Consider the following 144,179-nt stretch of genomic DNA (forward strand, 5'->3'; position numbering starts at 1 on the left):
CTGCAGAACCAGACAGGGAATTGTAGGTACAATAAGTGGGCCATATATAGCAGTAGTCTGTCAACACATGCGGTTACAAGTACAAGAAGAAACCCCCCTAAATACACATCTGCATTCAACAAAGATTGTAAGGGGAATATTTACTAAGATTTGTGTTTGGTCCGAGTTTAAATTCTCACAGCATCGCTGAAACTCGGGTGACTTTTGCCAGCTGAAATTTACAAAGAATCGTGATTAGCTGAATGGAGTTTTTCGATGGTGTTTGTGATCGAGATGGTCCCCGAGTTCTGACCGCAGCCAAACTCACCTGAAAATGCAGGGGATAAAAAATAAAGGGTTAATGGTTTGTATTTTTATGACGTAGGGTTACCCCCCCCTCAAAAGCATAACCTGCCTCAGGCTCCCAGAGTCAGTCATGGTTTTAAAAATAGGGTACAAAAATATTGTGGGGTTCTCCCCCTTTTTTTTTTTTTTTAAAAAACAGCACCGGACTCAAACCTAGCCAGGGTGTAATGCCACAGCCGAGGGACCCTTTCACCGGGTCTCCCCGGCCAAATCATTAACACCCCAAGCTAGTCAGCCCAAGCCGGGGATATCAGGGAGGTGGGGATCCCCCAATAAAGGGGTCCCTCCTCTCCCAAGCACCCCAGTCTTACGCTGAAGCTCAGGGCTCTTCCTTGCACCCCTGGCTAGTTGGTGCAGGGATAATAGTGTAAAAAATAGATTAATACTATCGTTTTTAACAGTGGAATTACAAGTGCCAGCATGTCTGCCCTGTGGCACTTGTGGAATTACAAGTGCCAGCAGGCGGCCGGCACCCGTACCCTCACTGTAAAAAAATAGTAAAATAATGACATGACACACCGTTGAAAGTAAAAGCTTAATACATACAAAACACACTCACACATACTTATCTTCTGCCAGATGTTCCGTCCACTTCCACTTCCTCCAGTAGAATTACCATAGTTTACCTGGGGGAAAAAAAAATCCAGTATTCATTTACCTCCTGGTGTAATGCCACAGCCAGGGGACTCTTTCACCGGGTCTCCCTGGCCAAAGTATTAATACCCCAAGCCAGTTAGCCCAAGCCGGGGATACCCAATAAAGGGGTCACCTTGGCTAGGTGTGAGTCCGGTGCTAGTTTTTTAAAATAGGGGGGGGGGGGGGCCCTGCCATTTTTTCCCCTATTTTCTAAACCAGGACTGGCTCTGGGAGCCCAGTGCTGGTTCATAAAATAAGATGGAACCCTACATGTTATTTTTAAAACCAGTACTGGCTAAGGAGTCCAGGGCTGGTTATGCTTTTTTTGGGGGGTGGGGGGGTTGAACCCTACGTCATTTTTTTTTTTTTTTTTAATGAACACTTTAGAGCATAATTAGAGACAGAAACATACACAGATCACACTGATCTGTGTATGGTTCTGCCAAACTCGCAGCTCAGGAGATAGTGTCACGGCTCTAGAGAAGTTGGCCTCGTGTGATGGAACAGGCTTTGCTGGCAGTGGTACTGGCGGCACAAACTGAGGAGGTCAGAGATATGTTTTCCTCATAGGTCGGCACAGAGGTAGGAGAACTGGTTATAGGAACAATAGACGAAGGCAGACTGTAAAGAAGCTGGAACTTGAAACGAGATGATCAGAATGAAGTATAGAACTTTAATGATGACAAAATGATTGCAGATACTAGAGGTAGTGGTAATGGCAGGGTACTAGTCCCGTTGTAGAGCCAAACTCAGGGGAGAATAGCAGGAATACATAGTAGTTTATGAGAATATTCTACTGGATAGATGCTGGAAACCTTGATCCGTGAGTGATACCAGAGATTGAAGGCTGTATGCTGGAACACTGGATCGAACCCAGGGAAAGGGCAGAGTCCTTACTGAGACAGACTCAGGGCCTGATTCAGAGGCGCTCGCAAAAAGCGAGCGCTCGCTCTGAATCAGGGCGTGCGCAGGTTTTTTAGTCGCGGCCTCTTGGCCGCTTGCATAGCTGTGGGTTACCACCCACAGCTATTGCGAGCGGCCATGATGATGGTCCTGATGGTCAAGACCATCACAACCATCACAACCATCGGGCTTGCGATGAGACCCTTGTGGTAGGGTCTCGTGGCCGCAAGCCCCAGAGAGCTTCTGGCTCTAATAGAGCCGGATGCTCTCTCACTGACATCACTGGTGATGTCAGTGGGGCCGCCCACAAACGGCAGGCGTTCGCTTGGGAACGCCTCCGTTTGTGAAGCCACCCTCCCGTCAAGCGTACAAAATGGGGCAAGCTGTCGATCAACATCGACAGCCACCCCTTTTGTAGTGAGTCCCGGAGCGAGCACTTTTTGCGCTCGCTCCAGGGCTCGCGTACACGCCGCGCGTGCGCACCTGGCCACCATTGACCCATTTGCGAGCCCTCAGTCAGTAAATAGCTAAGTTCTTGGAGCAAGGTGCTGAGTAATGCTCAGTAATACGATGGCTTGGAAGCTGGTTTTAGGCGTACTGAACTGGTTTCAGTAAATAGACGACAAAGGAGTACTAGGTCAGAAACAAATGTGGATCCGGCAGGAGCCAAAAGGAAACCTTTAAGAGCATTGCACAGACACTGACTGAGTGTCCAGGTAGGACTTCTATACCCTATGCCTGTTGCTTGTTGGACAATTACACTAAGCTGACCCAAAAGCTGAGCATTATCAGGTGACCGGACCAAGATGGCTGCACCCATCGATCAGAGAAGCTAGCATGGATACAGTGAAGCAGTGCTATGCTGTGAACACAAGCTCATGTATGTGAAGCAGAGGCCAGCGGCTGGTAGCGGAACAGAGCGCTAATCTTCCCAGCAGTGCTAGACAGTGACGGACACCGTTTACAGCTGCGGGGAGAGCGGACACAGCGCACCAGGACCTGGTCAGGTAAAGCGCAGCTGTCCGGACCCTCTGCTGTGAGACAGCAGCCCGAGTACTGACAGGTAGTTTATTTAAAACTTCTATTTTGGACTGAGTTTGTTAAAATTACACCCGTGATTATAATCACGATTCTTGGTAAATTCCAGAGTTGTATTCCTGGCTATGAAAAGTACTTTCGAGTTTGGCCCGATGGTGTATTTATTTCTATTTGTGTTTTCACCCGAGTTTTGCAGAGAATTTCATGATATTGCCTTTAGTGAGTTTGCAAGTTGTAAAGAGTGGCAAAAACACAGCCGAGATTGCAATCTCGACCAAACACGATTCTTAGTAAATTTACCTCTAAAGCTGGCCACACATATGGCGATCTGCACACGATCAGCCGATGTGTACGATTTGTGTACAATTTCCCTTGAAACTCTCCCTGGCAGCTCTGCACACGATCTGCACATAATTTGGTGTCCAGACTTCAAACGATCTCTCCTGCATCCAGACTTTCACAGTGCATCGTGTCCTAGATTGTCAGATCTGCTCTGCTGCACGGCAGATCTGAAGATGCGATGTGCGACCAGCGGGGACGCGCATCGCAATCGTGAGTGGGGACTCACGATTTACTCAGCATTTGGCCATATTTTACACGATCTGTCATTCCAATGTGTCGGAATCGGCCAGATCGGATAAAATTTCGCTATGTGTGTGGCCAGCATAAGAGTGAAAATCTGGTTAAAGTAAGACTAGGGGGTAAATTTACTAAAGTGAGAGTTTTTAGAAGAGAGTTTTAAAAGTGATGTTGTCCATAGCAACCAATCAGATTATATATATTATCTTCTAGAAGGTGCTAGTTAAATGTAAAGTAGAATCTGATTGGTTGCTATGGGCAACATCACTTTTAAAACTCACTTCTAAAAACTCTCACTTTAGTAAATTTACCCGTAGGAGAGAAATGCAATAGTCAATGTGGGAGATTGTATTAAAGTAATGCAATGTTTTGTGTGAGATACCTGCTCATTCTGTAAATGTTTCTTGGAGGGAAGTAACAGGATTTGGTAACAGATGTAGGGAGCAAAGTACAGATCTGAGTCAAGGAGGACACCTAGGCAGCGAAACTGAGGGGGTTCCCAAACTTTATTGATTCACAGCGGCTTAGAATATCAGCATTTTCTGAAGGGCATTGCTAGGCCAAAAGTAGCTTGTTGATAAATTCAGAAAATAATATTAAATGAAGTAAACTGTGCTATGTGGTGATGGACAGGGCTGCACTTCTGTTTGTACACAGATTTTATGACTGCCAGTCACCAGCACTGGTTTTGCCTATCACATTGACTATAAATAATTTGATTTGGTCCTTGAACACCAACCCATGGGACCCCTTCAAGTGCCCCGAGGCACCACAGAGTGCCACAGCATCCAGTCTTGGAACCAATGGGTAGGGCAAGGGTGTTCAACATGCAGCCCTCCAGCTGTTGTGGAGCTACACATCTCAGCATGCCTTGCCACAGTTTCATCATTCCCTAATAGCAAAACTGTGGCAGGGCATGCCAACAATATGGTGACCACATGCCCATCATCCTCACAATAAGGTACATCTGTGTCTTTCTGCTAATGCTACGTCTGATTTTTAAACAACTGAGACACCCACTCGCAGCGTATTATTTCCGTCACTCTGCGTATTGACAACTGCACCAGACCTATGATAGGAGAACCTCTGGCACAGGGCACCAAAAAGTCTAGTTACGGCTCTGGCACTGCGTACCATGCGTATGGGTAGAACCGGCCCTGCACCAATCTCTCTCGCTACTCATGAATTACACAGGTTCTGTGGCTGGCTGACTGCGAGTCTGCATTTCACCTGGTTTTAATCATCCACAGAACCTGTGTAATTCACATGTATCCCAGTGTAAAAGGTACAAGTATGGGAAGGATAGATACTCGCAGAACTGTTTAGTTTTACCGTATTAATCGTCCACAACCATTCTGCGCCCTGACTCCAGCCCCCAGCCTTATACAGTACCAGTAGACGAGCTGCGTCAACCACCGAACCGCGTGGCAAGCATTGGCACCGTAATGTACAGTCGGAGTCACCTCACCTAGGGATGGGAATCATTTGATGTTTCATCGGAAACATCGGTCAGATGGTTTTGATGTTCGATGTTTAACCCTGCAATGTTTAGCAGCCAATGTTTCATTACCATCGCTAGATTTCTCCCCCGATGTTTTTCCCTACTTTTCCAATGTTTTTTTTTTTGTTTGTTTTTTTGTGACAATGTGTGGTGCAAGACTGCTTTGGGCTGCCAGCTGACTCTCTCGTTTTTTAGTCAATTGCAAAGTAAGATAAGAGTGTTCAAAACACACTGACTGGGTTACTACTGGTGGGTGTTGTGGCTGAGTGAAAGACACTCTAATTAACCAATTAGCAGCAGCACATAGGACAGTCCCACCCCTGGCTCACTGTCACTGGTGCTGCTCTCAGTGAATACTGATTGTGTGCTGGGGTGTCTGGCTGCTGCAGCTATTGGCAATATGGTAAGCAGCAGTGAGATGATTAAAGTTTCATTAGTTAATGCATCACATTTTATTTCTTTAAAAATATTGATTCACCACAAAACATGTTTTACTCCTACTTTTTGCACCATTTGTGTGTGTATGTGTGCACCATTTATGTTCTCTGTTTGCCTCCATGAAGGTAGACATAGTAAACCAATTATTTAAAATGTTTATTAACCTATTTTATGCTAAGTACAGACTTTGCATAAAAAAACAGAAACATCGGTAAACATCGGTTCCAGAGAACCAATGTTTATATCTAAATAATGTTTTGGATTCAATGTAAAAAACATCAGTACTTCCAATGTTTTGTTTCGATGTCCCATCCCTAACCTCACCCAGCAACAACTTGTGGTCACGCCCACTTTATGCAAACGACAGCGAGTCTGAATTGTAGCTGGCCAATCGTATCCCGCAGTGTCCTACTGCCGTCCAATCCCAGGCACCAGCGCGCGCCCAAACTGTATACACACACACAGCAGCACAGTCACTGTAGAAACCGCTTCACTTCCAAACTGTTACGTCCTGATAACTTAGCAAGCAATAAAGTTTTTCTGAAGACTGGAAACAAAAAAAAAAAAACTGTGACAAGGCGATTGGTTGGTCGTGAGTCGTTTTGAATCTCGGGCGGCGGTTGCTGCAGTGCTCAGTGTGTGTACACAGCATTGAGTGCGATACTAGTGTCAGTGCGATGATGGAAGCGCCCAGGGTCCTCACAGCACAAGGTGAGCGCGTCTGCTGTCTCCTGTATGTATGTCCTGGCACCGCTGCAGCCTCATATATTGCCCTTCTCCTAGTATATGATATAATGCAGCTGCCTGACACCACGGTGCACCCACTGCAGGTCCTTCTATGTGATTGACTTGTACACGGTCCATTGCACCTTCTGTGCTTTTATATAATTAATGATGTGTTTATTTGGGTTGCATTGTTTATCAGTGTTACACAATAGAGCCCAGCAGGGTCAAATCCCCTGGTAGCCAATGCAATCTAGCATAATGCACACCTGCCTGACTGCCACAGGAAAGTAGCACTGCGCATTTCATAAAGGAGGGTGCATCAAAGTGTACTTTAAAGTTAAGTGATTTGCATGTAATGAGAGCCAGCTACTTTTAAATAGAATATGAAAAATAGACTGAGATAATGGGAGTCCTGTAATGTAGCAATCTAGGCACTGCTTGTCTGTGTGTGGTGTCAGCGATGGTCCCTCCAAATGTGCCCGATACCTTAAAGCAGGGATGGGGAACCGGGGGCGTATAAGGCCCCTGGGATCATTTGGTGTGGCCCTCGTAGCTTTTTTTTCTGCTAGCCTCATCTGGCTATCAGGGTGCCTAGAATAGCACCCTGCAGCCAGAATCTATGCAGCAGTGCTGCCTGGGGTGACCTTAGAATGCTTCAGATGGTCACACCGCTGCTCTTACAGCTCCCTGGAGCATCCTGAGGATGCTCTGGGCATTGCTGTAATCATTGGCAATTGTGCCCCCGCCCCGTGTGACATCACACGGAGGGGGGCATGGCCTGCACCAGGCCCTCAAATAGTGTTATATATATCAAAATGGCCCTCTGCAGAAAAAAGGTTCCCCACCCCTGCCTTAAAGGGTCAATTCAACTAGGATCAAGTGGGTCAAAGTAGTGTGGGAGCACAGTCAACTGCTCCTCATCCTTGCCCCATCTCACCCTGGGCTCATGGATATTTGCTCTTATGGGACTGAGAACAATAATCAGCGATTCTGGTGTTACCGTAGGTGACACGTATACACCAACTTGCCCCTAATTGAATTGACCCCTTGATCTGTGAAGTGAACCATTAATAAAGCTGTCTGTGTTGGGGTAACACTAGTTTAGCTGTGCAGTGGAGCATAGCATGCCCTCTGTCTCACAGCATAGGATCCGTCTGGCTGAGTGCTGCAAGATGACTGGGGCTCCGTGTCTGGGTAGGGAATCCTGCCTGGTGTACCCCCTATGCTTGTTTGAATGGAAAATAATTTTCTTCTAACTTGGCTGCTTGCCCTTCTGGCAGCAAAACGGCCCAACAGTTATCATCCAAACATAACTCAGTCTCCCCCCTTCTGCTTTCAGTTTTCCCATCTCTGTGGGTCAAATTTAGACTATACACCTCCTATCTGCCTTCATTTTCCTGTAATTTATAGAGGCAATCCTTATGTACAATCACATTGAGTTTTGAAAAGATCCTTTACAGTATGGAAATTTGCATATCCAAACAGGATCATTGTATTAAGTGAGAGCACTGTATATCATTTTGTACTGTATTAGCCTTACATAAGCACACTTCGTACAAATAAACTTGCAAAAATGTGCTGCATCCATAACATTTGTTGAAGATCTTTATTTTCATTTTCTCTACAGATGAGCTTCGGCTAAAGCTACTAGAATATCTTGCAGCGAAGGGAAAGCTGAAAGCTCAAAATAACTCAAAGTAAGTTTAATTCTGAGATCCTCCCCTTCAGTGCCAGACTGGAGTGTGAAGGCACCACCAGCTGTTAGCACTCCCTCTGATATTAGAATGTATATCTTGAATGTAGCGAATACGCTTGATTTATAATACAGGTTTCTTTATGTTGGTTGTGTAAGTGGGCCCACTGGTGAATCTCCTGGTAATTTATAGGCCCACAGTGCCTCATTAAATAATTCTTAGGGGCTTATTTGATTATGGCTGCTGCGCCGTTTGTAACGCTTATAAAAGCGGCATATCGCCATTACAGCATCTCTTGTTTTACCTCGCACCCCCCTAGGAGTGATCAGTAAAATTGGTGATGCCGCTCTTGTGTAATGACTTGTGATGTGCGCAGCCACGAATCGCAGATAATTAAGTTGCCTTCTTAGAGCCGTATTCAATTAGGAGCAATAAGCCGTTTTGGGCGAAAAGTCCTCGCCAGTGACGTAATTTCGCCAGGCTAAAACTTATCCCCGTATTCAATTCCAAAGACTTTTCGCCAGTGCGGAAAGTCAGTGTATTGGAATAGGCGAAAAAGATTCGCCTATGAACAGGGGTTGAAAAAAAGTGCAGAATTGTGGTTTTGGGGTGCACACCTCTGAAAAAACTCCAGCACCCTTGGGACAGTCCCCCAAAGGTAAACTGCGTAAAAAAATATGTAATACTTTAACACACCAAAAAAGTACTTTCGTTTTGGGGGTGAAAAAAACTCAAAGTTGGGGGACAAAGTTAAAAACTAGTGAAATAGACTCCAGGGGGATCCCCAAGTATGCCCCAGGTGTTTTTTTTTTATGGCAGGTGGATTTTTTTAAGTTTTATTAAACTTCACTTTAACAACTTTCAAATATGCTAGCACCCATTTTCATGTACCCCAAATTTGCTGGGACTAGTTATTTTGTTGAAAAAATATTGCTTAATGCCATTCTTCACCACTTATGCAAAGACGCAAAATAGCAGCTATTGAGATCATTTAAGTACCCCACATACCTTCAGCAGGCCTATTCGGGGGTATCTATAGTTATCCCCAATGTCAGTGCATCTTTTGGGCGGTGTCAGACTGATTTCCCCAAAACTGGCAGCACATTTCGCCGGGTCCCGTTTTCGCGTCCTTTGGAATTGAATTGGGCGAAAAGCGGTCGCGCGCTTGAAGACTTTTCGCCAAAAACACGCAATGTAGGTGGAAAGTCCGGGAGGCGAAACTTAGCCGTCTTTTCGCGGCTAATTGAATACGGCCCTTAGTGTTCCTGTGGATATAATTGATGTCAGGTTTACACATTGAGTTACCTAAGACAAGAAACCTTTAAAATTCAGTTAAAAGCACCTAAAGCGTTCATGAATATACAGAACAACTTTATTAGAAATCTGTGTTTGTGGTAAGATATCGGAGACACAGCTGAGAATTGCTGGCTATAAAGATACATTTAGGAGAAGGAAGAGAAAGAAGACTTTGTTGGAGGCACTCTTAAAATAGTATGAATAAATTAAAACTTTTTTTATTTTATAAGATTTTAGAATATAAGGGGGAAGAGTTTATTTTTCAACCTCCAATAATATTTAAATACAGCCAATAATTACAAACATAGAAATCAATATAATTCACTGCCAATTTTTGTTAATACAGGCAATAGGCGATTATTGTAAGTGGTTAGATTAAACACATTATATTTATCTATAATTGATCATACAAAAAAAAAATCCCTTGTTATTGAAAAAAATATACCAAAGAAACGTTCCTTCTAATTTTGAAAAAATATCAGATGAACATATCTACATAGATTCTAGTATACTTGAAGGAATATTTTGTCCTGCATATATACTGTTATAGGAGATATTGTATCCATTTTGTACCTATATGTTGCAGTGCACTTGCTAGCAGAGAGACAATTGGTATCAATATGTTGCAATGCAGCAGCTCAAGAGCTGGCAGAGAGACCATTGTTATTCATGTAGCAAAAATCAGAAAAATAAATCCCTACAGTTTTTTTTCACTCTGGCTAGAACACAGTCCTGCTGAAATAAATGTATTGCATGAAATTAATCAGCAGTAGAGATATATTTTATTCTCAAACTGGTAATGCAGAGTGCATTGTAGTGACCACATTTATTAGGTACTATATGTACTAATTGCTGACGGTGGAGCTTCACCCTGCTTAGTGAACAGGAGGGTCAATATTTTTTATCATTAATAAATGTGCTGTAGAGAATACACATCAAGCACAATTGATAGATTTTGGTTAATAGAGATTTGACTCACTGCAATGAACTCACCATTTAAACCTTTAGCAGATTGACAGAATCCAGGCAGGTGAATCCCCTTTCACTTCTGCTGTCTACATATAGTAGAGGATGATAGATGAGAGTGTGAAGAGGCCCTGTCTGGGGTGAAAGATAGTTGGAAATGCACTTCTGCTGTCGTGACAGTGACCACCCGTCTGTGCTGGTGTCAGACGACAGTGTAGCACTAGACGGGGGAGGTCCCGATGAGAGAGCGCGAGCAACGGGGTGTCTAGGAGTATGTGCAGTGGTCTGTATGCAGGTATTGCAGTACTATTTCAATAACAAAGGATAGGTAAAGACGCTGGTAGCGTCACCATCTCCCTGCATGAGTACTTGCTTCAATGGCCGTATTCCAATGGAGATGGCTTCGTCCTTGTTTGCTGGAGATGACGATCGTTTCACCTAGAGGGCTTGTTCACATCCATGACAGGTGAAGTATTGCCCAGCAGAGCTCCTCCCTTATAGGGGGGTCATTTTCAGTAGTTAATTCAATTAATTAGATGTCATGTGATATCGTTAGCCATGTTTATGGCTAGTCTTGAGAAAGTTTTTCAAACACACTTTATCTGGGACATGAAAACAAACATTTAAAGAGCTGACATATTGTATATTCTAGTCACTAAGCGCTATCCAAACATTTAATATCTCATATGTATGTATCAGAGAGGTAGTTCCAATTTTTTAGATCAGTGTCTGACAGTTTTAACCCTAGTGTGGGTCCCAACCCTTCTGTTTTTATATAGATACATTGTAAGAAGTTGGATATACAAGTTTGCCTGTTCTGATTCTATTCTGTGTTTCTATACAGACCATACTTAAAGGATTGCACCAACCTACAAAATAAAAGATCACAACAGATTTCTAAAAAGGTAACTAGATGGTGATGAAATGACAAGGATTTGCATTTAGAAAAAAAAATGTTTTTGCCCTGTTTGTTTACCCGAGGATAGGAAACACTTATAGTCATTGCTACGTACATTATACAGAATCGAATGTTTCTGGTTTTTAATTGAGACTAAAACCAGTGGGGATTTTTAGACTTCTTAAGTGAAAGCTGGAATACCTGATTAGAGTGTCTGACGCAATAGTGGTTCTTATTACATCATCTCAGGACTCAATTCACAGAATTGCCCACCACAGCAGTACTATAGGGGAAGTGCTCTTTTATATTATAATGCATTTTGTATTTTTTTTAATTGGTAGATCTGTGAGAAGAAAGATGTTCTCCATAAAGGCACAACATTTGGTTTTCAAGCAAATAAGAACAGAACTACAAACACTGCATCCCTTATGGCAAAAGCAGGAAAAATACCTGCCCAGCAATCCATCTCGGACAGCAGATTTGGGAATAAGACTTTATCCAGAATCCCTCTACCACCTAAACGTGGTCTTCCTAGAGTGAGACCTGACCAGCTGGACCATGCTGTGAAGACCAAATCTGGGGCCATCGTAGACCATATAGCAGGGAAAACATCAGCTTCAGAGTCCTGTGAGAATGAGGCTGAAAGAATTGATGAGAGAGATGACAAATCGACAGTTATATTGGCCCAAAGTCAGCACGAGAGGAAACCTGAAATCTGTGTGACAGACAAGACATCACTTTCTAATAGACCAGCTGCATCGGGGGATGTTACCAGTATTCAGACCAAGTGCACAGTTAAAAAAGAGCAGAGGATATCTCAGTATAGCAAAATGTCTGTAACTAGAAACCTATCCAGCAGAGCTCCCAACACGCAACCAGTCCGTGGATCCAAGACCCAGCCATCCACTGGTAAACCTGTTCCCCTTGCCAGCACTGGACATAATCACAGAGAGACTACTGTCAAACAGCCTGCATCTAAATACAAGAGTGCAACTGACAGGAGTTGCCTAATGAAATCAACTAGAACCGGTAGCTCACATCTAAACCAACCACCAAGTGTGCACATAGTTCAAGTGAAAGATGGCACCCAAAAACAAAGTTGCACTACCAAACCCAATTCCACTATGCGGTCTGCTTCCTCAGCTTGCCCAGAACACACAAAGCTGACCTATGATCCTGTGACTATGCCAAAAATTAGACAGCGCAGTTTCAGTTATACCTCCATGAAAACATCTGATAGTTTGAGCCAACACCTAGAGAATAAACAAACAACCGTACTTAAAAGCACGGGATTGTCTGCCTGTAATAAAACACCAGTTAGACACCAGGTTGGTGACCTTAAACAGACCAATGGAAGAGAGGGAAAGCAATTGGTGACTAATCGTATAGAGGAAGCCACCGCTGACACCAACATCACACCTCACACTCCCAGGATGACTGCAGATGATCGCAAGTATGTGAAAACTCTGGACCTCATTCAGAGGTGGTCGTTAGATGCAAATGGTCACTCTGAATGAGGGCGGCCGCTTGCATCTTGTAGTGCCGCCTCTTGGTCGATCGCTAAGCTGTGGGTTACCACCCACAGCTTTAACGACCAACCAGGGTGATGGTTGCTCCCTCGGCACTCGCAAGCCCGAGGGAGCTTCTTGCTCTGATCGAGCAGGAAGCTCCCCACTGACATCACTGCTGATGTCAGTGGGGCCACCCCCAACCGGCAGGCGTTCCTCCGGGAGCACCTCCGTTTGGCCGGCCACGCCCCCTGCCCGCCTCCCAAACGGGGTGAGCTGTCACTCGCCATCGACAGCTCGCCCCCTTTGGTGCGACACCCCTAGCAATGGAGCGCCTGTCGCTAGCTGGGTCTCGCGCATGTGCACGTCTGAGCCGGCTCCGACGTGCGCATGCCCAGTAGGGGAACATCAACCTGGTTGCGAGCTATCAACGCTTGCGACCAGATCTGAATGACCCCCCCCCTGTCCTAATGCTCATCTTTCCTGATTGTTGGAGGCCGGTAATCACGCATGTGGTTTGTCGGGCAGATTTTCCATCCTGCCCAGTAGGATTGAATTTGGTAATGCGGAATGATGCCACTATATATGCTGCAATATCCACCTAATTTGGCTGAAAACATACAAAGTTGTTGGCAGCCTTTAGCTGGTGGTTTAGTTTGCCAATTCAGCCCATGGTCATGTTGGCCATGGTCGCTGTGTGTGATTACACGCCTGACTCCCTGATGTCTAGACCTATCCCCAGTTTAGGTTCAGTGATCATTTGGTAATCCGGCTGAATGGCTGAAGCTTGTCAATAGCCTGATGATGATGTAAATGTCTATCAAACACAAAGCTTCACCTAAGTAACAGTTGTCACAATTCTTTCATAACCTTAAACATCATACCTGTTGGTAATCTCATTCTACAGCACTGGCCTAATATGTTGCTGCATTACATTTAGAGAATGACAATGATTTGTTTAGCTGATTTATTCCAGTGTACAATGCAGGGAATACCAGGAGGAATGACCCAGAAACGAGTGCCCTACTTTCCTTTTGTAATTGTAGAACCAAATACCGCAGTAGCCGAGGAGAAAATGTAAAAAAAAAAAATATATACATATGATTTGTTTGGGCTTTTTATCCATGGAAATGATATTTATGGAATGAGAAGCCTGGAAAGATGAAATATTTGGTAATGTAAGTCCAAGTCCCAGCGAGCCTTCACCTGCAGTGCCCGCTGGCTGCTGCCAATCTGACTTCTACTTTGCTTTATTAAAAAGCAAAGGATCAGGCTAGATCCAGGTGATATGTGCGGGCAGGACAGTAGCTGGCAGAGCTAGCCCGTGAAGTTAAGTAAAAGGGGGGGATTTGTGAGGGGCATTTAGGGGAATATTACAGTACATGTGAGGATTGATTGCATGTGGGGGCATTTTGTAGAAAGTGACTGAGGGCAGATGGGGCTATTTTGTAGCAAGTAAGGGTACGTTTTGGGATGAGTGATGTAACTATGCTGAGGTTGTTTTGGCGCTTTTATTTATTCCTGAAATTAAGGGTAATGTGCGGCCCTTGAAGTGTAGAGGGCCACATATGCAGCCCTTGAAGTATACAGTTTGCCCGTCACATTGACCACAGTGTGCGACAACAGGCTCTACAACAGCTAGGAAAATGTCTGCATCATAACCATTTTCTCTTCCCCAATTGTAAGGAAGAAGCTCCAAGAGTGGTTAATCTCAAAGGGTAAAACCTACAAGCGCCCACCCATGACATTGCCACCTAAACGGCCGCCTACGGCACAGAAACGGGAGAACTTGAACCGCTCTTTGTGGGATGGAATAGAGGAAGAGGAGGAGCTGCTGTGTCTGTCCAAGAAAATCAATCAGATCCTGTCAGAGTGCCTACAGCTCATCCAGAAGGTGAGGGGTGTGATGTCCATAGATGTGAGCCAGCAATTGTGTCTGCACATTAGCTCTGATCTCTGGCAGTGTTTTCCCTGCTGGTCTTAGAATATCGTCTGTAATACACTTGGGGGTCTAGTTACTAACATTCCACTTAACGTGGAGTTATAGCTGCACCTGCTAACACTGCGAAGCAGGAGCTGGTTACCACAGACATTACCAATAATAGACCCACCGACGAGGGTGAATGATAAGTCACCCCCTCGGCGGTGTAAGCAGCACAGTAATCAGACAGTGTACTCACCATCACCAGGTCTCCGGAGTCCCGAGTAGCAGGAAGCGGAGAGGAGGAGTTTTTTTTTTTTTTTTCAATAAACTTTAATAAAAAAATGGCCAAAGTAAGACTGCTTAAGTCCTGCTTCTCCAGTGAGGAGAAGCAGATACCGGCAGCTCCAGGAGGCGATATCAGTGCTGGAGAAGTCAGCAGACGGTAAGTGCCCTCTCCCCTTAGTAATACCTGGGACACTTAGCGCTGCCATAAACACCCCAAGTGCAGCGCGATATTGTAGCGCTGGCAGGCTGCAGGCAGAGAAAATCCCTTTAGTACATACTGAGAAGCGGCATGTACAGGGATTTAGACCCCTTGGTGAGCTTGTAGCTTACTGAGCAGGCTGTGTGTGCTAGGAATGTCTGTATCAATAGATGGTAACCAGCCATTCTTTTATGTACATTAATGGATAATTTCTCCTTTGTAATGGTATCCCCCCACCCCTCCTGTCTGCCCTTACCAGACCTGTGATGCTCCGTAGCAGAGTGATGATGGGGCAGAGCTGACATATACAGCGGACAATGGGGCCCTCGTTTGCAGGGGAGCCTGATGTCATCATTGTCCTAGTTGAGGGACCCCACAATTCAACTGAGAAATTTTGCATCCAAATGTAGAATTATCCTTTTTTAATTTGAAATCTACCAGTTTTCCCTATTGGTGTAATATAACATTACACTGTATACCAGAAATGTTTCCTTACACAGGCTTGGCCTTGTTGAAAATGAACCTCCTCCTGTATTAAAGGCTCATTGATGTTTTTAAAGGGTGTCTCGGGTGAGGCCATTCATACTGCACTGGAAAAGGTCCCTGAAGCAAGGAAGTTTGCGAAGTACTGGGTGTGTAAGGCCCGGCTCCTGGAGAGAGAGGGCGTCTCTGATGTTGTTGAATTGTACAAGCAGGGAGTCCAGTGTGGGGCTAAGGTGAGTCTCATCAGCTTACGCAGCATTTGGTTATATCAGGGCAGGATGGTAATTCTTACATGTAAATACTGTGACATCCTCCACATGAGAAACCTAAATGCAGTGACTTTTTGTAATGGTGCTCATCAGGCCACCTCCTAAGCCGCAGCAATCCCCGGTGACATCACAGCGCTATTAGCGTTTCCTTTAACAACTGTATTAGCCACCTGGAGGAAATGCTGATATAAGCCGTACATAGATATTTACTGTTACACATCACTTTAAATGTAACCAGTATTGCGTCTCTGTGATTTTAGTATAACTGCCCTATGTTGGTAATATAGTTTTCGATCATTATTTATATACTTTATATGAGGTGTCTGTATCATGTATCAGTGAGACACTTCACAATAAGAAATAATACTGCCTGAAGAATACAGAGAAGTGTAGGTATCTCTTCTTAAGAAAGCACAACGCTCTTTTATGTCCTTCATAAATATTTGTTCAGAGTTCTCGGCTTCTATAAAGTTGTGTTTGAGCGTAAGAGCATCGCCGTTTTCATCATATATTCATATCCGTTTCTAAGCTGTGCTGCGATGTTGTATAGAGGCAGGGGTGTAGTGTGTAGCCATGGTGCCAGGAACATGTGTGTAGCCAGGGTGGTAGGTAGGACCCACCTCAGAGGTGCAAAAGAGGAGAAGCTGGGGGTGATGATGGGAGGGGACCGCCTCCTCCTTTCTGGTTGTTATTAGCCGTGGCTCCACCCTTCCTCTCCTGTTCAGTCTCCGAGCCGGATTAAGACCCCACAGGGCCCTACGCAAAAAACTACCTTGGGGCTACATATTAATGTGTGTGTGTGTGTGTGTATATATACGTATATATATATATATATATATATATATATATATATATAATAAATACATACAGTATATACATTTCTCACATAGCTGTCCCCTACTCACATATATCCCCCTCCCCCACCGACTGTTGAAGGACGCTGGATATCATCCTTCTGAGGCGGGGAGGAGGCGAATCACCTGCTGCTGAGCCTGAAGCACATAGAGATCAGTGTGCGTCCATACTGTGGGCGGAGCCACAAGCACCGCTCCGCCCACACCATGCACCCTGTCTGGAGGCACTGATCTCTTTATGTGCTTCATGTTCAGCTCAGCAGGTGTTCTGCCCTATGTCAGATGGCTCCTCCGTCGGAGCAGGCTTCTGGAGCGTGGGCTCCACTGGAACCACCTTCGCTACGCCCCTGTATAGAAGACATCTGCATGTAGGATGCACATATATGCTTTGTATTAACCAGTTCTCTGTCTCTCAGCCCATTGATGAGCTGAGAGATGCTGTCTTTGACATCATGAAGAATACAAGCAAGAAAGCAAAAGGTGATTATATTCTCCTTTTGTTGTGTCTGTTTTCTCCAAGGAGGGATTGAAAATCTTTAACTGTTGTCTTCTCTATATATGTAGTCGTCACATTTGGGCCTTTGCCAAATGACGATGTTTTGGTGGAGAATGAACCATCTGAGGACAAAGCTGTACAAGGCTGTGGTAGTCCGTCATATCCAACCTTAGGGAACGTGAGGACACCCTGCACAGGAACAAGCACGTGTGACCATGGGTCCGCAGTCAAGTTGCAGGTTGCAAGTCTGTCCAGGTAATGCTTTTCCCTCCTTATGGTCACTCGTATTGTTGCTTTATTTGGTTCTTATTCAGTCTCTGACCAAATCGGGTCAGCTGATGCCAGCATTAAACGTCAGTTCATGTATGTCTATAGGCTAGGCAAACCTGGAAACATAATAGATGTGTGGTCAGTATACATTGCAATCAAGTTGTTTAAGCCAACTTGTTTACAACTGACTGTACAACAGCATCAAGTGAACATTATAAAGACACTCTCACCTCAAACTCTTCATTGGCCCAATTGTGGCAAATCATGTATATGTGAAAGCTAGTTTTATGTTCTCCCCCAATGTTATCTGTGTGCAAGTATGTCACCGCTATTCCTTTCTGTCATAGTCTGTTTGGACTTGAACATCCTGTGATGTCATTAGGTCGCACCCCCACCCCCACCCCCCTGATGTAATTGGGTCACTATACTAGGACTAAGGTTAGTTCACACCCTCCCGTTACCAAGTATGTCTTTAGGTACCACAGCCATACTCCTACAGTTACCCTGTAAGCATGGTGCTCTTACAGTGTGTCTCTGGCTGTAGTAATAGCACAGATTTGTCATAACTCTGTGAGAAGTGGGTCACTGGCAGGCTACATGGAGGGGGGGCACTGTCTAGTATTATGTGGGATGATGTCTGCTATGTGGTATTATAATTATATTGTGGCTGCCATTAGGTACCGTTACCTGTTTACATGTATCACTATACACATAATACAGAAAAAAAAGGGTGTGTTTCACAATTTTCCTAGTCTGATTTTCCCATGTAACCATACAGCAAGAAGGAGAAGAGGAATGATGGAAGTGGTCAGGGATGGAAGAGGTTAACTCCAGTTCGGAGGTCACTGCGGATTCACCACTTAGTGTCTCAGTATCCGGATGTGGTGCAGGAACATGATCCTGTGGTGTCCTCTCTGGATGAGCTCCTGGAAATGGCCGACACAGATACCTATTTGTTTGTGAGAAATGAGGCCCTGCCAGAGGGGATAGAGCATATACTCGGAGTGATAAGGCAGGAAACCTCGGAGAGCCTAAATGAGGAGCCCGTGTGATGTGTATAGCAATTACATTAGCTTGTTGAGCAAATCCAGTAGCACCTTTGTATATGGGATCTGTAGGCCCTGTACTTTCAGAACAGGTGAACTGGTCTTTCCGGCCACCTAAATGCGGACAGCAGCACAAATGACATCCTGGCATATGCAGGAGCTCTACCCCCATCTGTTGGTGTGGGTCATGTGCAAAGCGGTATCATCGAAGGTGTTTCCATTTCACAACCAGAACTATACGTACAGTGCTAAATAAATCCTTATAAATATATTCTACACCTATAAAGTTTTCTGCATGAAGTACATTAGACCTTTTTGTGGTGTCCTTGTGGCACATGAGTGAGATATTGACGTACTTTGCACTTCTAAAGACTTTTTATTCTTACATTGGGGGTAAGGTGGCTCTATTATTGGATTACATTGTAATTGTTTACATTCAGTATTATAAATTGGACATTTACAAACGTGTATATGTGTGTGTATATGTATATATATATATATATCACACTGTTACTGACCTCTCCAAGTAAGTAAAAGTCATAAACTTATTTTTCTGTTATTAAATAAGAGTGAAATGTTTTAACAAATGTATTTATTAGCAAAATAAAACAGTATGAACAATACATTCAAATAAAGATAAATATAGAAATACAAATAATTGCTTCTGTATAGGCAGTTCCAAAAATCACAGCAGATGGACTGTAAGCTCAAATGGTGCAGTGACTGACGTAAAGGATTCCATTGTCTCTACACTGTGCTATGCAATATGGTCACGCTATTAACTAGCTGCCTGTATAGCCATTAAAATAGAAGTACAGGTTGAGTCTCCCATATCCAAAATGCTTGGGAGCAGGGGCATTTTGGATATCGGAATAGTCCGTATTTTGGAATATTTGCATGCCATAATGAAATATCTTGGGCATGGGACCCAAATCTACACACAGAATGCATTTATGTTCTATATACACCTTATACACACAGCCTGCAGGTCATTTTATACAATATTTTCAATAATTTTGTGGCTCAAACAAAGATTGTGTACATACATGAAATTAATTTGTTTCATAAACACCTTATACACAAAGCCTGAAGGTCATTTTATACATTGTTTAAGGCTCAAAATTATTAAAGATAAAGTTTGTGCACATTGAACCATCAAAAAGCAAAGGTTTCACTATATTAGTCATGCTAAATAAATTCCGTATTTCAGAATATTTGGATATGGGAGACTCGACTTGTATCAGAGGTTAAGTCCCCCATCCCCTATTAATATTAATATTAAAACAAAGCCCATTAAGAAAATATTACTGATGAGGTGTAGCAGCCAGTATATTGTGTAACCTACTATAAAAGGGCTGCTCTTATTTAAGGCACAGATAGATTTCCATGTGTGCAGCACCATCTACAGGCCACGTGGAGATGGTACAACACATGAACGATTGATTTCTGCGCTGTCCCTGCTGTTACCCGCTACAGCACACCTTTTTTTAAAGTAACAAGACAGCAATGTTTTATTTTGTTACTGTATATTTATGGTATTTTTATTTATGTATAAACTGCTCAAAAAAAAACCACTCGCAAATGTATTCCTAATATTGGTCAATAATAAAAAAATAACATTGGTTAGAAAGTAAACTTACAAAAAGCACACACAATACTACAAATTACCTTTTTTTAAATATCAAGGTAAACACTGGTCTTCATAAACTGGCCAAGAGCAAATGTGCAGCTTCTGTAACTTGTTTATGCAGTCTTTATTTTTACATCTTTTCGGCTATAGTTTATACCTGAAGTATGCTATAATGTTTCCATAATAAAGTCATAGTATTTCTAAATAAATGCTTTTGCTGCTCCTGGTTTTCCCTGTAGGTTAGACATGGTTGCTGGGTGCTGAATTGCAGCATACATTAGGCTCTGTATTTAATTACAGCCAGTTTTTGGTATAAATGGTTTGTAGGATTGTCTACAGAATGTAAGTTTCTGAGCAGGGCCCTCTTATGGTGCCCATAGCAACCAATCAGATTTTAGCTATTATCTTCTAGAAGGTGCTAGTTAAATGTTAAGTAGAATCTGATTGGTTGCTATAGGCAACATCACTTCTAAAATTTCTCACTTTAGTAAATTTACCCCTAACACTCTTTTTGGTGCTATCTGGACTTACTAGCATCTTGCATTGCCTATGGGGCTCCCACCACACTGAGAATTCCCAGTGGTGTCCCAGCATTTCCTTGTCGCTAGATGTGCTTTTCCCTTTTGGCTTTAGTACACTGGGCTCTCATTGTTCTGGAAATAGGAGGGGCAGGAACTGAATCACTGGGGCCCTCCTCTGTCACAGGACAGTACACGGCTGTCGCTAATAGACTAACAGCCTAATAATGGTGTGAATTATGTTCTTTTGGTTGGGAAACATGCTGATCTATAGAGACCTGCTGTGACCCTACCCTAACATTGTAAATAAACGTTGTGTGTGGCTATTAGCAATTTGACTGTACTATAGTGATATACAGCACTATATTTATTAACCACAAACAGTATAAGAATAAGTTCACTGCAAGGATCCAACCAACCTCTCCCGGCAGCTGATGCAAATCCACGCCAGGAGCCAGAAATGCTGGTGTGATGTCACAAAAGAGCATTTGCGGCTCATGAATGACCCTTGCTGTGTAAAATAAACTTTTTATTTTCCAGAAAATACACCCACACACAGGATTGGACTGGCCCACAGGGATACAGGGGAAATCCCCAGTGGGCCCCACCACGTGCTCGTCGTCCAAACTGCACTTCAATTAAACATTGTTACATGGGGCAGAATTTACAAAGCAGCGGCTTCAGTAAGCCGCTGCGTCCCGGCGGCTTGCAGGTTGCAGGTACATATTTAAAATGGCACCCGGAGTCAGTGCAAAACCTGGGGTGCATTACACTGACTCCGAGTGCCGTTTAAAATATTCACCTCTGCTATTCACTGGGGTTGAAATCCAGGGCGCAGGACACCCCCAAACCAGCCCAGCTGAGCCACCCCAGGGCATCACTCCCAATAAGGAAAGGTGAAGTGTAAAAAGGTTTAGGATAGATAAGAGCAGCTGCTGCTGCATGTAGGGAGGTGAAAAATAAAGATGTTAAAATAATACATATATATTAAACAAACAATGAAAGTGCTAAAAGTGATTTCAACCCCAGTATGTTAGGGACCTACCCTCAGAGGTTACCTGGGCGCGGTGGGTAGGCCATGATTATATCAAAACCTCTTTCATTATTTGCAAAATTCTATTGAAAAATGTATTATTAATATATAATGAATAATGTTGGAGTTGTGCATCTGTAATTCTTTTTTTTGTTTGTTTGCAACAATAGTCTCCACAGGTAGCACCTCCCATTATATATATTTTCAGGGTGTGTGGTCTAGGGCCCCATTTCCACATATTAAAATATGTGTTTATGACATTGGCCTGTTTACAGCACACCTGAGGCAACAGCCATTTTGTGAGGTAAGTTCCTGGTGAATCCTGCTGCATTTTCTTACGTATTGATTGAGCACACAACATGGCTGCTTCCATTGTGAGAAAGACAAAGGCACATTTTAACATTTCCAAAACTCTACACCAACCTAGCTAACCCTCAACAACAATAAAAAACTGGCTCCTTTTTAGAGTTAACAAAAATATACTTCCATGATCTTTCTGCGTCACAATTCGCAAAGTATGGGACATGTTTATAAAATACTGTTACAAGAGGAAGTATTCTGGCATTGTGTCATTTTCTTTCTGAACACTAGAGAGCAGCATTTCAAACTAATGCCCTCCGGGAATGGACACTAGTTGGAAAATGGTCATTTGGATTTCTACAACATTGATTAGCTGATCTGACCTCAGAGCACAGTCATGTACATTGGGCTGTGGAGAAGTGATAGAACTGAGCTCAGTATTGGTGGATTATGCTGCCTCTGTATACATGTAATGTTGATAAGTAGAAAAGTAAATACATTTTCATGTAATAGAGTAAAAGGAAGCTGTGTCCTGATGACTGAGATTTGTTTGTGTTACAAAAATTGTCGCTGTAGTAATTGTTACCACGGTGGTGTTTTGCAGATCTCTATATATGATCTGGTCTTCATCACTTCTCAGTATTGCTGGATTAGCAGAGCGCACCTCTCTGTAGTTCAGTTGTCGGCTGCTCATTATCACTAATACAGCATTATGCTCGGGTTCTGTTTGTCCGTTTCATTCTTTAATGCAGGCGAATCCTCCAGGCTTAACCTAGCCGTGTTCACCAGCTTCAACCAATCTTCCTGAGTCTATAATCAGAGAACAGAGAAAGTTACCTTGCTATTTTCATCTGACTGGTTTTAAGCAACAGCTGTGTAAGCCTCTGTGGCATAGGACAGCTTACTTCATTAAAGTGTGACTCCTCTTTCAAATAACTATAGATTTATACATTGCAAACATACATTATATGAGCTGGTGCACTTCATTCATTGGTTACAGCCGCTATCAACGTTTCTGAAAGATCTGTAGTTGCAAAATGATTTCTCCCTGCGCACCAGTGGGTACAGGCTATACCATTGAGGGACACTATATAAACAGCCGCTATGATTCCAGAGAGCTCAGCCCTGGCTCCCAACAAGACATAGGGGAAATGTAATGGAGTGTGATTTGGCCAAGTCACTGTTTTTCAGCAATTGCTCAGGGCGAGTTGCAAGTCATTGTATGTAATAGAGGATAGATTACAGGAAAATAGCCGGAAAACCACCATTGTCATCAGCATGATTCTTTTCCAGTTTTGTATAAAAATCCCTGGATGGAATGAGCGCTGGATTCACAAGTCACCGCCAAATAAGAGACAAACATTTACTGAACAACTGAGGGAGCTCTGCTCGGTACGATAGCTGCTCTCTGGCCTACTAGGGCTACCAGAAAATGGCAACTCCACTCCTCCAACAGGCCGATGCCATGCAGCAGGAAAGGACTGTGCAGTCCCCTACCTGTAGCTAACCGGCCCACTGCTGAATAGAACTGGGTCCTTTCTGGTACCCCCGGGTAGTGGGTATAAGTGTAATAACAAAAGATTGTCCCCCTCCCTGTTTACAAATAGTAATTGATTCTGGGGCTTTCATAACAATGATAGCAATAAATGATTGTCCCCCCCCCTTTTTTTTTTCTAAATGTTCTGCCTCCTTTTAATAGAAATACAATATTTTCCCCTTATCAATAAATAGTGTTGCATCTTATTCTTATAACAATATAGTGTCCCAATTTGGAGTAAAAAAAATTTTTTTTTTATTTCCTCTACCCTAATACATATCTGTTTACTTGTTATTCGCTTGACACAATGTCGACCAAAGAGATAAATAAAATAAAAAAAACTTCAAAAATGCTACTTGCCCCTGCCACGCAGTGAGTTAATGTTAGGCAGTATGGCTAGATAATAGTTGGACAGCCAAACAGGGGCTTTGTCTTATTTCTGGGATAGGCACAGCCAATCAAGGGTTAGGAAGGCCCTGATTGGATTACGATCAACCTTTCTACCTTACAAACCTACCTTAATCCGCCTGTGCTGAAGTAGTGAAATAAATAAATGACCCCCTAATATACACTTTGACGCTTGTACTGTTGTTCAGTCTCCAGATACATAATAGTTTGGACACATTTTTTTTTTGTTCATTAACCTTCTTAGACTAAGCTCTTTGGGCTAGGGCCCTCTTCCAGGGATTTTTTTAATGACCTATTATTGTACTTTTATTTAAAATATAAGGATACATAAAGCCATTTAAGAGTTCCATGTCCATATGAGGCTGTAGATCAGGTGCTTCATTTCACAGTTGTGGGCCACCTGTATTGCCCAATGTGAACACATACACACATGGGGCTTTGACAAGATATGTGGCCCTTGCAGCTGAAGGTCCTGTAGAGTTCCACCCACAGTTACAATCCAGGGGTGTTTTACCATCACAGAGCACTTCCATAATGAGTCATGTGACACAGGTGACCTCACTATTCAACTATAAGCAATTACATCACTGCTCACCAAATAGAAGGATATATTTTACAGAATATTTCACATATATTGATGTCACTTGTGTATTATATATAAATGTATAGATAATTTGTTGGAAGCAGCCAATCAGAAGAAGCAAATGAAGTGAAGCAGTGTAGATACAGCTCACCAGGAAGGGCTGCAAGGCCAGTTATTTTATACCTCTCAGTAATCCTCCATATAACAGTTATACAGCAGGCATGGCCAAGCTCGCTCACTATGGGCCTGACTCAGAGAGGCATGCTATGCCAATATTCACACAAACCACCAATGTGTTGTCTTATGTGCAAGTGTCCCGATTTTGTTCGTACAGCACCACAGATGAAATATAGAGGAACGGTATCAGAAATGTAAGGGGCGTTCCTGGCTGGTGACTGGGAGGTAACGAGGGTGGCTAAAAGGACGCACAGAGATGTTGCATATAATAGGCATGTCGCTGAAAATGGTTATAAAGAAACTGAATCGCTTACATAAGACCATACCCAGACAGAGGACCTGCTGCAAGTTTCAGTGGTACATCTACAGGCGCTGGCAGGTGGCGTCTCAGTCCTTGTACATGCAGCGGCACGGCTGTACACCAGGGGAGGGCTTTGTGGCAGCATTAGCATAAAGATGCAGACGCGACTGGAGCACAAGACTCAGAATCAGTCCCTATACAGTATGTGTCCCGTACTCACGTGTTCCCTTTTGTAGTGCTTCAGATGTTCCCCGAACACCTTCCTTGCATCTGCCCCATCCACACTTAAGTGGTCGACCGTGGATTCATGTGGCATCTACAGAGAAGAAATATGTGAAGCGCTAGTGTCTGTGCCAGCTGTGATACCTATCTACTACTATTACAGTCAGGCCTGTGACATCCAACTCTACACTGATACCTTACATATCATATTCCAGTCACCATTGTATATCATAGAGCCATCATATAAATACAATGCAATACTGAACTGAGGGCTTGAAAAAAAATTATTGATGTGAATGTAAATGAAGTGAAGCGGTATCACACAATGGGAATGAAAGCTGTAACCAAACGACAATGACCTGACTGAAGAAAGGAGGAAATGTGCAGGATAATACTGGGACAGGATGTTAGGAGTGACAGTATAGCAGGGCCAGGCTTAATGCAGTGAGGTAAACCTGGCACTGACTGAAGAAGCATTCCTTACACATACATACCAGCACAGGGAGAGACCGGAACAGGCAGCTGAAGGGATAGTACAGGAGGTTCAGGAAGGAGGCCGCATACAGATCAGCATAACGGATAAGCTGGCTGGAGAACAGTGTCTGGCGTGACCCACTGCGGAACAAGCTGCCCATCTTCCCATAGCACATGTCCATCTCATGAGTAACTTTCTGTGCACAGAGGGTGAGAAGCTGAGTTAGGGGGAAGCCGTACTCATGGGAAGCAGGGAACAGGCCAAAATCAGGGAGAATATGATTTCCGTTTTTATCAGCACGTGTAATCTGCAGCACCCCCAAGCCAATAGCCCACAGGTTACCTTTATAGGAGTAGACTAATAATACTACTTTCTCCTGGTATGTTTATCGAGCAGATTCCTATGCTGGATGTACAGGTTTACATATACTTACTTTACCTGATCATTGGTGGTCAGTGGAAGCCCATAGATGTGATCTCCACATCTGTGACCAACTAACACTTTAATCACTATTATATATTATTAGTACTAGTAATATGGATCCGGCCTATACTGGGTCACCTCAGCCTGCTCCCGCTTTGCCCATATCCCCTCCCTGCTCAGTCCTGCCACCCTGTAATGCTTACCTGTGCCAGCAATGGTTCTCCTATGCTAGAATGTCCCCTATCCATTGCAATAGTGAGAGCCGGGAAGGGGGACATATTCAGATTGCACATGTCCATCTCAGGACATGCCATTCTGTGTTATTATATAGATTACATTATATTACATTACACTACTCAAATTGTTTCAAAACAACTTTCTTTATAACTGGGTACACTATACGATATATCACCTGTGACAGATGGGAATGATCATCGTATAGCGTGTACCCTGAAAACCACCATTCATTGTACTATGAATTGGGTGGTTGCACCAGAATCAGTATGTAACACCGCTGGCCGCAGGGGTGAAGATCACGACAGCTAAAAAGGTAAGTATAACTAACAATCTCCCCCGAACCCTCCTTTAGGGGTACCTAACCTCCCCCCCTAATGCCTAACCCTTACCTCCTTCCCCTAGCCTAAACCTAACTCTCCCGGGGGGTGCCTAACCCTAAGTCCCCCCGGGTGCCCTAAAACCTAACCCCCGCGGCTGTCCGCGTCCGCCTTACCTTTGTTCAGCATGCCGGGCGTCGGGCTGCCGGCGTAGGTCTAATGACAGGCGTCGGGATTTCGAAGGCCTGTCATTAGTACCTTGCCGGGATTTGACAGTCTGGAAGCCGGTGGTCGGCACTTCGACCGTCGGCTTCCTGACTGCATCCCGTTGCACCTTCCCATAGAATGTGCTGCATTTCAGATGGGACAATGCCATGGACCCGCACCATCGTACAGCGGATCATGCAGTGTGTATAGCGATGCAATATATCGTTACATCAAATCGCTGGGTCACCTGGTTGTCCATGTGTGTACCCAGCTTTAACCTCTAAATCTCCAAACCCACCTCCTCAAGCAAGCATATCAAATTCCAGAACGACCCACACAATCTCCATAAGCTATTCTGCGAATAACCTTCCCTTTACACAGTGCACACCTAACTTTACATATGTTCTCTTTCTACACTCACACATCCAGCTGACCCCAGACCAACATTGCTGTGTGACTGGATCATACAGCCCACCGAGAACCTCTGCAATCTGACTGGACCGATATGCAATATGTAGCACTTATCCTTGTGTATCAACACCTATTACCCTATAGCTGGTAAGCTTGCGAGCAGGGCCCTTATACCTCTCTGTCTGCTATTACCTAGTCTTGTTCTGTTTTGTTCCCAACTGTAAAGCGCAACAGAATGTGTTGGTGGCATATAAATAATGTTAATATATATTTTGTTAATATTATGAAGTTTTTGTTAATATGGAGCTCACATATTACATAGTGTTTTACAGAGAATATGTCAGCCATTCACATCAGTCCCTGTCCCAGTGGAGCTTACAATCTATATTTCCTACCACATGGACACACATGCAGACTAAGGGGCAGATTCAATTAGCCGTGGGGTTGTCCCCGCAACTAATTGGCGTGCGGGGAAAAGCTATTCAATTAAATAGCCTTTTCCCTGTGCCGTAAAATCGGGACTCGCACGTAAACACATTGAGTCCGTGTAAACTGCGGAATTAATGTGTTTTTTCCCATCGCGCAAAGCCGAATAACGTTGATTTTATCTCGCACCACCAAGTGCTGTGATATAAAGTCCAACTGCGAGGAATCGCGCGCGCGGGGTCTCGGGGACTCCCGTGCGAGGAATCCCCGGCAATTGAATTAGACCGGCGCGGCAATTAGCCTAACTAATTGAATCCGACCCTAAGGCTATCTTTTTTTGTTTTTAGAAACCAAATAACCTTCAAGTATATTATTGGAGTTTGGAAGGAAAGCAGAGCACCCAGAGGAAATGCAACGCAAACACTGTGAGAGCATACAAACTCCACACAGATAGTGCCTTTGTCAGGAATTGAACTCACAGTATACTATGTATGATACAATACTATGCCAATGGTGCTGACCCACCTAGGGTATAAAAGTACCATTTTTCCCATGACAAGTTGCCCCTGGTGATATAGTGATAATATACAGGTATTGTTAGGGTTATTAAGAGATGAGCTGGATGGCTACTTCCAGAATGAAGCTTAGTGACTCTTTACAAAAATGCCTCAGACTACATGAAGGAGAATGGCATATGAGCAGCCCTTATTTCCTGTGCCTTTACCTAGTGTGTTTCCTAAGGAGAAATGACCATAAACTCTTCAAGATTATAGTATATTTTACAATTCATTCAACGCAAAAGAGGCTTTTAATGAGCAAAGGCATTTAGAAATGCTGAAAATATGCCCTTTCTGTCATACAATAACTGATATTCATTTTTAACTCATATTTTGTTTCTCATATTAAACACAGTATATACCTTTTATCTGCATTTATAAAGCTCAAGGGTTAAATTGCAGTTGAATATATCTATATATATATTTCAGTTGAAATGAATGATACACACCCTCCCATAGCACTACATGGCTATGTAACATTATCTATGTAGAGTCACATTAGTAAGCAAATTGTTTCAGTAAAAGCTGAAGGAAATGCAGCTCAGTATTGCCTGCAGCATTTGGGAAGGTACTACATACCTTTAATGAAATAACTTATCATGAATAGCTCTTGGGTGAACCGTCCCTTACTTGCTTTTGCACGAGGTATAATGCAGACTTGTGAGGAAATTAGGAATATAAACAGATCTATAACTGTGTGATAGGCAGAGGGGGTGACAGGCATAAAGCAGAACAATTTTATTGTATTTGGGTGGTCTGTCCTATGTACCCAATAGTCACGGTAAAGTTGGAGAAGTTGTTGTGGCATACACAACGCACAGTTTCTAATTTGAGAACAAAACCGCAAAAAAGATACACCTTAATCTACTACTGCCCCATTTAATAAAAACCATGCCAGCTGGCTCCATTAATTTATACTGAAGATGCTCCAGTCATGGGCCTGTGAGATGCCTGCTGTCTGTTTTCTGTCCCAATTCTGGATCTATCCACTTCTCTGACCTCTGGCTACTCTCTGGATCTCTGCCTGCCCTGACCATTGCTTTGGACTCTGGTTACACTTTGGATCTCCACCTGTCCTGACCTCATGTTTGGACCCATACTACTTCTTAGTCCACTACCTTCCCAGTCCGCTCAGAGTTGAAGTCTGACCTCATATTGGAGGTCACCTGACTACAGTGCAGACATAGGATATGGCCCGTGGGAGTACCTGCATTTTCTGTTCTCAGTGTTGTATCACTTTATTACTGTCTCCTATTTATCTAGTGCCAGGGTTGGTTCCACAAGAAGCCCCTATTACTACATGCCTATGACATGAAGGCAACCAAATACTGATGAGCACCGATCACTTTAAAAGGAAAGGGGCTTCAAAGGGCAAAGAGCACAACTAGCCTGGTTCTAGGGATTCATTCCTGAACTTGACATCTGGCATAACATACAGCGCCCCTCACCAGTCACACAACTTTATCCTCAGTACTCAGCGTGGGAACATTATGACTCTGGAGAGATAATCTCATCTTACTTCAAGACATTGTGATAGCATTTCTAAATACCTCCTTCGGTAACAAGCGACAGTGATTTAAAGACAGAGATGCTGGATCACTGTACCTGAATCTGCTTCTGAATAGAGCTGATGTCGGGATAATCAATGCTGCCGCTGTCCATGTGTCTGGTGGGAAACAGAACTTCAAATGGTCAACATCCAGCTAATATAACAGAGAGGTCGTTATCGTGCAATCGCTTGCAAATCGCGCATGCATCGGGCGTGTTTTGGTCAGAAGCGACCAGCGATGCGCGTGCCTGCTGGTCGCTTCCGACATCCAACATCGCCCATACATGCTGGTCAACCTGACGATCTCGTCAGGTTCAGCATGTGCGGGGATGAGGGATGTGCCTGGACTGAATGAGTGAACGTTCAGTCTAGGCACTATACTAGATATACGAACGAGAGCACGACAGCAATGTCGTAATCATGCTCTCGTTTGTATATCTATAAGTGGATACCCGCCTCTACATGTACATGGTAATCTGTACAATGGCTCGCCCGCATCTCTATGATTAAATGAAAAATGCACCAACTATTGTAATCCTTTTAATATGATCTCAATAAATCTTTATTGTCCTGGGTAATAGACTATTACAGTACAGGTTGAGTCTCCCATATCCAAATATTCCGAAATACGGAATATTCCGAAATACAGAATTTTACTTAGCATGACTGAGATAGTGAAACCATTGTTTCTTGATGGTTCAGTGTACACAAACTTTGTTTAAGGCACAAAATTATTGAAAATATTGTATAAAATTACCTGCAGGCTGTGTGCATAAGGTGTATATATAAAACATAAATGCTTTCTGTGTTTAGATTTGGGTCCCATTCCCAAGATATTCCATTATGGTATGCAAATATTCCAAAATACGGAATATTCCGATATCCAAAATACCCCTGGTCCCAAGCATTTTGGATATGGGAGACTCAACCTGTATAAACATATTATTTGAAATAGTGTCGTGCTTCCTTTGAGCCTGCAGATGTCACTGTTACCTGGTGTTCTTTGTTTTATTTTAATATGTATAGAAACATTGGGCAATATTTGTGTGTCAGGAAACTTACTGGTACAACTGAGACAGAAACATGTCCAGAGTCTTCAGTTCATTGAAAAGCTCTGAAAAAAAATATATAATCAAGAGTGTATAGTTTTCACCATAAACATGTCGGCAGAACTGTTTATGACAATTAAGCATAATAACAAATAGATGAATACAAATAAGTGATAATAATGAGCACAAACAGGTGTATTGGTATAATAAACAGGTGTATGTGGTGCGGGCAATTCAGTGCATATGACATAATGATTAGCATAGAACTCGCACAAGAAAACTCAGCGTATGACATAATAGGGACACAAGCCGTAGGTATGGTGACATGAGACATGGAATAGGCGGGGGGTAATGAAAGTCAGTAGAAGCACTAGGGACACCAGTGAACATGGTGGATAATGGAAATAGGAGTAGTGCAGGTGAGGGGCAGGATATTGGGAAGCATGAAAAGGTTAGTTTTGTGAGAATGTGTTTAGGTTAGGGGAGAGTCTGGTAGGATGAGGTTAGGGATTTCAAAGGTGGGGATCATCACAGGAGAGGTTTTGGAGACAGAAGTAACAGATGGTTATAAGAGGAGAGGAGAAGGTCTGTGTGGAACCACATCAGATGTATTTATGAGCATATCCAATTTCCCAAGCAATATATTTCTTATTTATGGAGATTCCATACAAATGTAATCCCCTCCCCAAAAACGCCTTCCTATATCCAGATACACAGGTACTCACCACTTTTCTCAGTCCAGATGTTGAGCTCTTTGGCCAGTTCAGGAACAACCAGAAAGGTTCTCCACCCCTGCCTCTTCTTAGACTTCAGAATGTCCCCAAAGATATGATCCCCCACATAAAGGATGTCCTTTCCCTTCATCCCAAGCAGGTCACATACAATGTCCGAGGATCCTGAAACGGAGCCAGTCCGTGAGTCTCAGGCTGGATAAGAACACTTTCCCAGCATGTAGTAGTGTATAGGTGTATTTATAGGCATACTGTACGTATCGCTATTTGTATGCACCACTTAGGTCTCTGAAGTAATTGTATTCATGATGTAGTTGAGAAATTAATGATTACTCTAATTAATACCTACCTCCCGAGTACACCGCACAGTGCTGGTGGGGACCTGTGTATGTTCCAATTCTCAATTTACCATTATCCTATAAAGAAAATAACTTAATCTGAATCAAAGTTACTCCTGTAAATGGAATTACCAACCTTTTATTTACAGTAATTTGTTCGGAATAGTGGTATTTTCCTTAAGAGTGTCAGGAGTACAGTAAATCTCTATAATAAGTCTAATTATTCTGTTAAGGGACCACCACACCTAAATTACAAGTTCCCTGATAAGTCTAATGACATAAACCTGCATTTGAAAGTTCCCATTCATTAACAGAATATTTAATTTACAGTTGCTTTGCAGCTGAGCGTAAGCTATTGTTCCCTGTTATCAATCAATTCTGCAAAAAGTTTTAGGTTAAAGTAGATGAATGGATAGATCTCATACCGTGTTGACTTGACGAAGAACGGTTCCCTCAGCAAAGAAGAGCGGCTTCCTGGTGTCCACGACGATCAGATCAAAGTATGACCTCCATGTTTTTTTCTTGGGGTCTTTCAACTGCAGAAGACAACAGAGAGAGGAAAAATCATATCGGTTTATACATAGCACCAACCAAAACTTAGCCAAATGCCGCAAAGACGAGTATGATATAAAGCATTTATGGAATGGGACTGCAGGTTGAGTCTCCCATATCCAAATATTCCGAAATACAGAATATTCCGAAATACGGAATATCTTTAGCATGACTGAGAAAGTGAAACATTTGCTTTCTGATGGTTCAATGTACACAAACTTTGTTTAAAGCACAAATTATTAAAAATATAGTATAAAATAACCTTCAGGCTGTGTGTATAAGGCATATATGAAACATATATGAATTTCATGTATGTACACAAACTTTTTTTGATGCACAAAATTGTTAAAAATATACTATAAAATGACCTTCAGGCTATGTGTATAAGGTGTATATAAAACATAAATGCATTCTGTGTTTAGATTTGGGTCCCATTCCCAAGATATTTAATTATTTTATACAAATGTTCCAAAATACGTAATATTCCGATATCCAAAATACCCCTGGTCCCAAGCATTTTGGATATGGGAGACTCAGCCTGTACATAGTACTGTATTTAGTGTTTATAGCTGTGCTGTATCAACATACTGCTACTTTTTTTATGCAAAGCACCAAATATGACCACTAGTTGTTATATGAAATTCAGGGTGGACATATTAGCGCCCATATACAGTTGTATGTTAGTCCAGTGTGGAGGGCAAAACTCTGCTTTCTTTTACTCCACATACACAGCAGAACCAAGGCCGGATTAAGGTCTGTGGGGGCCCCTGGGCAACAAACATGTGGGGGCCCCTATTAAATGTGACAAACTGGGGGTATGCGCAATGGGGACCTTATGCAGAGCCCCCTGTAGTGTCAGTGCCCACAGTGGTAGTGCGCCGTATGCAGTGCACCCAGTATTAGAGCCCCTTATGCAGTGCCCCCTATGCAATACTCCCATTAGTAGTGCCCCCTGTAATAATGCCCTCTGTATAAATGCCCCCAGTAGTAATATCCCTGTAGTTGTGCCCCAAATAGTAATGCCCCCAGTAGTAATGCCCCCTGCATGTGCCCAATAGTAATGCCTCCTGTATAAATCCCCCTGTAGTAATACCCCTGTAGTTGTGCCCCCAATAGTAATGTCCCCAGTAGTTATGCCCCCTGTAGTAGAGCCCCCAGTAGTAATGCACCTCTATTAGTACCCCCAATAATAATGCTCCCTCTGTAGTAGAGCCCCCAATAGTAATGCCCCCTGATTAATGCCCCCAGTAGTAATGCCTCCCCCTCCGAGTAATGCCCCTCCCCAGCAATAATGCCCCCCCAGTAATGCACCCAGTAGTAATGCCTCCCCCCCTCAAAGAGTAATGCCCCCCTCCGAGTAGTGCTCCTGTGGTAATGCCTCCTCCCCACGAATAATGCCCCTGTAGTGATGCCCCCAGTAAGCCGCTTGCACTAAAAAAAAAAAATATAAAGCTCATACTTATCTTAACCTAAGCCCCGCGTAAACTGCAATCCGCTCGAGTGAGCTCCGTCCTCCGACTCCGGCTACCACAACGGGGATGGAGCCGAGCGCCCGCTGGTTACAAGTAACCAGCGGGCGTCTGGCAAATGAAGCCTCCCTGCGGTGCCGGGGTTAGATTTGCCGGAGGAGGCGGAACTGGTTCCGTCTCCTCCGGTCCACTTTAACCCCAATAGATGTGGGGGCCCTTAACGTTTGGGGGCCCAGGGTCGATCGCCCCTGTCGCCCCCCCGTTAATCTGCCCCTGAGTAGAACCCAGTAGAATTTTGAGATCCATGTATCTCCTATGTCTGGAGAGCCAGCTCAGGGACATGAATGGTCTGAGGTGTAGGTGCAGAAGCACCCACAGTCTATTGGCGGTCACCCATCTGCAATTTTCTGCAAATGCCAATGGAAAGTCCTTCCCTTCTGTGCGCAGAATGTGCAAAGACTGAGACGCCCACTGCCAGCATCCATACACGCAGTCATTCCGATTGCTGCATCCTTAGACGCCACCAACGGTCGCCCCATCGCAACTTGCGCCAGCCCTATGGCAGGTGCAGTTTCTCCATCCAAGTACGGCCTCCTATGTGAGCGGCTGAATGCCTGTGTATGCGGCCACTTTCACCGGCACGTACACGATGCTCCCGTAACGCATCCATATGACGGACCATCTCCGTGCGTGCGGTAAGTCACTTCCCAGTAAACGCCCAGGAACGCCAACTACATTTCCAGTACACTTCTCCCTGCGTGAAATTACAATGGACACAGGCCCTGATTCACTACCATACGCTACTGCGATTGTAATAGCGATTAGGCACGCAGTTCAACTGCGATAGTATGCTAATCCATTGTGATCGCTATGCCCTCGCAGCACTACACAAGGACGCCTACTTTACCTTACACACATCCGTAATGTATAGCAAGACTGCGAAACCACGGTACCATCGCAGCATCACCCACACTCGCACAAGGTCTACTCAGGCTGCGTACGGCATTGCAGTGGATAATTTATGCACGCCCCTGCAACCGCGTTGAAAGCACTGGCATATTTGCGTTCTCCCGACCATGCCCCGGTCACCACCCACAAACGGCACTTCCTGCCAATCACTCTGCGATGGGTCTGCTTAGTCACTGCAATCGCAGTCCCGATAGCAATAGCTAATTCACGCACTGCAATGCATACGCATGAGCATAACGCAACAATCGGCCGATTGCATGGGTATTAGCAACTGCGTTCCTTGCTGAGTAAGGCCCATAATCGGGACGCATGCCCGGTGTGACTTAGACACTTAGACGCATGTGCAGTAGCATAAAATCTCTCCACTACATCCGGCAGAGCGTTCACCTCTAAATCAGGCCTGAAATCTGTCTTCTAGCTAAGTAATCCAATAGGGAAAGAAGAAAAAAACAGATACAACAACGATACCTTGATTATAGCAGAGCTGTGAACGCAAATTAATTAGCTTAATGTACCTTCTTGGGTCAATACAATAACAGCCAATCAAATGAAAGCCACTCTAATTAGTTGTTTGATTATTGACACATTCGCACCACGTCTCCATTTGGATCTAATACTCGTTTAATCAGGATTTGTTTTTATTGTTAGTGCTGGTGGTTGCTGCTTTTGCAGTGGAACCCTATGAACTTTGTCCCCCTGATCCTGGGCTAACTAGCACAAAGCAGAGGGGAGAGGGGACAGAGGAGTGACTAGAGACAAGAGGATGTAGGACGGGGAGAGATTCTTTCTATAATCTCTTATTCCAAGTGACAGGAAGATTTCTCCTTGGCCAATAATGTGCCTGGCATTACTTATGTAAAACATCTCAGCGTTTCCACGTTTGGGACCTTGGTTGTAAACCATATATTTATGCTCTCTAGAAGATGACATCAGAATTAAAGGAGATTTAAACTAATTCAATGACATCAGCTGGTTCCCTATTTAACAAAATAAATGAGTCATCCAATACGACCAGACATTTGCCAAGAGACACTAATGAGACTTAAAGAGCCTAACAAACAAATTACCTGGAAGTTTAGTTGATGTGACCTTCAGCATTGTGTTTGAGATTAAAGTCAGCAGCAAGGGAACTATAAAACACTGTACTAACGTGTCTGGAGCTTTAAATGGAATTATAAGGGTATCAGCGTTCCCTCTCACAGCTGCTCTGAATAACACAGAACACAATAGGGGAGGCCTGGGGTACTGGCAGGCAGCTGTTGTTAATGTAATATCCTGAACTGTATATATCACAGACCCCCAATGTCCCAGCACAGGTAATTAAATCATGTCTGACAGCTACAAAATACATCAGACCAAGAAAAAATCTTATTTAACCATTGGAACTGCTTAAAGTGGATGTAGACTGTAAGGGGCCCATTTATCAACGATCGATAGTAACACTAATGATCGCATTGCAATATGCGATAATAGCACCTGAATATAGCATAAGCAGGGACAGGGGCTCCGAAAGGAGCAGGTCCCTGCCAGTGGCAAACGCAGAATTTCTAGAGGGGGGTTTCCAAATGCTTGATTTTAGAGTGAGTGTGGACAGTCCATGAAGAGGGCAGAATTAGCACTTATCCAGCTATAATATGCGTCATACAAAGTGTAGTGTGTGTCATAATTCCAGCATATACAGGACCAGCAATCACAGTAACCCATTATATGCAGCAGTAGGGCCATCCTGCCTGAGCTGTATGTTTATATGTCAGATGTGGGCACAATTCCTGAGCATTGGAGCAAGTTTGGGAGTCTGGGGGAGCGGCAGAAGAACCTAACACTGCTCTGGATATACATGTACATATCAGTCTCCTTATCTACTGGATAGTGTATTATTATACAGTATTAATAATTACCCCTATTGATGGTTATAGCAGTGCACCCCTAACAGTGCATGTTTTCCACATCTCCTAGTTGGTGCACAGGTTATTTGTTACTGGCTGACACATTTTAAAAGAGCCACAGGTGGTGCTAATTATTTCATTTGTGATACTGAGAACAACATGCAGCACTAGTAACATTCTATTATATTACTATTTCTATTGTGGTCATGGTGTTGGCTGGGGAGGGGGGTTTCCAGGCAGACGGACCCCTCCCCCTGCGTTTGCCTATGCCTGCGATGTGCTTGGAGGGAAGTGACTGCTTCAGCTGTCTCTTCAATCCTCTCTCAGGATTACTGTGCATGTGCGGTCTCCTGACCATGCATTTGCAGTGCCCATTGCCAGGGAGAGTTCCGGAACTCGCTCCCGGTCATTTTTGCGAAGTGTAGTCTATAGACTACAGCAGCACAATGCCATCTTCAGATGGCGTAGGCTGCGGGGGCCAAACATTCCGGAGCTTGGTAAATCTGGCAGCATCGTATCCCCCAAGGAACCTATGGGGGTTGCAGGTGCTGTTGGAAATGGAGGGATCACAGCAGATATCTCTGACCCCTCCATAATACATTCCAGGGATACTTAATATTTGCGGCCATACCCTAAAAACCGGTGTTTCTGAGGAATATCTTTCAAATATCTAATGATAAATAGGCCCCTAAGAAACTGGATGATAACACTGACTATATATTGGGGCAGAATGCATCATCTCTGGGTCTCCTAGCCATATATAGGAGTGGGCCTGGTAATGCTCAGCAGCGTAGGAGTGCCATGAGCAGATGGACTTGCATACAGGTGTGTCCTCATACACCCATCCTCAAATCCGGCCAAATAGCTCCATTTGGTGCGACATAGGCTTTATTGCGACTAAGCTGCGACCATGCGTCTCTCTGTCACAAAATATGTGTCTTAGTCGCATCGCTAATACGACAAAATAACAATGCGCAGGTATTTGGACATTGGCTCTGGCATTGCACGCAGCTTTTTGGTGCAACTCAAACACTAATTTGTGGGAAAAAAAATATATATATATATCAATCAATATCCAAAATTAATGAGGCGCGCCATGCTGCCCGCCACACATTGTTGTACTTAATCTGCAACAATGTACCAATTCCTTTGCAACAAAAGCGGACCACCAGATGTTGTAAAACTACACATCCCAGCATGCCATGCCACAGTTTTGCTATTTGGACAAAATGCTGCTATGCATGCCGGGATTTGTAGTTCAACAACAGCTGAAGGACTGCTTATTGCACGCCCCTGTCCTAGTTACAAGCACACAGTAAGGGACTTTGTAAAACAACGTAAATCTGGGAATCGCTAACCGCGGTGGAGTGTATAAGTAGCACCATGCATGATATGACGCTAAATGGATAGATGTATGAGGACACATCTGTACAACTGAGGGCACATTAGTGTATATTTGGCATTTCCTCACCCAGCAATGAGTGACAACAAATCCCAGTGTTGTGATGACTCCGGGCAGAGCAATACCAGGCATGGGTTTATGGTGGAATTCCTGCACTCCTCTGCCGTGCCTACGGAGCCTAGGTCACTTCTAAAAATAATCAGGTGACCCAAACACACCCACCTGTTGTTTTGCTACAGAATGCTGCAAAATTGACAGCTCAACCTTACTTTACAAGCGCTATAATGGTGCCGGTGAGGTAAGAACAGCATCCTCCAGTCATCTAAATAAGCCGTAGCGCGTTTAACCCCACTCTGATTGCCCTGCTTGGTTTGAGGTCAAAGATTTTCAGATTTTTTTTTCCTTTTTGTAGAATTGACCACCCAGCAGCAGTTCCCAAAAAGGCTCAAAAGAACATTTAAAATCAGGTTTTATATGTAATTATTTATGCATAGACCTGGTTCAGGTTCACAGAATCACTGTACAATTGCACAACACACATGCTAGGCCATGCCATCCGGTCCTCAGGTGATGTAATTACCATCTGGCAATCGGGATGCCAGCCGTCGAAATATCGGTGCTGGAATCCCGACAGCAGACGGAATCCCGACTGCTGGCATCCCGATGGTAAGTATTAGGATTAGAGGAAGGGTTAGGTTTTGGGTTAGGCTGCCGCGGTGAGGATTAGGGTTAGGTTGCAGGGGGGAGGGGGGGTTAGGGTTAGGCTGCGAGGGGGAGGGTTAGGGTTAAGCTGCGGGAAAGGTGATTTAGGGGGATGGTTAGGGGCTAAGGTTAGTTACCTTTAGTCATCAGGATTCTGACTGTTGGGATGCCGCTGTCTGTATTCTGACCACCGGCACCCCGACCGCCGGGAGCCCTCAGACCACATCCAGCTAATACTGGGGCTTGTTGGAGCAAACAGAAGATGACCACAAGCATCCTCCATCTACATTTCCCAATAATAATCTGATCAATTTCAATAATTGTTGAAACCAAGCAGCAATATCAGGCTAGTTGCTGATATCTCAATGTCTCAGTAAAGGCCCGTGTGCCCTGTCATCTTCAGACACATCTACCTGGCCATAGTTATGCCATAAGTGATTCAGCAACTCTCTCTGGGTACCAGTTCTCCACATTGGTCAACCATCAGCGTGGGCAGATTGGACAATGATTGCATATGAGGAAAAATTCTTGTGAAAGATGATACATGTGGACCACACTAACCTTATTGTCACTTCCATCATCAAACAGGTAGGACATAATGACCTGGAGAGAAGATAAATGATTGAGGCACTGTGGATGATGCAGAGGGAAGGATATTGGGGACTAGGGGTAGGAGGTTTGTATGTACTTACATTAGTATACTTGTAATCACTGTTTGTGGCTAGAAAAATCTTTCCCACTTCCCTCATCCGAGTCAGGAGCAAAGGTATTCTCTCCTTGGATGGAAAAAGTAAACTATAAAAAGGATATATGGTCCTTCCTGTGGGTAAATAACACACATTCCTACCAGGGGTAGGGGGTAAATAACACACATTCCTACCAGGGGAAGGGGGTAAATAACACACATTTCTACCAGGGGTAGGGGGTAAATAACACACATTCCTACCAGTGGAAAGGGGTAAATAACACACATTCCTACCAGGGGAAGGGGGTAAATAACACACATTCCTACCAGGGGAAGGGGGTAAATAACACACATTCCTACCAGGGGAAGGGGGTAAATAACACACATTCCTACCAGGGGAAGGGGGTAAATAACACACATTCCTACCAGGGGAATGGGGTAAATAACACACATTCCTACCAGGGGAAGGGGGTAAATAACATACATTCCTACCAGGGGAAGGGGGTAAATAACACACATTCCTACCAATGAAAGAGTGATGCTACCACACATTCCTACCAATGAAAGGGGGTAACTACCACAAATTCCTAGTACTAATGGTAGAGGGTAACTACCACACATTCCTGCTAATGGAAGCGGGTAACTATCACACATTCCTACCAATGAACGAGTGGAGCTACCACACATAGGGCCTGATTCATCATGGATCGCAAGTGCAACGGCATACGCAGATCGGTCGATGGTGCCTACTGCACATGCGTATGCATCGCAGTGCGCGTGCGTGAGTTAGCATTGAGATCGCGCTGCGATCGCTCGCACACAAAGAAAGCCATCGCAGAGTGAGTGACGGGAGGTCCACATTTGGGGATGGCGACGTGGAGGTGATCAGAGAAACGCAGGTTGCCTATCTGTTTGAACTGGGCGTGCATACACAGCTTGAGTGCTCATTGCATACAACGAGGTTAGTAATTTATGAGTAAGGTCATGCCTGCTGTAATATGCATGAGGGGCCGATGTTACTCAATGTTCCCGATGTATACGCAGGACTGCAAGGTATTACGGATGTGAGATACGGTAGTGGGAGTCTCCACGCTGGCTGTGCGACGGCTTTGCGATTGCATTCATTAGCATATTTTTGCAGCAGACCTCCGTGTGTAATCGCAGCTGCGATCGCAATAGCGATCCGTAGTGAATCAGGCCCATAATACACATTCCTATGGCATGGAGCTCGTTAGGGAGACGTTCGCTTCATGGCTGATTATAAAGGATATACTCAGTCTTATTACTATTGTGTGACAGTGGCAAATACCTCTATCTCGATTTTCTTTGATGATAGATAATTTAAGGTGATGCTCTGACTTATATTATAAGTAAAAGATTTATGGACTGGCGCTGAGCGACCCAAGAGTACATATTGCACTGAGGACTAGTAAGCTTCAGAGTCATTATACAGAGGAGCTAAAAAGATTCTCTTAAAAAAAATGTAACTGAAAATGTGGGTGCGCGATCCCGTCAGCGTAGATCCCTACACAAACATCCATCCGGTTCATAATAAAATGCTCCAATTAGTATGAGGATAAAACTTACATCTTTGATTACATATTTATTCAGCTCCTTCAGAGTTCTCTCCTTCAGGCAGCCCTATGGAAATTTACAGTAGAAAATTGGATTATAATGTAAATTTCCCATTTATAATGTTAAGAAGTAAAGAATGCGTATCATGTCCCCAGATACTGTATATAACTTATACGGTATGTTTAGTCAGGTATCCTATGCTATGATCAGTCCCAAGAAGAGGGTTTGATTTCTATCTATAACTAATAGTAAAGATGCACCGTGTAGGGCGACTGCCGATCCGTCGGCAGACGGACCGTGCTGTCACTGCCTGCAATCGTGCGGTCCCCACAGACTGCACGATATGTCCGCTCCCCCCTCCTTCATCTGAATGGGATCGTAACATCGCATCCCAGATCAGATGAACATGCAGGAAGACCTGGTGATGCGAATTACGATCCCGCGGGAGCGCGCAGCACGATATCAGATATGATATCGTGACCATACACGGCACGATATAGCACCTATATCGTGCCATGTATGGGGCCTTAACAACAACAATTCTGTTTGCAGACATGTATTAGACCCCTCCCTATATCCTATAAATCTCACACTGTCAGTACTAGCTAAAACCATACATAATGACTCTCCTGAGATATCAGGGAGGCTCCAAGGGGTCTATTTACTAAGCCTTGGATGGAGATAAAGTGAAAGGAGATAAAGTACCAGCTAATCAGCTCCTAACTGTCATGTCACAGGCTGTGTTTGAAAATTGCAGTTAGGAGCAGGTTGGTTGAACTTGGTACCTTATCTCCGTTGACTTTATCTCCATCCAAGGCTTAGTAAATAGACCCCCAAGACTCTGAGAAGAGCCTGTGGTTCTCAGGGACTGCTGGACAATTGGGTGTTGATGAGGGTACATTGACGCAATTTGTGTCATCACACATGGGTAGAGGGCAGATGAGTTGGCAAGCATGACTAACTGTCCAGTGTACCGTTACTTAGACACCACACACAGCAGAGGCAGCCATTTTGTGTCCTGAAGTCATCATTGAGGCATGAGGCACAGTCAGTCATCTGCTTTATATATTACAACCAGCACAGCACTATTAGTTCAGTATGTTTTACCAGAATGTCCTGTGATGTTCTAGAGTTTGTCCCTGAATGAAGTTGAGGATTTATTTAATGTTCTTGAAGGACACGCCTGAGAATCTCTGCCAAACAAAACTAGATGTTCTGTTCAAAAATAAAATTAGCGCTGTCCGTGACTTTCTCCTTTCTCTCTGCCTGTCTATGATGTCACCCAGCAGGGGAGGTCAGAGAATGGGCTCTATATCTGTGGGATTTTTGGGGTTGGTCTGAAGTCAAACAGTGTGAAGATGTGATGACTGGCGTATTATCAGAGGCCCGGCCAGGGACCTGCTCCAGGATATATATTATGGATCAGCACAGAAAGGCGTGGGGAGGGGGAGCAGATGCTCTTATCTCCAACATATTGTGCTTCTGCTGACGTTTTGCCAGCTGCTCTGTGAATGAGATAATGTGTGTGACCTCTCTTACCGAATCATGCACGTAGTCCATTGCGTCACGCACATCCTGGAACATGCTCTTAAAGGACATAAACAGGTTGCCGTGGCGGTACCCAGTGTCATAGCTGCGGAGGAATTCAGGAAATGTGGTCACTGGTACTGAAGTTTTATACTGGATGAGTAAATCAAGTGACATCATAATAATAATAATATATGCATCGCAGTGCGCGTGTGCGAGCCACAGTGACCACGCAGATCCGTTGCAGAGTGATTGACAGGAGGTGCCGTTTGTGGGTGGTGGCGTTGGCGAAACGAAGGCATGCCAGTGCGTTTCAATGCTGTTGCACTGTGATGCCATACGCAGCCTGAGTACTCATAGCGTGCGCTGAAGTTAGCAATGTCTGAGTAAGGTCAGAGCTTGTGCAAGTGTGTGTGAGGCTGCGATGGTACTCAATTGTACCGATGATTTTGCAGCCTTGCTAAACATTACAGATGTGTATAAGGTAAAGTGGGCGCCCTTATGTTATGCTGCTACGGCATAGCGCTCGCAATGGATTAGCATACTATCACAGTTGAACTGCGTGCTTAACACTGCACAACAATGAAAATGTTTCCACTGTGAAAATAGTTACTTCTAATTCATTTCAGCATGCAAAGAATGAATATGACATTTAAAACTCTCAGTTAGCTCTGAGTTCCGAGATATAGCCCATTTATGACGATGTAGGGGTATTCCTAGTGAAGTGGGCAGAATGGAGAGAATCTTACCAGCAATCTGCGTTCTGCACAGAGGGGGCGGGGCCTAATGACCCAATTAAATGAATCAGTTATTTGTCCCCTTCCCTATTCAAATATATGCGATTCACGGGATTACCCACACAAGATAACTGTGGTGCACTGAGTGACAAGCATAGGGAGCGATTCCACCAAGACATTTCAGCAATGGAACAAAGATATCAGGGTAGGTGATCACTACTGTTGGACAGTGACCAGAGATGCCCCAGAAGAGGAGTACAGGTGACAAGCAAAGAGAAAGCACCCCCATGGATAGGTCACTATATTACATAGTACTTTCATATGCTGTATGTTTCGTATGCTGTATATTTGTTTCGTTTTGTGTTCTTATTTGTGATTAATTGAATTAAAACAACTGTTATTTATTTTCTATTAAGAAAATATCAGATTATTTTAAAATAGCTGTTCACTATGACTATATTACTAATGTACATACAGTATGGTGCAAGTAGTGCAGCTCAAAAGATAGTAATGTATGACTATTTTTAGAAAGGAAACAAATTAAAAAGTATTAATTTGTTGTACAGTGTAATCGCTATTGCAATCGCAGTTGCGATCGGTAGTGAATCAGGCCCATTACCCATAGATCAATGGACTTTCCACCAGATGTCTTTCATTTATAGGTTTCTATGTGTTCTCCAGCAATGTTTTCTAAATACATTGTTCTATTTTCCGTGACCTTCAGCTATTATACAGTATGACAATCACAGTTTTATGACCTTGGGCACAGCAAAGCACAGCTCTGCCCTCTGCACTGCATACAATTTATAGTTACAGCAGCTTTGTATTGCATCTCAGGCATAGGAAATAAACAACTCTCCCTGGTAGAATAAAGATATAGCTGACACGCAGAGACGAGCTAGGATGACAATGTCATGTATTTACTAAAGTCACTGGAGGATACGAATAATAAACCAATACAATAAAGTCACTGAGGACAGACAACTCCTAAACAGAAGACTTCTGTCAGTGCTATATAAAGAAAGATAATAAGGTGAAATAGTTTCCCACATTAAACACATTGCCCTCTATCCTCCATGTGCCAAATAACATCAAATTTTCCATCTGTCTATTACCATTAATCCTGCTAATATGGGGCATCCTGAGTGTGATATCTAGAAAGAAAACAGTACTGTACTGCTCATCGGAATAGAATAATATAATGATTAATATAATGATTTCCAGCGGTGATCGGGAGGATACTCACTTAACATATCGGGAGCAGTCAGTGAAGAAATCCACCAGACAAGCATAGAGGTAAGTCTCTGTAATGAGGAAAAGCACAACTGACCAATATGGCTCTCTTCTACAGATATTCGAATTATGCTAATTACAGAAAATCTGTCATCTGTTAGTGCTACTCACCCGCCAGGTTGAAGAGTGTGTTGAGGACATGGTACCTTTTTGTGTCATCTCTTTGGATGAATTTATTTGGGTATTTACTCCAGATTTCAACCCTGAATGGAAAAAGGATTAGATGGTGAGAGAGGGAATCAGTAGGGATTGGGGAAAGCTGAAAGGCAGCACCGTCTGTATTAGTTATATTTACAGTATATGAAGCAGCTTATTTACCCACACAGAAACAGCATATAAATGTGTTACTGACAGCATCAGGAAACCTTATTCATTAGAAATACTAATTATACCAAAAGTAGTATACACAATCGAGAGGTCCATACATGCACCAATGGTCAGTTGGGTAATTCTTATGCCAGAAAACAACAGTTGCTCTCAGTCAACATCAGATCAGGATCTGTATCTGGGAGATCATCTCCCCTCTAATATCGGAGTCTCCCAGACATTGGGCCTCTTACAGAGATGCACGCAGTGTCGGTTGCAGTGGAGCAATTTGTTGTCACTGCGCATACGCAAAGTCATAAATGCGCAAATGCATCGATGGACCAGCGACAGTGGTTACAGAGAGGTTTTATTTGCAAAGAGAGTGACAGGCAGTCAGCGTTTGGGGGAGGTAACGTGGTGTGGGCGCGTCGGGACCATTTTCTGGGCGCTCATTCTGAGACAGCATAGGCTTGCTCAGAGGTTCTATGTGCAACCGATGTTTCCACATTTGTACGTAAGCGGCAGACGTGAGACACTGGAGGTGGGCTTCTCAGTACCCAAGACGGCAGCTGAGCCATTAGCCTATTTTCGCAAGTCTGCTGCGTACAGGATTGCAGAATACATGCATATACTCGTATTAGACTTCCGATCGCAGCCGGCTTATGGAATTGTGTCAGAATGAGGCCCAGAATTTATTACGGCTTGTGACCCTGTGCATTTATTTGGTCATGAAACTCCTATACAGTGGGTTACCAAACTTTTTTGAATCACGGCAACCTAGTGTATCAGCATTGTTTTCATGGCACCCTAAGCCGAAAGTTTGTTATTCAGAAAAAAAATGTAGTGAAGTAGTAAAGTGAAGTAAATTGTGCGTATCTGTTGTCAGGTTTGGATTATTTTTTGAACCCGGGGTGGATGCAGGAGAGAAAACTGGAACGGGTTTGCAGTATTGATGCAGCAGGTTTAATAGGAGTATCATGATTCATGAAACGGTGATAAATATATAAACTGGCAGAAAACAAATCCAACTGATGTGTGGCTGATTTACAAATGACTGGCAGGGAAACAGAGGGCCTGATTCAGACACGGTCGCAAGCGCTGAGCGCTCACAACCGGGTCGATGGTGGCCCAGAGCGCATGCGCGAGATCGAGATATCGAAGGGCAATCCGTCGCTCCAGGTCTCGCACCAAAGGGGGCATGCTGTCGATGTTGAGTGACAGCACGCTCCCTTTGGTGGGCGGGCCGGGGGGGTGGCTGCCCAGACAGAGGCGTTCCCATGAGAACGCCTACCGTTTGGGGCCGGCCCCACTGACATCACAAGTGATGTCAGTGGAGAGATTCCGGCTCTGTTAGAGACCATACCACAAGGGTCTCGTCGCAAGCCTGATGGTCGCGATGGTCAAGACCATCGCGACCATCATCATGGCCACTCGCTATAGCTGTGGGTGGTCACCCACAGCTATGTGAGCGGCCAGGAGGCCGTTCTTAAAAAAAAAAAGACCGGCCCTGATTCAGAACGAGCGCTCTGTCAGAGCGACCGTCTCTGAATCAGGCCCAGGATCCAATTAATGAAGCTGGAAACAAGTGTTTAGGTAGAGAAAACAAAGGGCCTGATTCAGAGCCGCTCGTAAGCGGACGCTCGTTCGTTCCGAGTGATGTTTGCCCAACTGCACATATGTACGGATCTTAATACGCATGCGCGAACCAGTCAGTGCGGCCGAAAATCGTTTGTTCGCTAAATAGCGAATGCCTGCTATTTTGAGTGACAGGAGTAGGCGTATGTGGGTGGTAACAGGGGAAGGTGCTTGAAAACGGGGAGTGTAGATCCGAACGCAGGCGTGCTTAAAGGTCAAAACGGGCGTTTTATGGGTGTGCATAATTAAAACAGCAGCGTCATTGACCACGTCACTGGGTTATTTTATAGTCAGAACTGCTCGGAAGTTTGCGGTAGGAAAAACCAACCACAAGAATAGCGAGCAGTTCATACGCTGGTCGATTTACTCGATTAATCTAATAAATAGCGGACATGACGTAAGATGCGAGCGGCCAGGGGGCGTAGTTTTCCAAAAAACGACCGCAAGCTTTGTTCGCTCGTTCAGACCTAGAGGCATGAACAGACCACAAAGAGCGAACGGTTCATTTGAATAGCCACCCCTTTTTACTGAACGAGCGAGCGCAAATAGCGTCCGGCTCTGAATGAGGTCCAAAGTCCAATGGAGATGTGACTGAGGAACAGAGGTCTGAAGTGCTGGAGTGGGCTCTGAGTGCGGAGAGCTGAAGGGACCACAAACCGTGGGGTGAGTAATGGGATATAGCAGGGTTGATGCGGGTATCTGGGGTCAGCCTGAGGTGGAGACAGAGCAAGAAACAGAACTTCTGAGATTGCAATAATCACACTGAACTAAGGCGCACAGGGAACTCTCACACAGCTTGCGCTGTGTACACGTTGCATTGGCAGCTAGAGGGTGTGCTGAACACCCTTAAGTATCATGGGAAAGTGCATGATAGGCTGCTGAGAGTCACATGCCAGAAGCTCCAACCTGATTGGCCTATTCATGTCACATGCCCAAAACCAAGATGGCGGCACCCAGCAGTCCCCAGCGCGGTAGCGCTGCCAGTCTCCCCTGTCACCAGATGGCATGTACCCTTGGAACAACCACGCGCACCTTGCGCCAACCTCCAGACACCAGCATCTCCTCCACCAGTAGGACCACGCCAAAACACCCGCACAGGCAGAGACCACGAACCGCCAAGTACAACACCTCTGGTCATGACACCTGTCATCCCTAGGCTCAGTTATGTGGTGGTGGACAGTTTTACGCTTCTGTTTGTCCACATATTTACATTACATTGACCATAAAGAATTTGATTTGGTGCTGGACTACTAACCTGAGGCATACTTGCCTACTTTTGAAAAAGCTTTTCAGGGAGATTGTGAAAGCAACACCTATGAGCGCGGCGGTTAAGTAGACGTTTATCTGAGAGGCGTGTTATAAAATTGACTTACAGCCACATGTAAATGAGCCCCAAAGCAGTTAGTAAGATGTATTTGGTGATGAAAACACACTGACACTTATCAGAAAATACCTGTAGCCATAGGGGATCATTGTGCCTTATAAACAGTGCAGGGAAATTATACTAATGATCCCATTTGAAGGTACATATCTCTGTTTATGTATATATATAATTATATATATATATATATATATATATATATATATATATAATCAGGGGTGTATCTAGGGGTCCGAGCACCCCTGGCAAAGTAATGGACTGGTGCCCCCCTCCCCCCCATATTTTCTGGATAATTACTCTGTACTTATAATGTCTCTACAGCCAGCCCTCCTTCTGTATCCCTAGCCAGTCTCCATGTTTTATCAGCCAGCACCTCCTTCTGTTTCTTCAGGCAGCCCCCTTTTTGACTCTCCCCAGTCCCACCATTCCACTTCTGTCTCCCCAGCCATCACCCTCCTGTCTCCCCAGCCATTAGCCTGCCTGTAATACTGGGCTCCAGTCCCTGGCCCCCCGGATCCAGGCCCCAGCTCCAGTCCCTGACCCCCCGCATCCAGTTCCCGGCTCCAGTCCCTGGCCCCCACCATCCAGCCACCAGTCCCCCGCAGCCCACAAATTCTTACCGACTACAGCAGCAGAGATGAGGCGCACATGACGTCACGCGCGCCTTGTTAAAAAAAAAAAAAAAAGCTTTATTTATTCTATGTACCTACCAGGCAGCCGCCGGCAAGCGATGGCGGCTGCCTGGACTTTGACATCTAGGAAGTTCCTAGATGTCAAGGTCTGTGCAGCTGCCATCGCTTGTCGGCGGCTGCCTGGTAGGTACATAGAATAAATAAAGCTTTTTTTTTTTTCTTTGAACAAGGCGCGCATGACGTCATCGCGTCATGTGCGCCTCATCTCTGCTGCTGCTATTTCTGCTGCACTGAGGAGCCGCCGAGCCACAGACGGACCAGTCTTGATTCTACCCACTGGCCACGGATGGCACCCCAAGATGGCGCCCCCCATTGGCCAGCACTCCTGGCGAGTGCCATCCTGGCCAATGGGTAGATACGCCCCTGTATATATATATATATATATATATATATTAGCTTCATAATTGGGGGTAAGGTGCAATGAGGGAGATTGATAGACTGTTCAGGGAGACAGGGAGATTGCTACTATTTCAGGGAGTCTCCCTGACAATCAGGGAGAGTGGGCAAGTGTGACCTGAGGCACCCCTGCAAGTGTCCCGAGGCACCCCAGGATGCCACGGCGCACAGTTTGGGAACCACTGTGTTAATATAATATCCTTCTAACTTATAGAAAGGGGTATATTATCCTATATAGAATTCTTAAGCACTTTTGTCCTATTTATTTTTTTCTACTAATAAATTGCAAATGACTGATTACGTCTGCGCAATATTGCCTTGTAGACTACGCTGATAAGTATTTAACAGATATGTCATATGGAAAGCTTAGGACAGCCCGAAAAATACATCTGGCTCCTTCTTCACTTTCCGTTTCCTCAAAAGGAACTCCAAGAAACACGTTTCCTGCGTAACTGCAGCCCTGGTTAGAAGAACAAGGTGAAAGAAAAATGCCTCTGTAATATGCATGTTCTGCAATAGGGTTTATCCCAGCAGAGGTGACACATGTTAAACTGTCAGGGCGAGCGTCCATGACACAGGTCAGCACATGAGACATTCAGAGGACAAAGAGGAGACGGAGAGGAATTCTGCCCACTGGACAATGGATTTATTTATAGAAATATTAAACCTACAGGGATCTGCAGGCAAGAATTTAGCATCATGACAGCAGCCCCCAGATATCCCACTCTGAATCCAGACCTTATATCCATCTTGCAGCTGAACTCGCAGTGGGACTGGTCAGGCTAGACATTAAGAAAACAGAGGGCCAATTTGGGTCGAAGGATGACAAACGCCGAGGGTGGAGCAGTACATCCTCTTTGTAAGAATAAGGGTGGATATTGGGTGTGGTTTGTTGCTTGCCACTGGGTAGAGAGAGCTGAGAGGAGGGAGGGAAGGGGTAAATAGCTATAGGGATGCAGTGGACGGGATTAGGGCCAGTGGAACAACAACAGAACAGGGGACTTGGGGACTGGGCTTGGAGGTAAAGGTGCTTAACAGCAAGTCATGGAGGGCTGGGAGCAGTATGCTGTGGAATCTACAAATTCTCTATCAACCTCACACAAAGTGCATTGTCATTTATCCCATTATCCTAAGATGTCTTCTGATTCCAGGCAGACACTCAAGAGAGATTTACGCCATTATGCTCACATGCCGCTAATTTTCAGGAGGGATTCCCCAGTGGAGCACTTTATGCTAGTGTGATAATTTGGCGTTTGGAATGGGGATACCTTGTTAAAGGCAGCGGGGCTGATCCATGTTGAACACAGTTCGGTTTTGTGGACGTATCTTGCATATTGTTCCAGTGCGCACGCTGAGCACACGCAATAACTTGCGATGCTATGGCATACACAACTCAGTCATATATCCTTTTCTGGCAGAAAGGATTCCACTGGGTAATGGAGCGCTCGCATGTAGGCTAAGTCCACGTGATAACGGAAATGTGGGCTGTGTTGAGTTGTGCATACGTTTAATTAATTATACCAGTTTTCAGATGTATATTTTGCAACAAATGCACATGGACAATGATGACAGCTATGAAACCAAGAGTACGGATAGAGCAATCCTGCTGCAGAGATGCGTACAAATCGGCATGCTGGTGAATATACTTATTTATTTACTGTGCGCGGCAAGATCAAATACAGCCGACTTGCGTTCATCTCTGCACTAGCCCTGAGTGTTCATGTATTGTAGCTAATATGCTTATTAGTCATAGACAGGTCACAGGAGAGCAGGAAAGCACTGCAGCTAGCGGCCTTTGGGTGGGGCAAGAAACGGTCATGGGGACACCCCTTTAAGTTGTGGTTGAAATGCACAACACCACCCTTGTGGTGGGATCCCCAGGGCCTAGGGCGTCCCTAATGGCTATAGTGTGGCTGGAGCAGTTCTGTGCCATCAGGTTCCAGGAGCTGTGTCTTCTTTTCCCCACATATATCTCATTTTCTATATTTGGTTTCATGGGTTGGTATAAAATTCTGGGGTCTATTTACTAAGCAGTGTTAGGAGCAGGGCCGTTTCTAGGGGCGGGTGACCAGTGCAATCGCACGGGGCGCTCCACCCTATCAATGATCACAAAATACGCGCCACGCTGTCAGCGTCCAATCGCCACCTCCCTACTGTACTCATGGGTGTCACATGACAGGATGCCGCTCCACCCGCTCGGCGCTCACATCAGCCGCACTGACACTCCGGGCGCCGGCTGAGAGTGAGACCTCCGTCCTTCACTCCCCCCGGTTGTCATGTGGCAGGACTCCTGAAGGAGGGCCCGCTTCTCTGCCCTCTATGCCTCCATATGCCGTTTGAGACTCCAGTCTCAGCCTAGTGGACCCTGGCTGTCCGCTCCCATCTGCCGCACTCCGGACTGGGACAAGCATGTGCTGCAGCTTCACCAGGTAACTGCACCTCCGCGAAGGGGGGAGGGGGTGCAGGCTGCAGCATGTGTGCGCAATATCACTTGGGGGGGGTGCAGGCTGCAGCATGTGTGTGTAATATCACTTGGGGGGGTGCAGGCTGCAGCATGTGTGTGTAATATCTGTATAGTCTGTGGGCACTGCATAAGAGGCATAAATACAGGGGGCACTGCATAAGGGGCACAAATACAGGGGACACTTCATATGGGGACAACTACAGGGGGCACTGCATAATTGGCACTTTTGCCTGAGAGCCAGTGGGAGGGAAGCCTAAGACCTGTCGGGATGGAATGGCAAGGGAGGGGGCTGGAATGAAGAGTGTATTATGTGAATCTTGTTTTTTCAATGTGTTTTATGTGGTTCTGGATTTAATAATGTATTTGAGGTGGATGTGGTTTTAAAACGTAGTTTATGTGCCTCTGGCTTTTCCAATATATTTTATGTGGAAGTGGTTTGTTGCAGTGTAATCCTGCAGTGGCTTTTTCAGTGTATTTTATGTGGACCTGGCTTATTTCAGTGTATTTTATGTGGCTATGGCTTGTATCTTCAATGGGCTGGGTTCGACCCCCAACCTGACTAAAAATGGGTGTGATACAAGGTCATACTTCTGCAAATGTCACACCAAAGGCATGCACACACAAGTGCGGCGTGGGCTTGTGACAGCTAGGCCACAACCCAATTTTTGAGCGCGCGCCGAGGGTGCGCGCATGCTGTCTGTCTATAATTTAACTACATATATTTTTCAGCGCTTTGCCTCTGACAGGTTAGCCACCCCTGGGCTCAGTAGTCACAGCGGCTGACATTCTGTGGTCTTTCGAGACCACGCTCCCTTACTGTGGTACCACACCCCCTTACAATGAGGCCACGCCCCGCTCAACAATATTACTGCTTCTTGAAGGAGGGGGGGGGCGCATTTTGACTGCTCGCACTGGGAGTCTCAGACCCTAGAAACTGCCCTGGTTAGGAGACAGAGGGCCTGATTCAGAGCCGCTCGTAAGCGGCCGCTCTTTCGCTCCGAGCGATGTTCGCACAACTGCGCATGCGTATGGGTTGTAATACGCATGCGCGAACCAGTCATTGCGGTCGGAAATTGTGTGCTCGCAAAATAGCGAATGCCTGCTAATTTGAGTGACAGAATGAGGCGTTTGTGGGTGGTAACAGGGGAAGGTGCTTGAAAACGGGGAGTGGAGATCCGAACGCAGGCGTGCCAAACGGTCAAAACGGGCGTTTTAAGGGTGTGCATAATTAACAAAGCAGCGTCATCGGCCACGTCACCTGGTTGTCTTTTAGCCTGAACTGCTCGCATGATTGCGGTAGGAAAATCCTACCACAAGCACTGCGAGCAGTTCATACGCCTTTCGATGTACTCGACTAATCTAATAAATAGCGGAGATGACGTAGGATGCGAGAGGCCAGGGGGCGTTTTTTTAAAAATAGCGAGCGCATGTTTCGTTCTCTCGTTCAGACATAGAGGCGTCAACAGACCGCAAAGAGCGAGCGCTCTATTGAAATATCCGGCCCCTTTTTCTGAACGAGCGAGCGCAAATAGCGTCCGGCTCTGAATCAGGCCCAGAGTGAAAAAGTGATAAGATGCCAGCCAATCAGCTCCCAACTGTCATCTCACAGGCTGTTTGAAAAATGATAGTTGGGAGCTGATTGGCTGGCACCTTATCACTTTTTCTCTCTGTCTCCTAACACTGCTTAGTAAATAGACCCCTCTGTCTGAAAAGCGTGAGGTACATTTGCATACTGTAGGCCCCCATTACTCACCCTTTTAAGAAGCGGAAACCATGAGTGCATACAAGCACATTACCATTAGAGTCAACTTTCAGCAAGTTTCCATATAGGCTGTCAAACACCAGACCCCTGCCAGAGACACAGAACACAGTTACTCTATAATCAGCACTTAATTATGTAAGCTGTACAAAACAGAGGAAACAGCTATTACGATCATTATATAGGGTGGGATGAATAATGCTGTGTCATCTCATAATCAGTACAGCAGTGTAAGTAATACTGCGTCATGTGTCTGGTAGGATAACGTTATCAGCTGTAAACAGAACACAATACCCTGGAGGAAAATGGACTGTGATGTCATAAGAGAAACAAGTAAGGAATCTCCCTTGTATTCAGTGTTGTGGAGCCACACTTCTGGTAATATAATGCAATGCTATTGTTTCTATAGTGCAGCAGTACTACAAAAAAGATTGTTCATAGATGACAAAATACCCTGCACCATCTGCAGGTGTGATATGGTACTACACCCACAATTGACCAGATATCTTATGAAAACAGCAATCCTGCAAAGAGAGATTTTTTTCTTTTTCTTTTAATAGCTGGTTAAATACCTTTAAATCATGCAACTGATCAATTTTCTTAGCTATCCGCCTGCAAATCATTATCTAATTTTCAAAATCTCTCTGGTTGGCAAAACAAAATGGCTGGCAGACAGACACATTGAGTCTGCTGCACAGACACATGCTGTCAGCTCTCAGCATGTCATGTGATGCCAGAGGGGTGAGGGAAAGAGGATATCACAGTGCAAACAGCTCAGATGGGTGTTCCAAAGCCTCTCTGCTCACTACACCATGTGCCATATGACTGTTGTTGCCATGGTAGTCCAGAATCGTAAATCAATAATACCAACTGGCAAAAAAACAAGGGAAAATGATAAATACCAACATTCTTATTGTCTGTCACATTCATTTATATTAGAAAACACACCTGTGTTTTTCTTATTTGGGGCTGTTGCTTTAATGCTGCACTATCTATTTTATTTACTTTTTTATTTATTTGTTTAATTACATAGATCGGTGATGAGTAACCCAATACACTTCTCCAAAAGACCAGCAAATTACCCCTACTTTCAAGATTCAGAAAATAAGCCTAAATGTAACCTTGGAACCCCCACATTACTCATCCCAAATTGCAACCAGAAGCCCATCACTGGCTCTAAAATTCCACCACATTCAACTCACATTTGTTACTTACTCCACAACAGCCCTACATGCCCTCATACTCCCACTTGACACATAATGCCCCCTCCATGCCATCACACCCTCACAAGCTCTTAGACCTCACCCTATACCGCTCACATAGCACTCAGAACTCCTCAGTTGCCACTCAGATCTCCCCACATCCCCACCATGCCACACAGATCTCCCCACATCCCCACCATGCCACTCAGACCTCCCCCACATCCCCACCATGACACTCACACCTCCCCACATCCCCCTGATATTCAGTCCTTCCCACGATGCCACTCAGACCTTCCCACATCCCCACCATGCAACTCAGAACTCCCACATCCCCACCATGCCACTCACACCGCCCCACATCCCCCTAATTCTACTCAGTCCTCCCCACAATTCCACTCAGACCTCCCCACATCCCCCTAATGATATTCAGTACTTCCCACCATGCCACCCAGACCTTCCCACATCCCCACCATGCCACTCAGAACTCCCCAAATCCCCACCATACCACTCACACCTCCCCACATCCCCCTAATGCTACTCAGTCCTCCCCACCATTCCACTCAGACCTCCCCACCATGCCACTCAGAACTCCCCACATCCCCACCATGCCACACAGACCTCCCCACATGCCCACCATGCCACTCAGACATCCCACCATGCAACTGAGATCTTCCCTCATCCCCACCATGCCACTCACACCTCCCCACATCCCCACTATGCACTCAAGCCTCCCCACATCCCCCTAATGCTCCTCAGACCTACCCACCAAGCCACTCGGACCTCCCCACATCCCCACTATGCACTCAAGCCTCCCCACATCCCCCTAATGCTTCTCAGACCTACCCACCATGCCACTCGGACCTTCCCACATTCCCACCATGCCATTCACACATCCCCACATCCTCACCCTGCCACTCAGACCTTCCCACACACCCCCAATGCCACTAAGACCTCCCCTCATCCCCACCATGCCACTCAGACCTCCACACATCACCACCATGCCACTCAGATCTCTCCACACCCCCACCATGCCACTCACACCTCCCCACATCCCCACCATGTCACTCAGATCTCCCCATATACCAATTTTGCCACACAGACCTCCCCACATCCTCACAATGCCACTCACACCTCCCCAACATTGCCACCATGCCACTCAGACCTCCCAAGGTGCCCTCAATGCTACTCAAACCTACCCACTATGCCACTCACACCTCCCCACATTTCCACCATGCCAGTCAGACCTACCCACATCCCCTACTGTACATGCCACTCAGACCTACCCACATCTCCACCATGCCACTCAGACCTCCCCACTTCCCCCCAATGCTACTCAGACCTACCCACCATACCACTCACACCTCCCCACATCCCCACCATGCCACTTAGACCTCTCCACATCACACCATGTCACTCAGACCTCCCCACATCCCTACCATACCACTCAGACCTTTCTTCATTATTATATTCAATAGAGTCATACTAAGGGGATAGAACAAACAAGAAGTTACTTGAATTTAGAAAAATTAATCATTACAGTTTATAATTACATAATTATGTAGAAAAGAGAAAGGGAAGAGAAGCCTGCCCCCTACCTAGCCATCAGACCTCCCCACATACACTTCACACCTCAACATTCTGATAGCAAATCACTTGATTATGCTCCTCCCATCGCCATGTGATTTGTGTGATCATTCTTTGCCCACTGTAGCATTGCAACTTGATTCACATCACCATACAGTGGGCATGGTGAGAAGACATCCTGCCTGCCCTGGTTTCACAGATTTCCCCTTTGCACCTCCCCTGGTAGAGCTCTGAAAAGTCATTACGTATTTAACCAGGCAATTAAAAACACATAGTGTAAATGAGCTGTACAATATTCAGTAAATAAGCCTATTATACTTTGCAGAATGAACAAACCTTGTGGGGAAGGATGGATCATACTTATACTCAAGGATTTCATGGGGGTATCCAATGGAGGCCAGTCTATCCAGCAGCAGATCAAAGCCTAGCTGTTCGTAGTCAGGGGAACGGTACACTGCAGAGAGTACAGTAAATATATATATATAAATATATGCGTATAATACAATTTATGTCTTTTTACAGCAGTGGTCAGGGAACAGGGGTAAATTACCCTTACGTCATTTCCCCCCATATTTTCTCAATCAGGACCGCCTTAACAGAGGCTGGTGCTGGTTCTTAAAATACTGGGGAACCCTACGCATTTTTTCCCTTGTATTTTAAGAACCAGGACAAGCTCAACAGAGTCCAGGGCTGCTTAAGCTTTTAGGGGGGTAATCCACATTTTTTTTTTTTTTTACATTTTGCTATTTTTTTACACACAGAAGCCTTCACAGATCTTACTGATCTGTGAAGGCTTCTGTATAACTCAGACCTTGTAATGCAAGTTGGACCCTATTACATTTACCCCCATATGTTACATTAACAGTACAGATACATCATATCTTACACCAATGGTATGGATACATAATATATGACACCAGTGGTATGGATATATCATATATTACTCCAATGGTATGGATACGTCATATATTAAACCAATGGTACAGATGCTTCATATATTACACCAATGGTACGGATACATCATATATTGCACCAATGGTACGGATACATCATATATTACACCAATGGTACTGATACTTCATATCATAAACTGATGGTAGGGATACTTCATATATTACTTCATATATTACACCAATGGTATGCATACTTCATATGTTACACCAATGGTATGCATACTTCATATATTACACCAATCATATGCATACTTCATATATTACACCAATGGTACTGATACTTCATATCTTACACCAATGGTACGGACACTTCACATATTACACCAATGGTAAGGATGTTCATGTCTTACACCAATGGCATGAATACTTCATATCTTACACCAATGGTACGGACACTTCACATATTACACCAATGGTACGGATACTTCATGTCTTACACCAATGGCAAGGATACTTCATATATTACACCAATATTACACCAATGGTACAAATACTTCATATACAGTATTACACCACTGGTAAACCCTCTGTCATCAATATATGCAGTTTGCAGTCCAGGTTAATGTTTTCCAAATTATACATTTAGAAATGAGAAACATTTTTGACTTACTGGCCAATGTATAATCCATGTCAAAGCCAAAGCATTTTATCCTTTCCAATCCCAGGCTCCGATTAACAAAAATCCTGTGGAAAAATGTGGAGTTAATATGGAAAAACATTTCCACACTAAAGTGCAGTTGCTGTATGCAATTCCTTTTTTTGTGCAGCTGTATGTGTTTGTAGACTGTGCAATTTATTAAAAGCAAAACTATACAAATTGGGCAAGTGTTCAGAAAACTCACACTTCTGGACTGAACTCAACGAGATGTAGTCAAAAGGTTGAAAATGTCAACAGTTAAAATGTTGACAGGCACCAAATGTCGACATGTAAAATGTCGACATTGTCAGAATCATACCCAACCCAAATCAACATGGTCCTGGTAGTGAGGATAGCATAGCGTGAAGCTTCAGACACAATCTGGTCTATAAGAACAGAAAAAATGAGGTCAATATTTATTAGGGATACAGCATGGATATTATTAATTATAGGGGTAATAATGTATTTATTAAGCAGCCAAAATTAATTTATTATTTTAGTTAGGAGCCGATATAAATTAAATAACTTTATTACCAGGGCAATACTATTTTTTTATTTTAACGCAAATTTATTTTCTCTATCACTCTTTTATGTTTATAACGGGGAATTATGAATTTATTTATGATGGAGACAAAGTTATTATTTGAATATATGGGCATCATTTTCAGTGCTTACTTTCTGCAACTGCCAAAGAGCTGGTGCAAGTTTCGATGGTGCAACCGATAATGGCGTCTATAGATGAATTAGGTGGTATTACAGCGTGTTAAGGACACTGAAAGTGGGCATCCCAGTCATTGGACATTCACACGTACAGATGTACACTAGGGAACGACTTTCTACCGCAGGTGGCCACCCACCAAAATACGCAGCTGCGGCCTTGTCTGCGTTCACCTCTGAAACAGGCCTAAAAAGTATAATGTTAATAATGTTCAGCTGAAAAGAAAAAAGCTAATGGCGAAATGCGCCAGAATGTTATATCCACTATCCGATTTTTGGAGTATCCACATAGACAAAGCAGAGACCAGGTCACCCTCAATTCCTAGTGAAGTGGGTTGGACAGGATACGATGGCACGATTCTCAGCATTGTGATATGAGGGACAACTGTGTTAAGTTTGCCTCGTCCCCATAATGACCGTGATGACGCGATTTGTTATGGCTACCAGCACCTCCCCTCTGGCAACTCTATCGAGGGGTATAAAAAACAAATAGGCAAATATCCTCTAAATTTATCTTCCTTGTTCATCACAGAATCATTTAATATCCCTTACAATTACACAGCATGGTAGTTACTCAAATTAATTATTGGTCTATCACAGGTGCATGTTGGGGGTGGGTATGCTGATCCTTGTAGTGCCATATTGGAGGATCTTCGGTGCTTCCAGGTGAGTTGGCTCTTAATTTAGAAATACTTCAATGTATTACCCAATATAGCAACATAGGTGCTATTATCATGTAGTGTAGGACCACCACTACCGATCGCAACTGCAATTACTCACACAATCGGCCGACTGTTGCGTTCTGCACATGCATGCGCGAACCGGCCACTGCAATCGGGATAGCGAGTGATTAACAGGTAGTGCCGTTTGTGGGTGGTGATGGGGGGGGGGCGGCGAAATACAGGCATGCCAGTGCGTTTGAACGCCGTTGCAGGGGCGTGCATAAATTATCCACTACGGTGCCATTCGCAGCCTGAGTACTCATAGCGTGCGATGAAGTTAGCAATTTCTGAGTAAGGTCAGAGCTTGTGCAAGTGTGCGTGAGGCTATGATGGTAATCAATGTTACCGATGGTTTTGCAGTCTTGATAAGGATTACGGATGTGTTTAAGGTAAAGTGGGCGTCCTTATGTTGTGCTGCGACGGCATAGCGATGCAATGGATTAGCATACTATCGCAGTAAGACTGCGTGCGTAATCGTTATTGCAATCGCAGTTGCGATCAGTAGTGAATCAGGTCTTGAGATCTCTGCATTACTATTAGCATGTAGGATGTATGTCTTTTGCGGTTAAATACGATGTGCTGGAGGAATTTGTTTGCTTTTTCAATCCTACAAAATTTGAAATTTGTAAAAAAAAAAAAAAACAATACAAAATATCATAATTCTCTACAAAATAGAGCTTGAAGGGTGAAACCTTACATATTCTCTTGAGTGAAAGTTAGACAACGAAAGTGAGCATCTGAATGGTTGCCCTGGTTTAGTGCATATTACTTAGTACAACTTTGTTGCTAACAAAGGGCCTGATTCACTACAGATCGCTTTTGCGATCACAGGTGCGATTATGCACGCAGTTCTGCTGCAAAAATATGCTAATGTTTGCAACTGCTCACCCGGCATAGACTCCCACTACTGCCCTCTAACATCCATAAGACCTCACAAACCTGCGTATAAATCGGTAACATCAGGTAACATCGGCCCCTCACGCAGAATGACAGCAAAATTAGAGCAGGTGACCTGTCTCAGAAACTGCAAGTCTCGATGCACGCAGTGAGTACACAAGCTGCAAATGCCATCACAGTGGCTAATTTATGCACGCCCAGGAAACGGCGTTCAAACGGACAGACACACCTGTGTTTCTGCAACCACTACCCCGTCACCACCCCCAAACACTGATGTCCCATCCCTCACTCTGCGATGGCTTTGTATCTGCATACGTGATCGCAGTGCGCTCGCAATACTGGCCTGCGCACGCGCACTGTGATGCATAAGCATGCGCAGTACACACAATTGGGCGTAAATGCGTCATTTTTAAAGCTGTTACTGCACTTGGAAATTTGCCAACAATATCCATCCTGTGGTTATTTGTTCGGATATTTTGTGAGTTCTCATATACGTCCTTTATGTCTGGTCAGGATATAAGCTATGTAATATAGGGGCCTATTCATCATCACTTAATTTACACAAAAGCAGGTGAAAATTATGAATTATGAGTTTGTATATTCTCCCTGTGCTCGCGTGGGTTTCCTCCGGGTACTCTGGTTTCCTCCCACACTCCAAAAATATACTGGTAGGTTAATTGGCTCCCAACACAAAAAATTAACCCTAGTGTGTATGTATGTGTGCATGTGATAGGGAATAAAGAGTGTAAGCACTGGGACTGATGTGAATGGCCAAATATTCTCTGTAAAGTGCTGTGGAATATGTGTGCGCAATATAAATAACTGGTAATAATAAAAAGATATCTCCTGGTTACAATTGTGCATGTGGAAATTATGAAATTAATCAAGTTCCAAAAAAGCATTTTTTTCGGAACTTGACAGTGATGCTATTCGCCACTCTGAGATGGCGCACAGCATCTGATACAGCAGAGGGATCTGAACAGATCCCTCCCTGCTGTGTTCTCTTATCTGCAGCAGCTCTCTCCCGGCTCCCAGGACAGTCATCTTGTGAGCCGGGGGAAAGAGGGCACAGCAGCAGCAGTCTTCGGGGTTCAAATTGCGTGACGGGGGCCGGCAAAAAGTGTCCCGTTGGCAGCGGTGGCTACAGCAGCGGCAGCGGGGGTCCTACAATGGGTGAGTGTGACCGGGTTGGGGAAGGAGCGTTGTCAGCCAGCAAGTCTGCCCGGGGTGGGGGCTCTCTGGCGGTAGCAGCATCAGCTTTGCCGTGTTGGTCCCCCGCACAGCAGCGGTGCCGGGTGACCTATTCGATGCAGTAGGTCGGGGGGGGGGCACAGTCTCAGGCGTTGCATTGTCTTTACGAGGATGTGGGGTGCGGTGACAGACTCCGGCAGGGTTAATTGGAGGGAGGGCAGATAGGTGGGGGCTCTTTTCACAGCCTTCTTCAAGCTGCGCATGCGCAACTTGAAGACAGTCAGTGAAAACTGAGCGAAGTCTATCACTTTTGAAAAACTGGCTTCGTAGAAATAGCAGTTTTTCGGAAGTGATAGTTTAGGTGAGGAGGCATGATGAGTTCAAAGTCAACCATAATTATCACATGTGATAATTATGTTTTAATGAATAGGCCCCTTAGACACATATCTGGATGAAGATAAAATTAATATACTGTGGTAAACTGCATGTTTATGATTCAGAATGCTGCAGTTTGAGGGGTGGGTGTAATTGTTATCAAAGTGGTCAAAGTTATTCCTGACAAAAGGTGTGAACAAATCCTGAATGGCTGGGAGTCACCTAATGGGGCATATTTCATTTATTAATCAATAATTACGGCCATTGAAAACAGCAATTTTCAGGGGGAGGGGTTGTTAGCCTATTGTTTACTACTGGCTACTATATCGCTAATTTACTGGAGAACGTTCTCTATCTGTCACCACCCGATGGCGCTTGTGTCGGCCGATGGCTGTGCATTGGTTTGCAGAGTCCCGAGCCAGGAAGCAGAGTGGTAGCATATGCTTTACTATGATTCCATCTCTTCGTGCAGACGGACTATTAGTTGGAGTCCGTCTCCCAGCAAGAGGACATTGACAATATTCACATGAAATATTCATTTTCACGTTGCAAATTTAGGGAAAAAAATGTATCACATCCGCATTAAAAATGCGGATTGTGATTTTAGAGCCCAATGTATGAGAAGCAGCATGGTCTGGAACTGTGAGGTCAGTTAATCGTTTGTTTGTGTACAAGTATAAATATATTAAGGGGTCTATTTATTAAAGTGTGATCAGCAAACTGTTATTTTCTGTCCGGAGAATGGCTATCTCTCTGCTCTTGATCCAATTTAATAAAGTTAACACCTGAGAAATCATACACTAGTGTAGGTACTGCCGTTCTAATAGGCCTGAATGGGGATGGCGTCCATCCATCGGTGATGCAAAGTAACGGCAATTCAGGACTTTTATCGTGGGATACAACATCGCCAGAGAGGCTTTGCTGCATCCCTCCCTTTGAGTGCGCCATTTGCTGTACAAACCTCTTTTCTTTTTTGTGTAGATGTAAACCTAATAATTAGCGGCAGCACCTCCTCTTCTGATTACCAACAGACTTGTGGGCCTATTCATCATCGGAGGCCGTATGGCCCCCGATGATTAAGGAATGGTCTCGCTACGAGGGATACTTAAGTATCCAACTCGCAGCAGGGAGAACTTGACACCGGAGCAATTCAGTATTGCTCCGATGCGGGGACAGCTGCCCTGACAAGCAGCTGTCCCCTCGGTTAGTGTCACAGCTACAGAAGTAGCTGCATTTCTTACCTCCTCCTCGTCGGCCCGAGGTCATGCATGCGTAAAGCTGCCGAGAGGTCAGTGAGATGGCGGCGTAGGGATCCCTCTTCGCATCCCCGGAACTCCTTCCCATAGGAAGGAGCGGGGCTATGAGAGCAAGCTCTGTCTGAAGATGGCGCTTGTTCTCAGAAGCAAACTCCGAAAACTGAAAGGTTGCTGCATATCAGTTGGACCTAACGGACCCCTGATGATGAATAGCCCGGCAACCTAAATAACTAGCATTTCCGCGTGGTTACCGGGCCATTTATCGTTTAATGAATAGGCCCCTTGATCTTATAAAATAAAAAGTTAATAAGTATCCTGACATCAGATGGTTAGAGATTTTCAGACTGATACTATCCTTCGAACTAGTGCAGTGACCCTTCCATATTCTACATCGTCCTAACTGACAGACCAAGCTGTAAACAGAGCCCCCCGGGTCAACCCGGGATGTAATTACCGGGATTTCGACCAGTCGGAGACCAGGGAATTTCCATCCGGGTTCACCCTTTCAGACAGAAAATATACCCGGGTTAATCAGCAAATTACCGGGTAGAAATGTTTGATCCGGTAATTTGGTTTTCTGTCTGAAAGGGGGTTCAGAGCGGTGACCGGCAAAACAACCTGGCACTTAAATGCTGGTCAAAAGCCGGGTATTAGGGAAAATTCTGTGTGAAAGTGGTATGAGAATATTTCGCTAGAACATGTTATGCACGCCTCTAAAACGGCGTTGAAACACTCTGGCACGTCTGCGTTCGCATCTCCAACCCCCTGTTATTAGTGTCCTGCCCCTGTTACCACCCACAAACGGCCTGTCCTGTCACTCATTACACTGGGCTGTCTTTGCAGGGTGAGCGAGCAGTATGCGATCGCAGTGAGTAGTTCGCGCACGCGCAGAATGAAGCATGCGCGTACGCAGAACATCGGGCCGCTTGCGAGCGCACGCATATAGCGAACGGGTCTGAATCAGGCCCAGTGTTTCCCAAACTCATTCCTCAGGGAGCACTAACAGTGCACGGTCTCCATTGTTCCTAGTGGGTGCTGGTGCACAGGTGTATTCATTACTGCCTGACACATTTTAAAACATCCACAGGTGGAGCTAATTATTTCACTTGTGATTCTGTGAGGAGACCTGGAAAACATGCACTGTTATACCCCTTTTCCACCTAAATTCCGGGTCTGACCCGGAGTTGAAACAAAGTTCCTATCCGGATCAGACCCGGAATTTTGCTGGCGCCGACTCTGGATATTCCCGAGTCAGTGCCGCTCACACCGCAGTCGGGTCTGCATAGACCCGGCTTTTGCGGAGTGAAAGTGGTCGCTTGGAGATGACGTCATCTCCAAGCGCCACTGAAGCCGGACCAATCGGCCGGCTAGCAGCGCACTCCAGGTCATCGTGACCCGGAGTGCGCTGTTCTCATAGCAGGGTTTCACGGGCTACGCCCATGTTAAACCATGCTAGTTACCTGGGTTGGATTGCCGGGTCACTCGACCCGGCGATCCAACTCTCTCCCCTTTTACACCAGGGCGCTGCCCGGGTTAACCCTTCAAAAACCCGGGTTTTAGCTCCGGTGTAAAAGGGATATAAGTTCTCCCTAGTACAATAGTATGAAATTGACCCTGCCAGAATGCTGTGTATATACTAAATAACAGCGCCACTGTCTTCCCTCATTATCAATAGGATGCTATAACCATTAGGTAAAGCATCCCTCAGATATGCACTGCAAACTCAGAGCTATAAAACAGATGTAAAGGTTATTTAGATTGTTTGCATATCTTATTTGGCATTCCCTGTGCAAAAAGCCATGGCTATACTATACCAAATGATAACACAAAGCAAAGTGCATGCAAATGAAGGTGATTACATAATTCATGATCAATGATTACATTTGCATAACAATATACAGGTGCTGTGTAAATGGCCTTGGTATTCGTCTTAAATAAACATTCCATAAGTACAATGCCCCCATGTGACCAGTTTCTAGTTGTGGGATATCAGTGGTTTTGCAGGTAGATGGTACTGAGAAAACAAATGGTAAAAGTGACAATGGTATTTTGCTACACGGCAGGGTGACCACAACTTAGTTATGGAGATTGGGAGATTTAAAGGGATAATTTTTTTGTTATTCCAAAACGAATGTATGCACTTTGCCACTGTAAACTCCAGCAAATGGTTCGGTCACTGATTCTCCCTATTGAAAGAAAGCTTTAACGCTGGAGAAATCAGAGATTACTCTGGCACTTTACTGCTGGCTCCATACATTTTATAGAGATGATGGCTAAACTCTATTTATCAAGCAGCGAAAAACCCTGAGATGTTAACTGACTCTACCTGTCTATAACCAGCAATGAGGGTCAGCAAAGCCTTTCCAGCTATGCTAGATCCCTGCTGGGATAAATAACAATGTGCGTCAGTCAGACAGGGAGCCTTCGCAGACATCTGACGCACATCTGCATTCTCACACTAATAAGAAGAGTGCTGAGGAGGAGGAAGACACCACCAAGGATCCTAAGAGGGGTATTCAATATGAAACGTTAACTTCACTGTCGAAGTTAACGTTTCATATTGGAGTTTTTACCTGCGTTAAAGTATCGGGCGCGCTCCTGCTTATCCCCGTATTCAATATAAAATTAATGAAAACGGGAAACTCCGAAGTTGGATTTGCGTAAAGTTCCGAATTTTTCCTTAAAAAAATTGTAGGACCCCCCCTAAAGTTCTAAAAACATGGGGGATCACTATGGGTACCCCCGTTTTAGCCTTTAATTGAAAGTCGGGGATTTAAATAGCCGCAGCAGGTTTTTTTCTCGACATTGAAGAAGTGATGCAGAAGAGCACTTAGGTTATTTTTTTCGTTTTTTTAAGTGGTCCCATCAAATTTAGGGTACATGAAAATGGGTACTAGCATATTTTTAAGTCCCTAAAATAAGTTTTTAAAAATTCTGCATTTGTGCACCTGCCGCTATAATTCTATTCTAGAAAACACCTGCCGCATACTTGCAGAATAGCCCTGAACCTATTTCCCTATTTTTAAACAATTTTTTCCCATTTCTTTTTTTAACCCCAATTTTTAAAATAATTTTTTGGGGTGTCCCTATTTTTTTTTTAAACTTTTTTTGACACAGTTCTTTTTTAAATGTCATTCCCAGGGGTGCAGGCTATTTTTTTTAAGCCTGCACCCCTAAACCGCAATTCTGCACTTTTTTTCGACACCTATTCAATGGTGAAAAGTTATCCACGTTTTTTTATCAAAGACTTTTCAAAACTGCGATAAGTCTTTGAAATTGAATACGGTGTAAAAGTAAAACCTGCGATAGTGACGTCATACCTCCGATATTAACGCAAAAACGATGTTATCGCTCCCATATTGAATACCCCTGTAAGGAGGTTACAGCACATACTGATGAATACCGGCGGTATCCTCCTTTGGAATCGGAATCGGATTTTATTGGCCAAGTACAGAAATACAAGGAATTCATTTTGGCAGCTGCTCCTCCCATAACATATAAAAAACAGCAGCCATAACACACCCATAAAAATAAATAAAAACAATCACATACCAATATACAATACATCACAGATGCCAGCACCTAATATTCCCTAGGCTAATCCCTGATTATTCAGCACAATAACTGCCTGAGGAAACAAGTTATTTAAGTGCCTAGTAGTTTTAACCCTGCACGATCTGTAACGGGAGGCGCTGAAACAAGTCGTAGCCGGGTACGTTCCGTCCCTCACAATATTTTTTGCTCGCCCTTCAATCCTAATCAGATACAATTCTTTAATAGGAGGAAGATTGACACCAATAATTCTTTCCTCCGCCCTGATTACTCTGTCCAGTCTGTTCCTCTCTTGTTTAGTTATCGATCCATACCATACAGTGATCGATGTACACAGAACAGACTGGATTATTGCCGTATAAAAAAGAATTAACAATTCCTTTGGCAAGTTATACTTCCTGAGCTGCCTCAAGAAATACAACCGTTGCTGTGACTTCTTAACAATGGCGTCCGTATTGGACATCCACTTCAAGTCCGTGGATATCACAGAACCCAGAAATCTAAAGTTTTCCACCACAGGCACCACACTATCTGTAATAGTGAGTGGAGGCACCACGAAAGAGTGCCTCCTAAAGTCCACTATCATTTCCACCGTCTTTAGCGGGTTTAGCTCCAGATTATTTCGACTACACCAGTATACCAACCACTCAGTCTCTCATCTATAAGCGAACTCCTCACCATCCCGGATGAGGCCAATAACCGTGGTATCGTCCGCAAATTTCAAGAGCTGCAAGAAGCGATGGAAAACGAAAGATACTGCCAGTAGTAGATCTAATAAACATAGCCCATATTGGGTTTATGGTCTAGAAGAAGGGTTACTAAAATTGATTTATAGTTATACTGACTTTTGAGACAACATACTTTTGGTTTAAGTAATGACTGTATCAGTGTGTAGGGATGTGCAGGTCACTCTGCTACTCACCTGTGGTCATAGTCCCTGTTCAGTGTTCGGAAATCCACAGTGCTATGGTCTATGGAGCTGGGATGCTGGTCAGACACCTGGAGACCATCAGTGCCCACACTGTGCTCCTTGCTGATGCTGCCCATGGCCACAAACCTTTTCATCCAGCTCAGCGCTGCTCTCCGTCTACTCTGAGTGTCATATCCCTAAAGCTACAGGTCCAAGGGTCTATCTTATGCTGCAGATTATGTTATCAGAACAGGACAGCCGCTGCCTCATCCCTCCCTCCTACTCCTGTTCTAGCAGCCCCCCCCCTCCTCCCTCCAATCCTTCCTGTTCCCAATTCTCTGTCTGACACTCATTCTGTATCTTTCACTCATCCACAGAGTCTGTTACTACTTATACGTCTATCATTCCTATAGGGTTTATTCCTGCTCCCTCAATGCTTTATAATAACAGCTGCCAAGGATGATATTATTCTGGTTTCATGTCGCCTTAATTGCATTCTTCTCTTAAATAGCAATCCTGCAACACAACCAGAGCGACACACAAATCACATCTCACTAAGGTCTTTTATACTAACGTGGGGCCTATTTATCAATTCTGGGATCAAGCGGAATTGGCTGTTTTTGCAGGATTAAGGTATCTAAATGTTACTGCTATTTAGAAACAGCTTAACACATGAGATACAGAGATATCTCCTGTGTTATGCAATCTAGCGCAGAATACAGCAGTGCCCATAATCCTCCTAACAGGATGTAGTCAATTTACTTCCAATCGGGATGCCGGCGGTCGGTCCTTTGACAGCCAGCAACCCGACTGCCTGTCTCCCATACCCAACCCCTGGAATGTAGTCAATTTACCTCCGATCGGGATGCCTGCGGTCAAAATCCTGGCACCGGAATCCTGACCCATGGCCAAAACACCAGCACCGGAATCCTGACATCGGTTGAGATGCTGGCACCGGAATCCTGACAGCTGGCATGCCGGGATGGGTTTAGCTGTTAACGCGGGAAGGGAAGATTAGGTTTAGGCACCACGGGGGCGTCAGAGTTAGGCTGCTGGAGGGGGGAGGTTAGGGTTAGGCACCACTTGGGGGGGCGGCTAGGGTTAGGCACTAAGGGGGAGAGGGTTAGGTTTAGGCACTAACCGGGAGGGTTAGGGTGCGGGGTAGGGTTAGGATGCCGGAACAGAGGGATAGGGGGTGAAGGGGGTAGGGTTAGGATACTTACCTAGGTCCTGCCGTGATTCTGAGCATCGGGAAGCCGCTGTCTGTCTTTTGACATCTGTCTTTTGATCGGATCCCTCCGAGCATGCCCCGCGGCCGCTGCGTCACTCTCCTCATACGCAAATGGGCTCCCAGATCATAAACCCGAAAGTTCACGGGGGCGGCGCAGATCGCAAAGGACAGCTCTTATTGGAAGAGCTGACCTTTGCTGTACTGATCGCATATGTTAGTGCAGTTGGAACTTTTAGATTACTCCCAAATCCTAAATATGCTTATGCTCTGAAATTTGGCATGCAGCACCAAGCGACAGTTCTATCTGTCCTTGCCAAATTTGAGCTTGGTACCTCCAATAGCTTTTGAGGTGTAGCCCCTTAAACACCATGCCCCCCCTCCAGTATTCTCTATGGGAGAATTGCAGTTTTTTAGATGCATCCTTAATATAAGGGCACAACTGTGCCCTTATAATGAACATACACACACAGTCACACACATACATATACTGTGTGTGTGTGCATATATATATATATATATATATATATATACATACATACTACGGGCGTATCTATAATGGGTGTAGGGAACACGGGCCCCTGGGTCCATGGGGGCCCCGCACCGCACACCCTGCACCCATAATATTACTTACCTCTCCGGAGTCCCACGTCAGCGCGGGCGTCCGGCGCTGTAAAACTACTGGAAAATGGCTGCGACGGCCAATCTCCCGTCGTTTGCGTAAGCGCAGTACAGGGAAAATGCCCGCCACGGAGGCCCGTGTCGGAGACTGCACACGGGCCCCCTCCTCTCTAGAAACACCCCTGATACATACAGTCACACCTATATACCAATACATAGTCACATGCATACATGCAAACATAGTCACACACATATACACTTACACAGGGGCCTATTCATCAACATTTTCACATACTTTTATAAAAATGAAGTGTCAGGGCCATTCATCGAAAATGCATTTTTTTCAGAACTTGATGGTGTTACAAAACACCATCCTGATATGGCATCACCCCCGGACAGCAGCCTTTGAAAATGTACAGGGCAGCCACTGCAGCAGAGGGATCTTTTCAGACCCCTTTAGCTGTATATCTCTCCTTACCTCCGGTGGCTCTGTCTGGTCCGTCCTCTTGTGCTGCAGCTTCTCCTGCAGGGGCGCCGAGGAGACTGTGGCAGCGGGGAGGGGGGATGTTACATACAGGCAGTGGGACAGAGTGACCTCCTGCGGACAAGAAGGAGAGTGGTAAGCATCAGTAACGCCCGGCGGGGGAAGGGCGGCTGCGGGGGGGACAGACAGAAGAATTACATACAGCGGCAGTGGTGGCCCGCAGGAGGAAGGGGTGTTGAAGGGGGAAAATGCCAAGTGGTTAGAGCAGCGGGAGCGGCCTGCAGGGGAAGGGTGGTAGCGGTTGTGCCGGGACAGGCGGCGAGGGGATAGTTTGGAAGAGGGGAGACACAGGGCTGTGAGGGGAGAAAAGGGGCAGGGGCTGCGTGATTGAAGCAGAGACAGCATAGCTAAAAGTAGGAAAGTATCACAATTCTGAAAAACTGAGGGTCTCATTCAGACCCGCTCGCGAGCGCTGTACGATGGTGAGTGACAGCACGCCCCCTTTGGTGGGCGTGCCGGGGGCGTGGCTGCCCAGACGGAGGCGTTCCCATGGGAACACCTACCGTCTGGGTTCGGCCCCACTGACATCACTAGTGATGTCAGTGGGAGTGATTTTGGCTCTGATAGAGCCAAAAGCACTCCAGGGCTTGCGGTCAACGAGACCCTACCGCAAGGGTCTCGTCGCAAGCCCGATGGTCACGCTGGTCTTGACCATCGCGACCATCATCATGGACGCTCGCATAAGCTGTGGGTGGTAACCCACAGCTATGCGAGCGTCCACGAGGCCGAATAGTGAAAAAAAAAAAAACACGCACTGATTCAGAGCGGGCACTCGTTCAGAGCATCCGGCTCTGAATCAGGCCCTGACTCCGCAAAAAGAGCAGTTTTTTGGAAGTATTACTTTAGGCAAGGAGGCATGATGAATGAGGCATGATGAAGGAGGCATGATGAAGGAGGCATGATGAAGGAGGCTTGATGAAGGAGGCTTGATGAAGGAGGCATGATGAAGGAGGCATGATGAAGGAGGCATGGTGAAGGAGGTATGATGAATGTCTCCTAACTATTCTTTGAACTCGCAGTGAGTTCAAACCATAATTATCACAAGTAATTATTATGTAATGATGAATAGACCCCATAGTTACATTCATTCACTCAGCTTCTAACTGTCATGTTACAGACTGTGTTTGAAAATTGACAGGAGCTGATTGGTTGGTAGTTGCTCTCTCCATTTTATCATTTTTCAGAGTTTAGTACATCTGCCCCCGAATGTACAGTGCCGTGTAGCCCTGCCCCCTTTTTTAGACTCCACCTCCCTCTGCTCTACAGCTGCCAGTGCAGTCCTACGTAGGGATGGCTATCGGTATGGTAACCATCGATGGTTACCATTGATGGCAAAATAGCAAGTGGCCATCGATGGTAACCAACTACACAATGGGTGACCATCGATGATTTCACCAACCAATTGTTATCCCTGTTCTATGACTGACTGGCCAGTGGGCCAATCAGAACCAGGGGGCGTGGTTTTGCTGGTGTCGGGGGGCGGAGCTATGCTCAGTGTCCAAGCATCATGTAAAAAAAACCTAACCGTGTCTGCTTTTCCATCGATGGAGGGAAACCATCTGTTTCTCCCCCATCGATTGTAAAAACATTCAACATCAGCCATAAACCATCGATGATTATGAATCATCGATGGCCATCCCTAGTCCTACGCTGCACTGCAGCTGATTAAAGGATGGGGGGTCCCCTGAGAGAGGGAGGCCCAGGGTATCTTGCCCCCTGCGCCCCCCACCTTAATCCGGCTCTGGGTAGCACAATATATCTTCCCGCACTATATCAACCTCCCAAAAACGACCTAATCTTACAATGCATCACTATTCTGCCTACCCACACTATCTCCCCACATAATATAACTCTGTACTATGGCCCTCATTCAGAGCCGCTCGTTAGCGGCAGTACGCTCGTTCCGAGCGATGTTTGCACATCTGCGCATGCGTACGGTTTTTAGTACGCATGCGCGAACCAGTCAGTGCGGCCGAAAATCGTTTGTACGCTATATAGCGAGTGCCTGCTATTTTGAGTGACAGAATGAGGCGTATGTGGGTGGTAACAGGGGATGGTGCTTGAAAATGGGGAGTGGAGATCCGAACGCAGGCGTGCTTAAAGGTCAAAACGGGCGTTTTATGGGTGTGTATATTTAAAACAGCAGCGTCATTGACCACGTCACTGGGTTATTTTAGAGCCAGAACTGCTCGCAAATTTGTGGTAGCAAACACCAACCACAAGAATAGCGAGCAGTTCATACGCTGGTCGATGTACTCGATTAATCTAATAAATAGCGGACATGACGTAGGATGTGAGCGGCCAGGGGGCGTTTTTAACAAATAAACGAGCGTATGTTTTGCTCGCTCGTTCAGACTTAGAGGTGTGAACAGACTACAATGTGCGTACGGATCATTTGAATAGCCACCCCTTGTTTTTAAACGAACGACCGCAAATAGCGAACGGCTCTGAATGAGGGCCTATATCCCCATATTACATCCCCACACTAAGGAGCTCATTCAGATCCGCTCGCAAGTTGTGGCCGCTCGCTGGCAAAAAGGGGACGGAAATTTAAATTAAGTGCTTGCACTGCGTCGTGTAAGGACGCCCACTATGTTTTAGCGAGCTACGGCAAAGTGCGCTCGCAAGTGTCTAAAGATGCCCCCTTGCCATTTGCAACACACGTCATCTTCGGGAAATGTAGGATTAATCAGGACCATCGTGAGCCATTGGAGCTGCTCGCAGCCCTTGAGGTTGCCATAACCCGCCGCTAGCACAGCGCTCAGTGCGGGCTGACATACATACAGGTGACATTTACAATGACGTTACTTTGCTAATTATGCACGCCCTTTAAATGGCGTTTTGGCGGTCTGACACGCCTGCGTCCGCAACACCACTCTCTCATTTACAAGCACCTTCCCCTGTTACCACCCACAAACGGTCACTCAAAGCAGCGACCCGATAGTGGCTTATGAGCCACCAAAATCAGATCGCAGCGACTAGCGAATTATACGCATGTGCAGATGGGCGAAAATCGCTTATAGCGAGCGAGCGTAACTTAGCGACCAGGTCTTAATCAGGTGCTATATCACTGTACTATGGGCCTTATTCAGACCCGGCTAGCGACTGGTACTCCGTCGCTCCGGGTCTCGCAACAAAGGGGGCGAGCTGTCGGTGTTGAGTGACAGCTCGCCCCCTTTGGTGGGCGGGACGGGGGGTGGCTGCCCAAACGGAGGTGTTCCCACGAGAACGCCTGTCGTTTGGGGGCGGCCCCACTGACATCTATTAGAGCTGAAATCTCTCTGGGGTTGTGGCCACGAGACCCTACCACACAAGGGTCTTGTCGCAAGCCCGATGGTCGCGATGGTCTTGACCATCATCATGGCCGCTCGCTGTAGCTGTGGGTGGTCACCCACAGCTATGCGAGCGGCCAGGAGGCCGTTCTAAAAAAAAAAAAAAAACGCCCCGATTCAGAGCGAGTGCTCTGTCAGAGCGACTGGGTCTGAATGAGGCCCTATATCCGTACACTATATCACTACACTACCTCCACACACTACATCACCACATTATGGGGTCTATTCATTAATACTTTAGGTAGACCTCGCATAGAGTTCTACCTAATTACCGGTGGAATTCATTATTCCTCCTCTCCATCAGTATCTATCCCGATAAGCTGTCATTTTTGCGATGAAAGTTTTACTGGAAATAGATACTTTTTCCTATCTGCTCTAACTTACCGCAGTTGTAATCAGTGCTGCGCATGCGCCGTTCCGTTCACAGAAGCAGCGCATGCGTAGCACTGATTACAGCTGCGGTAATTGAATATAAAAAATCTTATGTCCCCGCACCACCCACCTACCTTGTATTTGCAGGGAGCAGCTGCAGCTGTGGAACAGGTAAGCAGGAGGCTAGTTGGAATTACAGAGCAGCATGCTGACAAGATTTCCCCTGGGAGCATGGCAGAAACTGAGACGTAGGCCGAACAGTGGTGCTGGGGGTGAATCTAACCAGGGGTGTATCTAGGGATCCAAGCGCCCCTGGCAATGTAATGGACTGGTGCCCCCCCCCCCTATGCAGTGCCCCCCAGTAGTAATTCCCCAGTAGTAATCCCCTCTATGCTGCATTGCCCCCAGTAGTAGTCCCCCCAGTAGTAATACCCCTATGCTACATTGCCCCCAGTAGTAGTCCCCCCTATAGTGCCCGCAGTAGTAATCCCCCCTATGCTGCATTGCCCCCAGTAGTAGTCCCCCCAGTAGTAATCCCCCTATGCTACCTTGCCCCCAGTAGTAGTCCCCCCTATAGTGCCCGCAGTAGTAATCCCCCCTATACAGTGCCCCCAGTAGTAGTCCCCCCATATAGTGCTCCCAGTAGTAATCCCCCCTATGCTGCATTGCCCCCAGTAGTAGTCCCCTCTATACAGTGCCCCCAGTAGTAGTCCCCCTATACAGTGCACCCAGCAGTAGTCCCACCTATGCTGCATTGACCTCAGCAATAGTAGTCCCCCTTATACAGTGCCCCCAGTAACAGTCCCCCTATACAGTGCCCCCAGTAGTGGCCACCCCCCCTAAATTGCCCCCAGTAGTGGCCACCCCTATACAGTGCCCCCCCCCCTGCTGTGCCAGGCTCACACACACAAAAAGAAAAAAAAATACAACTTACCTGAGTCCCGGCCCGCTCTGCTCCTGCATGGGAGAGACGTCCTGACGTCTCTCCCATCACATGCTGCGGGGAGAGCCGGAAGACGGAGGTCAAGAGTGAGCTCCAGCCAGCTCCCTCCACGGACGACGCAGGAGCAAATGAAAGTCAGTCTGACGCTCATTGGCTGGCTGCTATTACAAACGGCGGCTGTGTGTTTGTAAACTGTGTAGGGCAGACCGCCTACACTTGTGGAGCAGGGGGACTAGTTCACCCCTTATTTTAGTGTTGATGAATAGGCCCCCCAATCACTGTATTACATCTCCACACTACATCACACTGCTACCTCCCTCCACTACATCCCCACACTAAGGGCCTGATTCAGACCCGCTCGCGAGCGCTCGCAAGCGGGTCGATGGTGCCCTAGTGCGCATGCGCACGACGGAGGGAGCTCCGTCGTGCGCATGCGCGAGACCCGAATAACGACGGGGTATCCGTCGTTATGGGTCTCGCACCAAAGGGGGCGTACTGTCGATGGTGAGTGACAGCACGCCCCCTTTGGTGGGTGTGCCAGGGCGTGGCTGCCAGACGGAGGCGTACCCATGGGAATGCCTACCGTCTAGGGACAGCCCCACTGATATCACTAGTGATGTCAGTGGGAGTGATTTTGGCTCTGATAGAGCCAAAATCACTCCAGGGCTTGCAGCAGCGAGACCCTACTGCAGGGTCTCGTCGCAAGCCCGAAGGTCGCGATGGTCTTGACCATCGCGACCATCATCATGGACACTCGCATAAGCTGTGGGTGGTCACCCACAGCTATGCGAGCGTCCAAAAGGCCGCTCCAATAACAGGTAGGAGGGCCCTGATTCAGAGCGAGCGCTCTGGTCAGAGCGTCCGGCTCTGAATCAGGCCCTAAATCACTGTACTACATCCGAGCACTATGGGGCCAATTCATTATTGGAGAGCTTCGGCTGCCGATGGGAATGGAGGGATCGCAGTAGGTATCGGAGATATTTGCTGTGGTCCCTCCTTCATATATGGGGGCGATACTAAATATTTGCATTTGTTTTCAGGGAAAAAGCCGCAAATACTTAATGTTAAATGGGCCCCAAAAGCACATAGTGATTGAAGTGTTGCAGCACTAGTAGGAAGATACTGTATCTTGATCCAGAACTGTAATTAAGACTGCACCAGATTTTCCAACTGTATGCCATCGCTGTCCTTGAGGTGGTGGAGGGATTAAAGGCATAAGCAGGACTGAACCCAGCCTGAGAGGACAAGTTTTGTAATTTTAATGGCCTCACAGAAGGCGTTGGGCACCTCGTTATACACTTAAAAATGTCAAGGTTATCCCGGGCAAATCAAACTCTAGCCAATATAACCTTGGCAAGGGTGGAAAGACATAAAACATATTTGCAAATAGACTTATTGTGTGTCTCCTCAAGGTCAACGCCAAACATACAGATCCTAGGGTCTAAGTGTTGGAGTGAAGGGGAAGTCAACTGGCCCAGACATGGTTACAAATGCAATAACCCCAGAACATACCCACATGAGATGCCAGCATCAACGGAACCTCATCTAGGACAATTAGTGTTAGCACAAGTACCTATTTGTAAATAAGGAGAGAGGGGTACTATACACTCTATATAGCATGTAATAGTGAACTTGTTACTATCTCATACATGGAGTGGTGTCCCTAGTAGAAGCATACATCAGCCCCCACTGATCATCAGAAAGAGGACCTAGATCTGATTTCCAGATCTGAATTCCACTTTAAACTTAAAGGAGCAAGAATGTCAGACAGAAAGTGAGCATTGAGATCAGTGTACAGGAAGGAGACAGGCTTCCATAGACCACATAGACAGAACAGAGAATTTACTTGGGAGTGAGAAAACTGGTGGGGGGCAACACCAAATTGGAAATGGACATCATGATAGAGGAGCAAGTATCTGTACAGTCTATGTCGGGGAGGCCAAAATCCCCACACAATTAAGCAAAGGATTTAAAAATGCCCTCAGAATAAATCTGCCCTACAGAGGAGACACCATATAATACCCCAAATATTGTCAGAATTAAGCCACCCCAAATCTGAGTAGGACTCATTAAACCACAAATTGTGAGTAAAGCGCCAAACCAGCAGGGCCTGACATAGTAAGGGAGCCAACCTTGGGGACAGACCTCTAAAGAACAAAACCAGTATTAGAAGTGTAGACCTCGTATACATGGCCAGGAAGCCTGTAAAAGTTGAGTCCTCCCGAGACGATACCCAACCTGCAAGCTGAAAAGCTATGTAATATAAATGGAGATTAGGAAGGGCCAATCCCCCAGAGGCCTTAGACTTAATCAAAACTCTAAGAGCAACATGTGCCCATCTATCACCCTAGATCAGGAATGGGGAACCTTAGGCCCAGGAGCTGTATAAGGCCCGCGGAATCATTTGATCTGGCCCTGAGAGCTTTTTTCAGCTTTTTTCAACTTCCTATCTCTATAATGGTGAATTTGTGAGGTAATAGTCTAACTTTCTCAATTACCTAAACGCCAAAAGCACCTACCATTGAACTATAGCTACCTAATAAAACAAACCCCAAGTCTAAATTCGCCCCCTACCCTGATTATGCCTTCCCAAAAATCCCCCATAGAGAACAGCAGAAAAGTGGTCTGAATTGAGGGCCTGATTCAGAGCCGAACGCTCTGACCAGAGCGCTCGCTCTGAATCAGTGCCCTCCTCCATGAAAATGGAGCGGCCTCCTGGCCGCTCGCATAGCTGTGGGTGACCACCCACAGCATATGCGAGCGTCCATGATGATGGTCGCGATGGTCTTGACCATCGCGACCATCGGGCTTGCGACGGAGACCCTGCAGTAGGGTCTCGCTGCCGCAAGCTCTGGAGTGATTTTGGCTCTATCAGAGCCAAAATCACTCCCACTGACATCACTAGTGATGTCAGTGGGGCCGGCTTCAGACGGTAGGCGTTCCCATGGGAACGCCTCCGTCTGGCAGGTACGCCCCCGGCACGCCCACCAAAGGGGGCATGCTGTCAATCAACATCGACAGCATGCCCCCTTTGGTGCGAGACCCGGAGCGATGGAGAGCCCGTCGTTCGCTGGGTCTCGCGTATGCGCACGACGAGCTCCCTCCGTCGTGCACATGTGCAGTGGGGGAACATTGACCGGCTTGCGAGCGTCCTGCGCTCGCGATCGGGTCTGAATGACCCCCTGAGTGTCAGAAAAAAACTGACAGTTGGAAATTTAGATTACACCCAAGTCCTAATTTTTTGTGTTTTTGCCATGAAATTTGGCGTGCAGTACCGAGCGACAGTTCTAGCACCCCATGCTAAATTTCAGCTCCGTACCTCCAATAGCTTTTGAGATTGGAAAACATCATGCCCCCCCCACGGGATTTCTCTATGGGAAAATTCAGGTTTTTTAGGGGACCCCTACGTCATTTGTCCCCTGTATTTTGATAACCAGAACTGGCACTGATTAGCCTGGTGCTGGTTGTGCTTTATACAGGGAACCCCTACGTCGTTTGTCCCCTGTGTTTAGCACAACCAGCACTGGGGCTCCAAAGCTCAATACTGGTTGTGCTGTGGGGGACACATAATTTTTTTTTCATATTACACATTCATTTTTTAAAACAATGCATGGATGGATCTCACTGATACGTCCATGCATCTGTGTCTTATTGATTTGATTTTCTCAGGTGCATGCCCAGCACCAGTGAGTTCCTCTGACGCCCGCTGATGCTTCTGTGCACAGCCCTGTTGATGCCACTGCTCCACACCCTCGCTGCTGCCACTGCCCCACACATCTGCAGCCTGCCCACACAGCCGCCTCTCCCTCTGCACCCTTAAAACACCCCCTGTGTGCTGTCTGCTCCTCCACCCATGTTAGTGTACCTATTTGTTTTCCTTCTGCCCTGCAGGTCGTCCGGTTTGCTTGTCCAAACCCTGATGGTTAATAAATTATAAAAAGCAATGAAATTCCATAGACAAAAAACCTTACAGTTTCACATGTCCCATTAAGGCTTCTTAAGGTGGCCATACACAGTGATATTCAAAAGTTGGTCAGATCAGTTGTGCATTTCCCTTGAAAATTCTTCCCTTCAGATAAGGGACGATTTGTATTTAAAATGCAACTATTTCACATAAGACCATACGATTTGATCAATCACATCACATAATGGCCCTCATTCAGAGGCGGTCGCAAGAAGCGATCGCTCTCTCTGAATGAGGGCGGCCGCTTGATTTTTGAAGTGTGGCCTCCTGGTCACTAGCTAAGCTGTGGGTTACCACCCACAGCTTAGCGACCGACCAGGGTGATGGTCGCGATGGTCAAGACCATCGTGACCATCGGGGCTTGCGACGAGACCCTAAGGTTGGGTCTCGTGAAAACCGCAAGCCCCAGGGAGCTTCCTGCTCTGATCGAGCAGGAAACTCCCAACTGACAACACTGCTGTCAGTGTGGCCGCCCACAAAACAGCAGGCTTTCGCTTGGGAACGCCTCCGTTTGTGTAGCCACCCCCACCCCGCCCCGCCTACAAAACGGGGCGAGCTGTCGATCACCATCCGGGGATTGCGTTTGCGCAGTGCGGCTGCTGCATGTTCGCAGGGCCTTAACATCGACCCGGTTGCAAGCGCTCATCGCTTGCGACTGGGTCGGAATGAGACCCTATGTGTGTCAATTCCTACACATCAGCAATAGTGAAACATACACACAATAACACTCAATACATATAACGTAGATAAATGTTTAAGCGCTTTCAGTGAAAAATGAAGTGTCCTGAAAAGGTTTCCCCAATAAGACGTGGGGCTGGATACCAGGGTAAGTGGGATAAACTGGCCCTACCTTTCCCTGTGTAAGATCTTCTCCGTGCGGGGGCTGGGTGTGTCCAGGCGGCTGCAGTATAATCAGCTGTATGACAATTCCGTCTGCCGCTTGTAATATCAGTGGCTCGCCGGAGCAGCGTCTTTCTGCACTCTTCTGCCTGGTAGAAATCTGCCGTTCTCATGGAGAGGAATTCGCGCTCACTGGAATAGTGACGTCAGGGGTAGTCTAAACACCAACGCGTTTCATCCGGTAGGACTTTATCAAGGTGTTGCTGTGAAGCCCTTGTTCACCTTTTATCCTTGTGCTAGCCTGGTAATTGGCTGGTTAATTATGTCAATTAGACATGTCTCAATCCCGCATATTTAGCCGGATAACGGGATAAAAAGCTGGGCAATCTAAAAGTGTGCTTTTCTTTAATATGTGTATACAATAAAAATGATAAATGAATTTTATTAATAAAATCTGTTTAAAAGTAGTGTGCAGTTATAATTGGTTTAATAATAAGCCAATTAATGCGAATGTAAAATCACAGAATGCTAACAGACAAACATTTACATTACATTATCAGTAGAGTGTATCATGTTGTTCCATTTGTTGCTGGATTGTATCATATAAACAATAAATAAATAAATATAAAATCAATCAGTCTTTAAACGAAAATTGATACAGATTATAATTTGAGAAAAGCTCCTAAATCAAAGTCTATATTTAGACCCTTGGGATGTAGGGTTCCAATTCTGTATATCCATTCAGTTTCTGTTCTTGAAATTTTTTCTATATATTGGCCCCCTCTCCAATCTTTTTCCACATTTTTAATTGCCATAAATTTCATTCCTTTAGGATCTTTGTTATGGTGCATCAAAAAGTGATTGGAGACACTGTGTGTGGTTAGACCTTTATGTATGTTGTAAACATGTTCTCCTATTCTTGTTTTTAATTGCCTTATCGTTCGGCCCACATACTGGAGTCCGCAAGGACATTCCAGTAGGTAAACCACACCTTCGGTGTGGCAGCTCAAACTCTGGGTGATGTTGAATTTTTTCTTGTTCGTATTGGAACAAAATTCTGTAATCGTTTTGGTGGATTTCTTGCCTGTTTCCCTGCAGGCTTTACAATTTAGACAGTGATTAAATCCTTTTTGTTTCTGTGTAAAATTCAGTCTCTCTGGAGGTATACAACTTTCCGTAAGTATGTTTTGTAGAGTTCGTGCTTTCTTGTAGACAATACTGGGCTTGCTGGTAATTTCATTTTTTATCTCTGGATCAAGTTCCAATAGGTGCCAATGTTTCTTTAGACTCTTTTCCAATCCCTTAGTGTAGCTATTGTATTGAGTGATGAAAAGGGTCTTAGGCGGGCTCTGTTCTTTTTTATTTTTGTAGAGTAGCAGATCTTCTCTTTTCATTTCTTCTACTCTTTTCAAACTGTGATCGATGTTTTTTTCTGAATAATTTCTTTCCAAGAATCTTTTTTTGAGAAAGTTGCTTTGTTCTTTAAAGGTTACATTATCCGTACAGTTTCTTTTGATTCTTTGGAATTGTCCTCCTGGGATATTACCAATCCATTTTGGATGGTGATTACTGGAGGACAGAAGATAGTTGTTACAATCAACTTTTTTTAAAAATGTCCGTGTCTGTAATGCGTTGTCCTCTATATATATCTCCAGGTCCAAAAATTGAATACTCTGTTTACTATAATCGTGAGTAAACTCCAGATTCAATGAATTGTTATTGATGTAGGTCAGAAATTTGGTAAGTATTGCTTCTTCTCCATCCCAGATAAATATGACATCATCTCTATATCTTTTCCATTTTATCAAATGCTTTAGAAATGGGTTGTTATTCCATACATGGTCATCCTCCCACTTGGCGACAAACAGGTTCGCATAACTAGGCGCAAAGCGACTACCCATTGCAGTCCCAGTCTCTTGCTTAAAAAAGTGATCCTGATACCAAAAATAATTAATCAGGATCACTTTTTTAAGCAAAATGGATTGGTAATATCCCAGGGGGACAATTCCAAAGAATCAAAAGAAACTGTACGGATAATGTAACCTTTAAAGAACAAAGCAACTTTCTCAAAAAAAGATTCTTGGAAAGACATTATTCAGAAAAAAACATCGATCACAGTTTGAAAAGAGTAGAAGAAATGAAAAGAGAAGATCTGCTACTCTACAAAAATAAAAAAGAACAGAGCCCGCCTAAGACCCTTTTCATCACTCAATACAATAGCTACACTAAGGGATTGGAAAAGAGTCTAAAGAAACATTGGCACCTATTGGAACTTGATCCAGAGATAAAAAATGAAATTACCAGCAAGCCCAGTATTGTCTACAAGAAAGCACGAACTCTACAAAACATACTTACGGAAAGTTGTATACCTCCAGAGAGACTGAATTTTACACAGAAACAAAAAGGATTTAATCACTGTCTAAATTGTAAAGCCTGCAGGGAAACAGGCAAGAAATCCACCAAAACGATTACAGAATTTTGTTCCAATACGAACAAGAAAAAATTCAACATCACCCAGAGTTTGAGCTGCCACACCGAAGGTGTGGTTTACCTACTGGAATGTCCTTGCGGACTCCAGTATGTGGGCCGAACGATAAGGCAATTAAAAACAAGAATAGGAGAACATGTTTACAACATACATAAAGGTCTAACCACACACAGTGTCTCCAATCACTTTTTGATGCACCATAACAAAGATCCTAAAGGAATGAAATTTATGGCAATTAAAAATGTGGAAAAAGATTGGAGAGGGGGCCAATATATAGAAAAAATTTCAAGAACAGAAACTGAATGGATATACAGAATTGGAACCCTACATCCCAAGGGTCTAAATATAGACTTTGATTTAGGAGCTTTTCTCAAATTATAATCTGTATCAATTTTCGTTTAAAGACTGATAGATTTTATATTTATTTATTTATTGTTTATATGATACAATCCAGCAACAAATGGAACAACATGATACACTCTACTGATAATGTAATGTAAATGTTTGTCTGTTAGCATTCTGTGATTTTACATTCGCATTAATTGGCTTATTATTAAACCAATTATAACTGCACACTACTTTTAAACAGATTTTATTAATAAAATTCATTTATCATTTTTATTGTATACACATATTAAAGAAAAGCACACTTTTAGATTGCCCAGCTTTTTATCCCGTTATCCGGCTAAATATGCGGGATTGAGACATGTCTAATTGACATAATTAACCAGCCAATTACCAGGCTAGCACAAGGATAAAAGGTGAACAAGGGCTTCACAGCAACACCTTGATAAAGTCCTACCGGATGAAACGCGTTGGTGTTTAGACTACCCCTGACGTCACTATTCCAGTGAGCGCGAATTCCTCTCCATGAGAACGGCAGATTTCCACCAGGCAGAAGAGTGCAGAAAGACGCTGCTCCGGCGAGCCACTGATATTACAAGCGGCAGACGGAATTGTCATACAGCTGATTATACTGCAGCCGCCTGGACACACCCAGCCCCCGCACGGAGAAGATCTTACACAGGGAAAGGTAGGGTCAGTTTATCCCACTTACCCTGGTATCCAGCCCCACGTCTTAATGGGGAAACCTTTTCAGGACACTTCATTTTTCACTGAAAGCGCTTAAACATTTATCTACGTTATATGTATTGAGTGTTATTGTGTGTATGTTTCACTATTGCTGGTATTACATTTAAGCACTATCCACTATACAAGCGCTTGTTTAGCATACATTAACCCTTACCTGGCCAGTGATCTGGCCATTTAAAAGAAAGCTGCTTATCACTGGGAGCGCATGATTCATTATTATATAATTCCTACACATCAGTCGAGATCTCTCTGCAAAACCATCTGATCTGCGATCCAACTAGACGATGGCGGGGACGCGCATCGGGGTCGCAAATACAACTATTTTCAAATGATTGGTCTGTCCAACCTGTAGAAACTGCCAAAATGTGTGATCAATCGTCCCGTGTATGGCCAGTATTAGACAAGATCTGAAATTTCACAAAACATACTGAATTTGTACCACTCAAACTAAAATAAGCAATGAAATTACGATCATTAAGGCTGATGCCTTAATGGACATGTTTCTTGTGCAATACAGATATGTATGGTATGCCATCAAACCCTGTGGTTAACTGCAGATTCAGCACTCTCACAAAGTGAGATTGCTGTCACTCACAAAATGGTGGAGCTGCTAATTCACAGAATGGTGTGATCATTGGAATACACACATGCAGTCTATGCAACTGAGGTCTGGGCAGAAGATAGAGCTGCACAGATGGGATAAGAGTGGAGTGGATGGGGGAAGAGACAGAGCGGTGTGGATGGGGACATATAGGCGTGGAGAGGGGTTGAAGATTAAGCAGCACTGATGGGAAAAAGCCAAAGTGATGCAGATGGGTGAAAAACAGTGGTGCCGATGGGGGGTACAAAGTGATGCAGATGTGTGGAAAACAGTGTGTGGATGCAGGGGACACAGAATGGCATGGTTTGGGAAAACACAGCGATGTGGATGGGAGTACAGAGTGGCATGGATGCGGGAAGACAGAGCAGCGCAGATGGGTAAAAAGTAAAAACATATTGGTATGGATGAGGGAATACAGACTGGCACAATGGTAGAACACACATCAGTAGAGATTGGGGAAGACAGATTCCCACGGTTGGAGGGGGGGCAGAGTGGTGCAGATACAGGAATAAAGAGTGGCACAGATGAGGGGAAGACAAAGTGGTGTGACTAGGGGGAGGGTGGTGGTGCAGATGGAAGGAAACAGAGTAGCACGAATGCAGTAAGACAGGGCAGCGCGGATGGGGTAAGACAAATTGGTGCAGCACAGTTAGGAGACCACCCAGCTGTAGGGATTGGGGAAGTTATAGCAGCATGGAGGCACAGATAGTGTACATGCATAGACAAATGCTGCCCATCCACTAGGCGATTAAACCTAGCGATGGAGCGGTAACGATGGTCGTTATCGCTCCATCGCTTGGTAATTGCCTGCAAATTGGGCAGTAAAAGGTTAAAAATGACCAGCGATGAGCACCCTGGTCGTTTTTAACATCAATCATCGTGCAAACATGATGGTCAACGTGACGACCGCCTTCAGGTTGCCATGTTCGGGGATGATTGATCTGCATACACTGAACGTCTGAACGTTCAGTGTATGCACTTCACCCCGTGGGACACGACGGCGTCGTAATCGTGCCGTTGTCCCCGCATCGTGTAATGGATAGGCAGCATTAGGCAGGCCTATATTCAATTAGCCGTGATAAGTTTCTGCGGAAAAGTATCGCGAGTGACGTCATTTCACCATGTAAAAAGTTTCCTCCGTATTCAATTCCAAATTGTTTTCGCCGGTGCGGAAACTCAATGCATTGGAATAGGCAAAAAAGAATCGCCTATGAATAGCAGTCGGAAAAAAATGCAGAATTGGGGTTTTGGGATGCAAACTTCTGAAAACCCCCCTGCACCCTCTGGACAGTCCCCCAAAGGTAAACTGTGTAAAAAAAAAAAAAAAGTTTAAAAAATACCTTAGAACACCCCAAAAAAGTACTTTCATTCTGGGGGAGAAAATGTCCAAAGTTGGGGGACAAACTTAAAAACTAGCGAAATAGACTCCAGGGGGGCCCCCCAAGTATACACCAGGTGTTTTTAAGTTTGCAGGTGCTTGCGGGAGGTGGATTTTTTACGATTTTTAAATCTTCACTTTAGCATCTTAAAAATATGCTAACACCCATTTTCAGGTACCCCAAATTTGCTGGGACGCCTTATTTTCACCAAAATAAACTGCTAAATACTATTCTTCACCATTTAAGCAAAGATGCTATTGTGAACATTTAAGTACCCCAAATACCTTCAGCAGGGCTATTCGGGGGCATCTACAGTGATCCCCAATGTCAGTGCATTTTTTAGGGGGCCTCAGGCTGTTTTCCCCAAATCTGACAGGACTTTTTGCATGTTACAGTTTCGCCGACTCGCGTTTTCGCCGAATTCTATTGAATACGGTGAAAAGCGTGCACGCGCGCGATACTTTTCCGCATTGAAAACCAGCGAAGTGGTCGAAAAGTCCTGCATGCGAAAAGTACGGGACTTTTCGCGGGAAATGAATATGGCCCAGACTATGATAGTTTTAGCAACTAGGGAGCTGAATGCGTATTCTGAATGAGATGGATGTATGGAGTAAGAATTATGTTGGAGCCCAGTGGGATTGTTGTGGTGAATGAATGGGAAGATTGAAACCGTAAGGTCTTTTGTCTATGGAATATATATATATATATATATATATTGACTAAACATCAGAGTGAGGTTGTATCTATACAAGTGAGACTGTCTATTTTGTAATGGCACCCAGCCAGGGGCGGATTGGGATGGAAAACCATCCCGGGAAATTTATGGAAGCAGCCCTAATTGGGGCGTGGTCTGATGAGGGGGCGGGATCCCTCCTCATAGGGCCTGATTCTGAGTTGGACGCAGTTGCGGCCTTCCTTCTGTCTTTTGCTGCAGTTTCGTCTGTGACTTTATGCTAATACCGCTACAATGCCCTTCCATGGTGTACATCCACGCGCCCAAATGTGCAAGGGTTGAGACACCCACTGTTCGTGGCTACAGATGCTGCAGTCATGCTTTGTCTGTCTCAGATGCCACCATCGGTCACAGCATTGAATCTTTCACCAGCCCTATGCTAGGTGCAGATTATCCGTTTGAGTATGGCCTCCAATGTGAGCAGCCACTTTCAGTGACACTCCCACGACTCTAGAGTAACATGACCATGCTGCACTACAGCTGCATCTAATAAGCCAAGAACCTGTAACGGCCCAGGAATGCCCATCACATTTCTAATTCACTTCTTTGTGTGTGCATGTGAATAAGTACTGTGACTCTATACCAACACCATCAGGATGTATATGTGGTGCAGAGCAGATGAAAACATTGCTCCACTGCATCCACCATTGTCACTGCGTCTGACTCAGGACCAAGCCCACAATGCTGTATACCAATGGTTCCCAAACTGTGCTCCGCGGCCTCAGGTTGGTGGTCCAGCACCAAATCAAATTCTTTATCCATAATATAAAGTCAGGGCATAGGAGAGACTTGTAGCTTTAAAGTGCATTATTTAAAGAGCAGCATCATATACCATGCACCATAGCCATATAAAAGAATGATACTCATCGCAAGTCAAAGTCCTGCATGTAGTGCCCAAAGGGCAGCGTCTTCCCCAGAATTTTACCTGAATGGTGGCAGCCAACAAGCTGAGAAAGCTATACCAGGCCAGGAGGCCAGTGTCCAGTCCTGCATGTGGCAGGAAGGACCACAAATCTCAGAGACTGTGAGAGACTTTCATGCAGAAAGGCTGCTTCTATAGAGAGGGCTCAAGGACTGAGCTAGTGCCCTAAGAAAGGGCTAGGTTGTGTATTATTTTATTTCTGTTTCCTGATGTCCATGCTGAAGTAAAAGCACCACTTTTCATTTGCTTTACTGGAATGCAATGTGTGGACTCTTAATTCTGCATCTAATCACTGCACCACTAACACCAATCTACCAAGCTAATAACCCCAAGTATCACAATATATATATATATATATGACAGGCTTAATCCACGGCACTCAACCATCTGAGGCAGTGACCACACCATCTACATAAAAATATCATACAATCTCGGCACTCACTTGGTTTTCAAAGTGCAACTCCTTTAAATACAGGGAATGTTGGTTCCAAGATATTGCAATAATTTGTTAAGCTGGCCACCACTTCACGGTCATTCCCATCTGGCCAGCCCCTACACTGATTCTCAGATAAATGATCTTGGTCTGCCACCTTTGGCTCAAGCTTGCATACATTTTAAACATGACTGTGGGTCCTGGCTTAAAGAGACAGGACCACACCCAGGGATATCAGTTAATAAGCACCTGGAAAAAGAAAAAAGTTTGTCTTACATTTGAAAAACAGGGTGCCCTAGCTGGTGTGACCACAAAAGTTAAACAAATGACAGGCTTAATCCACGGCACTCAACCATCTGGGGTGCCCTTGGCATGTGACCACACCATCTACATAAAAATATCACACAAACTCGGCACTCACTTGGTTTTCAAACTGCAACTCCTTTAAATACAGGGAATGTTGGTTCCAAAATATTGCAATAATTTGTTTAGCTGGCCACCACTTCACGGTCATTCCCATCTGGCCAGTCCCTACACTGATTCTCAGATAAATGATCTTGGTCTGCCACCTTTGGCTCAAGTTTCCATACATTTTAAACATGACTATGGGTCCTGGCTTAAAGAGACAGGACCACACCCAGGGATATCAGTTAATAAGAACCTGGAAAAAGAAAAAAAGTTTGTCTTACATTTGAAAAACAGGGGGCACTAGATTGCTGCCGAGCGGCCATCAGAGCTGATAGCCGGCGCCGCGGTCAGTGTAAAGCGGCTCATCAGGGGGGAAAGGGCATTGGCTCAGCAGGGACTGTCCCGGTGGCCCAATCCACCCCTGCATCCAGCTAAGTTTACTATGTATAAAGGGAATGTTAGTCTTTGTCTGTATTTTATATATTATATATATATATATATATATATATATATATATATATATATACAGTGGTGGCCAAAATTGCGGACACTTTAAAATTGGAATGTTTTTCAACTTCGAATGCTTATAAAAACTGTTACACTTCATGCAGTGCAATGATTCATATATCAAATGAAAGGAAATTGAATGCTGAATTCAACACAATAAACAGAGGTCAAATATTTGCATTACAAGGGAAGTTATGCAGTGAAATCAACACTTATGGTGAAAATCCCTGTGTACTTATGATGTTACTGTCCTATCAGTATTTTGTTGGGTATCCTTTATTTTTCAAGACAGCAGCACAGCGATGTGTCATTGAGCCAACCAATGTTTGGAACTCTTCCTTCTTTTTCATGTGGTGCCATGAGCCAATTATATCCTAATTAATTGTCTTTTATTGGATGGATGCCTCAGATGTACCAGTTTTTTCAAACAGAACCACAAATGTTCAGGTTTGGGCTGTTTCCTGGCCATCCCAGCACCCGTATGTCATTCTCCGTGAACCCCTTTTTGCATGTCCGTGCAGTGTGGCAGGAAGCTGAATCATGCTGGAAAAAAAATGGGGTAATATCCTCAAAAAAGATCCCTGATAGAAGGTAGAAGTTTTGGTTGTAGGATGGTGTCCAGTAGCGGCTACAGGCACGGGCAAGCCGGTCCGGAGGGCGCAGGAAACGCCCACCACCCGCCCGGTGGTATAGGACATATTTAAGCACAGGGGGGAGGGAGGGAGTGGAGGAGGGAAGGGGCGGTAACACAGGACGGCGCTGGGCGCACCGCTGCCTAGCGCCGGCCCTGATGGTGTCAATGTACTTTCCGCTGTTCAGTGTGCCATCTATGACATAAAGGCGGCCTACAGCATCTGCTGTCATACATGCCCAGATCATAACACTTGTAGGATTCTTTGTTGTCGCTTGAATGCAATCTGGATGTACCTCTTCCCCGATGCGACGTCTCCGATATTTTCTCCCATCACTGCCTAATATCGATCTTAGTTTCGTCACTCCATATCACTTATTTCCACTGACCTTCTGTCCATGCAATGTGTTCTTTTGCCCACTGTATTCGTTTCTGCTGCTGCTTTTTATTCAACAATGGCTTTCTTCGGGGAATCCTACCTTTTAGGCCAACCTCAGTTAGTCTTCTCTGTTCCATTCTTGCACTGACAAAAACACCAGTTGCACTCAGGTCACTGCTAATGGCCGCAGATAACATCCATCTGTCCCTGACGCAAATTCGTTTTATTCTCCTATCGTCAACAGCTGTTGTGCACTTTTTCCGGCCTTTTCCTTCTTTGTTTTGTATAGATTGTGTTTCTTGATAGCGTAAACAAAACTTTCATACTCCTGATGTTGTCACATTCCCACCAACTTCTCTCGCAATTGCTGCATGCGTAAGACCATTTTCACGTAATACCACAATCCTGGATCACATCGCTGTGCTGCTGTCTTGAAAAATAAAGGCTACCAAACGAAATACTGATAGGACAGTAACATCATAAGTACACAGGGATTTTCACCCTAAGTGTTGTTTTCACGGCATAACTTTCCTTGTAATGCAAATATTTGACCTCTGTTTATTGTGTTGAATTCAGCATTAAATTTCCTCTCATTTGATATATGAATCATTGCACTGCGTGAAGTGTAACAGTTTTTATAAGCATTCGCAGTTGATAAACATTCAAATTTCAAAATGTGTCTGCAATTTATATATATATATAACCCTCTGCCGGCTAATTATCCGCTGTGTAGCTCATAGGCTACAGCAGCTAACGCCATCCTCACGGGGCCAATATCTGGGATGCATCGCATTCCGTATGTTGGTAAATTTGGCAGCATTGCATCCCCCATAGAAACCTATGCGGCTGCCTGTGGGAATGGAGGGATCGCAGCTGTGGTCCCTCCTTCATACATCCGGGGACACTTAATATTTGCGGTTAACCCATGAAAACTAGTGTTTTCGGGAATATAGCTGCAAATATAGAGTGCTAAATGGGCCCCTATGTATGTATGTATATGTGTATGACAGTATGTATGTGTATTAGTGTGTGATTTTCTGTATGTGTGGCTGTATGTCTGCATGCATTGTAAATGTATGTATGTTTGTATATATGTGTGTGACTGTATGTGCAGAAGTGTATGACTATGTATATGTATGTGTATGCATACCGTCGCAACTATCCAGATTTTGGTGGGACAGTCCTGTTTTTCAAGTACTGTCCCCCTCTTGGGCTGCATTGTCCTGTGGGGCTGAAAGGCTCTCATCTGGGTCAGCCCAGCAGCAAAACAATATACATGCACTCTGAGTGACATAAATTGGGGGTGTGATGTGTGATCATGTTCCCTTTTCATGTACGTGCCAAATGCTTGCGCACCCAACAGGGGTATATCTAGGGGTACAAGCGCCCCTGGCAAAGTAATGGTCTGATGCCCCTCTCCCCCTTAAATCCAGAATTACACTCTGTACTTATAATGTCTTCCCAGCCAGCCCCCCTTCTGTCTCTCCAGCCAACTCGCCTTCTGTCTCCCCAGCTACCCCCTTCTGTTTCCCCAGCCATCCACCATGTTCCATCAGCCTGCACCTCCTTTTGTTTCATCAGGCAGCACCCCTTCTGTCTCCCCAGCCAGCCCCCTTCTGTCTCTCCAGCCAGCTCCCCTTCTCTCTCCCCAGCCAGCTCCCCTTCTATCTCTCCAGCCAGCTCCCCTTCTATCTCTCCAGCCAGCTCCCCTTCTATCTCTCCAGCCAGCTCCCCTTCTGCCTCTCCAGCCAGCTCCCCTTCTGTGTCCTCAGCCAGCCCCCTTCTGTCTCCCCAGCCAGCCCCCTTCTGTCTCCCCAGCCAGACCCCTTCTGTCTCCCCTGCCAGACCCATTCTGTCTCCCCAGCTACCCCTCTTCTGTCTCCCCAGCCATTCCCCTTGTCTTCCCAGCCATCCTCCTTCTGTCTCCCTAGCCATCCTCCTTCTGTCTCCCCTGCTACCCCCCTTCTGTCTCTGTGCTTTTGCCTCTGTGCTGTGCCGTGCCCCACATTCTCTGTTCTCTTATATGGTACATGACATGTTTATGTACACTTATTGGTCCTTTGTGACCTTTCAATGCTTCCTTTGCAAATATGCCCTTTGTGTCTCTTTGACTTTACTACAATGTTGTTGCTTTTTTTTTTGCCCCTTTGTCCTGTACTGACAGTTCTGTTTTTTTGCTGTATTTTTTTAATTTAATGTATGCTCCAAAACTTTTTCAATAAAAATCACATGATAAAAAAAACCCATGAAAACATTTACGATTCAATAACAGTATTTCAGTTTTCAATGTTCACCTAAAAAATGGCAAGTTAGCGTCAGCATCAGCACATTAGGTTATATACAGGCAGCGCCTTTTTAGTACAGCTACTTAGGAACCAGTCCTCATAAATGTCTCTCATAGGGCCTCATTCAGAGGCGGTCGGAGGATGCAAGCGGTCGCTCAGAAACTGGGCGGCCACTTGCATCCTGACCGCCCGCCTCTGTTGCGGTCGTTAGGCTGTGGGTTAACACCCACAGCTCTAACGACCGCTCGGGTGACCATCGGGGCTTACGACGAGACCCTAGGGTAGGGTCTCACTTGTCGTAAGCCCCGGAGAGCTTCTGGCTCTGTCAGAGCCGGAAGCTCTCCACTGACATCACTAGTGATGTCAGTGGGGCCTCCCCCAAACGGCAGGCGTTCCATGGGAACGCCTCCGTTTGGGCTGCCACCCCCCCGGCCCGCCTTCCAAACGGGGCGAGCTGTCAATCAACATCGACAGCTCGCCCCCTTTGGAAAGAGCTGGCTCCCTCGTGCGCATGCGCACTGGCAAAACATCGAGACGGCCGTGCGGTCGTAGACCATACGGCCGCCTCTGAATAAGGTCCATAGTATCTGTGTTTTCTGTAGGCTGTTCCTATGATAGGGTTAGTAGTGCAATCTACCTGGACAGCACATTTAGGAGCCATGCCCATCCCACCAGCACCCGAATCGGTCTTGTTTTTCTATTGTAGGTATATCAGCTTCTATGATGCCAGCACATTCTTCCTAAACCACTGCGTCGTGCCCAGTCATTTTCCTGTGTGCTTCACGATGGGATGCAGCTATTGGGTACAGACAACTTGAATCTAATGGTTGTCTGGGTGTCATAAGTCTCCATTGTCTGTGTTTGCAGTGCACTGTGCAATATGATGAGTGAGGGAGAAACAGCCAGCAATTTGCTGAATACAAACTTCTTAGTATAGCCAAACAGCAAGAAACATGCTGAGTTATGCATTTTGGTTATATCTCTGACCACAATGAAATGACACAAATATGGCCTGATTCTGAGTCACACGCTGCTGAGATCGCACAGTTGTCATACGCGCATTTGCGACTTTATGCTAATGCTAGTATAATCCCTTTCTCTGGTGTAAAAGCGTGCGTCTGAATGTGCAAGGGCTGGGACACCCACTTTGAGCAGCTGCAGTTGCAACCATCCCACTTTGGGCCGGATTCAGGTTGGATTGCAATGCTGCGTTCACACGCAGCCGGACGAAGTTTGCAATCTGCGCATGTCTATAAGATGAAGTGCGCTTGCGCGAACCAGGCGATGCGATCGGGAATGTGATCGCAGGCAATACACAGACCCACCACTTAGTGACTGACAGGAAGTGCCATTTGTGGGTGGTGATGGGGGGGTGGTCGTGCAAACACAGGCGTGTCAGTGCGTTCGAACGCCGTTGCGCGGGCGTGCATAAATTATCCACTGCGATGTAATTTGCGGCAGGGTCATGTCAACCCCAAGTATGCATGCAGGTCTGATGTTACTCGATGTTACCGATGATTTTGCATACTTGCACGTTAGTACGGATGTGAAAAGAGAGTAAGGGGGCGGCAGTATATAGTGCTGGGCGTCTGCAACTTGTACTACGACGGCAATGCGAATGCATTCATTAGCATATTTTCACGGTGACCGGTTGCGTGCAAACACAGCATTGCAATCCAACTTGAAACAGGCCCTTTGTACAAAGGTGCATCTACATGCCACCTCCCAGTAATGCTCATTACCTTTCCAACAGACACTGTGCATCTCAGCCGGTACTGCGACGCTGTGCGTACACACCATGGAAAGCATGCGTCATGCAAGTTTGTTAGGTGTTTTCACACATGCACAGTAGCAAAAAAATCACCAGTTTATGTGGGCATCACCATGGCGTGTGACTCAGAATCAAAATCAGGCCCATCATGTAATAAGTTTAAAAAAAAAAAATTTTTTTTAAAGGGTCTCCAAACAGGTTGGTTCCCCTCAGAAACCACATCCCAGACCATCCCATAGAGACCGGTACCTATAATGTCAGGTCTGATGTGTCCTCCCCTCTCTGTATTGTGGTATAGCAGGCGGTAAGTGTATACACAAGGTAGCGGATTGGTTCTCCGTCAGGTTACATATGTTGTAGAAGACCTATAAATCATTTTACACATCTGTATTTCTCCGCATCACTCTACTACTCCATCCCTGTTTTGTTTGTCCTCTGGCCTCCAAATTACTGAAAACACATGGGGGCAGGGGTGGGCTGGGCCAGGTGGTATCTTCCCATTGGGACATTACTCTTTTGGACTGCCATGGACAGAAAGAAGGGAGATTTGGTGCACGTAATTAATATGCACGGAGGTGAAAAAACACCCGAACCTGTGCTTGTATCTGGCCAGGAAAGGGTTACTTATACTCCTTTTACACCGACAAGAAAATCCTGGGTTGTTGCACGTAAACGTGCATCATCCGGGAATTTTTGTCATTGTAAATGGATCCAACTCGGGTAGTTTGCACGGTTGGGCACGGGTCGTTCCTGTGTCACCCTGCAGTGTAAATGACGCGATCCGGGTCACGATGACCCATGTCGTGCCGCATGCTACCCTATTGGTCGGCTTCAGTGGTGCTTGGAGATTACATCATCTCCAATCGTCCATTGCACTGCCAGAATAGCCGGGTCACTGCAGGCTCCGGTGTGAAGCGCCGCAGTGTAAAATGGGTCTGTTACGGGTTATTAGTGAGTGATCTGAGATTGTGGGTGGGATTGTTAGGTGGCTTAGCCTTTAGTTAGTTTGGGGGCAGGGTTGAAGAACCATTTTCAGTATTGCTGCTTGGCAGCCATTTTAGGCAGCTTTTCTGGAATAGTTTCCCGCCCTCCTTACCTTCCTTGTGGTGTCGGCTTTTGTTGTGGCCGGAGAGAATGGCTGCAGTCGCCATCTGTGTTTGCAGCTTGAGGTGCTCTACCTTCCAATACATGGCTTAGGCTGATTCTACCCTACGGGGTTCAGCTGCACCACCGGTTCAGGTGGGCCTCACGTTGTGTTATTGGGCGGGAGGTGGATACCTTGGGCATGATAATGGGCTGGAGGTTCACCTTCCATTTGGAACAGTGGTGTGAGTATGCAGTTGGCGATAATGCATTATGGGGTCGTTCTTTCTGCGCTACCATGTGTCTGTCTCTTTTCTTTCTCTAATTAGCTAGTTCAATTAGTTCATTTTATAGTTTAATAGTTTTTAGCTTAAATATAAAATAAATAAAGCTGACCTTCCTTTTCCCTTACACAAGTCTCAGTGTCGTTATTTCATGGTTATGTTTGTTGGTTTACCCTGTACTATCAGGAGGGGGCACCCATCGGGTGATGGGGAGTTTAACCTTAGTTATTTTGTTTTAACCTTTCCTAATAGCCTGTCACATGGGTCGTCCCGCAACCGGTGTGGCTTTTCAGTTCAGTCTGTGTGTGCCAATGTGATGCTGTTTCTGTAGCATTCGGTATGAAAAGCCGGCTGCCACATGACCGGCAGTTCGATTCCCAGCTGCGGCACCCCGACAAAAGAGCAGAGCCCGGCAGCGGAAGCCCAACAGCGCTGGAAATCCCGATCGTCCCTAAGGTAAGTACTTACTAACCTAACCAACCCCCCTAACCCTAACCCTCCTTAGGGGTGCCTAACCCTAACCTCCCCCCCAAGTGCCTAACCCTAACTCCCCCCTTCCCCGCTGCCTAAACCTAAGTCCCCGGGGGTGCCTAACCCTAACCCTCCCCCTAGCCTAACCCTAACCCTCTCGGGGGGTGCCTAACCCTAAGTCCCCCCCGGGTGCCCTAAACCTAACCCTCCCCCCTGCGGTTGTCCGCTCGTGGCGCCCGGCATCCCTTCAATCGGGATGCCGGGTGCCTGTCTCCCAGCATCTGGAAAATGACAGGCGTCTAGCTTTTAGATGCCTGTCATTTAACCCTAGACGGGATAGAGGATTCGGGAAGCCAGCGGTCGGGATTGCGGCCGCCGGCTTCCTAAACGTATCCCATTTCCTGTAGTGTCATTGCCACACACAGGAAGGGAATGAGGCCCCCATTTATCAACTATGGTAAACACCAGTGCAATTTTTTTCGTTTAGTATCACTGTGATAAAAAAAAAAATGTACGGGTATTTACCAATACTTACCCCTATGGCGAGGTCCCGCGAAGTTCTTCCCCTCGGTGAGGTCCTCCGCTGGGCTGCTGGCAGCCTAACGTTGCCAGCGATGGGGCTCCAGTGTTACGCGCATGCGCGGTGGTCCATGACACGGGGACCCGGCAGTGCCTGGAAGACTTAGCTGAAGCCGGAAAGGCAAAGCGGGGTCTCTATTGCCGGCAAAGGGGATCGCATTGCACTCGCCATCTAAAAGATGACGAGAGTGATGTTTGACAAACAACGGTAATCTTATATTACCGCTGTTTGTTAAATCCAGAAAGGCTGGCATAACCCTTTTAGTGCTCGCGTTATGCTTCGATGATAAATGGGGGCCTTTGTTTTCTCCAGGTGACCCCTGTCCTATATATACATGGTCTGTGCCTATGTTGCCTGATGCACTGTATTGACAAAGCTTAAGAATAGGGGTGGGAATTGTGTAAAAAAGTATTGTTTCGAATTTTCACTGAAAACACTAATTTGACAGAGACAAAATATTGGTAGCGGAATTCTGATTTACTTTTTTTCAGCTTCTTTAATCATCAATTTTATTCACTGAAAAACATATGAAACTCATACTTGTCACTTGGCGGGATGCAACAAGCATCGCACTTTGGATGCAATGCATCCCGCTAATGATCACATGCATACTGGTTTAGTAACGGTGTATGCATGATCATTTAAGCAAAGGATAGCTCTTCCGATAAAAGCTGTCCTTAGCAGTGTGAAGACTTCCAGGTTTGTGACCTGGGAGTCCTTCTGTGCATGCAATGTCCTTCTGTGCATGCAATGTCCTTCTGTGCGAGTCAGTGTGGAGCCTCGGCCGGTGTCCGTCTTCTGGTGGGGGCGGCTCCATGCAGTGAGCATTTATATTGCTCATGGCGCCCTCTGCTTGCTTTCACCAGAGTACTCTGAGTCTTGTGTAAGTCAGGCTGGCCCTGGGTACTTGATGTTAGCTGGGTGGAGTGGGAAAAATGCCATGTGGAGAATACTGCTGACAGCTGCTAGTGTCTACGGGGTCTATTCATCATGATAAAAAAAATCAGAGTTTTGAACTAGCCACGAGTTCATTGTTATAGTTAATCCTATTAATCATTCCTCAATTACAAAAGAATCAGTTCCGAAAAGATGCTTTCTCTGCGAAGACACCTTTTTTGAAATGTGATACTTTTTCAGTCAATGATCCCTCTCTGCCTGCATCCTCTCCACACACAGTGCCAACCCCTGCTCCTCTATACAGTGTACCCCCACCCCCGCTGCCGGCTCATCTGTATTGTATCCCTGGTGCCCTTGCTCACCCCATCGCTGTCATTAACCCCTCTCCCGTGGCCGCTGGTGTCATTGCAGCCCTCAATGTCAGTGCTGGCCCACCCGTCCCCGTGGCCACCAATGGCAGTGCCGGCCCCTCTCTTCTCGCGAACGCTGGTGTCAGTCCCGGTTCCCTGCGGCCGCTGGTGTCAGGGCAGTCCCCCCTCCCCCTGCGGCTGCCAGTGTCAGTGCGGCTCTCCCTCCCCCCAGCGGCAGCCAGTGTCAGTCCCGGCTCCAAGCGGTGGCTGGTTTATGTAGCTGACCACCCTCCCTACACCTGTAACCGGCCACCCGAGTCTGAACCCCCCCCCACGGCCGCTGTTGCTCCTAACCTCTCCCCCACCGCCCCTGCAGCACAAGCTTCTGCCAGCAGAAAAGCACAGGAGGAAGCCAGTGACAGCCAGATATGCCGGGGGGAAGTAGAGACGGCTGGAGGGATCTGAAAAGACCCCTCTGCTGCACAAGCTGGCAGTGTAAACAGCAGAAGGTTGACTGGGACAAAAGGAGGACACACTAAAGGTAGACGTGTAAGAAGGTCGACAGGTACAAATGGTTGACAGGCTCAAAAGGTCGACATGAAAATGGTCAACACAAAAATGGTCATCACGTTATTTTTTTGTTTTTGTTTTTTAGGGCTAAGTTTAGGGTTAGGCACTTACCCCGACAGTTAGGGTTAAGCACCAGGATGGAGGGTTAGAATTAGGCACTTGCCGGAGGGTTAGGCACTAGAAGGGATGGTTAGGGTTAGGCACCAAGGGGAGGGTTAGGGTGAAGATTAGGGTGAAAAAACAAAAAGAAATAATGTGTTGACCATTTGTACCTGTCAACCTTCTTACAGGTCTACCTTTAGTGTGTCGACCATTTCTCCAGCTGTTGTAAAACGTCCCAGCATGCACTGCTTCAGTTTTGCTATTAGGGAATGCTAAAACTGTGGCAGGGCATGCTGGGATGTGTAGTTTCACAACAGCTGGAGTGCCACAGGTTGGCCAGACCTGATATAGATTATAAGCTCCCACAAGCAGGGCCCTCTTTCCTCATGTGCTTTCCCTTTACTCACTTATACCATCTTCTCCTTCCCACGTGCCACTAGCAGCTCTGGACCTTCTGGCTCAGCCAGTGCTGCTTTTGTTTATGTGAAAGCTATATATGTAGTAAGGTTTACATGGCTTGTATCCTCCTATCATACTTGTCTACTCTCCCGGAACCTCCAGAATTATTGCGGAGTCCCACGGGCACCCGAAAGACTGGGTGGTCCTCCCGCATTCCACCCACCTCCTAGTGATGTGGGCAGAATGGATGGGGAGAATAATGCCGTGAATGGTGACCTGTGGGAAGGGGGCGGGACCAATATGATGCAATTCTATTATAATTGTGTGATTTTGGCACCTCCCCTTTCCATATAGCTGCTATTCCCTGCAATTAGGGGCGGGGCCTGATATCACAATTATGCCAGCAACACCCCATCAGCATTAACCTGCATTTCCTCTCTGGGCTTCTCACCAAGAGGAGATTCTTAAAGTAAATAAGTATGCCATATATGCACTTATTTTATTATTATGTTTGCACAGAATATTATATGCCCTTTATAAGGAGCTGTGGCCCCCTTGTGGTGTCTCCCTGAATGTGGGTGGAACTCTTCTATAGACAGAGCGCCGTACTACGAATACCTAGACGATAACACACTTTCTTGTACAGCCACCACCTGTGATCATTATTGAGCCACAGGTCTTCTCACTCTATAACACAATTGCGCATGCTGGGTGACACAGGCGACTACGGAGTTCGCTAGTCCTCTCCCTGCTTCTCTAATTACTAACAGTTTATAGCGTAACCCTAGTGGACTAATAATCTCTTTCTAATGGTGCATACACACGGTCAGATTTTTCCTTCAGATATGAACGATAACGATTTAAAAATCGGTCAGTCGTTCATATCTGAAGGAAAATCGTTCATATCTGACATGCCTGAACGATGGACGATCAACGATGCGCGTTCCCGTTTGTCAGATAACGATATCTGACATCTGATGGGTTTGCAGTCAGACTTGGACGATTCCATTCATTTTAATTAGGGGTGTGCACCGGCCACTTTTCGTGTTTTGTGTTTTGGTTTTGGATCTGGATCTTTCTTCGTGTTTTGGATCTGGATTGGTTTTGCCAAAACCACCCTTGCGTGTTTTGGGTTCTGGGTTTTGTGTTTTGGATCTGTATTTTTTTGAAAAAAAGCATAAAAACAGCTAAAATCACAGAATTTGTAGGTTTTTCTGCTCCTATGCTATTATTAACCTCAATAACCTTAATTTCCACTCATTTCCAGTCTATTCTGAATACCTCACACCTCACAATAGTGTTTTTATGTCCAAAAGGTTGCACCGAGGTAGCTGGATGACTATGCTAAGCGACACAAGTGGGCGGCACAAACACGTGACCCATCTAGGCGTGAAACTGCAGTGGCAGACAGGATGGCATTGAAAAACTAGGCCCCAAACTGTACATAATGCAAAGAAAAAAAAGAGGTGCAAGATGGAATTGTCCTTGGGCCCTCCCACCCACCCTTATGTTGTATAAACAGGACATGCACACTTTAACAAACCAATCATTTCAGCGCCAGGGTCTGCCACACAACTGTGGCTGAAATGATTGGTTCGTTTGGGCCCCCACAAAACAAGCTGGCAATTTATCTGTCCCTGCACAAACTGGCTCTACGGAGGCAAGATGTCATCCTCATCCTCCTCATCCACCGATTCCTCACCCTCTTCAGTGTGTACATCCTCATCCTCACAGAGTATTAATTCGTCCCTGCTGGAACCACAGGTCCCTCTGTACGTTCTGGAGGCTGGTCTCCCTGGAAGAGTTGATAATTCATTTTATGAACATCATCTTCTCCACATTTTGTGGAAGCAACCTCCTACGCCTTTCGCTGTCAAGGTTCCCGGCTGCACTAAACACTCTTTCGGAGTACACACTGGAGGGGGGGCAACTCAGGTAAAATAGAGCCAGTTTGTACAGGGACCTCCAAATTGCTTCTTTTTCCTGCCAGTACAGGTACGGACTGTCTGACATGCCTACTTGGATGCTGTCACCGATGTAATCCTTTAACAGACAGACGCACGCTTGTCGCTGCTGCTTTGAGGATTCAAGTGCGGCTACAGCCCACACAATTCACAAAGACAGAAAAAAAAAAGAATATTTTTATTGTTTGTGGAGCACACTTTGAGGGTTACACCACCCTTTAACAGACAGACGCACGCTTGTCGCTGCTGCTTTGAGGATGCAAGTGCGGCTACAGCCCACACAATTCACAAAGACAGAAAAAAGAAGAAGAATATTTTAATTGTTTGTGTAGAACACTTTGAGGTGTCACCACCCTTTAACAGACAGACGCACGCTTGTCGCTGCTGCTTTAAGGATGCAGGTGCGGCTACAGCCCACACATTTCACAAAGACCAAAAAAAAAAGAACAATATTTTAATTGTTTGTGTAGAACACTTTGAGGTGTCACCACCCTTTAACAGACAGACGCACGCTTGTCGCTGCTGCTTTAAGGATGCAGGTGCGGCTACAGCCCACACAATTCACATAGACAGAAAAAAAAAGAACAATATTTTAATTGTTTGTGTAGCACACTTTGAGGGTGTCACCACCCTTTAACAGACAGACGCACGCTTGTCGCTGCTGCTTTGAGGATGCAAGTGTGGCTACATCGCACACAAGTCACAAACACATTAAAAAAATAGTTTTTTATTTTTTGGAACACTTTGAGAGTTACACCACCCTTTAACAGACAGACGCACGCTTGTCGCTGCTGCTTTAAGGATGCAGGTGCGGCTACAGCCCACACATTTCACAAAGACCGAAAAAAAAAGAACAATATTTTAATTGTTTGTGTAGAACACTTTGAGGGTGTCACCACCCTTTAACAGACAGACGCACGCTTGTCGCTGCTGCTTTAAGGATGCAGGTGCGGCTACAGCCCACACAATTCACATAGACAAAAAAAAGAAGAATATTTTTATTGTTTGTGTAGCACACTTTGAGGGTGTCACCACCCTTTAACAGACAGACGCACGCTTGTCACTGCTGCTTTAAGGATGCAGGTGCGGCTACAGCCCACACATTTCACAAAGACCGAAAAAAAAAGAACAATATTTTAATTGTTTGTGTAGAACACTTTGAGGTGTCACCACCCTTTAACAGACAGACGCACGCTTGTCGCTGCTGCTTTAAGGATGCAGGTGCGGCTACAGCCCACACAATTCACATAGACAGAAAAAAAAAGAACAATATTTTAATTGTTTGTGTAGCACACTTTGAGGGTGTCACCACCCTTTAACAGACAGACGCACGCTTGTCGCTGCTGCTTTGAGGATGCAAGTGTGGCTACATCGCACACAAGTCACAAACACATTAAAAAAATAGTTTTTTATTTTTTGGAACACTTTGAGAGTTACACCACCCTTTAACAGACAGACGCACGCTTGTCGCTGCTGCTTTAAGGATGCAGGTGCGGCTACAGCCCACACATTTCACAAAGACCGAAAAAAAAAGAACAATATTTTAATTGTTTGTGTAGAACACTTTGAGGGTGTCACCACCCTTTAACAGACAGACGCACGCTTGTCGCTGCTGCTTTAAGGATGCAGGTGCGGCTACAGCCCACACAATTCACATAGACAAAAAAAAGAAGAATATTTTTATTGTTTGTGTAGCACACTTTGAGGGTGTCACCACCCTTTAACAGACAGACGCACGCTTGTCGCTGCTGCTTTAAGGATGCAGGTGCGGCTACAGCCCACACATTTCACAAAGACCGAAAAAAAAAGAACAATATTTTAATTGTTTGTGTAGAACACTTTGAGGGTGTCACCACCCTTTAACAGACAGACGCACGCTTGTCGCTGCTGCTTTAAGGATGCAGGTGCGGCTACAGCCCACACATTTCACAAAGACCGAAAAAAAAAGAACAATATTTTAATTGTTTGTGTAGAACACTTTGAGGGTGTCACCACCCTTTAACAGACAGACGCACTCTTGTCGCTGCTGCTTTAAGGATGCAGGTGCGGCTACAGCCCACACATTTCACAAAGACCAAAAAAAAAAGAACAATATTTTAATTGTTTGTGTAGCACACTTTGAGGGTGTCACCACCCTTTAACAGACAGACGCACGCTTGTCGCTGCTGCTTTGAGGATGCAGGTGGAATCTAGACGGGATTTGGAACCGAGGACACACTACCTCCATCAATTGTCTAAATCCCACTGCACTAATGTCGGATACCGGACGCACGTCTAACACCAACATAGCAGTCAAGGCCTCAGTTATACGTTTTGCTTCAGGATGACTGCTGTCGTACTTCATCCTCATCGCTAGGGACTGTTGGAGGGTCAATTGTTTAGTAAAAGTAGTGATGTTCCTACTTCCTCTCTGGGATGATGAACAACTCCCAGCAGCAGCAACAGCACTAGTAGGAAGTGGTTCTTGATCTTTCCCTATTTTATTTTTATCGGAGAAAGTTTGGTCCTCCATTTATGTTATATTGATATATCTATGTGCGGCTAAAGCGCACACAAACACAGAAAATATTATTTTATTTTTGCTGGAGAGTAGTGCACTTTGTGGGTTACACCACCCTTTAAGAAATGAGCCAGCCGGCTCTTTACTTATGGGACACAGGCGCACGCTTGGCGCTGCTCCTTTGTTGATGCACGTGCAGCCACAGTGCACACAATTCACAAACACAGAAAATAATTTTTTTTTTGGTTTGGACTGGAGTGTACTTTCGGGGGTTACAGCACCCTTAACGGTCAAGCCAGCCGGCCCTTTACTTATGACACAGGCGCACGCTTGGCACTACTTTGTTGATGCACGTGCGGCTACTGCGCACACAATTCACAAACACAGAAAATAATTTTTTTTTTGGTTTGGACTGGAGTGTACTTTCGGGGGTTACAGCACCCTTAACGGTCAAGCCAGCCGGCCCTTTACTTATGACACAGGCGCACGCTTGGCACTACTTTGTTGATGCACGTGCGGCTACTGCGCACACAATTCACAAACACAGAAAATAATTTTTTTTTTGGTTTGGACTGGAGTGTACTTTCGGGGGTTACAGCACCCTTAACGGTCAAGCCAGCCGGCCCTTTACTTATGACACAGGCGCACGCTTGGCACTACTTTGTTGATGCACGTGCGGCTACTGCGCACACAATTCACAAACACAGAAAATAATTTTTTTTTTGGTTTGGACTGGAGTGTACTTTCGGGGGTTACAGCACCCTTAACGGTCAAGCCAGCCGGCCCTTTACTTATGACACAGGCGCACGCTTGGCACTACTTTGTTGATGCACGTGCGGCTACTGCGCACACAATTCACAAACACAGAAAATATATTATTTTTTTAGCACTTGGGGGGAGCACCCCTGATGGACAGAGCACCCCCTGGACAACACTGCAGCACTCCTTTAGGACTGGGACACTGCACAGGACTTTGGAGTGGACACAGCCCCTATGGAGAACTGACTGCACAACACAGTCCAGCCAGCCCCTATGGACTTTGAAGTAGTGGACACAGCCCCTATTAACAACAGCAGCACAGCACAACACAGCCAGCCCCTATGGACTTTGAAGTAGTGGACAACAGCAGCACTACACTACACTACACTACACAGCACTAACTCCCACCCTCCCTCTTCACTGTCCACAGCCGAGTGAGAAAATGGCGCCGACGCGGGTACCTTATATAGGATCCAAAACCCGCGAGACTCGGAAGGCGGGATGATGACGTTTTGCCTCGATGTCAGATCCGAGTCAGGCGGGAAAAGTCGAGCCTGACTCGGATCGGACTCGGATCGGGGGGGCTCGGGGGGGTTCGGATTTCAGAAATCCGAACCCGCTCACCCCTAATTTTAATGCAGTCAAAAATCGTTCAATCGTTCAGTCGTTCATCTGACAAATCTGACAAGTCTGACAAATCTGACCGTGTGTATGCTCCATTAAGCTGCATATACACACAACGATTTTGTTACCAACGATTTTTATGAACGATTTTTCTGAAAGATTAAAGGTGCATACACACTAGACGATATGCTCCCTGAGCGATATCGTGTAGTGTGTCCCCGGCAGGCTGTGCTCAATGTCATTTATGACATTGAGCACAGCCGCTGAACGATATCATTAACGATATCGTTCAGCGCCGGGCTCTCTCCCCCATTCCCTGACATGCAGCAACCTGACGAGATCGTCAGGTTGGCCTGCATGTCAGCCCGATGAACGATGATGACGAACGACCCGCGGGAACGCGCGTCGTCGTCATCGTTCATCTTTTTGGGCTTAAAAATGGACGATAAAGTGGACGACTGAACGATAACGATATCGTTCAGTCGTCCACTTTATCGCCCAGTGTGTACGCACCTTATCTGTCAGATTTTTTTAAAGTGTAATGAACGATTTTTTTGAACTACAAATGATTTTTGCATATTCCTTTAAAGAAAATCTTTCAGTTGACAAGTCTGACTGAACTACAAACTACAAACGTGAACGCGCATGTACGATAATCGTTCATCGTTTGACTCAGAAAGTGAACGATTTTTTTCAAACGATTATCGTTAAACGATATTGTTTAACGATAATCGTTCAAAAAAATCGTTGTGTTTGTATGCAGCTTAATGGAGCATACACACGGTCAGATTTGTCAGATGAACGATTTGAAGGATTTGAACAATTTTACCAAAGTTTTGAACGATTTGAACGATTGAACGATGTTTGACTGCATTAAAATGAATGGAATTGTCCAAGTCTGACTGCAAACACATCAGATGTCAGATATCGTTATCTGACAAACGGGAACGCACATCGTTCATCGTCCATTGTTCAGGCATGTCAGATATGTCAGATTTTCCTTCAGATATGAATGACTGAACGATTTTTAAATCATTATCGTACAGATCTGAAGGAAAAATCTGACCGTGTGTATGCACCATAAGACTTGGTTTTGGAGCATATATGAAATAAACTAATAAAGAATATTTTATTTACAAAGGGAGTACAATGCTTTGTTAAAAAGAATGTTACAAAGAAAAACGGTTACAAAGTACATAAATGTATTGCAATTACAAATAAAAAGGGAAAACTTATGGAAGTAACACTGAGCTTAAGGTGCCTACACACTAGGCAATCTGCACACGATCCCACGATGTGTACGATTTCCCTTGAAACTCCTTCCCGGGAGCTCTGCCCACGATTTGGTGTTTGCAGTGTCCAATTTACAAACGATCTATCGTGCATCCAGATTTTTTCCAGTGCATTGTCTCCCAGATTGGCAGATCTGCCCTACAGCATGGCAGATCTGAAGATGCGATGTACGACCAGCGGGGACGCGCATCGCATCGTGATCGGGGACTCACGATTTGGGCATATTTTACACGATCTGTCGTTCCAATGCGTTGGAATTGGCCAGATCGGGTAAAATATCGCCAAGTGTGTAGGCACCTTATGTCTGTGCTGGGGGCAAGGCAGAAGTCATGGTGCAGCCCCTCAATCAGATTGAACCCCAGAGTATGAACCCAGAACTCCAACAGCCTTTATCCCCTGTGCACCCCCTTGTGATGTCGTAATCAAGTGTTTGCTGACTGGCTGACCAACTCATTAAATCTGTGACCCTCCCCAAACTACTGTAGTCACATTTAATTAAAACCAAATAATTCTTCAACACTCCCCCTGCGGAAAGGTTACTTAAGATATGGGGTGTTCACATTAATATCTGCTATTTTACTATAATATGATTGTAAATGTGCCGCACTTGTGATGTGGGATGGTTCAGATGTTTCATATCTTGGAAACGATACTTCTGAGTGATTTGAAAACCACACCAATCCTGTGAATACACTTGATATATCTTTAAGGAAATTTGGATGCTCCTAGTGATTATAGAAATATTAACTTTACATCCAAAACCACATAAAAGACTTTATAATCTCTGCTAATGTCTGACTACCTTTGCCCACAGACAACTTTTTATTTTAATCCCCACGGTGTGTGCTTACTATAGCTGCAAACACAGACAAAGGGTTGTGCAATCTACAAGTCCTAGTGACAAAGGGGCCCATTTATCAAAGTGCATTTGAGGTAAATTCCCCGAAAACACCTGTTTTCGGGGGTTTACCTCAAATACTTAGTATCCCCCGAATGTATGAAGGAGGGACCGCAGCAGGTATCTCCGATACCTGCTGCGATCCCTCCATTGCCGCCGGCAGCCGCCTCCCCCATAGGTTTCTATGGGGGATGCGATGCTGCCAAATGTATCAATATCAGGAATGCGAAGCATTCCCGATATTGGCCCCAGCAGCTAACGCTATCTAAAGATAGCGTTAGCCGCTGTAGCCTATGGGGACTTACCGCATGTCAGCCGGCAGAGGGATCTGCCAGATCCCTCCGCCGGCAATGGGCGCCGCTCATGTGCAGTCCGCGGGACTGCGCATGCGCAGAAGCTCCGACTGCCCTCCGGAGACATCGCAGGGACGGGCTCTTTTCGGAGGCAGTCTCCCTGCATGTCCCGGATAATATATCCGGCAGATAGGATCGCATTTTGCAATGCGATCAGGGGCGGTACTGCATGCCCTGATCGCATTGCAAAATGCGATCATTAATAAATGGGCCCCAAAGTGACCATAATTGAATGAACATATAGATAGGCTCAGACAAGTCTGTTTTTCAGGATTTCCTGACTTCGTAAACATACTAGTGGAAAACATGACCTGGCTCTTTAGTCACCTGTGATAGTATGACAAGACTTAATAAAGTGTCTTCCTATAGCTGGGTACACACTAGGCCGACCCGCTGATCTATCTGACGATTGGTAAGTGAATACAAACTTACCAGTCGTCTGCCCGATGTGCCAGGCTTGACAGCTCAACTGGGCGGTCATTTCAATTTGCCTGTCCAGTTGAGCTGTCAATCACCGCTGGGTCCCTGCAGCATGTGTACGAGCGATTGGCGGGTCGTCCGTACACACCAGCAGATGTCCGATACACTGTATCTTTCAGATAGATCGGTCATCTGCTGTGCTGCACAGCAGATCGAATATATCTGTGAACGACGTCTTTCACAGACATATCCGCTGTACACACCCGGTGATGCCGCATAGATATATCGCCCGTTCAATGGAACGGGCAATATATCTATCAGTGTGTACCCAGCTTAAGCCCCTCACACTTAAAAAGAACAGTTATCCAGTGAGTCATAGGAATTAGCATCTTATTGATCTGTGAGGGGCCAGAGTTTTCACACTACATCAACAGGGAAACATAATTCACCAAATCCTAATATCTATATTTCTGATGATAATAATAATAATAATAATAATAATAATAATAACACATTAACAGTATAGTTTGTTGTCTCTTATGCTCTGGACTATAGACTACAGCACATTTGTCTGTCTGTATTGGCCGATTAATCCTGCTTTGCTGTCACTGGGAAACGGTTCAGATATGAGTCAGACTCCCAGGCTTCCCATTTGTACAGATGGTGTGTGCTAGAATACACAGTGGAACGTGCTCCATAATTCACTTACAATATCTGATTACATCTTCTCTACGCCTATAAGTATTTGTAAAAAAAAAAACCAAAAAACAAAAATCAATACAACCATGCAAAATAAATGTACAATTCCTCAGTGCAAATGCTGCTTTGTGACAGATGCCTCCATTTTTATGGGGAAGCACGTGGATTTGTGCACCAAGGGTCTGATTCTGAGTTGGGAATAAAGCAAAATAGAGCAAGTAAAGGCCCCTACACACTAGACGATATCTTGAACGGAATCGGTATGAATACCGCCGGACAGCAGCTGGCCGACATGGTTGAAAATCCCAATTGTCCCAAGGTAAGTATTAACTAACCTAACCTCCCCCCTAACTCTAACCCTCCTTAGGGGTACCTAACCCTTCCCCCCCATGGCTGTCCGCAGCGGCGCCCAGTATCACTTCGATCGGGATGCCGGGCGCCGGTCTCCCGTTGTCGGTAAAATGACAGGCATCTAGATTTAGACGCCTGTCATTTAACCCTCGCCGGGTTAAAGCAGTCTGGAAGCCGGCTGTCGGGATTACGTCCGCCGGCTTCTCGACTGCATACCTCTTGAACGATTTGGGTGATTCTGATGCATCGGAACGATAAATTGTTCATATCATCCTGTGTGTACGCACAATGCCGATGCACGCTCACGCGGGTCGTCTGTCGCATCCTCAGATCTTTTGTACATGCAGAAAGATCTGAGGATGTCTCTAGCGATGCCATGCTGCCAAATGCATCACACACAAGCGGCACCACATTACAATGACGCCAGTACTGACAGTTCCCCAGCGTGTTGGCACCCACCGCACATTCCTGGCAGGTAAGAGAAGGGAGATGGGGCCTTACTGTTGCATAATGTAAAAGAGACCTTACTGTGGCATAATGTAAAAGGGACCTCACTGTGGCTTAATGTATAAGGGACATTACTGTGGCATAAATGTACAGTATAAGGGGCATTACTGTTGCATAAATGTATAAGGGGCATTACTGTGGTATAATGTATAAAGGGCATTACTGTGGCTTAATGAATAAGGGGCATTACTGTGTGTGGCTTAATGTGTTGTAAGAGGCATTACTGTGGCATAATGTGTTATAAGGGTCATTAATGTGTGGCATAACTGTGTCACAAAACCACACACCTTTTTCGTCCTCTATGTTGTATTTTTTTGGGGGGGCACCAAATTATGGCCTTGACCTGGGTGACAAAAATCCTAATTTCGGCCCTGACAAAGGTGCAAGGTGTTCGATACAGGCCCCCCCTGGACCCAGGGGACCGTGTGCACCGCACACCCTACACCCATTATAAATACGCCCCTGCAGAGATGGTAAATGGTAGGCACCAGCGGAAAGAAGCATTTGAAGGCACATCAGGCGGGTAGACTTAAACTGGAGCTTGGGTTTCTTGTAGTGCACAGGTATGTACAGCCATACTCATACTTACACAGACAGGTAGCAGAGATGTAGCAGAGCATACGGCAGACCAGCCGGTCATGTATGTGCAGTAGTAATGCAGGATAGCACAGGGTCACCTGGATCTGTGTAGTATTGTGGCGCTCATACACAGTGGCAAGAAGACCTAACGGCGTAGATGCATCCTGCCACTGATTGCAAGTATAGCTGTATTTATTAATGCCGTATGCATGACTAATTATGTAAGAGACAGGTCTCCCGATAAGAGGAAAGAGAAATTCAGGGTTTATAGATGGTGTTGCCAATCGTGAACAAGCTCCGGAAAGTTTTGCTTGATGCATATGGGGAATACGGTTAGGCCTCTGAAAACTGCATTTTTGGAGGTTTTACTGCATTTTTGAGGATACTGCATCCCGCCCTCAGTGTCTGTGTCCTTGTTAAGACTTCAGCTTGCAGTAACGTACACATAAACAATATAACTTCCCAAAGGCCCCTGTAGTTAGAGAACAAATATCATCTACATTTATATTTGTTTAACTTTAAATCAAAAACACTCATAAAGGAATTTACACACAATGTTTACGTAACTTTCTTGAATGCCAACGCAAATACACATATTGACATTCAATAAAGACACTGGCATTGTCTGGACATTTCTTTAAAAGTGTTTTTCATTCAAACATACATAAGTTTTACAGGACTCATTTAAAAACACCCGTTTACAATAGTGCTTTTCATAAATTGGCCCCGTAATGATGACAGGAATGGATGAGCTGAGTGATGGCGGTAGCTTCTGGGAAGAGGACAGCACACTGTACCCGCCACCAAGGCATGATTGCTATCTTCCCGTGCTTCCCAGAAACTTAGGTGCACAGGGAAACACGATACTGGGTTGGGTATGTGATCCCAGCGGTCGGGATGCCAGCTGTCAGAATACTGGCAGCGGCATCCCGACAGTCCCAATCATGATACCTTAAGGTAAGTTTTCTAACGCTAACCCTTACCCCTGAACCTCCTCCCTGGTGCCTGAACCTAACCTTCCTCCTAATGCCTAAACTCCCCCTCCCCTAACCCTCCCCCTTACTGCCTAACCCTCCCCCTTAGTGCCTAACCCTATCCCTTCCCCCCTAGTGCCTAACTCTAACCCCTAAACCTAACCCTCCCTCCCCGGTGCCTGAACCTAACCTTCCTCCTAGTGTCTAAACCTAAACTCCCCCTCCCCGCACCCTAAACCTCCCCCTTAGTGAATAACCCTAACCTCCCTCCCTAGTGCCTAACCCTCCCCTAACACCTGATACTTAACTTCAGGATGCCGGCGGTCGGGATACTGAAGCCGCGATCCCGACTGCTGATATTTTGACCCGGGATGCTGACCACATCCCCACAAAACCAATAATATACAATAAAAGATTTTATATGTCCTATGTCAAAAGTGAATCTATCACTAATGGAATAAAAATGTGAAGAATATATGATGAATGGGAAATCGACTGGTGAAAATGAATTAGGGGTCTATTTACTAAGCAGTGTTAGGAGACAGAGTGAAAAGTGATAAGACAGTGATAAGGTGCCAGCCAATCAGCTCCCAACTGTCATTTTTCAAACACAGCCTGAGATGATAGTTGGGAGCTGATTGGCTGGCACCTTATCACTGTCTTATCACTTTTCACTCTGTCTCCTAACACTGCTTAGTAAATAGACCCTTTAGTCTTTAACAGACCAGACATAGGTGATTTGAGTCCCTTGCAATGTTGGCCTGTAAGTGCAGATTAAATAGATCAGATATTACCATCCATATATGGTTCAGTGTTAGCAGATATATGCAGTCCCAGATGAATGAGGAAATTGGTCTGAGAAGCCTCTTTAGCAGGAAGAACCTGGCATCTAGTAGCGCTGACGGTGCCTCTCGCTGGTGAAGGAGAATTCCGCAGAAATGCAGGTGCAGATGGATGGATGATTAGTCCAACAAGGGACCAGTGTAGGTAATTACTTGTCCAATTATAGGTAGGTGCTAGATGCATTTCACCCACAGATCCCTCAGGAGCATATATCTGAGTATACAGCACCTATTCTCATTACGGGGGGAAAACCGGGGGCAGTCCAGCATCACGGAGATGCTGGGCACGCCCCTTGGCGATGTAAAGCGTGCCGCTAGGCCATGCCCCTTCACGTATAGGCCACGCCTCCTTTTCGGGAACGCACGCGCCTTTAGTGCGCAGATGTCCCGATTGATGATCAGTAAATGTTGGGAGGTATGCATATGGAGCTGCGTGCAGTCAGGCCCTTATTTCTTTTATTGTAGCCCGCATTGTGCCCGGAGAGCAGGAGTCTAGTCCAAGAGATGAGTAAATTCATTTTCATTAATTAGGTATTATTATAAGACAGGAGGAAAGTGCAGTGACAGCAGAGTGAGAGGTCATGTGACAGCAGAGTGAGGTCATGTGACAGCAGAGTGAGAGGTCATGTGACAGCAGGGTGAGGGTGGGAGTGTCACTGTGAGGGCAGGGCAGGAAAGGAGCACTTTTGAAATAAAATTTTTAAAAAAGCAAAAGCGAATTAAAGTATACACCTTTAATTGGTAGCTTTAACCACTTACCTGGCGACATCTTATGTAATGTGACAGGAGGTAGCTGTGCTTTAGCTGGTAAGGTCGCATTCACATACGACTGCGCCACCCCGCCCCGCTCTGTGCCTCGGCTGTAGAAGAGGAGATCAGTTCTGCACAAGTGTTGCATGTGCCGGGGATCACGGTGCAAGGTGAGGAACTTACCTCCCCTCCAAGCACTATTTGGCTGATCCTTGCGTGTGCAGAGATCAGGTGCAGCAGGGGAGACTGATCATCAGTCCTCCCTAACACATGCTCCACTGTGCTCTGCATGTGGGGGAGGGATAAAATAAAACCATATGACACTGGAGAAGTTACGGGGGGGTAAAGTAATTAAAAAAAATATTAAACTGGTCTTCGGGTAGTAGGAGTGGGGGGTGCAAAAAATTAAAGTTTACAGAGGGGGGAATGTTTTATAAAACAGGGATTTTTTTTCACTATTAAGAGGGCATGGTGGGGTCATGTTATTAGGATTTATGACCACCCCAGGGGTCCATTGCCAATGGGAGGTGGGAAGTTATTTATTAAAGTGGCCTATGGACACAGGGGGGGGATTGTGGGGTGCAAAACACCCCCAGCTGTAGATATATATTTTTTTAACATAAAATAATTATATATATTATTAAAAATACTTTTAAAACTTAATTAAATAAAAAAAATTCTCAGTGGTTTTATAGAAAATAAATCATCAGTTAAGTGGTTAAAGAAAATCATTACAATCTATTAAGGCACTAATATTATACTGTTGATTAGAAATGAAGGTATAATGACATGTCATATTTATTCCACAGAGGGATTAAAGGGCCCATTTATCATTAATGACATTTGCAATGCGATCTGGGTACGATATTAGCACCCAAAATCGCATTTCAGGATGTGATTATCATGCCCAGATGTATGATATAGCACATGCAGGGACACGTTACGTTAAGGATAACTTTGACATCTGACACGAATTGGACATAGCGCTTTTATCCACAAAATAGATTACCAACATTTAAAATAACATTCTTACTATGATCCCCAGGTCGTAACACCTTCATCCATTAATTTATTTAGAAAGTTGTCATCCACTCTCCTCTTCAATTCATTTATTTATTTTATTTATTAACGTTTATTTTCATGGCGCCATCATATTCTGCTGCGTTTTACAATTGGGAACAAAAACAGAAATTAAACAAGACTGGGTAATAACAGACAGACAGACCGTTGCATATGCACGTTACACGGGAGCCCGTTGCTGGCAGTGTTAGGCTGTGCAGAGAACCTCGCTGTCGAGGAAGACCTTCCGTCGAGAAGGACGTCGTTGGACCCCGCCGGAGGGTTAAGTATTGGTTAATATCAGTGTCTTTTTCGTTGCATCACAGTGATACTAAAGGAAAAATACAGCTGGTGATTACCTTCGTTAATAAATGGGGCCCTCAGCATGGCGTAATGGGCCTCCTGACTGGAGATAAGCAGACAAGACAGCTGTCTCCCTGCCTTCTCCCTGTACTCCCTGCCCCCTTCACTGACACCAGCCAATTAAAGGTGCCTGGGCTACTCAGCTTGCCACAGACTCTTGGAGTCAGCCCAGCTCGGGAGTGATGCTGGGGGGGCAGGGCTGCCAACAGCTTTGCCGGTCCCAGTTACAGGGAGGGGGTTGTGGCCAGCCCCCTCCTTACAAAAGATTTTTTTTTTAAATCTTTGCAGCCGTGCACACAAGGGGGCGCCGGTGTCCAGGGTTGGGGAGCTATTCCTCCCCCCCTCCGCATATAACACCGGGAAAGAGAGGGAATTAACTGCTGCTGCAAACTCTCTCCATAGCCCAGTACACAGCGCTGTGTGACAGCACCGTGTGTGCTGGGCTGGGGAGAGAGTCTGCTGCAGCAGCAAGGATTCTTTCTCCCTGTCCAAACTACAGTAAGTAGCGGCAGCGAGGGGAGGGGACGGGCTGCAGGACCCGGGTAAATAGTATCCACACCCTCCCTCTTGGAGCCCCTGGGGGGGGTAATGTGTGCCTGCCTGTTCACCCCCTCCTCCTCTCCCAGGCAAGGGACAGATAAGAGGGCCAGGGGCTGTATCTATAATGGGCGCAGGGTGTACGGTGCCACACCCTGCACCCATATTTGTAATACTTACCACTCTGGAGTCCCACATCAGAGCCAGTATCAGTGCTGTAAAAATCGTCTGGAAATGGTCGCCGCGGCCATTCTCCTGGCGTTTTGCGCATATGCAGTGCAGAAATCACTGAGAAAGTGGATGCCGCGCCATTTTCCCGGTGATCTGCGCATGCGCTGTAGACTCTGGGCACAGACTAGTGCCCAAAGTCTACCGCTGTGGTGCTGCGCTCAGTGCGCTGCCGGCCACCGGAGAGAGAGGAGGGGGCCACTGGACGGAGACTGCACAAGGGCCCCCCCTCTCTTGAAATGCCCCTGAAAAGGGCCCTGCTCACAGCTTCTAATATATTGGACAATAGGCATTGAAACACAAGGATAGGTGCTACCTGTTGCATAATGGTCCAGCCAGATTGCAGAGGTTCTTGGTGGCCTGTTTGATCCAGTCACAACATTGTTGGCCTGGGGTCAGCGCCGCGGGATGTATGAGAGTAGCAAGAGAACATATGTAAACGTATGTGTGGTCTATATAGGGTTCAGGTAATTAGTAATAGCTTACGGAGGTAACGTGGGTGGTTCAGTAATGTGATAAGCTGCCTGAAGAGGTGAGTTTTCAGGGAATGCTTGAAAGCTAGAAGAAAATGTTGTTGGGGAGGGCATTCCACATAGTGGGTGCAGCCTAAAAAACGTTCTGTAACCATGAATGGGAGCAGGTAATGAGTGTGGATGAGAGAAGCAGATCTTGGGCAGAGCTGGGAGATATTTTAGGATAAGCAAAGAGAGGGCCCAGTACAGGTGGATCATGCAGGGACCCCCTTCCACCAACCCAAACCCTATAAATCCTAGTGGGTACAAAGATGTTGTGTGGAGTCCTGCTTGATTTAACAAAGGAAAATTGTGCTTACCTGCCATCCTTACGTTCATCTATGTGGCGTTGTGCTTCTATTCGTCCACGTCACTTCTGAATGGCAGCCAAGATGATGATGGAAAGACATGAAGAGGGGAAAAGTGGAAGACGAGGGGAGAGAAAGCTGTGGTGTAAAAGGAGTGTTAATGATAGGGGTAAATAAGAGAAGAAGGTCAGGGAACAGATGGGATGAGAAGAAAGATGGGATAATGCAACAAAGGGAAAGAAAGAAAGTGACGGGGTCAGATGCTCACCAACATGTTTAAAGTTATACAATTGCATAGGTGAAATGCTCCAAGTAGCATTTCAGCCATGTTGGGATCCTGGTGCCGGCATACTGACGTCGACATAGATGATTGATGACATCATCACTGTCAACCTCCCGTACCCAACCCTGAATAAGGAGTCTGACTGCTATGACCTGCATGAGTCTTCACTTACCAACCATGCTGACAGGCCCTAGTGTAACCCACTCAAATACCAATCGGCAGTATCTCAACCGATTTAACAAAGGAAAGTCACCCGTTGTTCACCACTCTGGCTCATTGTGTTATACTTAGAGCTCCGAGTAGAACCGAGCCCCGACTCGGGTCTTCTCTCCCAGTTAGGAGCTTGGATCTAAAAACTGGATCTTGCGTATTTTTGGATTGCATTTAAGTCCCTCCCTCGTGATTTCAGGTGGTGTGAGGTGGTGAAATTGACTGAAAATGATTTTATTGATGTTAATAATACTATAGGAAGAAAAACAGGCTCAAGTTATTTGATTTTTACTGTTTTTATCAATTTTGAAGAACCGAAACCAAACCAAAATACTTGAGGGTCGTTTTGCCAAAACCGACAGACGACGATGATTTATAACCAAAACATGAATTCTTCTTATATGCCAAAGTCACACAATGTTCTTGGGCATATAGGCTTGTATCTGGGGAGAGATATTATCTGAACTGCAAATGACAAAGTAAACTGTATAGCAACTGAAGTAACTTGCTGCCCCCTGGTGTTAATTAAAGGCATTTAAATCTTTACTCTGCACTCACATTGGGATACATACAGTACATGTTGTCAGCAAGCAGTATGAGCCCCAGAACGCCGGCACTGGGAGATCGACAAATGTGAAATGCTACTTAAAGCATTTCAGGCGCGCTGGCAGTATAACTGTAAACCATAAGGTTAATAGTGCCGCCGACGCACGTGAAATGCTTTAACATCTTACGGCCTAATATTTTTTCCAAAAACGTCCTCACAATTATTGATTATTCTTATTATCAAAGTATAGCTTTATAACTTTAGCCTGAATCAGGGTTAAATAGCTTTTATTTACAAAATTTAATAAAGAAAAACGAAAATTGATCATTTAAAAGTTTCCTGCAAGAAGAGCAGCCAGTAGCAGGACTGCACATCACTGGAGAGACCAAAGGGAGGCGGAAGACGATCCTATCAGGAACCAGGGGACAAGTGTGAAACGGTACTTAATCCCTTGCCTGGTGTGGGCGCATCCTATCAGGATCGCCGATTGTAGTCCCGGCCGGCAGTGACTGCGGCCAAGGGAGAGAAGGGAAACTGCTGCTTCCTTAAGGTGTTTGAGATTCTGTAGCCCAGTCGGGATGAGGAGACTCGTTGGAAGCCGGCCGGGTGCTCAGAGCCCATGGCTGCCGGAAGATTGGTTTCCAGCAGCCACTGGCAGGCATCTCTGGCAGTCACATTAGATGCAACTGTGCCAGGGAAAGAACAGCTTGGCGTGGTTGCATCTGACAAGCCAACTACAGTCCCTCAGAGTATACCTGTGCCCGTTGGTCTCCCGTTTTGACCTATGGGGGCTACTTTCTTGGAATATTTACCAAACTCCGGAATGTGAAGCATTCAGGAACTTGGCCCCGGTAGCTAACAAAATCTGAGGGTAGCGTTAGCCTTTGTAGCCTATAGGATGCACTCTGCAATAGGATGGGCTGCATAAAAGCCCCTTCTAAGCAGTGCCAGCCCGAGCCTTATTTTTTTGGTAAGCGAATATTGATTTTGGCGCCCCTTAGTGGAATAAACATTATACACAGATAAAGATAAATGAGGCCTATTTATTAGGGTGGTTTTCCATTAAGTTATGCACACACTATAGTCTCTGCATCATTTTATGTATCAAGTCTATATACAGTACTAACAGCCTAATGCAGCAACCGCAGTCCCCTCAGTGTCAATGGAGACTGCAATCTGACACCTGACCTATGTATCAAATTTGGAAAAAGTGTAACTTTCTGGAGTTTGGTCCCTTTAGGTTTACGCCATCTGAGAATGGCGCAAACCGTTTTATGCCCATAGAGGCATTTCCGCAGCCGCCGTCCAGCTCCCGAATCTGACACTGGGCGCGTGTCAGATTCCCCCAGAGGTGTCTCTCACAAATGTGAAAGACCCCTCTGATACCCCCGGGGATGTAACTTGCAGGGGGAACGGTTAGTGCTACCGCTGTCCTCCAAATTACATTTAGTACATAGCGGGGAAAATCCTGAAAAAAATAATTATCCCTGCTGCGATGTCCTCCTCGATCGAGATAAACACTATATAGTGCTCAATCACCCATATACAGTAGATTGTCCAAAAATAACAAATAAAACATTATGAATATTTGAACACAACAAATATTATAAAACAGAAATATTATAAACAATATACTGTATACAATTAACATTAATACTACATGGATCTGCACGTATGAAACAACAACATACTAAAAGGAATGGAGATACAGGAAGGAGAGAGGAGGAAAGGGGGGAGCCGGGAGAAAAAGAGAGGAGGAATACAGGGAGCTGGAGAGAGAGAAGTAAGGAGGAGATCCAACATAGGAGAAGGGAGAGCCAGGAGAGAGAAGGAATCAGGGGAACTGGGGGGGGGGGGAAGAGTGAGAGCCAGGAGAGAGAGGATGAATTGGGGGGGGGGGGTGAGAGAGAGAGTGGAGAGAGAGAGTGAAGGAGAGACATAGGAGAAGGGAGCTGGGAGAGAGTAGGAAGGAATAGGGGAAGACGCGAGAGAGGGAGTGGGAATATGGGAAGCTTGGAGACATAGCAGAAAGAGGAGAAGCCGGGAGAGACATAGGAGAAAGAGGGGAAGCTGGGAGAGTCAGGAGAAAGAGGGGAAGCTGGGAGAGAGAGAGAAGGAATAGGGGGAGACGTGAGCGAGAGGAGGAACAGGGGAAGCTGGGAGAGAGAGAGAAGGAATAGAGGAAGCTGGGAGAAACATAGGAGAAAGAGGGGGAGCTGGGAGAGAGAGGAATAGGCGGAGATGGGAGATAGAGGGAAGGAATAGGGGGAGACAGGTGGAATAAGGGCAGACAGCAGATTTTAGGAATAGGGGGAAATGAGAGGGGAATATGGGGAAACAGGAAAGAGAGAGAGAAGAAATCAGGAGAGATGGAAGAGAGAGAGTGAGAGGTGGAGGAATAAGGTGAGATGAGAGAGACAGAAGGAAATTCATTGGGAAGATGGCAGAGAGAGATACCCCATGTAGTTTTGGAGTGGTGTGCAGAGAAGGTTTTACCCTGTCACCATATGCAGTCCCCGTGAAGTTGCGTCCTGCTGCACTGTAGCTGATGCCCGGGAAGTGTGGCTCCTCTGAATGATGTACGCTTTGCCTCAGCTCCTCGTGCGGATCCGCCTCCCAGTCAGCACATGCTTCCAGGAGGCAGACCAGTCAGTTCCAAGCCTCCTCTGAACAGTGGCCCAGGCTGTGCACCTGTTAAAGGAGTCTGTCTGTCCGGAGGGGGCGGGGAACCAATTGAGTGATGGTGACTCACTGTACATGGTGCATGTCAGTGTGCTTTATGGCAGCGGCGCCCTCTACAGGGTAGAGCCCAAAGCAGCCGCGTACCCTGCGTATTGGTAGGACCGGCCCTGCTTCTAAGCTATGCTGTGAAGGGTTGCAAAGCCAATTCAGTCCTACAGTTTTGTACTGCGCAAGCACTGAATCCAACACTCAATGCAATTATCCTCACAGTCAGCAGCGCACACTCCAAGACCTTTGGTTGAAGCCTGAAGTGGTTGATCCATTACTGAAGCTAGGCTGGACTACTTACCACCTCCACCGCAAGGCTTAGGTTTGCCAATTTCTCCCCAGGCAGGACCGGCCCTGGGCATAGGTGGCCTAGCCCAGAGGGGGGCGCTCACTTGTCTGAGTCAAAGTGATTCGCTTTACTATAATATCTATAGTGTGGGCATCTAGGTCAGTGATGAGGGAGGGGGGCGGTACGACCATAGGAAAACCCCACCCTTCTAGTACCACCTCCTCAGAGAGGAGCCTGTTGCCCTGCCTCAGGCTGTCAGAATCAGGCATTTATTTCTCAAGCAGTGAAAAACTTAGTGAAGTGGACCAGTGGAGAATTTGTCCATGGCAACCAATCAGCTCCTACCTATTATTCATTTGATTTATAGATTGTACTTAATTAATGTTACTTCAAAGCTGATTGGTTGCCATGGGCAACTTCTCCACCGGTCCGCTTTCACTAAGTTTTTCACTGCTTGATAAATAAACCCCTCAGAGAGATCATCGAGGAGATGGGAGAAGACAGCCAGGATGACCCGGCGGCTTTGTAATGTAAGTAACTACTGTGGTGGGGATGTGGGAAGGGGAGCACAATGTGGGATATACAGTGGAGCACAATCCAGTACATATAGGGTGTGGCACAATGTGGACATAGAGGGACAAAGATATATGGAAGCACAAGACAAGAAACCAATGGGAATCTAAGGAGAATATATTTTGTGATGGCAATAGTAATTTTAGTATAAAGGCTATATATAAACATCAAAATATTTTATAAAGAAAAAAAATGGACACTGACAAACATTGACATACTATTGCAATCCTATTATATATTATTTTTGTGTGTGTGTGCGTGCTGTTGCACCAGAAAACGGCAAAGCGATTCCTCAAACGACCCCAGAGTTCAAGAAAAGCGATAATAAGGAAGAGCTCTGACACCCATTCACTGGACCAAGCGGCCGCACACTATTGACCATCTGCAAACAGGAGGAAAAAGCAACTGGGCTCCGCAGGGGCCACCCAAATGCGTCTCCCATTAAAGTTAAACAAAAATTTCTCCTAAACCATCATCAGGTCCGCAGAAAGATGCATATAATGGTACGGTTTACATACACCCGCCATAGACCATTCCAACTTTTGACTAAGCACCCAAAACATGAAGATCACTCAACAGGTGAAACTCAAAAGACCCAGCAATGATTGAGCCTGATGTAAGGTAACTTTTCCTGACAACAAAACCCTAGACAATGCCTCATGAAGCCGCCTCAAATTATCGGAGGAGAGATGGCATAGCCCATCCAAGGTGTTGATCTCTATATCAAAAAAGGACATACCAGTCGAAGATGCTTCAATCTTATCATGGGCGATGGGAACACCAAACTCCGTGAACAATGAAAGGGCCTTTGATAAGAGGCGCAGGCACCGCAGGGATTCAGGGGATCCCACCAGCAAGATAGCATAAAAGTAATGGGCTACACACCCTAGTATTGCTGGTGATGCACCAAAGTAAAAAAGTGCTGAACCTTTCAAATATGTTGAGCAACCCATAGGCAGGCACATATACAGATAGAATCTGTCTTTCATCCGAAAACCCATGAACATGATAGAGTCAGGGTGCAAAGGCAACAGTCAAAAAGCGTACTCCACATCAATCTAAGTCATGAGAGTCCTAACCCTGAAGGACACAGGGAATCACATCAATTAGCCGAAGAACCCTCAGGGTAAGCCAAATGCTGAATGAGATGGAATTTCCACAGAACCTTCTTGGGAACCACTCCCATTGGGGACAGAACCAGTCAAAGATGTTGAAACCAAAATCTCCACTACACTAGAAGCATAAAATGGCCCTTAAAACCCTCCCCTAAACCACATCTATAGGCTGACCTCCCCTAAGCTCTAACTACCAAACACCTCACAAACAATTGTAACCCTTGTCTGTCAAGGGGCAATCACATAAGAGCTTGGGTGGAGGAACTTATGTTCATATACTGTCATAACCGTGTATCGCAGGAAGAGGAAATAGTATCATCTAGGGTAACCTCAGTTACACCTGCTATAAAGCTGTTCCATCATCCTGTACCTCTACCCACAAGCAGCATACACTCACCAGCTGGTGAGCTGTATGAACCCCCATTCTGGTCAAGCTCCACTCCATCACCAGTGTGCATGTAATAGTGAGTATGACTGTACCTGCTATCTATCAGTAAACCAACAACAAGCAACTAGTTTGTTCATTGTTTGTCATCTGCTGGTCTGTGCCTACATAACTCTGCAATAAAAACACCTGCACACACATAATTTCCCATACATAAAGCCTTGTAAGGATGCAGGTCTGGGTTGCAAGGAGGGATCCTATAGGTTTCGTCCAGGATCTATCCAGTCCTGCAACCGTGCACATGCGAGCATGCGTGAACTCAGGTCACCCATGTGCACCAGGCAGACCTGGTAATGGTAAGTATTGCTGCTCCCGAATTAGCAGTGCTAGGGATCACGGAGAAAGCTGATTTTCGGATCAGTTATCCTCACACAGTAGCCATGCTGAATTGCTCCAGTAGTCAAGTATTCTCCGCCCCAACTCATACTTACTTATCGTGGACCAATCAGACCTCAATAATGAATAGACCACATAGAGAAGAGCTAGACAGGCAGCCTACAGGGTAGTGAATAGGAAGAGGAAATTCTGCTCTTTCTACTCTCTGATGGCTGATCAGTGACCATAGACCTTGCCAGAGCTTGGTAAACTTACAAAAACAAAACATTGTATTCATGAGCATGGGTAAGCAATGAAACCTGAAAACTAATCGACTGCAAGAGAAATTATTGATTGGTAAATTGGATGGGTGATAACCAATGTTTCTGCAGAAAAAGGGGTTATCACTACTTCATAAATAGACCCTAAAATATCCAAGGAATGCACTATTCAGAGCTGTTGAAATACCACATGAGGACAACAGGTGGTGCTGCTGAGCCCTTTACTTTTCACGTGTGAACAGTGCTTGTTGCAGAACTAAATATATGTTTTAGAATGTTTTTTGCTTACACAGCTCAGCCTAGAGACCGTAGATACTGTAGCTCACACCCACTGACGTTTGCCCGTATATCCAATGTCTAGCCCAGAGCCATACCTGCACTGTCTGGAACCCTGGGCCAGGCCAGGTATCGTGCCCCCTTTTTGGCTTTCTCTGCTACCCCTTACATTCCTGTTTCCCCCCTCACATTCCTGTTTACTCTGCTATCTCCAAACAACACAACCACCACCATCCGCTGGGGTTCTCTCCGGCACCTTCACTCCGTTCAACTGATCATCTTCTTTCCAGGGCTGGTGCTACTATTAAGCAGCTTTAGGCGGCTGCCTAGGGGCACCAGCCATAGGAGGGTGCCTCTGAGTCCCCAAAAAAGTCCCAAATAGGTTTAGTGTGTGCAGTGCCAGATTATAGGGGAGGGCAACAGGGGCGTTCATCCCGGGCCCCCACACATTAATGGAGGGCAGAACAGCATTTCGCTGTTCACCTCCGCGCCGTCCCCGCCCTCTCCTCAGCAGCAGCTGCGGCCGAAGGACACATTCTTCCCCAGACTGTCTCCCTGCTCAGGCTGAAGCCAGAAGACGGGCACACATGTGGCACAATGCTAGACTCCGGAGGCCGTTCCCCTGTTGCCGCCGCTATTCCTTGATGGTCTGGTCCAGGCCCCAGCGGAGGAAGCGGGCCTGCTGGACAGACCAGATGAAGATTCCTCTCAGTGCTCCTTCCCCCCCAGGGTAAGCAGGTTCTTGTAGTCCCATTTGTGTACTAATGTAAACTAGGTCCGGGTCACTTCCAGTAGTGCAAGCAGTGGCGTTTATATATATATTTATTTAGTTAGATTAGGGGTGTGCACCGGCCACTTTTCGTGTTTTGTGTTTTGGTTTTGGATCTGGATCTTTCTTCGTGTTTTGGATCTGGATTGGTTTTGCCAAAACCACCCTTCCGTGTTTTGGGTTCTGGGTTTTGTGTTTTGGATCTGTATTTTTTTTTAAAAAAGCATAAAAACAGCTAAAATCACAGAATTTGTAGGTTTTTCTGCTCCTATGCTATTATTAACCTCAATAACCTTAATTTCCACTCATTTCCAGTCTATTCTGAACACCTCACACCTCACAATAGTGTTTTTATGTCCAAAACGTTGCACCGAGGTAGCTGGATGACTATGCTAAGCGACACTGGGCGGCACAAACACGTGACCCATCTAGGCGTGAAACTGCAGTGGCAGACAGGATGGCAGTTTGAAAAACTAGGCCCCAAACTGTACATAATGCAAAGAAAAAAAAGAGGTGCAAGATGGAATTGTCCTTGGGCCCTCCCACCCACCCTTATGTTGTATAAACAGGACATGCACACTTTAACAAACCAATCATTTCAGCGCCAGGGTCTGCCACACAACTGTGGCTGAAATGATTGGTTCGTTTGGGCCCCCACAAAACAAGCTGGCAATTAATGTGTCCCTGCACAAACTGGCTCTATGGAGGCAAGATGTCATCCTCATCCTCCTCATCCACCGATTCCTCACCCTCTTCAGTGTGTACATCCTCATCCTCACAAAGTATTAACTCGTCCCCACTTGAATCCACCACCACAGGTCCCTCTGTACCTTCTGGAGGCTGGTCTCCCTGGAAGAGCTGATAATTCATTTTGATGAACATCATCTTCTCCACATTCTGTGGAAGCAACCTCCTACGCCTGTCGCTGACAAGGTTCCCGGCTGCACTAAACACTCTTTCGGAGTACACACTGGAGGGGGGGCAACTCAGGTAAAATAGAGCCAGTTTGTACAGGGGCCTCCAAATTGCCTCTTTTTCCTGCCAGTACAGGTATGGACTGTCTGCCATGCCTACTTGGATGCTGTCACCGATGTAATCCTCCACCATTCTGTCAATGGTGACAGTATCATATGCAGTGACAGTAGACATGTCAGAAATTGTTGCCAGGTCCTTCAGTCCGGACCAGATGTCCAAACTTGGTCCTGCCTGCCCTGCATCACCGCCAGCGGGTTGCTTAGGATACCTAAGTTTTTTCCTGGCAGCCCCAGTTGCAGGAGAAAATGAAGAAGGAGCCGTTGACGTGTCACGTTCCGCTTCAGCTGACAGTGTGTTCACCAGCAGGTCTTTGCACCTCTGCAGGCTTGTGTCGGCCGGAAAGAGAGACACCACATAGGCTTTAAACCTAGGATCGAGCACGGTGGCCAAAACGTAGTGGTCTGATTTCAACAGATTGACCACCCTGGAATCCTGGCAAAGCGAATGAAGGGCTTCATCCACAAGTCCCACATGCCGAGCGGAATCGCTCCGTCTTAGCTCCTCCTTCACTTTCTCCAGCTGCTTCTGCAAAAGCCTGATGAGGGGAATGACCTGACTCAAGCTGGCAGTGTCTGAACTGACTTCACGTGTGGCAAGTTCGAAGGGCTGGAGAACCTTGCACAACACGGAAATCATTCTCCACTGCGCTTGAGTCAGGTGCATACCCCCTCCTTTGCCTATGTCATAGGTGGATGTATAGGCTTGTATGGCCTTTTGCTGCTCCTCCATCCTCTGAAGCATATAGAGGGTTGAGTTCCACCGCGTCACAACCTCTTGCTTCAGGTGATGGCGGGGCAGGTTCAAGAGTGTTTGCTGGCGCTCCAGTCTTCGGCACGCAGTCGCTGAATGGCGAAAGTGGCCAGAAATTTTTCGGGCCACCCAAAGCGTCTCCTGCACGCTCCTGTCGCTTTTCAGAAAATTCTGCACCACCAAGTTTATTGTGTGAGCAAAACATGGGACGTGCTGGAATTTGCCCAGATGTAATGCCCGCACAATATTGGTGGCGTTGTCAGATATCACAAATCCCCAGGAGAGTCTAAGTGGGGTAAGCCACTGGGCGATGATTTCCCTCAGTTTCTCTAAGAGGTTGTCGGCGGTGTGCCTCTTACTGAAACCGGTGATACACAGCGTAGCCTGCCTTGTAACGAGCTGGCATTTCTGAGATGCTGCTACTGGTGACGCTGCTGCTGTTGCTGCGTAAGGTGATACATCTACCCAGTGGGCTGTCACAGTCATATAGTCCTTAGTCTGCCCTGTTCCACTTGTCCACATGTCCGTGGTTAAGTGGACATTGTGTACAACGGCATTTTTCAGGACACTGAGGACACTTTTTCTGACGTTTCTGTACAGTCTCGGTATCGCCTGCCTAGTGAAGTGGAATCTAGACGGGATTTGGAACCGGGGACACACTACCTCCATCAATTGTCTAAATCCCACTGCACTAATGGCGGATACCGGACGCACGTCTAACACCAACATAGCAGTCAAGGCCTCAGTTATACGTTTTGCTTCAGGATGACTGCTGTCGTACTTCATCCTCCTCGCTAAGGACTGTTGGAGGGTCAATTGTTTAGTAAAAGTAGTGGTGTTCCTACTTCCTCTCTGGGATGATGAACGACTCCCAGCAGCAGCAACAGCAGCAGCGGCAGCAGTAGGCGTAGCAATGCAGGATCCTCCGGAGGAATCCCGGATAGGAGAGTCAGTCATGCCAGTGACATGGCCTGCAGGACTACTTCCGATCCTAACTAAGGAGGAAATTGACGAGGAGGGAGTTGACGGTGTGGTTTGCAGGCGCTTGGATACAACAGGACAACGGGATTTAGGTGTCCCTGGACTGCTTACGGTCTTAGCCAAAGTTTCTGAACTTGACAGTAACTTTTTATGAACGCGCTGCAGGTGCCGTATAAGGGAGGATGTTCCTAGGTGGTTGACGTCCCTACCCCTACTTATTTCACCTTTACATATGGTACATATGGCAAGACAGTTGTTGTCCGGATTTGGATAGAAATATTGCCAGACCAAAGAGGTGGAATGTTTGGTCTTCTGCCCAGGCATGACCGTGATGGGCTTTTTCATCCCACGGACAACAACTGTCTCCCCCGGAGCCTGATTTAAACAAACCACATCACCATCAGAATCCTGCTCGCCAACTTCCTCCTCAGCGCCAGCTACACCAGTATCCTCATCCTGTTGTACTTCAACAGTGACATCTTCAATTTGCATATCAGCAAGTGGACTGTGGGTGCTCCTTTCAGCACTTGCAGGGGGCGTGCAAATGGTGGAAAGAGCCACCTCTTCCCGTCCAGTGCTGGGAAGGTCAGGCATCGCAACCACCACCACACTTGGACTCTCCTTGGGGATTTGTGATATCTTCTTAGAAAGCACAGTTCTTCGCTGTGCTTTTGCCAGCTTAACTCTTTTGATTTTTTTAGTGGGAGGAGGGCTTCCATCGTCATGTGAAGCTGAACCACTAGTCATGAACATACTAGGGATCGACCTTAGCCGTTCCTTGCCACTCCGTGTCGTAAATGGCATATTGGCAAGTTTACGTTTCTCTTCAGCTGATTTAAATGTCTTTTTCAAGGTCATTTTCCTGAACTTTGCCATTTGGGATTGTATGTGCCCTCTACTATGACATTGGGCATCGGCCTTGGCAGACGACGTTGATGGCATGTTATCGTCTATGTCATGACTAGTGGCAGCAGCTTCAGCACTAGGAGGAAGTGGTTCTTGATCTTTCTCTATTTTATTTTTATCGGAGAAAGTTTGGTCCTCCATTTATGTTATATCGATTTGATATATACGTGCGGCTAAACACAGAAAATTATTTTTTTTTGGGTTTGGACTGGAGTGTACTTTGTGGGTTACAGCACCCTTTAACGGTCAAGCCAGCCGGCCCTTTACTTATGACACAGGCGCACGCTTGGCACTACTTTGTTGATGCACGTGCGGCTACTGCGCACACAATTCACAAACACAGAAAATAATTTTTTTTTGGTTTGGACTGGAGTGTACTTTCGGGGGTTACAGCACCCTTTAACGGTCAAGCCAGCCGGCCCTTTACTTATGACACAGGCGCACACTTGGCACTATTTTGTTGATGCACGTGCGGCTACTGCGCACACAATTCACAAACACAGAAAATAATTTTTTTTTGGTTTGGACTGGAGTGTACTTTCGGGGGTTACAGCACCCTTTAACGGTCAAGCCAGCCGGCCCTTTACTTATGACACAGGCGCACGCTTGGCACTACTTTGTTGATGCACGTGCGGCTACTGCGCACACAATTCACAAACACAGAAAATAATTTTTTTTTTGGTTTGGACTGGAGTGTACTTTGGGGGTTACAGCACCCTTTAACGGTCAAGCCAGCCGGCCCTTTACTTATGACACAGGCGCACGCTTGGCACTACTTTGTTGATGCACGTGCGGCTACTGCGCACACAATTCACAAACACAGAAAATAATTTTTTTTTTGGTTTGGACTGGAGTGTACTTTCGGGGGTTACAGCACCCTTAACGGTCAAGCCAGCCGGCCCTTTACTTATGACACAGGCGCACGCTTGGCACTACTTTGTTGATGCACGTGCGGCTACTGCGCACACAATTCACAAACACAGAAAATAATTTTTTTTTGGTTTGGACTGGAGTGTACTTTCGGGGGTTACAGCACCCTTTAACGGTCAAGCCAGCCGGCCCTTTACTTATGACACAGGCGCACGCTTGGCACTACTTTGTTGATGCACGTGCGGCTACTGCGCACACAATTCACAAACACAGAAAATAATTTTTTTTTTGGTTTGGACTGGAGTGTACTTTGGGGGTTACAGCACCCTTTAACGGTCAAGCCAGCCGGCCCTTTACTTATGACACAGGCGCACGCTTGGCACTACTTTGTTGATGCACGTGCGGCTACTGCGCACACATTTCACAAACACAGAAAATAATTTTTTTTTTGGTTTGGACTGGAGTGTACTTTCGGGGGTTACAGCACCCTTAACGGTCAAGCCAGCCGGCCCTTTACTTATGACACAGGCGCACGCTTGGCACTACTTTGTTGATGCACGTGCGGCTACTGCGCACACAATTCACAAACACAGAAAATAATTTTTTTGGGGGTTTGGACTGGAGTGTACTTTCGGGGGTTACAGCACCCTTTAACGGTCAAGCCAGCCGGCCCTTTACTTATGACACAGGCGCACGCTTGGCACTACTTTGTTGATGCACGTGCGGCTACTGCGCACACAATTCACAAACACAGAAAATAATTTTTTTTTTGGTTTGGACTGGAGTGTACTTTCGGGGGTTACAGCACCCTTAACGGTCAAGCCAGCCGGCCCTTTACTTATGACACAGGCGCACGCTTGGCACTACTTTGTTGATGCACGTGCGGCTACTGCGCACACAATTCACAAACACAGAAAATATTTTTTTTTTGGTTTGGACTGGAGTGTACTTTCGGGGGTTACAGCACCCTTTAACGGTCAAGCCAGCCGGCCCTTTACTTATGACACAGGCGCACGCTTGGCACTACTTTGTTGATGCACGTGCGGCTACTGCGCACACAATTCACAAACACAGAAAATAATTTTTTTTTTGGTTTGGACTGGAGTGTACTTTGGGGGTTACAGCACCCTTTAACGGTCAAGCCAGCCGGCCCTTTACTTATGACACAGGCGCACGCTTGGCACTACTTTGTTGATGCACGTGCGGCTACTGCGCACACAATTCACAAACACAGAAAATAATTTTTTTTTTGGTTTGGACTGGAGTGTACTTTCGGGGGTTACAGCACCCTTAACGGTCAAGCCAGCCGGCCCTTTACTTATGACACAGGTGCACGCTTGGCACTACTTTGTTGATGCACGTGCGGCTACTGCGCACACAATTCACAAACACAGAAAATAATTTTTTTTTTGGTTTGGACTGGAGTGTACTTTCGGGGGTTACAGCACCCTTAACGGTCAAGCCAGCCGGCCCTTTACTTATGACACAGGCGCACGCTTGGCACTACTTTGTTGATGCACGTGCGGCTACTGCGCACACAATTCACAAACACAGAAAATAATTTTTTTTTGGTTTGGACTGGAGTGTACTTTCGGGGGTTACAGCACCCTTAACGGTCAAGCCAGCCGGCCCTTTACTTATGACACAGGCGCACGCTTGGCACTACTTTGTTGATGCACGTGCGGCTACTGCGCACACAATTCACAAACACAGAAAATCATTTTTTTTTTGGTTTGGACTGGAGTGTACTTTCGGGGGTTACAGCACCCTTAACGGTCAAGCCAGCCGGCCCTTTACTTATGACACAGGTGCACGCTTGGCACTACTTTGTTGATGCACGTGCGGCTACTGCGCACACAATTCACAAACACAGAAAATATTTTTTTTTTTGGTTTGGACTGGAGTGTACTTTCGGGGGTTACAGCACCCTTAACGGTCAAGCCAGTCGGCCCTTTACTTATGACACAGGCGCACGCTTGGCACTACTTTGTTGATGCACGTGCGGCTACTGCGCACACAATTCACAAACACAGAAAATAATTTTTTTTTTGGTTTGGACTGGAGTGTACTTTCGGGGGTTACAGCACCCTTAACGGTCAAGCCAGCCGGCCCTTTACTTATGACACAGGCGCACGCTTGGCACTACTTTGTTGATGCACGTGCGGCTACTGCGCACACAATTCACAAACACAGAAAATAATTTTTTTTTGGTTTGGACTGGAGTGTACTTTCGGGGGTTACAGCACCCTTTAACGGTCAAGCCAGCCGGCCCTTTACTTATGACACAGGCGCACGCTTGGCACTACTTTGTTGATGCACGTGCGGCTACTGCGCACACAATTCATAAACACAGAAAATATATTATTTTTTTAGCACTTGGGGGGAGCACCCCTGATGGACAGAGCACCCCCTGGACAACACTACAGCACTCCTTTAGGACTGGGACACTGCACAGGACTTTGGAGTGGACACAGCCCCTATGGAGAACTGACTGCACAACACAGTCCAGCCAGCCCCTATGGACTTTGAAGTAGTGGACACAGCCCCTATTAACAACAGCAGCACAGCACAACACAGCCAGCCCCTATGGACTTTGAAGTAGTGGACAACAGCAGCACTACACTACACTACACTACACAGCCCTAACTCCCACCCTCCCTCTTCACTGTCCACAGCCGAGTGAGAAAATGGCGCCGACGCGGGTACCTTATATAGGATCCAAAACCCGCGAGACTCGGAAGGCGGGATGATGACGTTTTGCCTCGATTTCAGATCCGAGTCAGGCGGGAAAAGTCGAGCCTGACTCGGATCGGACTCGGATCGGGGGGGCTCGGGGGGGTTCGGATTTCAGAAATCCGAACCCGCTCACCCCTAGTTTAGATATATATTTTTTTTCTTGTACTAGTTACATTGATAGGGGCCCCCACAAGTTTGTTGCCCCGGGGCCCCTGCAAACCTTAATGCAGCCCTGAGTGTGTGTGGTTGTGGTTTAATTGAGTGCTGACAGAGTTAGTGTATGTGTGTGTTGGTTTAATGAGTGCTGGCATGGTGAATATGTGGGGGGGGGAAATAGGTACTGACATAATGGAGCACAGATGTGTGGTATTTGGGTGTATGAGGGCAAAAACTTGTGGCATATTCTGTATTGAAGACACTGATATGTAGCTTAACTATGAATTGGGGATACAGCTGTGTGGCATATAATTTGTGGATCAGATGTATGACATATTATGAATTGTGGACAGTGTTATGAGGCACAGTATGATTTTGGGGCTCTGCTGTGTGGCATATTATAAATTGGTGTCACTAATGTGTGGCATAGTATGAATTGGAGGGAGCAGGGGTGGTGGGTGAAATGTTGCCTAGGGTGCCCAGACACCTTGCACCGGCCCTGCTTCTGTCACTCTGGCTCCTCTCCACTGACAGTGTTGGGATCCGGACAGCAGGTATGGGATACCAACAGTGGAAGAGAGTCAGATTCCTGACACCATCAGGTAAGTACTCTAACGCTAAACCTTACCCCTCCGTACCTGGTGCCTAAACCTAACCCTCCCCCCTTAGTGCCTAACCATAATCCTCCCCCTAGTGTCTAACATTAACCTGAACCCCCCTCCTACCCCCAGATACTTACCTTCGGGATGCCGGCAGTCAGAATACTGGAGCTGGATCCCAACCAGGCCTGCTGAGAGCCGCGGCGGGCCAGGGTAATAGGGAGTGTGGCCTAATCGCGGGAGGCGTGGCCACGCCCCCTTCCTGAAAAAAAATTATATATATGCAGCGGCGCTGCGCGCTGGGGAGGGGGCGCTCTGGGCCCCCTCAGCCCTGCTCAAAGCCAGGGGGGGCGCGATCAGTGTGATCGCTCCCCCCCACAGGCATAGGAGACTGCTGGGGAGCGGCGCCAGACCCGGGCCCCCGTCGGGCCCCTCAGGAAGCCCGGGCTCCGGTAATCTGTACCCGCCCCCCCCCCTCTCGGCGCCCCTTATCCCAATGCTGGTATTTTGACCATCGGCATTCCGTACACTGGGATGATGACTACCTCCCGTGTAGAGAACACAGAGCCAAGAGCATAGAAATCAGGGACTATGGTTGACCACAGAGAAGGAAGATGGGGGTTTGAAATGTGCCATGGGAGGGTGGTGCTAAGGAGTATCCGGACTATAAATAGACTGTTGAAAGGTCGACAATGTCTAGATAGACACCAGATGTTAGACAGGGACAATAGGTCAACAGACAAAAAGGTTGACACACTAAAAGTCAACACGGAAGGTCACCAGGTACAAATTGTTGACAGGGTCCAAAGGTCAGCACGAAAATGGTCAACGCACATATGGTCAACACATTTTTAGGGTTAGGGTTAGGCACTTACCCCGACGGTTAGGCAGAGCCGGCCCTAGGCATAGGCATTATAGGCGAATGCCTAGGGCAGTTGGAATGCCTTACGGGCATCCAGCTGCTCGGCAGCAGGGCCCGCAGCCAGCAGTACTAATAATGAGTCACATTGACTCATTATTAAAGTACTCTCTCTGCACTGCTTGCGGCTGGCCGGGGCTGCACCGAGGAAGGAGGAGGAGGGGGTTTCTTACCCTCACTGTACATGACCAGGCTATCACTAGACTGCCTGAGACCCAACCCCTCCCCACGAGTCCTCGGCCCCACCTCTCCATCTATTCTACATACACCCTCTTTTCCCTGCCTGAGACTCCACCACCTAACCCCGGGTCCCCGCCCCTTCCTTTCCAGTCTAACCACTAGTTCTCTCTGTCACTGTGTCACAGCCTCTCCTCTCCTTTCATCATGGACCATGGAGACCAGCCCCAGCAAGGATCACACAGCCTCTTCCAGGACAGGTGCCAGTGTCATCTAGGGGGTGGTATCTGTAAGCAATGGGGAGGGATGTATTCAGGGGCGTATGTATAACGGGTGCAGGGTGTGCGGATCACACGGGCCCCGCACCGCACACCCTGGACCCAGTGTGAAGTGGGATCCCCCACAACCCCTCCTGCCGTCCGAACAGTACTTCTTCACCAACATGCGGCAGCGGCTCTAGGTAGCTTCTTCCCTGCCGCTGCTGCTTCCTCCCTCCCCGGCTGCTCTATTCCAAGCACAATCTCCCCCGCTGTGAGGGGGTTGCCATACCGCTGCTCCTGCTCCCGGCATGCTGCTCACACTCACCTGGACAGAGAGAGAGGCCTAGGTGGCAGCAGCATTTTGAATTATACGCCGGCCGCGAGCCAATCGGAGCTCGCGGACTGGCAGCCCATCAGGAGCCACCGCTGCGGCCACTCCTGATTGGCTGCCGGTCCACAAGCTATGACTGGCTCGCGGCTGGCACCAATTTGAAAATGCCAATGGCGCTTATGCTCTCCACTGTTACCTGAGCCCCCTTTCTGTCTGGGCCCAGGACTATAGTCTTGGCAGTCCCCCCCTGATGGTGGCCCTGCTCTCTGCAGTACATCTGAGTGGTTGGTACTGTCTGCAGCACATCTGACTGGTTGATACTGTCTGCAGCACATCTGAGTGGTTGATACTGTCTGCAGCACATCTGAGTGGTTGGTACTGTCTGCAGCACATCTGAGTGGTTGATACTGTCTGCAGCACATCTGAGTGGTTGGTACTGTCTGCAGCACATCTGAGTGGTTGGTACTGTCTGCAGCACATCTGAGTGGTTGGTACTGTCTGCAGCACATCTGAGTGGTTGGTACTGTCTGCAGCACATCTGAGTGGTTGGTACTGTCTGCAGCACATCTGAGTGGTTGGTACTGTCTGCAGCACATCTGAGTGGTTGGTACTGTCTGCTGTTCATCTGAGTGGTTGGTACTGTCTGCAGCACATCTGAGTGGTTGGTACTGTCTGCAGCACATCTGAGTGGTTGGTACTGTCTGCAGCACATTTGAGTGGTTGGTACTGTCTGCAGCACATATGAGTGGTTGGTACTGTCTGCAGCACATCTGAGTGGTTGGTACTGTCTGCAGCACATCTGAGTGGTTGTTACTGCCTGCTGTTCATCTGAGTGGTAAGGTTGGTACTGTCTGCTGTGCATCTGATAGGTTAATATTTTCAACAGCACATTTTCTGCACCTACTGGTTTCAGAAATGTCCTCAAAAGTGCCTGTTGGTGACAGCTTCTTCAATAACTTTCAAATGATGAATTGGAAGCATGCAGACAGCGCTTACGGGCTCTTACTAGCAGCAGTACTACATACCTGGGTAGAGTGTTCCAGTAACACATACCAAGCTCTATGCTTTTCTGTCATAAATCAACTTTTATGCAGATCTTGTTGGGTGTAAATAATATTTTACTATTACCCATCGCTTATGAGTTTCCAGCTCATTTATATTAAATGGCTTTACTAATTATCTCTATACACGTTTACATATGAAAGAAAAATGGCAGTAACATATCCGATGTATTATGTATGACCGTTAATGAACAATGGGGGGTTTGTGTCGTCCACGTGCTAGTTCTATACTATAAGGGAACTGTTATTAAAAGGTGATTCCTAGTTACATGCCCTTAGCCAGCATTTTCACACAGATCAGAATAGAGGGATAAACCTGCACTCGGGAAATGTGGAAATTATTCCTGGAATGTAGAAAACACGACGTCGCCTGAGAAGCTCCGATGTTTATTGGGGTGACAGCTCCACAACCTATCACATCCATGGGGTCGCTATCAGTGACCTATGGTGACTTTAGACATCGCCACTGTGGATACTCTCTTCTCCCTTTTGTGTCACCAACGTCACAGTGTCCTCTTTCAGGATTCCTGGAACCCTAACCTAAGTGTCACCTCTTCACCTCCAGTCCCTTTCCCCTTACACTATGACCCACTGGAATCCAGTTAGCACCAGGACTTAAGCACCTCCGTGTGACAACCAATACTCACTGGAGGATACAGGAGGGCGTCAGCTGCCTGGAATAGGATAAAGCTGGCAGGGAAAATACGGGAAGGGAAAAGAGTGTGAATTACAGGAAAACATTACTCATTCAGAAGGATAAGCCTGGAAACAATGTGGGTAATTCAGTAGTATATTTACACCCCTACATTACCAAGGAGCTATTACTAGGTAACTAAGAAGCCAAACATCTGCACTTATGTAGCAGGAATGGTGCCAACAGTCAGGTGAGAGTGAGTAATGACACACAGAGGGTCCTTAGTACACACAGTGCACCTACTGAGATCTTGTGCACCACAAAGGAACACATGTAATTACATGCACATATGTCCTTATGGGGAACCCAGATAAGTGAGGTCATGACAATGTGGGCGATAAGCAGGCCTACAGGCAACTCCCCTTCCCTCCTAGTAATAGGCCAGACAGTGCGATTCATCTGTCTGGGGGGTGTTTCACAATGTACAATACAGTAATGTATGTAAGGCCAGTGACGTTATCATTACCCTGTACATAAGACCTGATTCCGCAGTATACTTTCCTACCTTCCCGGGAGTTTTCGGGAGGCTCCTGAATTTTCAGGTAACACACATTCCCGGTGGAGAATACACGCACACACACATTCCCGGTGGAGAATCTGGATCTCCCGCATTCCGCCCACCTCCTAGTAAAGTGGGCAGGTTGGGGAGATAATTTCCGGGAATCGTGGCTTAATTGCTGGGAATTGCAGCTCTGTATGGAGGGGACAGGGCTAAATTATGCGGAAATGCGTTACTTAGTCCCGTCCCCTCCTCGTGGTCCTGCAATTCATGGCAGTTTGCCGTGACAGGGCCTAATGACTTAGGAACCCGGCCGTCCCCAAAAATAACCAGCTGGGTCTGTTCTCCGGGCATCTCCCAGAGAGCAGATAATAAAAGTCAGTAAGTATGCAGTGCAATGGTGATTGCAGATTCCCGATGTTCGGGAATCTACGCAGACACAAGACCCGTTCTGCGCATGCGAGTACGGGTCTGCGATCACGCACACAGTTTGGCTGCCTCTGTTTCCCAAAACGGAGGCGTGTCGTCACTGTTGGGCAGGGGAGTGGCCAGGGTCTTCGTCGGCTGACAGATGTTTCCTGGCCTATTTTACTCATTTGCGGCGGCCAGCTTGTGTGACCCCATGGTCACTCAGCCGGACGATGGTAGCGCAGATGATCTGATGCTGCATCCAAGGACACTGCTCGGATCAGTAATGCATGCAGGAGGCATGACGCCTCCTGCTGCATTTCCATATTAGTGCTATCGCCGCTGCTACCACGTTAGCAGCTGCGATAGCCTCTGCGTCCGCAGCTGAATCACCCCCATAGAGAGGAGGATAAACAGCATGTTCACATCTCATTAGTGTGAATAATGAAGGAATTATTTTAACATATTAAATGTAGGTGTCCTATGCTAAATCTTGCACCTACGAAATAATTATTCTGCCTACTAACAGGCAAAAAAAGATCCTTCAACTTTATACCTACTGTGATATTAAATTTACTATATGCTGTACGACCTCCTATGTACTAGGCTTATTGTTGGATGTTGGGCAAGTTAAATTCTTTATACTTCATTGGAGCCCAGGTGGTCTTATATTAAATATTATATATTCCACAACTTAAATCAGTCTTTCTCTTACTTTCTTGGTTCATGGCGCCCTTAGGGGGAATTTACTAAGAATCGTGTTGGTGCAATTTGGTGTTTTTCAGATAAACCCGTTAGTTTGCAAATCGGGGATTAACTAAAGGCCGACTCGCATGGATTTTGCATGTCAAACACGACTTCAAATTCCATTTCACGGCATATCACCATCGGACCAAACATCGAATGAATAACATTGACAACAATGCAAATCACAAATTTACTAAGACTTGTGTTTGCCAACACGAGCAAACTTGCACCCACATCTTTTAATTAAGTGAAACAAATGTTTCATGACTTTGCTAATTAAAGTGTAAAGTCTCTATGAAGACAAAATACTCCTATTTTGAAGATGGCAATTGTCAGCAAGGATAATCCATATCATATACAATGAAATATAAAGGTGTACTGGATGCATACTTGTCTACTCTCCCGAATTGGTTGGGAGCCTCCCAAAAATCGGTTGTCGCTCCCTAATCCCGGAAGAGTGAGAAAGTCTCCTGCCCGGTGATGCCTGCCCGCACCCCTGCCGGCGTCCGCTCGCACCTTTCATAATTGTCCAGTTCAAGGGCAGCTGATGATGCGATTTGTGCTGGATTGCGTCATCGTGGCCCCAACAACACAATGCCTGTAATGTCGGCATTGTTTAGCGGGGGCACTATAACGCGAACCTGTGGTCATGCCCCCGCCTGACCTCAAAATGGTGTCACGCCCCCCCCAGGTGTGCCCAGCTGGCTGCCTCTCCCGGAAGAGGTAGCCAGATTATCGGCAAGCCTGTGATTCTCTGAGTCCCAGTCTATTGAATTTTTCCTACACCAATATATACTTACAACCAGACTCTTATGTAAACTGGTGCACAGGAAAATTGCATCCCTTTGTAACCAATTGGACATTTGCTTTTATTTGCTAGACTATGTGAAAAATAGCTATTACAATCTGATTGGCTGCTATGAGTTACAGACCCTTTTCCCTGTGCATCAAGTTTTAGAAACGCTATTGCCTTGCCATTTATCAAGGAACAAGAACACTTTTCTCACCCCGGCTACTTCAGTGTATGAGTACTGAGTTTTGTAATGCTGATCGGTATTTCCATTGAATGACACCTGTACTGCATGTTGCCCATTTGTGCTTGTGAGCCAAATACTTTAAAGATAAAGAAAACAGAGTTTATGTAGATCTCAAGGGTGTTGTGCTTCATATTGTGCCTAACAAAATTTGTAAGAAACTACAACCAGGCAGCCAGGGGCGTAAGTTTATATCATGCGTCTGGAGGCGAAATAGATGGCGGTGCCCCCTTTATGTCTGTCGGGTATGTGCTGTATCACAGCTGAGGGGGCAAAGGAGGAAGTAAATTGCCTGTAATTCAGTCTCACCCCCCTTGTGTTTTTTTCAGCCTCATTCCCCAGTGTTTCTGTAGCTCCAGTCCCCCAGTGTCTCTGCAGCTCCAGCACCCCAGTGTCACTCCAGCTCCAGCCAGCTCCCTTCTGTCTCTCTAGTTCCCCAGTGTCTCCCCAGTTCCCTTCTGCCTCTTCAGCCATGCAGTGTCTCTACAGCTCCCACATCCCGTTAGCTCCAGCCCACACTCACCTTTTCCTGTGTCTTCTGGCTGGTCCTCTTCGCACTGCAGCTCCTCTGCCTTTCAGCAGTGCAGTACGGCGTGACGTCATGCTGTCATGCATGCTGCGTTGTGTAACACACAAAAGAAAACTTGATTGCGCCAGCCACTGGTGGAGCTGGAAGATCAAGCGTCAGCAGCTCCCTGAACCCCACAGATTATTATTATCCTTTACTTATATCCTTTATTTATATGGCGCCACAAGGGTTACACAGCGCCTTACATAAACAAATTACTTTTTAGCAGTACAAAACAATGCAGGACAAGACATGGTTTATAAATATTGCTGTGTTAGCGATCATAACACTTAAATAAGCAGCAGGGCGCCAGCAACCAAGTGTTAGACGCTATTGTGGGGGTTAGGAGTTAATGATAGTATAAGTAAGGGAAGGAGAAGCACGTTAGGGAAGAGGACTCTGCTCGTGGATTTATCAGTGGGCTTGGAACCTTGCAGCCTGGTAAAACTGTGCCCCTTGTACCCCCTGGCACCCGGAGGCCAATGCTTTCATTAGTTACGGGAGTTCCGCCACTGCAGGCAGCAATAAGCCTGTTGAACCAGTGATATCATTTAGGTTTTGATTTGTATTCTTCCCACACTATAAAAAGTCACTTTACACATTTATGTGTTCTTTTTTTTTTTTTTGTTCTTTTTTTTCTCTTACAAATCTCTGTTGACATAAGTGTTATTCAACTTTGGAAAAAAATATAACAATCCTGTTACTTCCTATGGAAAATTCTGTGTCACGTGAACATATATCAGGCATGACCTGGACTGTAATGACTTGTTCATGATAAAATCTTTTTAAAATGATCCATAATCAGTGACTGTAGCTTGGAGTTTGCTCTGTGATTAAATAGATTTTGCTATCAACAGAACAAAGTCTTAGGCTGTATCTTCAGCAAGGACGTCACTATCACCACACTGTCACTACCAAATTATGTACACACCAATAACAGGAATGTTTATATTATTGCTGTAACAAGGATGAATATCCATGGTCTGTTTATTATTATACAACCAGTATTAAGATATTAAGTAGACAATAATATCAGGGGACCATGTGACGCGTGGCACTGTAATTTGCTGCCTGGCATGGGACCATGTGACATGTGGCACTGTAATTTGCTGCCTGGCATGGGACCATGTGACATGTGGCACTGTAATTTGCTGCCTGGCATGGGACCATGTGACGCGTGGCACTGTAATTTGCTGCATGGCATGGGACCATGTGACATGTGGCACTGTAATTTGCTGCCTGGCATGGGACCATGTGGCACTGCCTATATTGGTGTTAGGCAACCTGATAAACTTCAGGGGGGGTTGGGTACATTTCTTAAGATCTCTACACACCATATCACGGTGCGAACCAGCGATGTGGTGACTGATGTAAGGAAACATGGCACTGCACTATCTGGCATACTCAATGTATCGATACTTGCTGCATGTAACAGCACCGCGTCATTCATTGCATAGTCCCATCTGACCTCCAGCACAGCAGATGGGACGATACAATGAATGACGGCCGGGAATTAGGGATTGGGATTACACACTATACGATGTGAACAATATGATATATTTGGGGAGATGTATTATAGCGGCACGTAACGTGCCGTTATAACGCTTCCTGCTTCACCTCGGCGAAGCAGGAAGCAATAACGATGAGATGTATTAACATCTCATCGGTCGGAACGGGGGAGTGATGACTCCCCCCCTCCGCGATCCCCACTGCTGATGCGCTGTGTCTCTGTCCCGGGTGGCTCCACTGAGCATGCGCGGGATCTTGCAAGTATTGCAAAATCCCGCATGCAGCCCTAGAGCTGGCAGACCCTGCAGCAGGGACAGCGCTGTCCCTGCTGTGGGGATAGGGCACCGCCAGGCTGTAGCTGTCGATGGCGACTGCTGCAGCGGGCGGAACGGTCAAGAAAACAGACATAGCCCAGGCTATCTTGTAGATAGCAGCGCCGATAATGACAGGGGCGCATATCGCCCATGCCATTTACTGCCCAGACCCACCAATCATACATGGGGGAGAAGCAGTATCAGCGCACATAAAGTGTGCTGATGCCGCTTCGGCCGTTAATACATCTCCCCCATTGTACGATACATCGTTTAGTGTGTACCCAACTTTAGACAGTCAAAATCAGGCATTCAAAACATAGACAACATAATGGCGACAGGTACAATATATTTAGACAACCAAAATGTCGACATGGACTATATAAATATATATATAGTCAAAAAGGTTAAATTAGGTTAGATTGCAATTTGTTAACAAACTCATAAGATTCTTATTCAGGGCTGCCCAGCTCACAACGGCATAGTTTGTATGACATTCCGGAGAGAGGTGTAAAGCGTAGTTGAAGTATCACATAGTATAATAATAGTTAAGTACCGTAAATTATATTGCACTGACAAACTGTAACTACCATTATGAGCAGTAGCTCTATAGATGTTCCATGAGCATTATGTAGTTGAAGGCAATATTGCCCCATGTGATTCTTTTCTGTAGATCACATTAGCCATATACTCTGTGTCACTCTAAGATTAATTATTTCACATATATTACTCATTCCGTATACTGTAATACTGCCAGCCTGCCGTATCGACATATTACCTCTTTATCCCACAAAGATTTACAGCATATAGCCCTTATTTCTTGACGAGGCTGAGTTGGCTTCTTATTAATTTCTTATTCATTTTCCAGCCTCTTATTCAGAAAATGTTATATTAAAACATTTAAATAAACTTAGATCACTAAACTAACACTATGTAAACAAAGAATTGTGTCCCTTACACAGTTTACAATTGTTATTTTCCTGGCACAAAAACGATTTGGGCATGAATAGGGCAGTAAAGCGGGCACAGGCACCAGATTATCTCATTTTGAATAAGAAGCTGTAGTTGTGCAGGGGTTAACTAGCTTCCGTCATCAAATGTTACACTTGGATCCCAAAGAGGGTGGTCACATACATATAACCCACTTGCCATTTGCTTTGACCAAGAAGGATTTTGGCATGAATAGGGCAGTAAAGCGGGCACTGGCACCACATTTTATCATTTTGAAAAAGAAGCTGTAGTTATGCAGGGGTTAAATAGCCTTGGTCAAACAAATTTGACACTTGGAACCCAGAGAGTGGTCAGATACATATGACCCACTTGCCATTTGTCTTGACCAACAAGGATTTTGACAATGGACAAATGGTCCGGATCTCGGTACCTGCAAGTTAACAAAAAAACAACCACCCACACGGCATCACTATACTGACTTCTTTCTTTAGTGTGTACCACACACACCAACCTGACTACTCATACGTACATCAGCACCCTGCCAACAGCAATACACAGGCTGGATGTAGTGAACTTCATATCACCATGCTACTCCTATGCTCCCCAACAATGCACCTACACAATGGGTTAATGATGTGGATCCCAAATGTACCCTATAGGGCCTAATGCCCCTTATACCTTGTGGAACTAGTGCCCTCTCTGGCTCAGGCTTATTGTCCACCTAACAAAGGCCATCTCTGCTGATTAGAGCTTAATGCCCACAGTGGCCATGGGCCTAATGCCTGACAATTAAAATAGCATACAAATGATTAAAAATACCATGTAATTAGACTTACCAGTCCAGTAGTCTTCGGCTGAACTAAGGGCCTGATTCAGAGCCGCTTGCTACTCACGCAGGAAGTAAATGTGTAGTGCTGACCACAATCAGGACTTCATTCAGAGCCGGTCGCACAGAGCGTGCGGTCGATCTGAATGAGGGGAGGACCTCTTGAATTTTCAAGACGTCCTCCTAAGGTGATGGTCGCGATGGTCAAGACCATCGCGACCATCGGGGCTTACGACGAGACCCTAAGGTAGGGTCTCACTTGTCGTAAGCCCCGGAGAGCTTCTGGCTCTGTCAGAGCCGGAAGCTCTCCACTGACATCACTAGTGATGTCAGTGGGGCCTCCCCCAAACGGCAGGCGTTCCCATGGGAACGCCTCCGTTTGGGCTGCCACCCCCCCGGCCCGCCTTCCAAACGGGGCGAGCTGTCAATCAACATCGACAGCTCGCCCCCTTTGGATCGAGACCCGCTACGACCGGCGCTGTCGGTCGTAGCGGGTCTCACGCATGCGCACGACGGCGACTGCGCCGTCGTGCGCATGCTCTGTGGGGGCCATCGGCCCGGTCCGAGCGCATCGGCGCTAACGACCGGGTCTGAATGACCCCCTCACTGTGGTCAGCACTACACTGGCTAACTAGGACGGGTCAGTACCGCGGCCGGCGGTGCGGGTGGCGGCGGCCCTGCCCTAGTTACGCCACTGAGCACTGGACATTGCCGCCATGGCCATCAGCTCCCCCCTCTGTCGGGCCTGTCAGATGGTGCCCAGGGCAAGGTGTCCCACATGCACCCCCCTTATTACGCCACTGTCGGTGTACCAGCTTTCCGAGAGATTCCAAAAATGTGCTGAACAGTTTTGGGCTGGTTAATGTGATGGCAGAAGGACACCACGCTAACTGTGTCTCCCTGCTATAGTGTTACCCCCCTCCTCCCTATAACCGGCCTAGTGCTGGATAATGTGATGGCAGAAGGACACCACGCTAAGTGTGTCTCCCTGCTATAGTGTTACCCCCCTCCTCCCTATAACCAGCCTAGTGCAATAGTCCAATACCAGAACATGCTCAGAAGTGTGGGGCTTTTACTAATTTAGGGACCTCAATTGTCAAATGTGTTGACCAAAGCTAGTTAACCCTTGTACAACTACAGGTACTTATTCAAAATTAAGAAATCTGGTGCCTGTGCCCATATTACTACCCTATTTATGCCCAAACCCTTGTTGGTCAAGGCAAATGACAAGTGGGTCACATGTACCTGACCACCCTCTGTGGGTTCCAAGTGTAACATTTGATGACCGAAGCTAGTTAACCCCTGCACAACTACAGCTTCTTATTCAAAATGAGATAATCTGGTGCCTGTGCCCACTTTACTGCCCTATTCATGCCAAAATCCTTGTTGGTCAAGGCAAATGGCAAGTGGGTCATATGTAAATGACCACCTTTTGTGGGTTTCAAGTGGAACATTTGATGACCGAAGCTAGTTAACCCCTGCACAACTACAGCTTCTTATTCAAAGTGACCAAATGTGATGCCTGTGCCCACTTTACTGCCCTATTCATGCCAAAGTCCTTGTTGGTCAAGGCAAATGGCAAGTGGGTCATATGTACCAGACCACCCTCTGTGGGTTTCAAGTGTAACATTTGATGACCGAAGCTAGTTAACCCCTGCACAACTACAGCTTCTTATTCAAAATTAGATAATCTGGTGCCTGTGCCCGCTTTACTGCCCTATTCATGCCAAAATCCTTGTTGGTCAAGGCAAATGGCAAGTGGGTCATATGTACCTGACCACCCTCTGTGGGTTTAAAGTGTAACATTTGATGACCGAAGCTAGTTAACCCCTGCACAACTACAGCTTCTGTTCTTATTAAAAATGACTAAATGTGGTGCATGTGAACGCTTTACTGCCATTATTCATGCCAAAATCCTTGTTGTGCCAGGAAAATAACAATTGAAAACTGTGTAAGGGACACAATTCTTTGTTTACATAGTGTTAGTTTAGTGATCTAAGTTTATTTAAATGTTTTAATATAACATTTTCTGAATAAGAAGCTGGAGCTTGAATAAGAAGGGAATAAGAAGTAGGGATGTGCAGGCTCGGTTCTACTCGGTTCCGTTCGGTTTAACCGAGTAGAACCGAGCCTGCACATCCCTAATAAGAAGTGAATAAGAAGCCAACTTCAGTCTTTTTACTTCTTGCTCATATTGTTCAGGAATGTACAGTATACTGCTATTATATATACACGCCTGTGAGAAAAGTTACTGACCAGCTCCTATGACATATGACACATCCTGTCACCTGCTAACTTTTCCAAGGCAGCCACAAACAAACACACAGTCCGTAGGAGGTCAGGTATGACAAATCTCCAGCCTGTCACACGGAACTGTAATTATCACCACAAACATCCTATTCCTCCACACATGGCTTCCAGTCATGTCCTGGTCACGTGCATTCTGCCCTACCACCTCGACCAGGTCACCACCACAGGGGGCACCACAGAGAGTCAATAGGTGTGTGCTTTTCCTGATGGTGGCATAAATCCTAATAATCGCATAACAGAAATCTGGCCAGTATTTTTCCATAATGTTTACTTTCAACAGTTACCGACTCACAATCACATAGCTATGACATACTGTAAATATGACTCTGCTTATAGCACCAGACAACAAATACATACCAATCAGTCAATATAGTCTACCCTCTACATACAATATAGATCTTTTATTACCTGACAAAGGCGGGTATGACCCTAGTTAATCCTAACGCAATACATCATAAAATACATAGCAAACACACAAATAACTTTTTTATGTAAACAATATAAATGTTGGTACAAGTTTCAGTAAAACATGAATAGCCTCGCTGCACACGGCACGTACAGACAGGGAGATCTTGTACATGTGTGATATTATATTATAGCCCTGCCTAGCTGCACAGGTGACTTGTGAGCAGGATCCTCGCTCTATGCATACAGCACAATCTAAATACATACACAGGAATACCAAAATCACATAGGTTTACTACAGCATATGTCACACCTTCCAACAATTTTGGTGGGACAGTCAAATTATTACCGAGCTATTTATCAACTATATCACAAGATCTCAAACTCGGTTCTCAGGACCCCAAACACCTGCTGGGCGACCAGGAAAACGTGACCTGTGTGGGGTCCTGAGGACCGAGTTTGAGAACCACTGAACTACATAATAGAATAGGATATAATGCATTAATGAAAAGTATGAATTATTTCTGATTGTGACATTTTTTTTTTTTTTTTTTAATTGTTCAGTTTCCCTTTTAGTACATACTGTGGGTAAATGGGAGTAGAGCTGGTTATTCGCAACATAAAACAGTTTGTGAGTCTAGAAGCAGAAAACATCTATATCGTTGTCACGGCCAGGGTATTTCAGCATGGCGCTAGGCGGGTGTTACCTGTGAGGTCGTTGTGGCGCGGGCTGTCTGGTGGCGGAGCTGGTGTCTGGCGGGGGGCTTTGGCTGCGCGCGTTGTTGTGCGGGCCTGTTGTCACTCTGCGCTGGTAAGGCCTGGCGGCCTCTCCGTTCCGTTTGGCATGGGCGCCGCCATCTTGCCTTCTGGCCATGTGATGCGGCTGGCCAATCCTGGTGAGTCACATGTTCCCTCCGGCCAGTAACAGCACGGCATGGGGTATTTAGGAAGGGTCAGTGCCTTCCTTCTTTGCCAGTGCAACGTGTATCTCAGCCTAGCTGAGAGGGAGTTCTCTGTGCTTATCCTGTTCCTGTGAATTCGCTGTCTGCCAGTCTGCCTGTCAGCTCCTAGCTCCCGCTGGACTACCCCGCTTCCTCCATCACCCTTGCCCATACCAGAGTGCCTGAGCCTGCTGACATCCTGCTCATTTGCCTTAGTTCACTACCTGCATACCTGGCTTATTATTTCCTGCATCACTACCTGCATACCTGCTTGATTATTTTCAGTCTCACTACCTGCACACCTGGACAGCTCTAATTGTTTCTTCTTGGACATTAACCCATTACTCCCACCACAGAACTCTTGTGCACATTTATATATTCCTGGACTTTTATTTACTGCCATATTTTATGTCTACTCAAGCAC

At 45.9% G+C, this 144,179-nt stretch overlaps 2 protein-coding genes across 3 annotated transcripts; one reads left to right on the forward strand and one right to left on the reverse strand.

Moving 5' to 3' along the window:
* Positions 1-5,907: 5,907 nt before the first annotated feature.
* On the forward strand, positions 5,908-20,158 carry CKAP2L (cytoskeleton associated protein 2L). 2 transcript variants are annotated; one of them, XM_088443302.1, is made up of 9 exons: positions 5,908-6,151; positions 7,794-7,863; positions 10,967-11,027; positions 11,362-12,473; positions 14,215-14,422; positions 15,497-15,652; positions 16,959-17,022; positions 17,107-17,293; positions 18,061-18,227. In XM_088443302.1, exons 1-9 carry the CDS (start codon positions 6,118-6,120, stop codon positions 18,134-18,136), a joined length of 1,968 nt encoding a protein of 655 aa, XP_088299428.1. In that variant the 5' UTR covers positions 5,908-6,117; the 3' UTR covers positions 18,137-18,227. The 2 variants fall into 2 exon arrangements, with proteins under 2 accessions (XP_088299428.1, XP_088299427.1); XM_088443301.1 differs by having other exon boundaries at positions 5,909-6,151; positions 18,087-20,158.
* On the reverse strand, positions 18,990-67,381 carry LOC148509242 (cytosolic purine 5'-nucleotidase-like). The gene is made up of 18 exons (XM_088443303.1): positions 67,222-67,381; positions 57,563-57,636; positions 56,336-56,453; positions 53,208-53,303; positions 44,692-44,783; positions 44,534-44,591; positions 42,563-42,656; positions 41,036-41,089; positions 39,456-39,539; positions 39,325-39,366; positions 32,209-32,319; positions 31,795-31,861; positions 31,440-31,610; positions 30,728-30,779; positions 29,722-29,782; positions 25,558-25,734; positions 25,062-25,157; positions 18,990-22,645 (listed from the first exon to the last, which is right to left on the reverse strand). The coding sequence occupies exons 1-18, from the start codon at positions 67,362-67,364 to the stop codon at positions 22,535-22,537; spliced, it is 1,701 nt and encodes a 566-aa protein (XP_088299429.1). The 5' UTR covers positions 67,365-67,381; the 3' UTR covers positions 18,990-22,534.
* Positions 67,382-144,179: the final 76,798 nt, after the last annotated feature.

This window comes from Taudactylus pleione, unplaced genomic scaffold (assembly GCF_031769625.1).
Source record: "Taudactylus pleione unplaced genomic scaffold, aTauple2 ptg000329l, whole genome shotgun sequence".
Lineage (NCBI taxonomy): Eukaryota > Metazoa > Chordata > Amphibia > Anura > Myobatrachidae > Taudactylus > Taudactylus pleione.

Excerpts from the sequence above, each read along its gene's own strand:
- LOC148509242 (XM_088443303.1), bottom strand. The coding sequence starts at position 67,364 with ATGAAAAGGTTTGTGGCCATGGGCAGCATCAGCAAGGAGCACAGTGTG. Across the intron at positions 25,735-29,721 it reads CTATTCAGAAGCAGATTCAG|AAAGTTACTCATGAGATGGA; the intron begins GTACAGTGATCC and ends CTCTGTGCACAG. Across the intron at positions 25,158-25,557 it reads TCCGGTCTCTCCCTGTGCTG|ATGCCACATGAATCCACGGT; the intron begins GTATGTATGTGT and ends TCTTCTCTGTAG.
- CKAP2L (XM_088443301.1), top strand. The coding sequence starts at position 6,118 with ATGATGGAAGCGCCCAGGGTCCTCACAGCACAAG. Across the intron at positions 6,152-7,793 it reads CAGGGTCCTCACAGCACAAG|ATGAGCTTCGGCTAAAGCTA; the intron begins GTGAGCGCGTCT and ends TTTTCTCTACAG. Across the intron at positions 17,023-17,106 it reads TACAAGCAAGAAAGCAAAAG|TCGTCACATTTGGGCCTTTG; the intron begins GTGATTATATTC and ends CTATATATGTAG.